Here is a 143,418-nt window from a genome sequence, read left to right as displayed (position 1 = left end):
AGAGGGACAACTTTTGTTCTTCAATGAGCATTATGAAATTGCTTTATTGAAGATCTCGTCAGAGTCAGACTTACCATTGCAGCTCCCCTCTTTTGGATCTAACCCAAACTATGGTCAGGAGGTTTTTGTGTTGGCTAGGGGCGAAGAGTGCAACCTGATGGCTAGGCATGGGACAATCAAGTGGTTAGAAGAACCAGACTATTTAGGGCGCAACTACCTCATGTTTCTTAGCTGTGAAACCCCTGAGGTAATGGTTATATTATTATTTTCCCGTACTGTATTCTTGCTTCATTACCCAGTTTACTTAGTGGTATTTCTTTAATGCAGAGTGGCACTGGAGGACCGGTGATCGACCATGATGGCAAATGTCACTGGGATGGCATTTGACAATGGTGGCCCGAATGCTACTATTCTTGCTATCTCCACCATCCTCACATGCATTAAAATGTGGATGAAGTTCAGGTTTGTTGACCCTTTTCGTTGTTGCACTGATGTTAGAACTTGATTAATGTCTGTAACATCTGAGTTAAATTGGTTTCAAAATTCTACATACTCTTTGAGTTATATGCAGTGTTGTCGCAGTTTGTCCAATGTTTATGAAGTTTGCATTTAAAACTACTTTATTCACTGACCTGAGCAACTTACCCCATGTTGAAATATATGTGCTCTTATGTTTAATAAATCTAAAACTGGGAGCCCGCATACTACAGAAGTTTGATAAGGTGGGGTGACAACATCACTGCTAGGTAGACAAGAAAATTGGCCGATGGCGTTGATGTCATCCAACACATGCTAGCTTGGATCAGTTAAGCTCCATCTATCAGAAACATTAAGTATAATGGCGTAGGCTCAGACTTGGGATAAGTTGCAATGTTATGTACATAAACCTGGTATTAAATGCAAACTTTCGGTAAAAACCTAGGTTCAGTTCAACAAGCCTGATCCGTGAAGCTTCATGGAGCTTATTGAATTTCTCTTAGGAGCAAATGCTCTTTGAAGCCAAATCTAACACAAGGAACTTGAATGGAAAAACATGCAGCCCACATGTAGTCAAGACAAGTAACTTAAAGGGGAAAAAAATGGGAAAACCCAATTGCAATTGGCTCGGGTAGACCTACCTTGTTTTGAACGGTAACCTCTTAAAGCTTGGGTAACGAAAGCTTTGGGCAAAAGAAAAACCCTTCTCTATGCATATTCCCTTTTTAGAGTATTATACTGTCAATAATCATGATACATGTGGAACTTTGTGACCCCGTAGTACGATATTGAACTAGAATTAGTGATGTACCCTTAAATTAATAGGAACAATATCAATAGAAATCCTAGTATTTTAAGACTAACCTAATATATCCTTGAGCTAGTGTATCATTTAAGTGACAGTGATCTGGTCTTATGGAACTGCTGTCTTAGGCTTGACATATTTGTGGTTCAATTTTTAGAGCAGCTGATTGATTAAATCCAACTTATATCAGTCGTATTGCTTTCACCTGTACATGGTTTTGCTCTTAAGGACAGTGGAACTGCTGGAGGTGTCACTCCAGGAGGTGATATCTCTTGATTACAACATCAACAGCGGATACATTGTAGATAAGGTATGACTCTAGTTTGTTCAGTCTGTATGTAGCTCTATTGAGACTATATACATTGTTGATACGTGGTCATATTGTAACTCTTTTGATCTATCTAGGTATCAGATGACTCTACTGCTGAGAGACTTGGCATTAGATATGGAGATGTGATTGTTTCGTTCGATGGGCTGCGTGTTCACACCCTACCTCAGGTGAAAAATATCTTTAATATTTATATATCATTTTCATCTAGATATAAGTATGGTTAATATGGTCAAACTTTATCTGCAGCTGGAAGATTATCTTCTCTCTCTTGGTTGGGGATTCCTGCAGAGAAGCACCGATTCATGCTCCACTGTAGATCTCAAGGTATGTTTGAAATTATTTGCAGTATAAAAATGTTGATTTTGCATTTATGATTGAAAAAATAACAAAAAATATTAAACTTATGTTCCTTTGGTCCTTGTAGCTTGAAGTTTATGATCTCCTCGGACGTAGTACGCGAATCATAACCTTGCCTGTGGAATTCTCTGATGCTTCTGAATGAGGAAAAAACTTAATTAAAATATTGTAAGCACTTTCTGAACCTTTTCTGCTATTTGCCTTTTCACATTTTGTCCTCAACCACTTCCATTAGTTGTGTCATAAGTAATACAATTTTATGTTTGATAATGCTCTTGGTTTTAAGTGCACACTGGGGCCAAGTGAGGCCAAGGCGCCTGAGCTGCATGATGCGCATGCATGCTCTATATTGTTGGAATTTTGATGGTCACAAATTATTTAGCTTAAAGACTGGCATGCAATTATTTAAAGAATTTGACATGTGGGATTTTAGGTTTATCAACGCTGCTGACTTCATAAGGTGCTGCAAGATCAGTTGACAGGTGTGACAGCCTGACTACTTCGTTACTTTTCTCTTCTGCTGGGCTGTTCGTATAATCGTGTTTCCTGTAGGCCTTTTATGAGTTACACACATACTCGTACCTACTTCTATCCCGTGTTCCTGGGTGCTTCTCTTACTCCAAATGGTTTTCTTGTGCATGTATGTGCTTGCAGGTACATCCAAGGGAAGAAGCATCAGTGCAGCAACCAGTATCTTAGCTCTTATTTATCTCCAATGATGTAATGGATAAGGATCTTATCTTGTTCATATGTTTCAGTATAATTCAGAGTTAATTGAGTTCCAAACTTCCAATGTGAATTGAACAGGGAAAATGACTCTACAGGTATGTAATGGATAAGGATCTTATCTTGTTCATACGTTTCAGTATAATTCTGACTTAATTAAGTTCCAATATGAATTGAACAGGGGAAATATCTCGAAACTCTTTTCTCTTTACGAAGGACTAAACAGGACCCCTTAGATAGAGGGTAAAATAACCCCAACACACCTCTCTTCTTGCTCTAAACTTTGCTTACTCTCACTGGCCTTGAGCGCATGTGGTAGTCACACATGTGCTTTGTATGGGCCATATGGGCTTCCACATCTAAGCAACACGTTGATGGTAAAGCCATGTGACCGAAACACTTTGTTTTTTTTAGTGGTGGCACCACCGTATTTCTCTTGGCCGTACGAAGAGATGGAATTTTACCGCCTATGCGGGCACCATAAAAAGAAAAAAGAAAGAAAGAGAGAGAGTTCAGGTCTATCAGTCGTGTAGCTTAACTGTTCAGCTCATCCAATACACTTGTTTGACTATCATGTGGTGTAATGTGAAGAGGTTGAGCTAAAATTTGTTATATTTTTTACAAGAAAGTCTAAAACCTAGAACAACAGTGAATATGACACTAATGTTTTGTGCAGTTCACTCAACTTAAATATAGGCAAAGATCCATGATGCCCGCTCACTTTACCTCTGAATCTAAATCTAAATGGTCTCTCGCTTTAACTCCGAATCATCTCTGGTCAGATTTTTCCTGCTGATTAAGTACCATAGAAGTATAGGCTAAGACAGAGGTGTCCAAATGGCCGGCCCGGCCTGGTATGGCACGGGCTCAGTCAGGCACGATCCGTTTAGGCATGGCCCGTTACAGCCCATTAGCTAAACGGGATGTGTCGTGCTGGCTCACGTGCTGTGGCTACAGCCCAGACACCATTTAAGATCGGGTTGTGCCGTGCTGGCCCGCGGTACGGTAGGCCCAATGATGTTTTTTTGCGCATCGACCCATTAACACGTGAAAATCGGAAAAAACATCAAAAAACTGCCGGATGTTGGGATAGAACTCACCATCTCATACATGGGAAACAACCACTCTAACACCCTATTAAACAAATTATATAAAACCTTAGAAAAATAAAAAAAACTTAAATGGGCCGTGTCGTGCCGGCTCGACGTGCCGCGGCTCCGACCCAGGCACGGCCCGCCTAACCGTGTCGTGCCGTGCCTGAGCTGGGCCATTTTTCTCGTGCCTCGGACTGGTCCGTTAGGCCCGGCCCAGTTAGCCACCTTTAGGCTAAGAAGAGTGTGCTGTCCCACTCAGGTCGTGTCCTTTTAACAAATTATACATTCTTCTTTAAATGTGCATACATATCTCGGGGTTATCCATTCCATTCTATACCATAGTTCAACCGAGGTCGATCGCGCACTCAGTGTCGTCCTATTGACGCCTGATCAGCACTACTACACCTATTGCCGTGACTGTGAGTAAGCCGTTCGTTTTTATAAGCATTACTAGTATAATGTGTGCGTGTTGCAATGGTACGTAAATGTTTCGAATGCATATTCTACTATTACGGAAGGAAACCAGTCCAAAGATAACATGTACCATAACGATATTCTTGATTGTTTCATCATAAACATGATTACAAATAAAATATTAAATTGTTTGTAACGAATTATAACATTGATACAATCAACAAAATGACATATGATTTTATAGTGGAGTTATTGCCATATGAGTTGGAGTCAGTTTTATGGGAAGAAAAATTGTAATCGGTTCAGAATCAGGCATGAGGTTAGCAATGCTAATTTCTGCATGAGAGTAGAATTATGAATGCAAGTATCAAGCATCAACAGTGTGATTTTATTTTAGGAATAACAATAAATACATGTAACAATCATATTAGGAACAACACAAATGATATTATCCAGCTTTTATTCCACTATATAAAGAAGAATTGAAGCCCCAAATGAAATGCAGAAAGCGAAGTGGAGATCAATGGTAAAAGAATCAAGAATATCCTTCCCATAAAGCAAATTCCACTCTGAAGTCACATTATTTAGTGGTCCATTTGAGCATCAATTATCCTTCCCATAAAGCAAATTCCAGGACAAAGAAAGTTTAGCACAGCTAAAAAGGTACATGCCTTTTCTCACTACGAAAATTAGTCAGACTGACACAACAACAGTTTCAATCTCAACGCCCAGAACATAAAAAAAAAAAAAAGAAACAGAACAATTTTCTACCTTAATGACCTACTGTTTCACCACTTCAATTCTGCATCACTTTACAAATTTATTTTCACTTGGAAGCACAAAACTTCAATAACTGGACATAGGGGTTGTTGAGGCTCTAAGCCTCACAATTAAAGTGGTATTTCTATGAAGTAGGAAGATAGCATGGTTCATATCGAGCAAGGAATATCGAGCACTCAACATCAATCATCTTATCTGAAACTGGCCTTAAGACGCATGATAATGGCATAATCCACTCTTGTAGGAAAAACAATATTCAGAGTGTAAGAGAAAAGCAATATGACTGAATCGAAAACTCAGGAACATTGCCTCACCAGTCAAAATATAGCAACCCAAACAAGACCATGAGTCATTGATGCACATCAACGCTGAATTACTAAACCCAAATTACCTCAGCAAAACAAACGAATGTCGACTGGCATTCTTTGTTCCTTAACCTTACCACAGAATTAATGTAAGAAGTAACATACTCAATATTCACACTACTCCCACTTCCCTCTTCAAATGTAATAGAACATAGCTCAAAAATGAAGTTTACGAAGAATAGACCCCAAAAAAACACATGCACACGTATCACACATAGCACCTCAGAGACTCGATTATTATCCAGTGTGAATGGTAGGATCATATTGATACATTATATGATAGCTATCCTTCAATAACAAATAGACAACTGCTCATACAACAGCATACCTAACTTTAATTTAATGGTTCGAGTATTTTCCTTCAAAAGCAAGATAATAAATTCAGTTTAATGTATTTTCATGTTTATCTCACTTGGAGGCTTAAATTTAGCTTCTGCATAAAATAAGATGATGCTTAGTGGGTAATAAATAAATACAATTTTTATGATGCATTCAGCTTGCATTTTTAGCTGCAGAGGAGGGGTGCGGTGGTCATAGGATCATGCGTGAGGAAGTGAGAGCACCATGTTGACCTCCACTAAAATCAAGTTAATCCAATGCTGTCCATTTTTTGGGTGTTGTAAATTATGCTTAAATTGTTGATATAATTTGTGTGGGGAATCCTAAGAATGACAGAAGGAAAAACAAAACATTTTGCTCCAAAATTCACAGCAACAAACCATAGCCATCCACAAATCTCTCTTTACAATCGCTTCCAAATGCATATCATCACGATGCCACTAAGACCAGAGACAGCAACAAATTCGAAGGGGGAACGAAGAGCCTTACCTTGGTGTTGTGCTTTCCAAAGTGTTACCTTGGCGGAGTGAAAGATGCCGATCCCGCACTAGTGGAGGTAGTTGTTGATCGGCATCCTCCTCGCTGACCTCGCCTTCCTGCTTCCCGTCCTCCTCGCAGACCTCGCCTCCTGCTGATAGTTTGATAATGAATTACTACACACAAAGAATTCAACTGATATCAAACCATCATCTGATATCAATAATTTAATAAACTAATATTGGCTTTTTTTATTAGATAGCGTAGGCATGGAAAGTGTACAAATCCTATTGCATGACCTATTGAAAGCATTCGAGAACACTTTCAGCACGTAAGCTTGATTTTTCGTTTAAAGTTGACACAAGAAAAGCAAGATGAGAGTAAGAGATTACAAGCGTGATTTAAGAACACGACAATCTTGATTGGATGTATAAATCAACACAGAAAAAAGCATCACAACAGCAATAGAAGCACAATTGCATGATATGTTAGCCTTCAAAGACAAAAAAATCTTTGATGTGATTCATGGAGGAACAACGATGGTGATGAACCGATGATAAGATTCTGGTATCTTTTTTATTTTGTCAGAGGATAAGTTTGACGAGGAGAAGGATAAGGATGAGACAACAAGATTAAGCAGTTCTATAAATGTGCTTATTTTTTGAAGGCTCTGCCTAAATGTAGGGAGTCTGGTTGGCCTAGCCAAAGGTGGCAAGTGCCACCTCGAGAAGAAACGGGTCCTCTACATTTTGTGATCTAGGTTTGGAGGAGCTATAGGTTAAAAGGTGCACTATTTAAACTATAAGTAGATGATTTAGAGTGATTATCCATTATTTAAGGTTGCTCATTTGCTGACCAACTACATGAAGAATATGTTTTCTATTAGAATTTGCAGTTAGTACAACTTCTTTAAAAGTCATAGCACACAATGAGGGTGACAGATAGATAAATTTCATCAAAACAAAAACAAAAGGGAAAGAAAAATCATATGGCTTGATGGTAGATTCACAGGCTCACAACGCAGGTGAATGCTACCCGGCTTATTTGGGGGTAAATCAAGGTAACAATAGCACTTCCGTGAGTATACACTTCAACAAGATGCGGAATACTATGGTGAGCAAAGAATAGCGAGAATCCCCTGTTCTGTTATTTCTTTTTAGGAGAAATGGGTGCCTATGAAAATGCAGCTATCACATGTCACACCTAAGCAGTAGGTAATCGGTCGCTTAAAAATTCAAGGATCGAATACCTCGTGCGCCAAACCAAGAAACCTTATCATGTTGTTTGCTATGGATCACACTAAATAGGAGATAGTCATCATAAAGTTGGAAAAAACTGGCTTTCTTGACAAAATTCTAGCCAGCTTCGATCAAAACAACCATAGATAGCCACGCGCACAAGTGGAGAGCAAAGGAAAATGGATTCTAGTGCTACTCACCTCACAATGCGGGCAGAGGATGAGTACTCACCGAGGCAGCGGTGTCTACAGCCGGAGAGGAGTCGAGGCAGAAGCCACCGCCGTGGTATTGCCCTCGATGCGGGGGTACTTACAGGGGGCACGGGGAAGCCAGAGAGCAGGGTTCGCGATGGTAATTGGGGCGCTGTGCAGTGAGGTGTTTTTGGCGGTGCTGGCGATGAGGTAACCTCCATGGGCCCACGACAGGGCGCTGGGAGTGTAGAGAAGGCAGAGGGTGGGGGAGAAGATAGGGGCAGGACTGGCGGCAGTGGGAGCAGTTGTGCACGCGATGAGGATGGGCGGGCGGTGATTTTGGGAGCGGGTCAAGCATGCAAAGAGGATGGGTCTGGCGAGGCCAGGTGTTGGGTCGGCCGGGTTTACCTCAGTTTTTTTCTGGTTTTTTATTAGATGGAGTGGGGAATGGAGATGGGAGGGGTGACGTATGACCAACTCCTGCTTTATATAGTAGAGACTAGGTAGTTTGGTGCACTATGCCACGCATGTCAATGTTGGTGTCTGGGATGAAGAACTTTGCCATTTGCACAGGCAATATTGACACTTGTATGTTATGGGCACCTAAATTAGGCATCTGTGTGAGAGATAATTTATATGGAGAGACCGGAACTGAAGAAAGAAGTTGGTTGTTCATGGTAACATGATTTACTAGAAGCCATCATGTTTTGACATGAAAATGACATTAAGGATGTTGGTTGTAATTTTGTCTCACAAACAAATGACAAAGAAGGATAAAAGATGATGTTCTCATACACAATAATGATAGTCAATTACACATTATTGGTATGTGGATTAGATGCCTTCCTTGGTGAGGTTATATATGTAGAGAGGCTGGTACAATTCAAAGAATAAAGAGAGGCCGTTAAGAAAGAAGGAAGCAGGTTGTGTACACATGGGAGACATGATGTTAAGTCTGAATAGAATTCAGTTGAGGGGAGAAGCACCACGCCACTTGAGTTGATCCATTCTGGCCTTTGTGAGATGAATGAAATATTAACAAAGGGTGGTAAAAGATACTTCTTTACTCTTATAGATGATGCTACTAGGTTCAGTTATATCTATTTGCTTAGAACAAAAGATGAAGCATTAGATATTTCAAGATCTATAAGGCTGAGGTGGAAAACTAGTTAGGGAAGACAATTAAGAGACTGAGGTCTGACAAAGGTGGGAAATATATTGTCAGGGATTTCTCCGAGTTCTATGAAGAAAGTGGCATAATCCATGAGTTTACGCCACCATACTCACCACAGGCTAACGGAGTAGCCAAGAGAAAGAACCGAACAATTTGTGACTTAGTTAACAACTTGTTACAAAGTTCTGGTATGGTTAACTCATGGTGGGGTGAGGCTGTTCTCACAGTTATCTATGTCCTGAACAGGGTTGGTCCTCAAAATCGCAAGGCAATCCCTTATGAAGGATGGAAGGGGAGAAAACTGAATTTGTCCTTTCGTCGCACCGAGGCTATTTAGCTAAAGTATATGTTCCCCTACCGAATAAAAGGAAATTAGGGCCAAAAACTGACGATTATGTCTTACTAGGGTATGCACACAAGAGTACTACCTATAGATTACTAGTGGTCTGTTCTGAGGTCTCTGACATTCTGTCAACTCAATAATGGAGTCTCAGGATGCGATATTCTTTGAGCACATCTTTCCTATGTGAGTGAAGGAGACCGATATCCATCATATTTAAGTTGATGATCCTGCTCCTTAGAGTGTCTGTGACACGGTTCCTGAATTGGAACTTAGGAGGACTAAGAGGCAAAGAACTGAAAAAATTACTAGGATATGACTTTGTCATCTTTGTCGTGGATGATGAACAACGAAACCTTTCAGAGGCATATGCTTCTCTAGAAGCAGAGTACTGGAAGGAAGCAGTCGGTAGTGAGATGCATTCAATCATCACTAACGGAACTTGGGAGTTAGCATACCTCTCAGATGGCTGCAAGCCGGTCGGCTGCAAATGGATCTTCAAGAGAAAGGGCATACCTGATGGTACAATAGAAAAGTATAAGGCCCAGCTGGTGGCTAAGGGTTTTACGCAAAAAGAAGGTGATGATATACTCCTATTGCCAGATTACCTACTATTTGTATGCTCTTAGCACTGGTAGATTCGCATAATCTCCTTGTGTATTAGATGGATGTCAAGACCACTTCCTTTAATGGAGAGTTGGATGAGGAGATTTATATGCAGCAGCCAGATGGATTCGTGGTAACAGGATAGTAGAGTAAAGTATGCAAGTTAATCAAATCCATGTATGGTCCCAAACAAACCTCTAAGTAGTGGCATGAAAAGTTTGATATTACACTGACCTTGATCAGCTTCTATGTTAATGAAGCCAATAAGTGCATGTATTATCATTATGGTGAGGGGAGGGGTGTCATTCTATGTTTATATGTGGATGACATATTGCTGTTTGGGACTGACATGGAAATGATAAATCAGACTAAGTCTTTTCTATCTCAGAACTTCGACATGAAAGATCTAGGAAAGGCTAATGTAATTTTAAACACCAAGTTGCTAAAGGGCGAGAATGGGATAACTTCAAGCTAATCCCATTATGTGGACAAGGTGCTTACAAATTTTGGAATGGTAGACCGTAAGCTTATAGCCACGTCATATGATCCAAATGCTAAGTTGAAGAAAAATATAGACCATGGTAAAGACCAATTAAAATATTCATAGGTGATAGGTTCCCTCATGTATTTGCCAGTGAAACTAGGTCTGATGCCTCGTATGTAGTATGCAGGTTGAGTCATTATACGTCCAACCCAAGAGATGGTCATTGGATAGCACTAGAGAGGACTTAAGTATCTGAAGGGGACAAAGAATCTAGGGATTCATTTTTTTTGACCATCCTGCGGTCATAAGAGGGATTCAATGATTCCAACTGGATCAGTAACTCGAAATGATATGAAGGCTACAAGTGGATATGTTTTCACTCTAGTAGGGGGAGCTGTGTCTTGGATGTCATCTAAACAGACTGTCCTTACTCACTCCATGAAAGTGTTCTGGTTAAAATGAAGAGTAGGAAGGACAATATGAAGAATTCGAAGCATATAAAATGACAACACAAGTCACTTAGGCATGCAGAGACAAGTATAATCATTGTGGATTATACTCAGTCTGAAAGGAATTGTACAGATCCTTTCATAGAAGGAATGGCTAGAAAATTCATATAGACAGCATTAAGAGGAATAGGATTACTAACCTATTGATAAGGTTCACACCAATAGTAACCTATTCTAAAAGATTGGAGATCTCGTAAACTAGGTTCTAGGAAAATAAGATGTATGGATACAAGAGCAAATCAATCATATTTGTTGCTTTGCTCTTCTGTAGGAGTGGGTGAGTTGTTAGCTTTTAATGAATTCAATGATGTATGGCAATAGATGTCGTCCTACAGGATATCTAGGAGAATTCACCAATGTGTGTGTGGTTGTGGGGCTACAATCATAGAGAAGGTGAGTACTTCTCTAGGTGGCACTCATGAATTAAGGTACATGGACATGACTATAATATCCAACCTGAGAGCTATGGCAAAAGCGGCCTAGTACAGGACGTTGTATATAAGGAGGCTCTCACACCAAGGCTGAGGATCAAGGTTTAGTCCTCCTCATCTTGTGTGAGTCAATTTATATGCAGCTAGGCATCTTGTTCAAACCTAAAAGGTACAATTTACTCAAATCATGTATATCAAATCGATAACTCAAACATTAAAATTTGGTGGGGATTGTTGAAGAAAAACATGAATTTAATGTTTCATGGGCCTTTCTCTTACTAGTTTTTGCTGGCCTTTTGGTTCCTGCGTGGCCCAAGCCCATGGTGAAAGGGAAAAAGGGGCAGCAGCTCGGCTAGGGCAGAAGCAATTGGGTTTTGCTCGTGAAGAGAAAAGAGAGGGTGGCTGCAGTCGATGGGCGATAGCAACGTAACCGCCCCAATTCCCTCAGGGTCGTGGGGCTAGAGGGCATCGACGCCGTACCTATTTGAAGGTCGTCCCCTTTTCTCTGATTGAAGCAAAGAAAAATCCTTTTCCCCCTCTATTGTTCACTCTTTACTCTTTGATTTTTTGGTGGTCACACTTGATCTGGAGTCGAGAGGAGCACGGCTTTGGATTTCGGTGATTCGGTGATTGAAGGGATCAGGTGGAGGAGCTCAGTGTTGGTGTAGTTTGGAGTTGTGTGTGCTGAGACTCACCCACATGTGCTGACGCAGTGCGGTGAGGCTTTATATCTCCATCTTCCTCACCGGCAGCAACAATGGCGAATTGGATTTTTGGGACAGCGGCTTCCTTGCCATGCCTAGCCTCGGTTATTGATTCATTTGCATCCATTGCACTATGAGTATTGAGGTTTAACGCCTCTTTCTCCCTCTCTCTGTTGATCTGAACAGAAATGTTGCATGTGGCTTAATGCTTGATGATGAAATTTGAGTATCGAAACCGAGCTGCACTTGTGATACAATAGCTTAGTCTCAGTTTATATTGGGCTCTGTTATTTTGTTGATTATCAGACTGCCTTTGGTAGATGCTTGTTGGTGCCTAGTTTTGTTATTCAATTCATATTGTTAAGTTAGTGCACCACTTGAATCTGAATATTTGCACTAAAGTGTTGCTGTAGATTTTCCAATTCCCTCTGATAGCTCTGCTATGTTGATGGACTAGATCAGTATTGAATCTAATATATCAGCATATGCTCTTTGTTTTTGTGGAACAGCACCAATATAAGTGCAAGTTTCAGAACAGATGCAGTTTTACTATTCTAAGATTTGTTATTTGTATGTTCATCCTAGTTAATGATGTGTCCAATGAAACAATTAGGGAGCAGGACAATAGCAGTCCTAGAGCCAATTGTTTTTCATCTTCTGAGGGCAATTTTACTTAAAGTAGCCACTTACTTTTCCTTTGATGCTTTGATGCAGGGATGTACGATCTTCCGTAGGTAGTATGATAAGTCGATTTGGTGGAGTTTCGACGTTGATGATCCAAAGGCTCCAATCAAAACAGATCAAGAACCCTCACAACCACTGCTCCATGGTTATCAACCATGTCAAAACATGGTTGACCTCACTAAGAAGGTTTTTCTTGCTAGTAAATCGAGAACACAAGTAAGAACAAGTAGATGCAATATGAATATTGCTGATTACCGATGAAGTACTCGAGTTAGGGTTCAACAAACCGATAAATGATGAAACTATCTAAAACAGAATAATCTAAGCTAAACTTGAGCCTAAACTATGATGGCTATTATATATTTATAGGGAGACGTGAGGAAGTCGACCTAGAGTTGTGCAGCCGTGAAAAGAGGCATACACAACCTGGACTCTGATCTCGATACGATTACAAGATCCAACTAAGTCCAAAACGTGGCATAGCACTTTATCTCTTTGACTCTTACTAAACTATAAGGAATATTTGGTCAAGCTCATATCTATTGGAAAGGGCTCATTGTAAGCTTTCCAGAATATCTAAGATCGTCTAAAATGGACTTGGTATGAGAGAGTTATGCCTATTTTACTGACGTGTTATCCTGAGACTTAACCATAACTTCGACCACGACCACGACTAGAGTTCAGCCTCGAGTCCGAGTAGACTTGACCTTTGAGGGGTGACGTCCAGATAAGATTGTGGTGCTTCTCTCACATTCCTAAGCAACTAAACATTACAAGAATCTAGTAGTAATATATCCAAGGAAGTATGAACAGCGAGAAACGAGTTTACCTGGTGGTCTAATTGTCGTGCATATGCTTTTGTAATTGGATCTTATATGATTTGAGGATTATTGACGGTATTGATCGTATCCAAAGGAGCCATGGGTTCATCATGCTTTAAATGTGATGACAGATATATGTACTTTTGTAATGCTGTTGTTGTCATGCATGATCATGTTTAATGGATATGTGAGGTTATGCTATTCAATTTTTATTTGTGGAATTGTTTCCATGCTCACTTATGCTGAAAATAGTCTAGTGCTCTCACCAATCTAACACCGGACCATCCGGTGCAACACTTCAACTTTTTCTGGACACGTGTCACAAATAAAAGCTCTGGTGAGTTCAACTCGATTATACCATCCGGTGAACTCATTTGATTTTTGTTCGGAGCCAAGAAGTACTCTGGTGAGTTCAACTATTTTAACACCGTACCATCCGATGAGGCAAATTGATCTGAGCTCATCCAATTCAACTATTCTTGAGCTCCAACTTTTTGACATCTCAATTATGGGCTTCTCTGAGCTACCTAGTGTTAGAATTTCACAAGTGTGCATCAAATTAAGTCTAGACCCAACTAGGTCAAACTACTACTCTTAGCCCTTCTTTATAGTATGGTCAAAAGACTAAAAAAAGGAGATCTACACTATTCTAAGTGTCCTTCATCTCCTTGTGACACTTAGAACTAGAAGATCTTTAATCTTGATGCTCATGTCATTTGATCATCCAAAGAATTACTTTAGGGACCAAGAATACCTAATTATTATTGTGAACTAAAATTTTTGATACCCTTAAAAACAATCTTGTTAATCACAATGATACGGTTGTCATTAATCACCGAAACACTTACCATTTATCTAAAAGCCTACATACTACACACGCTGAAGCAAACAATATGATTCAAGGTATTAGCATATGCCAAGAGGCACCCAGTGTCTCGCACTTGTTATTCGTAGATGATTCATTGATTTTGATGAAGGCCAACTTTGAGAATGCATCACAGTTGCAACATATATTGGAGGTTATGAGGAATGTTCAGGGCAAAAGATAAACAAAGAAAAATCATCTATCATTTTTAGCAAGAATGTCTCGGAAGTCAGGCGCCAGGAGGTAAAACAAGTCCTGCAATTAAACTCGAAAGCTTCCAATGATGAGTACTTGGGCTTGCCCATACATATCAGCCATTCCAAGACAAAGGCCTTCCAGTATCAAGGATCGCATTTGGAAACGTATACAAGGATGGAAGGAGAAACTTCTCTCTAAAGCAAGAAAGGAAATATTAATCAAAGCTATTGCACAAGCGATTCCGACTTACACAATGGCATGTTTCAATATCACAACAAGCTTTTACGATCAAGTGAGCTCGATGACATGTTGGTATTGGTGGAGTCAGTAGGAGAAAGATAAGATGCATTGGTTATCATGGGAAAAATTGATGCAGCCAAAGAAAAATGGTGTATTGGGTTTTCAGGACCTGCATGCGTCCAATTTGGCAATGCTAGCTAAACAGGTTAGCGGTTGCTACAAGAACCGGATTCTTTATGTGCACAGGTCTTACGGGCCAAATATTATTCACATGGGAACATACTTGAAGTGCAAGGTATAGATGGTATGTCATACACATGGCGTAATGTGTTGAAAGGGATCAATCTTCTGAAAGACGGCATTATTTGGCATATTTTCAATGGGGAGATGCTTAATATCTGGATTGGCCCATGGATGCCTAGAGGTACTGCTAGGAGGTCGAGCACCATACAGGGGCAAACATTGCTGCACCGAGTAAGGTAGTGTTTGGTTGGAGAGCGAGGTGGGATGGGATGATTTCATTCATGTATTTAGGAATGGAATGGGATGGTCCGGAATCGGATGTTTGTTTGGTGGGTGGGATGGAACGAGTCTATTTTAGATTTCGGGCCCACTATCAGTGACCCGTCCTAAGTGGGATGGCTGCGTTCAGCTTTTTTTTTGGAACGGATCCGTCCCAAATCTTTGAAGAATATTCTCTGATTCAGAACCATCCCATCCCACTGAACTCTAACCAAACAGCTCAAAAATGGGATGGAACCGCTCCGTCCCACCCCGTCCCACGAACCAAACACTACCATTGGTATAGCAAATATTCAACACGGAGGATGCATAGATCATTCTTTCTATCCCTCTCCGTGATGATATGGAAGATTTCATTGCTTGGCACTTTGATCCGAAAGGAATTTTTAGTATCAAGTCGGCTTATAAGATTTGCATTGATCGTGGTGCTGATCCGCAAGGCCCAAATACTGGTCCTACTATTCAAATTCCGGCAATGGGGTCTGGCTTTCCTTGGCACAAGATATGGGATCTGAAATGTCCGAACGAAATAAAGACCTTTGCTTGGAGATTGGCACATAATAGCCTGCCCATGCGCAGGAAAATTCAATCACGTAGCATTGATCTGGACACGAGATGTCCCATGTGTTTTAGATTCGATGAGGACGGGGTTCACTTGCTACTGAAGTGAAAGTCTACCTGAGCAATCTGGAGGCAGCTGCACATGGAGGAACATCGTGTGGCAATGCAGGCCATGCATTCTCCAAAAGAAATCATGTTGTATACTTGGAGTTTGCCTGAAGAAATTCAGCTCCGGATGGTTGTTGCGCTGTGGATGATCTGGACAGAAAGGAATGGTGTAAATGCAAGGGATCATGCTAAATCTCAAGATCAAATATGCTTCCAGATTTAGAGACACGTTTCTGAATATTTAGAGTATCTTCAAAAGCCACGGGTGCAGCATGTGATTCCTGATCGGAAGTGGCAAAGGCCTGGAAAAGGGTTTTTAAAAAATCAATGTTGATGGGTCCTCTTATGAGCAAAGAAATGAAGGTGGTTGGGGCTTCATCATCCATGATCATCATGGAGAGACGGTTACATTAGGTGCAGGGAATATCTAACATATTTCTGTTGCCCTGCAAGCCGAAGCCGAAGCATGTCTACAAGCCCTAATCTTTGCAAGTGAGTCTGGTATGTAAGTATTGAATTCGAGACGGATGCGAGTACTCTGAAGTCAGCTATTACCAGCTCAATCCTTATTCGTCAAGCATTGGAGTCCTTTTGAAGAAGATTAAATTTCTCATGTTTATTAGCTTCAATATTGTTCGGGTTTTGCATAATCCGCAGTCATATAACAAGCTAGCTCATAAGCTAGCTAGCATTGGTGCCGGTCTTGAACCAGGTGGTGTTCTACTCTGGCCAGAATCTATTCCCCAGGATGTAATTTCTTTGGTGGCCTCTGGTTAATGGAGTTACTTTTCATATAAAAAAAATAGTACAGATATTGCCATTTTAGCCCATGTTTGGCTAGCATAGACGACAGAAACCAGGATTTTGTTCACCTGATTCTTCTGAATTGTGTTTGATTCTCCAGTGAACTTTTAATTTGTCAAACAAGAAAAGAACAATGGCAATTTAAGGTTGTCACAAACCACAGAAACATTCCAGCAACTGAAGCCTGCCACTTCACAGAAACATTGTCAAAGAATCATCCTAATATATATTCTGCCAAAGGTAAGGATCACGCCAATTACGAACTTTGTTCTATAATGTAAAACTGAAACTGCAACTCCCAGCAACTGAAGGCCGCCACTTCACAAACCAGCCAATTTGCCGGCTGCAAAACCAAAACTGTTTGTTTCTCACTGGAGTGTAAACAATCAGCCGACTCAGGAAAGCCGTTTCATCCCAGTATCACATTTGGTTCATTGACAAAAGCCTCCTGAACATTTCAAAAGACAATAACATCGATAAACCAATCTTTATCCATACGCCATCTGTAAGTAGAATCAGAAAGCAAACAGATAAGAAGTCCCTTTCAGAAAAGACTGAGAAGTGCCGCACAGCCTAACACAGATATTCATCACGACAAATGCCAACCACAGATGTCCGAATCAAACACCCATTTCTGGCCAGAAAGAACCAAGCCAAAAAGAAAGACTCATAGCAGGCTGCAAGACATGGTATCTGTGAAGTACACATCAACAGCTTTAAAAAAAATGCTCCTTTTCTTGATAATGAAAAAACTGGAATACATGGTGAGGTTATTGTACACGGTAATTCTAGAAATTCCTAATCCCTCACCATCATTTTTTGTCCCTTTTCTTCTATGTCAGATTCTAAAACAAGTACACAGATTCTCAAAGAACATCTCACACATACCAAATCCTAGAAGACAACCCACACATCAACAAACATTTCCTAAAAACACCCAGCCATGAGGCAAACTGGCTTCTTTGGACCACAGCGCAAACTGCTTCGCAAAACCTCAGCAGTATAATTAGAAGGAAAAAAGATGCAACACAAGAAAATGAAGTAAAATACCCTCCGAGATGAAAAAATCGACAAGGAGGGCGCTCTAATGCCTTAGCTCCAGAAATAACACATACATGATTGGTAGGTCTCTACCTAAATGTGTCCTGGAACCTTTACTTCCCAGTCATTGAACATTTCTCATGGGAAGGCAGTTCCATGGCTTCCCTTTTTTTTTTTTTGCCTTTCCGCTTGCATGAGAAAATGGAAGAGATCACATGATGAATGACACAGCAAACTAATCGTTTCAGGCTGAAGTACATTTTTAGAGACTATCTCATTTCTCCCAGTTCAAGTACCCCAACTGTCATGATCATTCTGTTGCAATGCGACCTTGTTGGGTTGCTCCTCATTTATCTTGGTTGTTTCAAGTACCGTTGCAGTAACATTGTTGCTCTGCTCTTCATTCCTCTTGGTTGTATCAAACACCATCACGACATTGTAGCTCTGCTCCTCATTGCTCTTGGTTCTATCGAGCTCTGTGGCACTTATGAATTGAGTTTGCTTTTCAATTTCTGCAGTTTTTTTGGCTTTTGGCTGCACAAAAAATTACCGTCAGTGAGGGACAAATAGTCATCATCTGTCAATGCTAATGCAAATGACAAATTACCACTACCAGCATAGACTAAATATGTGGAACTAAATCTTCTGTCCAACAAGCCAGCCAATCTTAATAGCAATACCCTTTCAACAATCATAAGCCAAGAAGCATAGCATTGCCATTATATGGTATTTGAAGTTTTCAACAGGTAAAACTAGTATATACAGAAATACAATGACCAGAAGTAGGACCATATAAGTATATACATTATTATTATTGAAGAATTCCCAATGTTGCAAGTAAAAGTGCAAAACACGTAGGATAAACGTAGTGATAAACTAATGAGTTCAGACTGTTCAGAACATACCAATGGGTGATCAAATGATGTCATAACTGGCTTTCCTCTTCTGTCCTGCATTACTTTCTGCCTATTTTCGTAGAAGTCAAAGTCATCCAATATTGATGTTTTACATGAGAAGTTCCTGAAAATATTCAACATCTCTGTACCTTGTGGGAATTTGATCTGTATTGGCGATGCATTCAATTAGAGATTGAAATGAGCTGAAATATCATTTTTACAGTGCGAGAAAAGCATAACAACATATTCATACTAGAAATGATCAAATGAACATCCTAAATGATTACTAAAACAGAGAAAAAAGAAGATCGGAACAGAGAAGAACTTAAAATGGGTTGCAATGTTTATGAAGATATTAGTATTCACTTCAAACAAAAGAGCAGAATCAAGAGAAAGTGATGACTAAAGGACTAACAATTCATGATTCATTCAGATCATGGAAGCAAACAAGTCATTAATCACACCGTGCCCAAACTGGATTAATTGTCTCTCCAGCAAGGAGAAAAAGACGGGCAACTGCATCAAATCTTATGTGCAAACGAATTTCTTGACAGGTTGTCAAGAAATGAAAATTAACGTATGAAACTCTACTAAGATATTGAAAGTAATACCTCTTGAGTGTCCCTGCTGTTTGTCACAGGCTTGTTCTCATTGTTATCCAAAATTATGTGGCGAAATTGTGGATTCGGCACATCCTTGATAATGTGCCATTTTACCGGGAAGAAACCATTCCACTTGTCCTGTTGCCAGAAGTTCATATTCCTATTGAAATCTACAGGACCAACCATCTCAGCCACACCACAAAACTGACCACTTGCATTAACCTGACCACATAGTGTAACGATTAATATAAAAGATAAAAAAAACTAATATCGTTACCCTTTCATAAAAAGGGTACTCAGATATGGAACTCATTAATCTGCAATAGCATTTAAAGGGAAGTTTGAAGAAAACAAAACGGCAAAGTACAATCAGACGGCTAAAAAGTAGAGTGCAGCTGCTGAATGTTTCACCCACTGGCACAGCATGCTTAGAAGACTGAAATGATTACTGGAACAGAAGTCTAAAATTACATGGTCCAAAGAAATAATCAAATGGCATCTACTTGTGCAATATTATTAAAATTTCTGTTATTACAAAATAATATGGCTTCCAGTTGTGCACTTCCTATGTGAAATTAAGCACTCCAACAACAGCCAGCAGCATTGAAAAAGTAGAAATCTTTGGATACTGCAGTGACACGCACTACTCTGACACTCGAGGTGATATTCATGAGAAAATCTCTCTCTAGGAACAAGCAGTAGTACTTATCTTACCGAGAAGAAAAAGAAAACAGGACATTTTGTTCCTTTTTCTGCCATCCTTTCTTGTGCAAGTCTATAGGCATTTTCAAGCCTTTTATTTCCATTAGGAGTGCTTGCCCAGACATTGTATTTGATACTCTTGTGAACATCATCTTCACTGTAAGATTTGATCACAAAGAATAGAGCTTGCTCATACTTTGTAACAAAATCTGGAAGATTATATGCATTTTTGCTTATTGCGACAGGTGAAGGTATGCTATCATTATCATCTCCTGCACTTGACAATCCAACAATATCAGCTCGAGGGCTCAAACTGTGTTTCGAGTTCTCAATGTGGTAATTCTCGTTAGATATATCACAATCACCATGTCCATTTAGTTTACTTCTCGCCTTAAGCTTCTCGCTGCTGTTCCAGCTTCTACCACTTTCTTTCACATTGATGCCTTTACTTTGATAAATGCTGTTTTCTCCTTGGTTACTATGCACCAAAAACTTGCTAGACGGATGATACCCTTTTGTTATGGAAGCACCAGATGCCTAGCATGAGAGCAAGCATGTCAACATAAGTTTCCTACTTTTATGGCCAAGAGCCATCATCTATGCTTTACAGGAATTTCAAGTACCTTATTTGCACCCTTCGATGATGGGCTGCTATTAGGAGAATTTGGTACAGTGTCTAAAGCTGATGATGATCCTTTTATAGTATCTGGTGCAGATTTTGCACTGCAGGTAGCTTTCGACGATGGAACAGCATGCTTATTAGAAGAGTATTTTGGTCTTGAAGGGTAATTTGTTTGATAAACACCAGCAGGATGTCCCTGAACACCATCCAGAAGAACAAAAGAAGGGTCCCATGAGTATGAAGGGACTAGTTCAGGCCCATAAGCAATTTGTTGAGCAAAAATGCCAGGTGTACTAGGATCCTGCATTGGAATTGCAGTGGAGTAATAAGGCTCTTTGCTGACATATTGACCATCCACACCAGTAATGGCTCCAGGAACAACCGGACTATAAGAAGCATATCCATTTTCATAACCCGGAAGGTAACACAAATATGACCCATTGTCAGCTTGAACCACCTGAAATGGAACATAAAGCAGATATAAACACAGTTTTCTTGCAATTTGTCAGCTTTAACAAATGCACCTTCAAGGAACAGTTCATACAGAAATGATCGCACCAAAAAATAGATGACAATAGACTTAAAAAAAGTTGCAATTCAATCACCAATTTTGAAATTGACTACTCCAAACAACTATTATTCAAGATCAGGATTGGAAGCATATATAAGGTGTTTGACCGTAGATTCTTCTATAGCATGCATGGAACTAAAAAGGCTGAACCTCACTAAAACAGCCATACCATTCACTGGCAATCATTCAGCTTTTATCTTGGACACTACAATAGAATCATTCAGCTTTTATTTTTGACGCAAGGACAACAATAGAAGAATAAAGAGCGACACTAAACAAAATTGGCCACTTTCCCAAACATAGCAAAGAAAAGATGGCAGCAAGGTGCAAAGGTTGTTGGTACCACCATACCGCCACAGAGATGCACAAAGTGCACCGTCCTTTTGATTTTAGATAGGACCACTTGTGAGTACTGCAGGAAAGGCATATATCAAACTTTATGAAGTACACTATTATTAGTTATTACACAACTTACTACTGGATGCATCTCTTGGCCATTATATCCAACAAAGTAGCCATTCTCATCCCATCCTCCAGACGAGTCTGCGATAAACAATCAAATCGTCAAATGGGTGAGCAGTGTTTTTTTTTTCAGGTCATAAAACTGATCTACCCACCTGGATAGTAATATCCGTAGTAATACATCCCTTGGTCCCCAACAGAAGCTTCTTGGTTCATTTCACTTTCCTTCACAGTACTAGCTGCGTCGCCCAAGGAAATGCAAGATATTGCATCAGAAGAACTTGTGTCTTTCTTAGCAGGCTACAAAGGTTGAAGATGAAAGGCATCAAGGAGACGATAGATATAGCACAACCAACCAACTACAGCGCAAAGAAGAAAATAAAGGTGTTCCTTATACGCTAAGATAAGCAAGTTAGTATATTGTGTATAGGAATGAGAATCTTACCAAGTTGACGTTGCTTGCCTTCGTGCTAGCATCAATCTTCAAGCTGCCCATTGCTTCTTCGATAGCTGGATGATAGAAAAGTCAAGGTTTGCAAACGGAATATATACTTATAAGGGTCATTGTCCACGAGTGACCAATAAAATAAGCCAACCACGCCACAATGATCAACAAACATAACACCAGCCTGATATTATGCAGCTAATAATTGCCTATCATCAACTTATCATGTGGACAGATCTAAAAACAAACATATAGATCATTTGATTAAGCGCAGACAATTTATTTCCATTTCAGAAACACGAGGGCCATCAAGGAGCTCCGATCCAGCTAGATTACAGGGACTGAGACATGCAACACTAAAGCTAACCAATAAACCAGAATCCTTCGGTACAGGCACCATATTATTTATTTGTGAACCTGTCAAATAAATGGGAGTTTGCTCAGCTCTCACCATCTCTTAAATCCCAAAAATGAAGGGCACCTAATAATAGTATATTACTGAATGCCTAATAGCAAAGACATACCATGGTGGGACGGAAAAACTCAATAATGCCAGCTACCAAGATCGAAATTGAAACGGATCAAAATTTTGATCAAATTCTACACAATAGGTTCTTGAAAAAGAGAAAACTACACAGACGAATCCGCGACAAGTTGCATCTATCCTGTAAACAGTGACCCAACGAGCACTCTCGGCTTGAAACTCTTTTTGTTTCCCAAAGGCCAGATTGACACTAAAGCTTATTGTCCAAGAAAATAAAAGGAGAAGATGATTCGGAAACAGGCACGTTCGAAAAGCTGAAGACTTTGATGGACAGCCCATGCTGATAATTGAAACCAAACCCAAAACATGTTTAATTAGATAAAATCGATATTTTTTTAGCCAATAGAGTATCGCTTCGATCAAAGATTTCTAAGAGGATGACGATGAAATTAAATAGAAAAGGAACCAACATAATTCACCAGCACTCCACATCAAAATAGTTCCGGAAATTCTATTGATCCAACAAAAAACAGCAGCAGCAAACGCCGGAACGCCAAGAATCAATCCATCAGATCCACCGCTCGACAGATGGAGAGAGAAATGAGTAGACTCAGCGCGCGGTGCGGCCAGAGGAAGGAAGGATACGCTTCTGGCCCAGCTCGCCCTTGGGCTCCATGAGGCCACACCACAGCTCGCCGCAGAAGAACCCGGGGCTGCTCCGCGTGTCCTCCAGCTCGACCGGGAAGGGGACCTGGGGACGCTGGAAGCCTAGCCTGCTCCGGCCCGCCGCTGCCGGAGGAGAGAAGGAGGCGTCAGTTAAACATGGCAAACGGTTCAGAGCGTGCGAACGGGTGGTGAACGGCGAGGGAGAAGCTGCATACGGCGGAGGCGGGCAGACAACGAGGAGAGGAGGACAGTGGCCGCGGCGGCGAGGGCGTAGGCGAAGGCTAGGGAGACGGTGCGCCGGTGCGGAGGTAAAAGGCGAAGGAGACGGCGGCGAGTTTCGGCGAGGGGGTTAATGGGTTGAAGCTTTCCTTTTTTCTGGTGGATGGCGATTTTTGGGTGTGGTTTTGATTCAGGTCCCTTTGCACCAGTTTTTTATTAGTAGTGTTCCGCTGGCGTATATATGCGTCGCGTTTGGTTTTTTTTTTTTTCTCTTTACTCTGGTATCTCGTGCATTTAACAAAACTAGCTTTAAGTATTCGTATGTTGTAATAAAAATATAAATATTAAACAAGATAATATCAAGCGTAAATTTAATATATGGAGATATAGATGTGCAATGAGAGTACTACCGACAGCGACACTATTGTTTGATTTCAGATAAGATCTGATAAATGAGAAGGAGATTATCTGCTAATTTTTTTTCTAATTAATTATTTATTTATTTATTTAATAAAATAGGTCATATATCCGTAGCAAAATAGGTCATATATCCGTAGCAAGTAATTATGCGGGAATACTGGGGACGAGACTGGATGGCAAAAATGGATACATTATTTGAATTTTAGAGAATTTGTTAAATAGGATAAGAGTATAGAAAGATATAACGTGAGAACTAACTCGTATTTTATATAATAGAGATTGTAACTTAAAACATAAGTTATATAATAAAAGACAAATGATAAATATCATTAGGCAATGAAGTGACCGAGCTTTAATACGTTTCTTTTCACCAACCTCTTTATCTCCACATAAGGTCAGGCGCAATTAGTCTCAGAGTGGTGTGAGCAAGAAAGATAAATTTTTAATTAAGAAATATTTTTTATTTTGGCCACTGCATAACATACATCTAACCATTTATTATTATAAAGTTCGGCCAAAGGCTTCAAATAGGTGCCAACAAATAGCACATATTCATAGGCAAAATGATTTAAAATAAATTTAAGAACAAAAACTATTGATACCTATATTTGACGAATATCTCCATAATGCGGCATTCCCCTCATCCTCTCCCTAAGCAAGGATGCATATTGTTCCAATGGACCAACTATAAGTGCATTCGAAAACATGCACCCCCATCTGCAAAGAATGGAGAAAGCAATTGGTTTCACTACATTCTTGAAAAGAAGGGAACTAATTTATTTTTATTTTTTTGCGGAAGGGGCTAGAAGCCCTTGGAACTTCTTATATTAGGTTGAAACAAGATACATCCCCTGGGAAACTTACAAAGAAGACCTTGGCAAATAGAAAAATTGCAAAGTACATCTAGGCCTCCAAACTCGATCCATCCTCAGGCTCACCGGACCACCGCGCTGGCACCCGACGACGAAGAGCACCGAGGACTGGAATAAGGACATTCGTCGAGGCTACCGAAGGACCCAAAGTATTGGAAACACCGCAAAAAACAGCTCCCCCAACTCGTAGGGCCGCATGAGAAGCTTTGAATGAATATCGGCACAACCCATCGTCAACCTCGTCGGCTTTCAACTCGGCGCTGCCAACGAACTCCACCGAAGCGGCAACCCAAACAAAAGGTCATGCGTCGCCGATTTGGGAAACCAGCAACCAAAAAACAAACTCTCAACACAAGGGATAGCAAACCCGAATGCTTCTGAACATCTGACCACCACGAACATCTTCCCAAGACTTTGCAGCCCTCCCTAGGGACAATAGCGGAGAAAGCAACATCCACAAGAGAAAACGCGCCGCAACAAAACCCTCGCATGGTGACGTCGCCAAAACGCACCACCAAGAAAACTACATAAACACCTAGATCCACACCTAACTCGACTACTACCTACCCTATAGGCTACTCCCAGTGTCTAGCCACCGAAATCCCACACCTGCGATGCCGGAGAGGTAGACGGAGATAAGGATTCAGCGAGATCGACGCCGAACTCCTCAGTCGACTTTTGAGTCACCTGTGTCTACTGTAGCAGAGGAGGATTGTCTTCTGCTCTGATCAAGCACAGAAGGGAACTATTTTGATCATAGAGAAGTGTGGATGAAGGTCTAGAAAAAAAAGTTGGCTCTTTAGTTTCTTGGATGTGAGAAATTTTGTGGCCCAACATATCGACAATAAAAAATGAACACATGTTGATCGACATGTGTTTTCGGGCCAAATTTTGCTCGTCGAAGAAAAAATGGTTTATTCAGATTCACATTAGACTAAGAAAATATACATATCGTGTGTTCCCACTCCTTTGTACCCTCACGTGCTTAATTGGTCATGAAAAATTCCGAGAAATTATAGTGGATGATATGATTAAATATCATCTGAAAGTTCAACTTCAAATACAATGTATTTTAGGAGAAATAAAAAGGGCAAATGTTAGGAAGCCTTTTCTGCGGAACGTGTTCCTTTCGTCAGAAACTTATTGTGTCATGGTAGATTGAATTTGGATTATCTAATTATTTTAGAATTTTTCATGACCTTTTTTACCGCTTCTTAAAGAGTGGGAGCACTGTATATGTTCTCGTTGTATGGACCTTGTGTATGAGATCTCCTGAAAATCCTCCACTCAGGGTACGGGCCTAATGGAAAACAAGTAAAATAACCGTGCCAAGCGTGCAAATCACTACAAAAATCCCCCAATTTACTCAGTCGCCTAGCGTTTCGACGTAGGGCTGGAACTCACGGCCTGAACGATACGCAGAGAAGAGAGTCTGGGCGAGTTTAGCAGCGCTGCGGGGCGAAACCGGGACGTGGGGAAGGCCACGAGAAATCGGTGCCAAGCGTGCGTCGGCGGCGGCGCAACTTGCAGCGAGGATTGCCGGTGCGGCGGGCAAGGGATAGACTTGTTACGCTAGAAAGAATCGTTGGCCTTTGGCGTAGGACACTAATGCGAAAACGAACGGGCGGCTGGGCTGGTGTCTGGTGATGCTCTCCCAAAGAACAAGAAAGTGGGGTGGCTGAGCCCATGTTCCTTTTCTTCTCTGGCTACGTACTTGTTGGTTACACGAGTGACTGCCTTGTCATTTCGGGCAGGAGCAGCACCTGTATAATTACAGATAGACGAATAGAGAAGATAAAATAGACGGTTTATAATTTTAAAATAAATAGTTTACTTCTCGTTCAACTAACGCTCCTTAAAAACGTATAAATAAAAATATAAACTTTAAGAAAAAAGTTCCAAAATAACATGACTTCACAGATAAAAATATGAACTATAAACTCTATTTAAGATCATTCAATATATCTTTGTGCACAAAAGTTTGAAACTTAAATGAAGAACAAAACAAGTCACCAAAAGAAATAACTCTCTAAATTGATAATATAGAGACAAGGGGATTCAAGACTGTCAAATACATAAGTAATAAACATTTATACCTCTAGCAACAAGAAGAACAACTTCTTAAAGTTAAAAAATTTCAGCTCAAAAACAAAAACAAAAATCAACAAGAAAATCAAAAAACTTATACCGAAGGCAAGAAAACCAAAAGGAGATAAACACATGCTTGTACGAGAAAATAAACTTCATTAAATATAGAGATCAGTCCTATTTTTAATAAATTATAAAGTTATTTTTCTCACAAAAACTTTAACCTATTATAAAGACTAAACATATCCCCTCTTCTCCTCTAAAATCTATCACAAAGCTCTCAAATGGCCGACTCCAAATTCTTTCCAGCTCCACCTCTCTATTTATAGCCCTTAGAAGTTTCGTTGGCCGTTAAATTTTCTTGTTCCCAAAATACCCTTCACCGATAATACACTCCTACCTACCACCGGAGCATTTTGGTCTAGATTTTGCTCCTTCCAACGAACGGTCATGACTTAGCTTCACCTCGACGCAAGCTTCACGATGATGCCACGCGACCTTCTAGTCCTTCCACGGTTTTGTAGCCAAACCGCGAAACGCTAGCATGCTTCTCAAAGCGTGACTAGCCACCACTTGCTTTGCCTTAAGCAAGCACTCTGATGTTGATATGTATACTCTGTCATGCGACCTTGACCGCCGGCAAGTCTCTCCCACTCTCGATCCTCGGGCCACCTTATCACTTGCACTGATATCTCCTTAAGTTGACTTTGTCAACATGTTGTCTTGATCCTTCTCCATCCATGCTTTGCTTCATCTCTATGTGTACCACTAGAATTACCTTTGACTCTACCCGGACTCCTTGATCGTCCGGCAACAAGCCTCCCGCTTGGCCCCGATCATCTCATCGTCGACCGCCAAGTCGCATCAATCATCTGCACACCATGAAACAAGCAAACATATTTCTCTCACTCTAAACCATCTCTAGTTTAGCTCAAAACAAAAATCCTCAAATGAAAGCACATCCCATAGAAAATCGTGAACAACGAATGTTCCGGTGTGTTCTGCCTCTAAACATCAGACTATCCGGCGAGTCCAACTCCTTTGTGCACTGAAGAATCTCACATCTGCAAGAAAAAGTCCGATGCATTGCTCTGGTATTCATTGTCTAGTCACTGGAACATCTGATGCCTTCATCTCTACCAAAACACACTATTCCAACCCCTCTGCAAGAAATGGTACGGTGATTAGTTCGATGTTCAACCCTGAACACACCGGACCTTTCGGTAAGTACCACTACACCAGACTTCACAATTTCACTCTCTACAAGAAAAGCTCTAGTGCACTCCTCGGTGCTCACACAGCTCATCATTGGACTATCCTAATTTGCATCCTTCTCTGTTGGAAATAGTCTGGTGCACACAAGTAGCCAACACCGGACCATCCGGTGCCTATTTCAAATTTTGCCGTTAAACTGAAAACCTTCGACTTCAGCATCACCACCACACTGGATCATCCGGTGAAGCCAATTTCTGAGGCACCGAATAATCCGGTGAGAATAAAAAACCTATACTTAGAGAAAAATAGTTATAATTCCATTCTTCTTCAACTCGAGTTAGTCATGAACAAGAAAACGCATCAACAAACACATGCCAACCAAGTTTAAATCAACTCAAGCATTATCAATGACTCATCACACATGTCAACCAAGACACTTATCCGCTTAGTTTCTCAATCTCCCACTTAATGAGTCTATTGACAACACACATGAAGATTAAAGAAAGAGTTGAAGCACGAAAACCAATAAGCACATCTAAGTGATTGGAAGGCCAAAGAAAAGTAAGAACAAGATCACTTAGCATAAAATGGAAATAAAGAAGCCCAAAGCTAAAAAGAAGCAATCGAAGATCACGACATAGATTTTTTCTCCCTCTTGAATCATTTTTCTCTCCCCTTGTTGACAATGGATTCATCATGAATAAAAAAAGGGTACATATGAATGCAAAAACTCCCCTTTCTTATGCAATTTCGCACATTTTACTCCCCTTGGTAATGCAAAAGATGTGCAAATGCAATGCAAACCTACCAAGATTTACATACAGATCACAAAGCACTTGCAAGAACTAGATATGTCAAAGCACTATAAGGAGGAAATAATATAACTCAAAGACGCTGTCGGTGTATTCGGAACCAGGGGTCCCTAAGTCCCGAGACCAGGCCGTCCATCCGCCACATGTCACCACCCTGCAAGGTAAGAAGAAGCTAAGTCCCGGGAGAAGGTGCTCGGGGCCGCCGCCTCTGGTCCCCGAGCACCCCAGTTCCCCGATGATCCGCAGAGCCCAAATATCGGGAGAGAGTGCTCGGGGCTGCACGTGGCAGCCCCCGAGGACTCGGTTCCCTGAAGGTCTCACCCAAGTGCTCGAGAGAGAGTGCTCGGGGCTGCACGTGGCAGCCCCCGAGGACTCGGTTCCCCGAAGGTCTCACCCAAGTGCTCGGGAGAGAGTGCTCGGGGCTGCACGTGGCAGCCCCCGAGGACTCGGTTCCCCGAAGGTCCCACCGAAGTGCTCGGGAGAGAGTGCTCGGGGCTGCACGTGGCAGCCCCCGAGGACTCGGTTCCCCGAAGGTCTCACCGAAGTGCTCGGGAGAGAGTGCTCGGGGCTGCACGTGGCAGTCCCCGAGGACTCGGTTCCCCGAAGGTCTCACCGAAGTCCTCGGGAGAGAGTGCTCGGGGCTGTGCGTGGCGGCCCCCGAGGACCCGGTTCCCCGAAGGTTCGCGCAAGATCATTCGACGACCCAAAGGGTCCCATCGTCGGGGTGTCAGCCAGTCAAAGGCCCAATGCCACATTTAATAGGCACGCGCGGCCTGACATCCTGACATCCTGACATTCTCAGCTGCCCACGCCCCAGTGTCAGACCCTGCCATGCACTGGCAGGGGGGCGTGGGTCCATTAAATGCACGGGTCCCGTCCCGTTTCATCCGGGTGCCTCGGGATAACGTTGCCAGAATCGAAGCGCTCCGCCTGCCACCCTGCCCTGGCAGAAGAACAAGACAGGGTGGGCGCCCCGGGCACCTCTGAGGCTGCCCGGTGGGCCCCCTTTATGGCGCCCGAGGGCTTCCACAGTGGCGGGTGGTCGGATGCGCGCCGCATTTCTCCACCGCCCCTGTCACTTCGCCAAGACAAAATGATTACGCCTTTCTCCGTGGCATCTTGGCATTCGCATCCCCTCTTTCCCATTCAGGATATGTTGAGGTCGGCGCGCCTATAAAAGGAAAGGATGGAGAACACGTAAAAGAGGGACCGGAAGTGTGTGAAGAAGAGGACGCAGACGCTCGAACTAGCTCAAGCCAAGCTAGAACACGAGAGCCTCAAGCTCTTTGTAAACGGCTCTCCCCTTGGAACCAGATACATCCTTGAAGAATTCCCTTCAAGGATAAATATAGCGCTCACACAGGAGTAGGGTGTTACGCCTCCGTGCGGCCCGAACCTGTCTAAACCCCGGTGCACCCATTTTTCTCGCATTAGGGCGATCATCTCCCACCAGCCATCGCCTTTGTTTCCGTTCCCGCTTATTTCCCAAACAAGCTTATCCAGGATCATCCCCCCGGCCGAATCTCTAAAAAGGGGTCTCTCGGGATCCCTGCGACAGGAGTTCACCCTCCGACAGCTGGCGCGCCAGGTAGGGGGGAGTGTCCCTGGATTGTTTGTTTCACTTTTTTCCGCAGGAAAAGATGGCCGGTGGACACCGTCTCCAGCGTTCCGGCTCCACTTCCAGTGACGGAGCGCTGCCCAACGTCAGAAGGAGCCCAGTCGCTGCTGCATGCCAGCAGCAGCCGCCATCCGCGGGCGCAGTTCTTCCCGCTCAAGGGGATCGAGGCGCTGGGCCCTTCAGGGCCACCGCCGCCGCTGCCGACTCACTTTCCGACCCCCAGCAGGTGGTCGGGACCCCGGCCGCTAGGTCCGCCTCTGGACCACGTCGGGTGCCGCCTTGGCGCAGGCTCGCTTTCAGCGAGGCTGGCCCAGGGAGCGCGCTGCTTGCAGCACATGCTCTCCTTAGGCACCCGCCCGTTCAGGCCACGCTGAACACTCCGGAAGGCCGGTGGATACAAGATGTCGTCGCTTTGGTCGGCACTGCTCGTCGCCAGGTGCAGACCGGGAGTCCTCGCACCACTTCCCGGCATGGTGCCGCCAGAGCCGGCTCCTCAATGGGCAACACCCGCACGGGCCGAGGGGTCTCCAGGCGGAGTGCCGTCCCCCTGGTCGCATCTGAAGCCCAGGACCTTCGTTTACACCTTGACGAGCGGAGGGGCCACGAGGATGCCCGAGTTACTCTCGAGCGTCAGCGGGAGACCCGGCAGGGGGTCGGGGCAGAGGACCAGGCTTCCTCTCTCCCGGCCCAAGGCCACCGGGGATCCCCGGTTCACTGCCACTCGTCACCAAGGACCACCGCTCGCGCTGCGGGATACGGCACCGGCTGTCGTGCCTTCACCACCGAGCTCCGCCGGGTCAGGTGGCCTTCCAAGTTCCGCCCCGAGCTGTCGGAGAAGTACGACGGGTCCATCGACCCCGTCGAGTTCCTCCAAATCTACACGACGGCCGTCCAAGCGGCCGGAGGCAGCGAAAAGGTGATGGTAAACTACTTTCATGTTGCCCTGAGGGGCTCCGCCCGCTCTTGGCTTATGAACTTACCCCCAGGGTCTATCGGCTCCTGGGATGACCTATGCCACCAGTTCGTGGCCAACTTTCAGGACACGTTTACGCGCCCCGGTTTGGAGTGCGACCTTCATGCCGTCCAACAGCAGGAGGGGGAAACGCTACGACGCTTTATACAGCGCTTCAGCCAGGTTCGCAACACCATTCCTCGAGTGGCCCCCCATGCTGTTATTGTTGCTTTTCGGCAGGGCGTCCGCGATGAGCGGATGCTCGAAAAGCTAGGTACGCACGAGATCGAGACCCCTGCGGAACTCTTCGCACTGGCCGATAAGTGCGCCAAGGCTGTGGAGGCCAGGGCGTGGCATGCTCCTCGCCCCTCCTCCGACCAGCCAAGTTCTTCCCGCTCCGACAAGCGGGAAAAGAAGAAGAGGAGGAAGCGTGAGGCCGCTCCCATTGAGCCAGCCCAGGTCCCTGCTCATAGGGTGCCGCAAGAGCCCGACCACCGGCAAGAGCGCCGGCCGGGTGTCGATCGACGCCCCGTCAGGGCCTCTGCTCGGGCTCCTCCTCGGGCCTCCATACCCACCAGGGCCTCGGCTCCAGCAAGAGCCCCGGCCCCCGGCCGAGTTCCTGTTCCAGCGAGGGCCCCCGTTCCCGCGGGGCCTGAGCCAGGTAAATGGTGTCCTATACACCAGACCAGATGGCACGACCTCACGGAGTGTCGTACGGTCAAAGGACTCGTGGAGCAGCGCCAGAGGGAGCGCGACGAGTCCCGCGGAGGAGGCGATATTGAGGTCGCCCCCAACAACGCCGAGCTCGGCTTCCAGGAGCCCGAGCATGCCGTTGCCTTCATTGACGGGGGCGCTTACACACCCTGCTCGCGTCGTGGCATCAAGATCATGCGACGCGAGGTGTGCTCGACAACCCCGAGCGAGGAGGCCACAAGACCCCTGAGGTGGTCGGATGCTCCGATCACGTTCAGCATGGCTGATCACCCCGCCAGTACTGCAGCCGTGGGACGGCTACCTCTGGTAGTGTCTCCCACTATCTGCAATGTTAAGGTCGGCAGAGTGCTGATCGACGGTGGTGCCGGCCTCAACCTCCTTTCCAAAGAGGCTTTTGAGAAGCTGCAGGTGTCCTCCCGACGCCTAAAGCCGTAGCTCCCCTTCTGTGGAGTGACCCCTGGGCACTCCCTACCCCTCGGGCAGGTTGAGTTGCCTGTCACGTTCGGGAGCCGGGACAACTTCCGCACGGAATGCATCCTCTTCGATGTCGCGGAACTCCCTCTCCCCTACAACGCCATCCTCGGGCGTCCGGCACTTGCAAAGTTTATGATGGCCGTGCATTATGCATACCTTACGGTTAAGATGCCCGGCCCCGCAGGCTCTATCTCTGTGATCGCCGACTCCGGCGGCGCCGTCTCCTGCGCTGAACAATCATACATGGCTCTGGTCTCAGCACAGGCCGAGGTCGATGGATCTACAGGGGGCCCGGGACCCTCTTCATCCAAACCCCGACTCGCCGCCGACACCTCTGTTCCAACGAAGGAGGTCGTGGTGGGCGAAGACGCTACCCAGGTTGTCCGTATCGGCAGCGACCTGGGCAGCAAATAGGAAAGCGCGCTCGTCGCCTTCCTCCGGGCTAGCATAGACGTGTTTGCCTGGCAACCGTCCGACATGCCCGGGATCCCTAGGGAGGTGATCGAGCATCACTTGGCCGTGCGTCTGGACGCCCGCCCGGTGAAGCAGAAGGTCCGGTGGCAGGTGCCAGAGCGCCAGAAGTTCATCCGCGAGCAGGTCAGCAGGCTCCTCGACGCCGGATTCATCCGAGAAGTCCTCCACCCCGACTGGCTAGCAAACCCAGTCATCGTCCCGAAGGCCAACGGCAAGCTTCGCATGTGCGTGGACTACACCGACCTTAACAAGGCTTGCCCTAAAGATCCCTTCCCCTTACCTCGCATTGATCAAATTATAGATTCAACTGCGGGATGTGATCTTTTATGCTTCCTAGATGCAAACTCTGGGTATCACCAGATTCGCATGGCCATAGGGGACGAGGAAAAAACTGCTTTTACCACCCCGGTGGGGACTTATTGCTACATGTCAATGCCTTTCGGCCTGCGCAACGCTGGATCCTCTTTCCAGCGCGCTATTCGTATCATTCTTAACTCGCAGGTTGGCCGCAACGTCGAGGCTTACATCGACGATCTCGTGGTCAAAACCCGAGACCGCGCCACCCTGCTCGAGGACCTTGCCGAGACTTTCAACAGTCTCCGCTCTACCCGCCTCAAGCTCAACCCGGAGAAATGTGTCTTTGGGGTGCCGGCGGGCAAGCTCCTTGGTTTCTTGGTCTCTGGCCGAGGGATCGAGGTCAATCCAGAGAAGATCCGGGCCATCGAGCAGATGCGACCCCCGGTTCGACTCAAGGAGGTCCAGCGCCTCGCCGGCTGCATGGCAGCCCTCGGGCGCTTCATCTCCAAGCTCGGGGAGCGAGGGCTCCCCCTCTTCAAGCTTTTGAAGAAATCCGGATGTTTTGACTGGACGCCGGAGGCCGAGCAGGCCTTCCGCGACTTAAAGAAGTACCTTACTTCGCCACCCGTATTGGTGGCTCCCTCCCAAGGTGAGCCCCTACTACTCTACGTTTCGGCCACTCCTCAGGTTGTGAGCGTAGTACTGGTGGTGGAGCGCGACGAGTGTTCGGGGCCGGGTGCTGGGTCCCAGCTCCCAGAGTCCCCCGACCACTCACTTGTCCTCGCGGCTCCCCCTGGGCAAGGGGTCGAACCCGAGCACACTGCTCTTCCCAGCCAAGGAATCGAGCCCGAGTGCCCGGCCAGCCCCGACCATGCCGCCGACCCTAGGGGCTGCGGCAGCCCCCCGGGTGGGGCCACCGTCCGGGCCCGCCGGGTACAGCGACCGGTGTACTTCGTCAGCGAGGTCCTCCGGGAGGCCAAGATAAGGTATCCCCAGGCGCAGAAGCTACTCTATGCCGTGCTCATCGCCTCCCGGAAGCTGCGCCACTACTTTCAGGCGCACAAGGTCTCGGTGGTTACCACTTATCCACTGGGACCCATTCTCCGGAACCGGGAGGGCACCGGGCGCGTTGTCAAATGGGCGGTCGAGCTGGCGGAGTTCGACCTACACTTCGTCTGTCGCCAGGCAAACAAAAGCCAGGCACTCTCCGACTTCTTGGCAGAATGGACGCCCGTCCCCTGCGTCGTCCCAGAGGAGATCTCCACCTATCCCGGGCGCGACGCGCCCGGGTACTGGGTCATGCACTTCGACGGTTCCCTCTCGCTTAAAGGCGCAGGGGCCGGAGTGGTTCTCACCTCCCCAACAGGTGAAGAGCTCCGGTACGTCGTACAGTTGCAGTTCCGCGCATCCAACAACATGGCGGAGTATGAAGGTCTCATCGCCGGCCTCCGGGCTGCGGTGGGGCTCGGGATTCGTCGCCTCCTGGTCAAGGGGGACTCCCAACTTGTCGTCTACCAGGTATCCAAGGAGTACCAGTGCACGGATCCTCAAATGGCGGCGTACGTGGCTGCGGTCAGGAAGCTCGAAAGACGCTTCGATGGCCTCGAGTTGCGGTACATCCCTCGCCGCTACAACGCTCTGGCTGACGAGCTCTCTCGCTTGGCCTCCTCACGTGCGCGCGTCCCTACCGGAGTCTTTGAAGAAAGACTCGCACGGCCTTCCGTCCTGCCTGCCGAACAGGATGAAGGGGAAACCTCGAACTCAATTCAGGGGACCCCGGCGGTGCCCTCAGTGGGAAGCCCCGTCAGGGCGCCGCCGTCCGGCGAGTGCGCTGTGCTCGCCGAATGTTCTCAAGATGCCTCGTGGATGTCTGACATCCGAGGGTACTTGAAAGAAAAGTTCCTACCCGGGGATGAGGCGTCTGCCGAAAGGGTTGCTCGGCAGTCCAAACGCTATGCCATGGTAGATGGGGATCTCTACCGGCGTAGCGCAGGAGGTGTCCTCCTGAAATGCATCTCTCGGGCAGAAGGCGGCGATCTTCTCGCTGAGGTCCACGAGGGCGAGTGCGGTGGCCATTCATCGTTCCGCACGCTGGTCGGGAAAGCCTTCCGGCAAGGTTTCTACTGGCCTACAGCTCTCCAGGATGCTTCCGAGCTGGTTCGGCGCTGCAGGGCATGCCAGTTCCATGCAAAGCAGATTCACCAGCCAGCTCAGGCTCTCCATACCATTCCCCTGTCATGGCCTTTCACGGTCTGGGATTTGGACATTCTGGGTCCATTCCCCCAAGCAATCGGGGGCTATGCATACCTATATGTCACTATCGACAAATTCACCAAGTGGCCGGAGGCGGTCCCAGTCGTCATGGTGACTAAAAACACGGTGCTCCAGTTTATCCGCGGCATCACCAGCCGCTTCGGCGTCCCGAACCGGATCATCACCGACAACGGCACCCAGTTCACTAGTGCCTTGTTCGGGGACTATTGCGAAGATCTCGGCATCAAGCTTTGCTTCGCTTCCGTCGCTCATCCTCGGAGTAACGGGCAGGTCAAGCGCGCCAACGCGGAGATACTGAAGGGCCTCAAAACCCGGACCTATAACGTGCTCGCTAAGCACGGGAAGGGATGGGTAGACGAGCTGCCAGCCGTGCTGTGGGCCAATCGGACTACGCCAAGCCGCGCCACCGGGGAGACTCCTTTCTTCCTCGTCTATGGCGCCAAAGCAGTCCTCCCCTCCGAGCTCACTCTGGGCTCCCCTCGAGTGCATGCATACTCTGAGGGTGAGCAGGAGCGGCAAAGACGCGACGACGTGGATTACCTGGAAGAGCACCGGTGGCGTGCCGCTGTCCGGGCGGCTCGGTACCAGCAGAGTCTGCGGCGTTATCATCTGCGCCATGTCCGGGCCCGGTCTCTCGAGGTGGGGGACCTAGTTCTCCGACGCGTCCAGTCGCGCGAAGGAATGAATAAGATGTCCCCTGTGTGGGAAGGTCCCTTCACCGTGATCGCGGTCCCCCGGGCAGGTTCTTTCAGGTTGGCGACGGAGGAAGGACAGCCACTCCCGAATCCGTGGAACATCGAGCATCTCCGACGCTTCTACCCGTAGGTAGTCATGCTCGCGGCTCAGGTCAGCAAGGCCGGGGGCTTCTCCCCGCCCGAGCAATCTGAAGGCTTCGCCCCGTAGGGTAAGTCGCTGTCGCCCAACCTTGTAAATATTGCACATTCAGTATCTCAATAAGCAATCGCTATGTCAAATTATTTTTTTGGATTCCCTATGTTTAATCTGTCTGGTGAGATGCTCGGTTGTGCGAGAAAAAGTTCGCTCTCTCTTTTTTCCCGTTGATAAAAGAATCCCAATCGGTATACATGCGAGCAGTCGCCGCTGACTTACGTCCGACATGGTAGGCTGTGGTATTCGGTGTCGTGGCAGGCTCCCGGGCACTAACCGAGTTTCGGGGTGCTCTGGGTAATCCCATCACTCGAGCTGCTCGAGTAGGCCGGAGCTCAGGCCCCCGGAGCGGGCTGTCGGTGCTCGGTCTGGTCTGTCATACCCGGGCGCCACCGAACCGTAGGACCTCTGGGTTATGCCTCTGCCCGCTCTTGTCCGCCGGTTTGGGTGCTCGAGAGGTCTCGGGTCAAAAACGAGAGTAGTCTATAGCAAGTACCGCACTGAGAGAGCACCAGACAAAGAAATCCTATTTTCTCTTTTAAAGTCACAGGCTGGCGATCACGAGCAGCTCGGCCACGAGGGCTTCAATGCCCCGGTCTCTGGTCGGCCCCAAGGGTCCTCGGGTGGTCCTACCACTTAGGCATGGGTGGTCGAGATCACCCGACCCTAGGAGCCTCGTACGCCTTCCGAGCGCTCGGGCGCCCCGTTGAAAGAATTAAGTTCCCGGGCACCCGAGCTCGGAAGCACATCCCTCCTGGATCGGTGGGCCGGAAGGCCGACAGCTGTCCAGTGAGTGGTTATATTCAGACAAATCTACTTTCAGTAAATTTATGTTCCCGAGTCATTCTCGGGGGCTCTCGCGCCTTAATCTGTTCGATGAGGTGTTTTCCTCGCACGCAAAAACCCTGCTGCGTGTCTACTTTTTCCCAGAACGACAGAGCGGTTTGCAGAAAAGAGTAGCGCGCGTGCGATAATGTCTGACCGAAGCCCTTCGTGGTGGTCGTGGTGTTCGGTTCGCTTTTAAGGACCCCGAGCACTACCGAGTCCTCGGGTACCCTGGGTAATCCTATCGCTCGAGCTACTCGGGTAGTCCGGAGCTCAGGTCTCGGGGGCGGGCTGTCAGTGCTCGGTCCGGCCCGTTTTAAGCCCGGGCACCACCGGACCACGAGGACTCTTGGTCACGTTCTCGCCCACACGTGTCTCCCTTCTGCTAACTACGTGGTCGCAAAGTGAAAAAGTGTTCACTAGGTATGGCGTGTTCCGAGCGGGATCAATCTATCTCCCGGGCAAGGGAGTCTGTGTCTTTGTTTCTTAACTTAGGCAAATACGGACTCGCGAGAGCTCGAAGGCCGACTGCGCCAGCAACAGCAATTAGGACCACTTTATCCTCGGGGACGGGAAGGTCGGGAACGGCCCGACTGAGTACTCCCCGGGACTTCCGGGCAAAACACCAGAAGAAGCATCATACACTCAGAGAAACTGGAGTTGCGAGCTCAAGGAAAAATTGCCATTAATATTCACAGGATAGATACAAGGCATTTTCTAAGGGTTCACTCCTACATCAACAACAAAAGAAAAAAGGGTACAAAAGATCTAGTCGGCAGCAGAGGCGTCGGCTGAGTCCTCTGAGTCGTCCCCGGGGGCTAGTGGTGGCGGCACCTCTCGCCTGAAGCCGGCCGCCACCTCGGCGGCGGTACTCCGGACCGCTGCCCGGGCGGCCTCTCCCTCAGCCTCGACCACTCCCTCCCGCGCCGGCTCCAGCGGGAAGTTAGGGTCCCTGCTTCGGTAGCAGGCCAGGACGTGCTCGGCCACTGCATGCGCCAAGCCACGTCCCTCCCGGGCGGCGAGTTCCTGGACCGCCCAAGGCAGGGCCTCGAGGCGCTCGCAGACCTGCTGCAGCCCCAACACTTGTCGTCCGGGGCCGTCGCCCTTCTCGCCTCCAACAAGCCGTCCGAGGCCACCCTTCTCTACGGCCCGCCGCATCCGCCGGAGTATGTCTTCCAGCATATGCTCAAGGTTGACCCGCGAGACAAAGGCAGTCTCGAGCTTCTCCTTGGCGGCCCGCAGCTGTGCCTCGAGTCCCTGGTCCCCGACCGGACCAGAAGAACTGCAAACTGCTGCGGGGGCGGCAGCCTGCTTCATCTTGGCCACCATCTCGGACAAAGTGCGTTCACGGGCGGTCAGTTCCGCCTCGTGCTTCGCGTTTTGCTCCGCCCTGGTCACCATGGCCGCCGCCGCTGCGTCAGCCTCGCCCTCTCGGCGACTCAATTCACCTTCTCGGCGACTCAGCTCGCCCTCCCGCCGGGCCAGCATGTCCTCCTGCTGAGTCACCGAATCCTCCCGAACGTCGAGCTCCGACGCCAATAGTTCGCTATTCACCTCCCGCAAGGAAACGTGCTCCTCCCAACGGTGGATCTCCTCCCTGATCTTCCGAAGGTCGTCTTCCCTGCGCTGGAGGTCAGCGCACGTCTTCTCGGTCGCGCCCTCCCGGCGGGCCAGCTCGGCTTGCCGCTCCTCCGCAGCCTGCTCGCGGGCTGCGATTGCCACCTCCCTCTCCTGCGCCTGCCCCATCCTGGCAAGGGCCTCGGCAGCTTGCTGCCTCGACGCCTCAGCCAGGCGGGCGGCGTCTTCTCGCTCCCGCGCGGCTTCTGCCCGCGCGATCTTCAAAACTTCCTGTTCCCGCGCAACTTCCGCGCGGATGTCTTCTAGGAGCTTCTGCTCCCGCGCGGCCGCCGCACGGGCCTCCTCTTGAGCGCCCGCCAGCTGCGCCTTTTCCAACGCCAGGTGGGCGCACTCGGCCTCGAGCTCCCCCTCCTTGGCGTTCACCGCTGCGCCCAGCCGCCCGACCGCTACTTGGACGCCTTCAATGGCGGCCAGGAAGGGGTCGGCGGGCTGGCCGGGCACCAGTGGGGCCCAGGCTTCTCCGCAGAGTGCCTCCAGGGGGGCCGAGCTCTCTGCAGGGCCCTGCGCTGCCATCCGCCCCTGGCTCTGCCTGCCCGGGGTAGGCTCCGCCGGCGCCGAGGTCTCGGACGGCGGCCGCATTCCCGCATGGGCCGCCCTGTCCGCCGGCCCCGGCAAAACATCCACCTCCACCGTCATCCGCCCCGGGCTCTCCGCGCCCGGGGTAGGTTCTGCCGGCGCCAAGGATCCGGACGCTTGCTCCGTCCTCCTCTCGGCCGCCGCCTCCGTCTCTCTCCCGCTGGCCGCCACGACGATTGGCGCCTCCGCCGTTCCGGTGCCCGCCTCCGCTGCAACAGCAGGCAGGTTCGTTTCTGGTCTCGGCGCCCGCTCTTTCTCCGTCGCAGTAGCGCCTGCGACCGGCCTACGGGAGACAAATGAAAAATGCCGAAGCTTAGTTCGGACCAGAAATGCCTATGGAGAAGCAAGAAAAGAGACTCACCGGTACCGCCATTTGGCCACTGGGAGCCTGATGTCCGGGTCCGGTGCCGTCGGTCCGGACTCCTCCCGCCGCCTCTTCCGCTGGGGGCTCGGCTGAACCACTGCGCGGGCCACGGGCGCCGTCGTGCGGGCCTCAGGTGCCGCCGCGCGGGTCTCGGTCTCCGCCATGCGGATCGCGGGCGCCGATGCAGGCCCCCATCCGCACCGGGCGCGGCTCCAGCACCGGAAATGCCACCGCTGCCGTTGGCGACGGCGGAGAGTCCGGCACTAGGATCAGGGCCCGGGGACGCTTTCCCCGGTCTCCCGGCGCCACCTCCTCTACGACTTCAGTGGCGCCCTTCTCTCTGGCACGGCGGCTGCTGCTTGCGGCGGCCCCGTCGCCAGCCCGTGCCGAGCTGCCAGCGACCTCCTCGCCCAGTAGCTCTTCCAGCCCGGGGAGTTCGGAGGCCTCGGGACTCCGGCTTCGTGGTCGGTCCACAGGCCCCTGGGCGTCGAACTTCGGCAGCCCCGCCATAATGGCCACCCGGTTGGGGTTGGCGCAGAGCGCCATCTCCGGCCACGGGAGCTCCGTCCGGCTCATGTCCTCCGTTCCGGTGATCACCCGTGTCATCCCCCGCAGCTCCGCTTGCCCCAGATCCCAGCTCGCGCCGATCTGGGTCCTGGTGATGTCCTCCGGCCCGGTGTAGAACCAGCTTGGCCGGGCCCGCTCTCGCAAAGGCGCCAGCCGACGGCGCAGGAAGTCCACAACCACCATGACTGAGGTCAGCCCACACTCGCGCAGCTCCAGGATGCGCTCCAGCACCGGCTTCAGTCTCGCATCTTCTGGTGGCGGCGCCTCCCACGTCGATCGCCGAGGTTCCGCCGCCGCCTCCGGCAGCTCGAGGCGCTCGTGGGGGTCGACGTTGACGAAGAACCAGTCCCGTTGCCACTCCCCCCACTTGCTGCGCAGCACCTGGGGAATGTAACGATCCCCCAGGCCGTCCCGGAGCCGAAGGTTGCAGCACCCCGCGACGTCCACCGTGGAGTACCCCCTCTTCTTCCCCACCGGCCGAAGGACGAAGAAATGGCGAAGCAGCATCGCCGACGGCATCACCCCCACGAACATTTCGCAGAGATGCGCGAAGACCGCCAACGCCACCACAGAGTTCGGGCTTAGGTGCACCAGTTGAATGCCGTACGTCTCCAGCACTTGCAGGAAGAAAGCGGAGAACGGCGGCACCAACCCCGCCGCCACAAAGGAAGTGAAGAGGATGATCCTCCCAGGGACGGTCGTCGCCGGCGTCAGAGTCGCCGGCCTCACCACCACAGCACCTTCCTGCCCCTCCGGCACCAGCAGCTTCCTAATCTTGTCCGCCGCCTCCTCGTTCCTCAGACGAGACTCCGGCAAGATGCTGTCCGAAGCCTTGTCCCGGCGTCCTCCTCCAACCCTCGTCATCTCGACAAGATGGAAGGTGTTTTGGTGGTGGATAGAGAGAGAAGGAAGAATGCTCCGGTCGCCTGAGAATTTCCTAAGGGCTTCGGAGCACAAAGAAGGCAGGAGCACAAGTGCGAGAGAGCGTAAAAAGGGGAACGGACCGGTCCGTTCCCCCTTTTATATCTCAAAGTTCAAAAACTACCGCCCAAACGGTTCGTTCGGCGAAGCGTCGCCTCGATCGACGCAACTGCCAGGCGAATCTCCCGCCGATCGCGCGATGTCAGCGGCTGCCAGGCGTATTTTCCTCGATCTGCACAGCTACCGCGCGTGCCGCCCGTATGGTCATTTTACCCTTCGGAAGTTGTGTGGACACGCGTCCACTCATTTTCCCGTTGGGGCGTACTTGAGGTTCGGGTCCGCAAGGGCCACCTCTCGAAAGCTTGCCACATGGCGTCTGCACCAACCTCGGCCTCGGCCGCGACGAAGGGCTCATTCGCAGTCTCCGTCCCGTCACCTACCAACGGGCCCGGGGGCTGCTGTCGGTGTATTCGGAACCAGGGGTCCCTAAGTCCCGAGACCAGGCCGTCCATCAGCCACATGTCACCACCCTGCAAGGTAAGAAGAAGCTAAGTCCCGGGAGAAGGTGCTCGGGGCCGCCGCCTCTGGTCCCCGAGCACCCCAGTTCCCCGATGATCCGCAGAGCCCAAATATCGGGAGAGAGTGCTCGGGGCTGCACGTGGCAGCCCCCGAGGACTCGGTTCCCCGAAGGTCTCACCCAAGTGCTCGGGAGAGAGTGCTCGGGGCTGCACGTGGCAGCCCCCGAGGACTCGGTTCCCCGAAGGTCCCACCGAAGTGCTCGGGAGAGAGTGCTCGGGGCTGCACGTGGCAGCCCCCGAGGACTCGGTTCCCCGAAGGTCCCACCGAAGTGCTCGGGAGAGAGTGCTCGGGGCTGCACGTGGCAGCCCCCGAGGACTCGGTTCCCCGAAGGTCTCACCGAAGTGCTCGGGAGAGAGTGCTCGGGGCTGCACGTGGCAGTCCCCGAGGACTCGGTTCCCCGAAGGTCTCACCGAAGTCCTCGGGAGAGAGTGCTCAGGGCTGTGCGTGGCGGCCCCCGAGGACCCGATTCCTCGAAGGTTCGCGCAAGATCATTCGACGACTCGAAGGGTCCCATCGTCGGGGTGTCAGCCAGTCAAAGGCCCAATGCCACATTTAATAGGCACGCGCGGCCTGACATCCTGACATTCTCAGCTGCCCACGCCCCAGTGTCAGACCCTGCCATGGACTGGCAGGGGGGCGTGGGTCCATTAAATGCACGGGTCCCGTCCCGTTTCATCCGGGTGCCTCGGGATAACGTTGCCAGAATCGAAGCGCTCCGCCTGCCACCCTGCCCTGGCAGAAGAACAAGACAGGGTGGGCGCCCCGGGCACCTCTGAGGCTGCCCGGTGGGCCCCCTTTATGGCGCCCGAGGGCTTCCACAGTGGCGGGTGGTCGGATGCGCGCCGCATTTCTCCACCGCCCCTGTCACTTCGCCAAGACAAAATGATTACGCCTTTCTCCGTGGCATCTTGGCATTCGCATCCCCTCTTTCCCATTCAGGATATGTTGAGGTCGGCGCGCCTATAAAAGAAAAGGATGGAGAACACGTAAAAGAGGGACCAGAAGTGTGTGAAGAAGAGGACGCAGACGCTCGAACTAGCTCAAGCCAAGCTAGAACACGAGAGCCTCAAGCTCTTTGTAAACGGCTCTCCCCTTGGAACCAGATACATCCTTGAAGAATTCCCTTCAAGGATAAATATAGCGCTCACACAGGAGTAGGGTGTTACGCCTCCGTGCGGCCCGAACCTGTCTAAACCCCGGTGCACCCATTTTTCTCGCATTAGGGCGATCATCTCCCACCAGCCATCGCCTTTGTTTCCGTTCCCGCTTATTTCCCAAACAAGCTTATCCAGGATCATCCCCCCGGCCGAATCTCTAAAAAGGGGTCTCTCGGGATCCCTGCGACAGGAGTTCACCCTCCGACAGACGCATAAAGTCTCAAAGTGATTCCATGTCACAAGCACCGAGAGTATAACAAGTTTGATCACGTTGTTCAATTATCAAAAAAGATGTCACTACAAAAGCATCCACAGTTTCATGATCAGTGCAAAGATTAACGAAATTGATGCTATGTTAAGTTCAAACTAGGCAACCAAGTTCAATCCGATGGGCTATGCAAACACCCACATGTCAATTCAAGTTTTAGTTTGACAAGATGAAAAGGAACATTTGACAAGATGAAAAAAAAAACATTCTTAGCACATTACAAAAGCACAGGTTATCATTTGATCGCTTTCTTATCCTCAGGTGAACTTTAGCAATCATGGGTTCATTTCTTTGGCAAACCACATGAAGCCTTAAGCCACCGTATTAGATTTAATTTTAGTTTAAAATTTGATCATTCATTTGATTAACTTAAAATAGGATTTAAGAGATGTAATTTTTCACAAAGCCAAAACAAGCTATGCATTTATGACATAAAAGAGTACATACTCTCCTAATGGTTAATCATTGACTAAACATCTATATAGACAAAGGTCAAAGACCTCCAATCTGAACTGAAAAGCGGCCTAGCATAAGCTTTTCACAGAACTAGCACTGATCAAGCTAAAACAAACACTCAAGTGTGACAAGTGATTAGGTTTATAATTCACATTTCAAGTCCATTCTTAAAAAATACAAGCTTTCTCAACAGATTTCATGACATGTCTCAATAAGAGCCTAAGCTTGCACAAATTATTATATATACACTACACTTAGTATAAATTGACACCTAGTACAAGAAAGTACAATGAACATATAAGTGAAGCTCATCTAGTATGTTTATCTTACAAAATACTATGCAATACAAATCAAACAGAAATAAGATAGAGTATTGCACATGAAACACTTTCCCTCACATAATACCATATGGATGGCACACACCAAACTCTCCCCTCAAATAGACAAACCTAATAGCATCTAAAGGCCTTGTGAAATTGTCGGCTTGCTGGTGTTGGGTACCAATGTATTTCAAATCTATGTCCTCCTTCTCATTATGATATCTCAAGAAGTGGAATATCACATCTATATGTTTGGTTTTGGAATGTTAGACTAGATTATTGGCTAAGCTTATGGCACTGTGTTGTCACAGAAAAGTGGCATACTTTTGAAATCTAACTCAAAGTTCCTTAAGGTAGCAAACCATCCATAAAATCTGTGAGCATCAGCTAGCGATAGCTACATATTCAACTTCAACAGTAAACTGCGCAATGCTAGACTGCTTGCGAGAAGATCAACACACAAGAAAAGTAACAAAAAAATGACAAGTAACAGAAGTATTCTTTCTGTCAATTCTACACCTAGCAAAATCCGTATCGGAAAAACCTCAAAGAGAAAGCAAAGAAAAAGCAAAAAACAAAAGTCTATATTCAAGAGTGTGCTTGAGGTACCTCAAAATGCATTTCATCGCTTGGCAGTGAGACGTCCATGGTGACACCTGGAAGCGAGCGCAAAGGCAGATGGCAAAGTAGATGTCCGGTCTTGTCGTTGTCAAGTACATAAGGGAGCCAATCATGCTCTAAACTCCCTTCGATCCACCACCTCGCCATCTTCAATCCGGATCAAGAATAGTCGTTATAGCCATCGGTGTCACCAACGGCTTCGTGTCACTCATATTGAACTTCTTCAACAGCTCCTTGGTGTACTTCGTCTGATGGACGAAGGTATCTTACTTGCATTACTTGATTTGAAATCGAAGAAGTTGAGCTCGCCCATCATCGACATCTCAAACTTCCTACTCATAGTTTCTGCAAACTAGACCACAAGTGCATGTGAAGAACCACCAAAGATGATATCATCCACATATATCCGAACAAGTAGAAAATATTTACCATGTCTGAGAGTAAATAAATTTTTATCAACTAACCTCATCACATACCTATGCTCTAGTAAGAACATAAGCCTATTATATTAAGCCCATATAAAATTTTTCTGAAGCTTGTATACTCTATGTGAGTATTTGAGGTACTCAAAGCCCAAGGGTTGTTTGACATAGACCTTTTCCTTAATAAAACCGTTTAGCAATGCACTCTTGATATCCATTTAATACAACTTGAAACTCTTAGATGCCGCAAATGTTAGAAGAATCTTAATGGCTTCTAGCCTAGCTACGGTGCAAAAGTCTCTCCAAAGTATATCCCCTATATTTGAGTGAAACCATGAACCACTAGTCTAGCCTTATTTCTCACTAGTCTAGCCTTATTTCTCACTACCGATCCATCATCTCATGTTTGTTTTTAAAAACTCATTTTATGTCTATGGTGTGTACATTGGAATGTGGTTCTACAAGAACCCAAACTTGGTTTCTTCCAAAAGTTTCTAACTCTTCATGCATGGCATTGACCCAGTTTGAATCAGATAGAACATGTCCAACATCATGGAGCTCGAAATAAGCAACAAATCCAGAATCAGTAAGTGACCATGAGATGCGGACTTTGACCTCGTTACCCTCTCATCGAGATCTCCGGTCATCACGTGTAGAGAGTGTCGCCGCTAAATGTGTTGAGGTGCTTCACACCGTGTTTCAAACTCCCCCTCAAACACAGCTGGTGCAGGCTTAAGAGCAACTGAAGTGGATATAGAGGCTCCAAGACCCTCTATTGGAGTAGAGGAAGCAGGAACCAGCTCTTGAGCAAGGGTGGTCGAGGGAAGCAGTGGATCATCCTCATTATCACCAAGAGCTAGATGGTCGTCATCTATAAAGATGCTCTTGCTCATCTCCTGATCACTTACATACTAAAATGATGACAGTGTTAGTGTCAAGATTGTAATTCATATAAGCATGACTATGAAGATAATACCTTAAGAAAATATCATCAGAAGAGCACGACTCGAACTTATCAAAATTGTCACACTTTAGGATGAAGCACCGACAACCGAAAACTCTCAAATGTGAAACCTTCGGCTTACTCCCAAAGTGCAACTCATAAGAAGTCAAATTCAAGATCGAGCGCAAAAAAAAATCCAATTAGAGATGTATCATGCTACGTTAATGGCCTCAGCCCAAAACATTCTAGGAGTCATATACTTATCGAGCATCGTCCTAGCCATCTTAACCAAAGTCCTATTCTTTCTCTCAACCACGCCATTCTACTGAGGAACGTATGGATCAAAAAATTGATGCTTAATACCATGTTCAAGACAGAAAGCATCAAGAAGATAGTTCTTGAACTCAACGCCATTATCAGTGCGAATTACTTTTAATGCACTAGGGAGTTTCTTAAACAATCTCAAATCCAAGCTCTGAAAATGTAAGAACATTTCATCTTTGCTCACAAGAAGGAAAACCCAAGAGTAGCAAGAGTAATCATCAACAATGACAAGTACATATCACTTCTTACCCACCGAACGAAATTGAGAAGGACCAACAATATCCATATGGAGAAGTTCTCCTGATCATTCAGTCATCACTAGCTTGATTGATGGGTGAGGTGCGACAACTATCTTACCATGCCGACAAAGAGCACAAAAAAGGTTCTTCTCAAACTTAATCTTGGGAAATTCTCAGATCAAGCCTAAGGCACTCAAACGAGTAAGCAAATCAAAGCTCATATGTCCTAGTGTGCTATGCCACATCCAAAGCTCATAAGAAAGTTGAGCAAGTAAACACCAAAAAGAACCAGAAGACTCAAAAAAATCGGTTCCAAAAACTCTCCCAACTCTAGAAATCTTATAGATCAAAATGCCAAAAAAATCAAGAACTCAAGAAGTATCACGCTTGAAGCGCACTTTCAAGTCCTATCTAGCAACTGAGATACAGAAAGTAAGTTGTATCCCAAATGTTTAACCAAAACCACATCTTTTGAGAGTGAAACTCTCATTTGCCTTTACTATTCCTTTGGCCTTCACTCTACCTTTCCGATTATCCCCGAATGTGAAGTACTCGTGATGCTTCGTCGGGGTGAAGCTGGAGAACCATGATGATTCTCCGATCATGTGGCATGAACAAACAACGTCAATGAGTCACTTGTTCTCCAGGTCTCCACCTGCCACCTACATATAAGAAGAAAGATAGGTGGATAGCTCAACACTAGGGTTAGTATACTGAGTCATCCGTCCTGAAGCAGTAAAAACAGATACATATAAATCAATACAAGTGCACTGAGGGCAAGTGCCACGATAGGAAAAATGTGGTCTGCCAACGAGCTGGGACTCAAAGCCTCTGGCACACAGATCCGAACCATATGAGCCATTGTATGATCTACATCGGGCAACACCTCTAGGAAGAGACTGGAAATGCTATAGACACGTGGGTAAAAGCAGAAAAAAGGCTCATGTACACCAATAGAGGGGTGGTACATGTCTCGAGTACTCCACTTCCACTCACACTACTCATCTCTCATACGGCGAAAGGAAAAACCAACCAAGTGACCCTCCCTCTGATAGTAGGTGCAATGGTAAAGTCTCTTGAGAGCTCGACTACCGGTCACTCTAGGCTCTCTCACAGGAGCTCTCACCTTAGCTTGTAGAGTTTTCTTGGGCTGTGGTACAGGTTGTTTCGTAATGCGTTGTGGTATGGGTTTCTTTTTGATAGGTGATGGTGTGCCATTGATTTTGGACTTCTCAGCATCTAGGTAGTATGTGTGGTGAATACAGTCTTACTCTGCTCATTGTACGTCACCCTCTCAAAACCCAACCAAGAGCCAAACTCGCCTTGTCAGCACACATCTTGGTCTTGGCCAAGATCAAATTTATTTTTCCTTTGCCCTCTGAGCACTTCTCCACTAGAGAAAGGATGTACTCATTTTCAATCAAAAGCTTTTGAACTCGCCCTCTAATACAACTGAGCTTGTTCTGAAAGATAATGCAGGTGTAATAGTTCAACTGCACATCCTTAGAACACCCAGTACTCTCCAATCTAGTTTCTAACTCCTTAAGGTGCTTGTCTTTCGGTTCAACATCCTTTGCAAGAAGAGGGCAATTCTTGTAAGCGTCCAAGAGAGTAGACCTAGACTCCTCAAGGAGCTTCTTCTCAGCATTCTCAAGCCGAATAGCGACTTGAGCATGCACATTTCGAAGCTCAATAAGTTCAGTCATGACAATCAAACAACTATCACAATCCTCAGCATCTGGCCTAGATCTAAGCAATGTAAGTTCAGAAGACATAGACTCATACTTAGGTCTAAGATCCTTCAACTCACGCACAACTTTCAAGAGTATCATTCAATATATCAACTTAGATGGAAAGCTGATTGTAGGAAGACAATATCTCGAAAGGATCAAGCTCAGAATCGCTGTCATTGTCTTTGTCATCCGCTATGAAACAGCAACCGGTGAAGTCTTTGGCCTTCTTCTTGTTCTTCACTTACAGTTCCTCCTTATCCGAGCTCTCCTCTTCGCTTAATGAGGTATCAATGTCACTGAGAGCCACCACAAATGCCCTAGAAGCCAGCTTGACTACTTTCTTGGCCATCTTACCGCGGTTCTTCTTGAAGAAAGGCTTCTTGTTCCTCTTCTTGAGCTTAGGGTGGTCCGCCTTGAAGTGGGTGGTATCACCACACTCAAAGCAGACTCAAGAGCCACCCCTCCTTTGATTTCAACGGTTGTTGTAGAAGCGAGTGAACTTCTTCACAATAAGGGCAAGGTTCTCATCACTAAGTACCTCCACCTGCTCCTCTATGATAGAAACAAGGGATGATAAAGCAAATCCACTAAATAAAATGTTAGCACAAGAAACACCATCTCTAGACTGGTTGTCACCGCTAAGTCTGAAAACCAATATCATGTTCTGAGACAGGGGATTTCTGAGACCAATCTGAACCGCCTTGGCTATCTCGATAGACTTGAGCTTACTGAAGAGTTCATCACAAGTTAACGTGTCGTAACTTGATGACTCTTCAATGCTCGAGATCTTCACTTTCCATATGCTACGATCAAGAGTATAGAGAAGCTTGATCATCCTCTCATGGTCAGAGTAGGGCAAAACAACAGTAAATCTAAGGTTCCTCACAATTCCATCAAAACAAGCGAACATAGCATCTAGAGATTCACCGGACTCTTACACAAATATTTGATATTCTTGGTTGTATGTACTTTGGCATTTGACCTTAATCTGATTAGTGCCTTCATGGAAAACACTCAGAGTAGTCCAGATGTCCCGGATAGTATGGAGGTGATGGACCCTGTCAAACTCATTCCGACTTAAGCTAGTGAACAAAATATTTCTGGCCATGTTGTTGGTTTCATACTGTTCAATTTGTAAATGTACTTAAAGATGCCTAGAGGGGGGTGAATAGGCTTTTCTGAAAATTAAAACTAACCAGCGGATTAAACAGATGCTGGATACTCCGGTGAAGGTTGGATACTCCGATCTATCCGGAGTATCCGGTCTATACAGGAACTTGAGAACAACTAAAGTCTAAAAGATGATACTTGTTCTAATATTAGCACAAAGCTTAAACAATAAGAGATACTAGCAAGATGATCACAAAAACTAATTGTATGGGAAAAATCCCAAAACTACACAACTAAATAAAATTGCACAAATGATGAGATAAAAGATTATCCCGGAGTTCGGTCACCTCACAAAGAAGTGCCTACGTATCCGTTGAGGAGCTCACAAAGAGCCGGATCTTTTCCAACCCTATCATCTTCTAGCGACCACAAAGATCAAGCTAGAATTTCCTTACTCAAGTCGATGCCGATTACAAACTTCCCGTGGCATTCCACAATGATTGAGTGCTCTATGGGCGACGTCTTGCCGTCTAGGAGCACAAGGCTCTAAGAGAAATGATCACAATAAATGCTTGATGATGAACTCAATGCTCAAGTGACTCAACTTCACTCCAAACACAATCTCACGAATTTGGCGCAAAAACTAGGCACTAGAGATGTTTGGAGGGCTTTTAAATGCTCTTGGAAGGCTTTTTGAAAGTGGAGCTCAGCAGCAACAGCAAGCATTTAATGCTTGGGGTGGGGGGTATATATAGCTCACTCTCAAAAACTAGCTGTTACTGTTTTGACATACCTACCCCAGAGTATCCAGTGAACACCGGAGTCTCCGGCCTAAAATCCAAAACGGTGTCAGAACGGTCTCAGAACTGTGTCAGAACTAGCCGTTACGGTTCTATTAAGCTGTTGAAGTCTCCGGTGAACACCGGAGTCTCCGGCCCAGACTTAGTTACTACAGAGACAAAGTCCGAAGCCTTGCCAGACTCTCCGGCCTCTCTAGGTACCGGAGTATCCGGTGAACACCGGAGACTCTGGCCTTTTAAAATAATACTAACCGAGCGACCCTTGGCGGAGTCTCTCTTGAAGACTCCAGCCAAAAACATTTTCCTACCGGAGTATCCGGTGAACATCAGAGACTCCGGCCTTTTTCTACCAAAAATAAATGCTTAACCGAGCGACCCCTAGCGAAGTCTCCCTCAGAGATTCCGCCCTAAAAACTCACCAACTACCGGAGTGTCCGGTGAACGCCGGATACTCCGGACAATTAAAAATTCGAAACTGAGGCTCTTCTGACAAAGTCTTTCTCGGAGACTCCGGGCTAAATACTGAGGACCGGAGTATCTGGTGTCCAGACTCAGTAAACTTCTGCCAATATTTCCAGTGATCGTGGGTGAATATGTCTCTCAACTTATTGGTTCTAAAGGTTATCTTGAGCATTGAGACACCATGAAAGCTAACAAATGCAACCCTCTTAATAGTACGGCTAACCTAGACTCAATTTCAAAGATAGAACAATTTAAATCCTATTGAGTATTACTCATTGCTTCTCTTTTCTTTTCAAGGGGCGTCAATCGTCGTGTGTCTTCACAATTGAGACTAAGACCTGTTCATGGCTTCGATAAACATATTAGTTCCTTAATCGTTTTATCATCAATAAGCCAAAACCCACTTATGGGGCCTAGATGCACTTTCAATTTGAACCTGAGTCGTGCGAGCAGCAGGGATCTCATAGTTGAAATCAACTACTTCATATATTGCACTTTCTTGGTTTATAAGATAAGCCTCCATGCGCACTTTTTAGTACGAAAAGTCTCATCCATCGAATAACAGAATCTTCCCACTTCTCTCCATAATGGCTATGGATTACAAAACCGGTTAAGATCAACTAATGATCAAACCGGCTTTGATACTAATTCTATGATCGAGATAGATGACTAGAGGAGGTGAATAGACGTCTTACAAATTTCTGGCAAAATAGATGACCTACTACTTGATCACCTAACGCTCTAAAAAACGCACACAAAAAAAACTTTAGAGAGACAAAACGAGAAAGAAATTTCCAATACAATATAACTCCGTGGATGGAACATGAGCTATAGACTATAAAAGATCATTCTATGTGTCTGTGCATAAAAGCTTGAAACTTGAACGAAGAACAAAGTAGTCACTGAAAGAAACAACTCACCAAATTGATGGTCTAGAGGTAAGGAGATTCATGACCCTCTCATATAAATGAGTATATGAAAATTTATGCCTCTATGAGAGTATATGAAAATTTATGCCTCTAGCAATAAGAAGAATAACTTCTAAGGTTAAAAAATTTCAGCTCAAAGGCAAAAACTAAAATCAATAAGAAAATAAAAAAACTTGCATCAAAGACAAGAGAACCAAAAGGAAACTAGAAGGAGATGAACATAAGCTCATCAAGAAAATAAACTTCATTAAACACAGAGGTTGACCCTATTTTCGACAGATTACGAAGTTATTTTTCTAACAAAAGCTCTAGCCTATTACAAAAACTAAGCATATCCTCTCCTCTCCTCAAAAACCTATCACTAGACTCTCAAATGGCTAGCTTTAGGTTTTTAAACAGCTCTACCTCTCTATTTATAGCCCTTGGAAGCTTCGTTGGCTCTTAAGTTTCCTTGTTCCCAAAATACCTTTCACCAGTAGTGCACTCCTACCCACCACTAGAGTATTTTGGTCTAGGTTTCGCTCCTTCTATCGAACGGTCACGACTTGTTCACGACTTAGCTTCACCTCGACGCAAGCTTCGCGATGATGCCAATGTGACCCTCCAGTCCTCCTGCGGTTTTATGGCCAAACCGCGAAACCTTAGCACGCTTCTCAAAGCGTGACTAGCTGCCACTTACTTTGCCTTAAGCAAGTGCTTCGATGTCAAAGCGTGTACTCTGTCTTGTGATCTTAACCGATAGTAAGTCTCTCCTACTCTCGATCCTTAGCCCGCCTTATCACCTGCATCGGTATCCCCTTCAGTACGCTGTATTGATATTTCTCCATATATGCTTTGCTTGACCTCCATGTGTACCACTAGGATCACCCTTGACTCTGTCTGGACTCCTTGATCGTCCGGCAACAAGCCTCTCGCTTGGCTCCGATCATCTCACTGTCGACTACCAAGTCGCATCCATCACTTGCACACCATAAAACAAGCAAACATGTTTCTCCACTGAAACCATCTCCAGGTTAGCTCAAAATAGAAATCTTCAAATGAAAGCACATCCTGTAGAAATCATGAACAACAGATGTTCCGGTGTGTTCTGCCTCTAAACACCGAACCATCCAGCGAGTCCAACTCCTTTATGCACTGAAGAATCTCGCATCTGCAAGAAAAGATTTGGTGTGTTGCTCTGGTGTTCAATTTCTAGTCAGCAGAACATCCGACGCCTTCATCTCTACCAGAACACACTATTCCAATCCCTCTGCAAGAAATGATTCGATGATTAGTCCGATATTCAACCATGCACACACCGAATCTTCCGGTGAGTACCACTGCACCAAACTTCACAATTTCACCCTCTCTGCAAGAAAAACTCTGGTGCTCACACAGCTCATCACCAGACTGTCCCAGTTTGGATCCTTCTCTACTGGAAATAGTCCAGTACATAAGTAGTCAACACCGGACCATATGATGCCCATTTCAAATTTGTCGCCAAACTAGAAATCTCCAACGTCAGCATCAGCATCACACCGGATCATCCGATGAAGCTAATTTCTTAGGCACTGGATGATCCGGTGAGAACAAATCACCTAGACTCAGAGAAAATCATTCAAATTTTATTCTACTTCAACTCGAGTTAATCATAAATAAGAACAAGCATCAACAAGCATATAGCAACCAAATTTAACTCAACTCAAATATTATCAATGACTTATCACATATATAAATCAAAACACTTATACACTTGATTTCTCAGCAGCACCGGTTGTTACCTTGTTGGCACAAGCCGACCGTACAGTGAAACATGAGCTTGTAAATGTGAAAAATAGTTGCTGGCTTCTAAATTTGGAGCCATCAAATATGCAGTACTTGCTCTCTCAAAAAAAAAAAGAAAAATGTACCACTTGCTGAAGTGACAAAAAAGAGAGAGGTACAATACAATCCCGAGATAGAGGCTCAATGGTCACCACTCCACCGCTATAAAGGAGAGCGTGGAACCTTTCGATACCAGAAAAAGGCACCTAGTGACTCGACACGTACAATAAGGAGCATTTTATGTGATGCTCCACTAGCGGACTAGCCTAGGGAGAGAGAAAAAGGGGGCCAAGGAAAAAGGAGACACAAAGGAAAATAAAGTGCTGCAGGCTATTTTCTTGACACCTGCAAAAGAGATTAAACTTACATATCGTGAAAAAACTAAATACAGTTTATATGTGCTAGAATATTTAATACATATAAAGACGTAGGTGAAGTAACATAAATAATATTTTAAACGAAATAAACATTAAACTCGTATAGCAATCGATATATATTATCTTCTAGAAAGACATCTGCAGCAGAACAGAAGCACTAGAATCTAATAACACAGCAGGCAACCGACTATGAGATACGTGCCTAGAATATTAAAACCTCGTTTTGATAGTCTTCAATATCTTCACTCACTAAACAGTACCACACATGTCGCATGACATAGAAAAAATAGCAAATATGAGCATATGACACGTTCAGCAAGCGTACAGAAAAATAACATTATACAGGTTTATAACAATAACAGGCTAACGCATAGATTTATTTGCATACATACTAGCAATAAAAGATAGTTATGTAAGAACATTAAATTAAATAAAAATTAACTCAACTTTCCACTAACATCACCACTAAGGTCAACACCTTGATCAAAACCTTCACCAGACGTACCATCCAACACCACAAACCATAGCCAAAACTATTTCATCAACATAACCAAAACCATTCCACCACCAACTAATCATATGAGGATCAAGTCTCTCATGACCGTGAGTATAACTAATATATCAGATTTTACACTATACAAAGATTGTCCAGCTTTTCCCACGAGACGTGATTTTATCACTGCAAGCAAGTGACAAAAGTCTCCATTTTGCTAGTGTTGATAAGGCACATTTCACACTACCTAAGGTGTGACCAGGAGATCACTGCAAGGTCATTACAAAATTTTCTCCAGAATATGCATGCCCGCTGAGGTTTCACTACCGTCAAAATGGCATCACACCACCCAGAAGCCTCCTCTTGCGCCTTGTAGCTCTAGAAAGAATTACCCTTCCCCTCCATTACATATCTCTTATCACTAACAAAATAGTTCCAGCCCCAGCCGTCCCCATACATCCACTCTCACGATTTGGCACACAAAAACTTAAATCCACTAATTAATAAGCCAGGCCCCCATAAGGGCTCATGATTGGTACGATACTTCTTGGATTGTCGCTCTACGAACTAGTCCTTAGGTTACTTGAGCAAACGCTAAGCCAACAACATTACTATGATCATCATCAGCACCTCTTTGCTGAATGCCTAAGGTTCCATATTGTTATACCATTATTCAATTAACCATCATTATTGTATAAACTCATCAATCAAGTATAAGACACTTCTTAACATTCTCAACAGCAGGGCTAAGCAATTCTATCCATGAAAGACATCTAACCATAAACCACTTAGGCTTCAACGAACAATAAGGGAATATCTAGGTAAGCCCTAATATAGATGACTACCCATCAAATTGACATTGCATGCAATTTTATAAAACAAAACAGTTTAAAACATAGAAGTAATATGATCAAGAAGTACTTGTCTTTTACCTGATGCTGCTCAGTGTTGTTGAAACCTTGGTCTTGAAGTTTCTCGAATAGATCCAAATCATTATCGACTAATCGCATATTATATCGATAAACAAAAGTAACCTCAAATAAATACCAGATAAACTCCAAATTGCAAAGATAACAGGAACAGAACGATGACTAGGATCTTGGTTGAGCTAGACAAGAAGAACAGAATTGGTTAGACTTCTTTTGAACAAACATAAAATGATAGAAACTAGAGTTTCACTTGAAATGATAGAAAAGACTTCACATGAAATGACAAAAAGGATTGTTTGAAGTATTAACATATGCGACCTACAAATTTATATATTATTTTAGTATCATAAACTTGTGTTTGTGGTACAATGACATGTAGTCTGGTCAGGACATATATGTCGCTGAGGCAACCATAAATTTATTAATCAATATAATTTATTCATGTTGCATGGATCTAGATGTTAATAAGGGATAACTACTTTAGAGATATGAGAATTGATACCTAAAATTGACATGGTTGGATAGATCATGATTTAAGAAGAATTTAGACGCAAGAATCATCTAAATTGGAATTACGATGAAGCAGGATAGGCTTTTGAAACACGGATTAGATTGGAAAGGAAAGTCCGATTTTCTGAAGTTATTTTTCTATAGGAAAAGGCTTTACCATGCAATCATTGTGTCAGACTTGACATCATTATTGCACAAGGTTTAAGAAGTATTGGACCGACTATACTTCGCTGACTAGACTAAGGAGGATGATGTGATACTGACTTGGCATGCTATGCAAGCACCGTCCCGGCTTAAAGAAGAGGTGCGTTGAGGTCTAGTCTCGACCACCCCTGATAGATCGAATATCAGGAGGTTGCGCTTCTGGGTTAAGGATACTGTCTGTGACTTTGCATAGCGGTGACGGCTCGGGTTTCATCGGAGACGACAATGAGGCGCGTGGTCACTAACATCGACATTGGGCTTCGATGGTGTTTCAGCAAAATGAGGAAAGTATAGCGTAGAACGTGGAAAGGCTAACTCAAAGGTATGGTTGGTTTTGAAAGGGGTTGTCCGAGGCAGTGGCAAAATAGCGATGAACGCTCACATCTGTGATCATGGCCGTGTCCAGATGCAGCGACGAAGATACACGCGTTTCCAAAGATTGGCTATGCAATTTGAAAAACTGTCTGAATAGAGACGTTCATATATCCTAGGAACACAATGCTATAGCACGTGTTTAGATAGATTATCCCCTGAGAGGAGGAACAATTAGCGGATATGAGATGGGTGACGGCTACGACATGCTACTGTTGCCAACCACGTTCCAATCATATCATTTCACAACCAGTGAAAAGCTCCTAAAGTCACGTATAAGACTTCATGGGACACGCATTGACGCAAATGATACATCCATACGACTTATGGATTGGTGGGGAAAGCGAAAGCAAACCCAGTGCGCGCATAATGCATTCAGAAACCAGACAACGGGCATGTCAACTTTGATGACATGATGGTTTGGCTGCTCTACTGGATGAACTAATTGGTGAGGGCATGGGGAACATCATGGGTTATGTGTTGGTGAAAGGGCATGACAAACGGTGCACTAGTTGATCGAAAACGTCGATGCCAATCGGCGACAACACAATTGCCCACAACGGCGATGATCATGGTGGCGTAGATTGAGCTTTGACCGGGGCAAGGGCTTGGCTAGGGACTTAACACCTTGCTTTGATGATTGGGGAATAATGATTCGCGGAGACGACGACGTAGTGCATCACGGGCGACGGCGACAGCGACACCAACAAACGACGATGCACGAATAGGGCAGCTGCGGTGGCTAGAGCTTGGAGGCATGGAAAAAGAGTAGGGGAGGACATACAACACCTATTTATAGGGCTAAGGACGACTGGCTGAGGTGGAGTCCAAGTCGGACACAACTCGGGTTCGAGTTCGAGTCGGTTGGGATTTCTTTTTTTAGCCCTCTATTCCGAGGATGATATCTCCACTGTTCGGACTCCAAATTGGACATTTCTAGACTCCAAATTTTAGTATCAAAAAGATCTACAATCTTGGTATTCATTTTGAACTTCTGAAAAGGTCATCTTGATTTCCAAAAATATGTCACAAGATAAATTGTTTGAACTAAGACTTATCTAAGTAGCATTGATTTCGGAAGCCATAACTTCTAGCTCCATTATCCAAAAGGAAGCTTCTATATGTTCGAATCGAATCTCTCGACGAAACCTGTAACTTTGGTATTATCACGATTTGCATCTAAGGCAATCTCGAACTCCAAAACTGTGTGGGAAGATAAGACTGTTCTAGACTCTATGAATATTCACATATTTCGTGAATCATTTATGTTAGTTCTTCTAGATGACTTGTGTGCTATCTAAGAGCTTGGGCTTAGACAAGATTAAGTGTAACGGCACTTTAGACATATCTAGTGTTTTAGAAAAGAAACTTTTGCAGCAAAATTTGAATAGAGTTTGAATAATATTTGAGAAAAGGAAAAGATTAACTTTGTACAAGGATTTATATAAGATTTGAATTGAACTAGAAAAGAATCATGAATGATCAAGAATTGAAGAGATGATGAATTCAAAAAATTTAAATTTCAACCATTAGATCTTTAACTTATTCACTATTGAATTTTGTAAAACACTTTTTAAAACTTTTTCACTCAAAACACCAAAGAGAAAAGAAAAAAAAACTAATGTATTTACCTGGCCCCTAGTAAAACTCAGTATGCAATGAAAAAATTATATTGATTAATTGTTTATAAAAATAAGTTTAAAACCTATTCTACTGGTAAAACTATTCAATAATCTTAAAAATAAAATATTACAAATTCTAAAAATCTAAGGTGTTACACATATCTCCGGTTATGTTCTTTTATCCGAGGGCTCACAGAAACCACTCGTTCCTGAGACTTTGATCTGTTCTTAATTACTTTATCCTCCTCGCACAGAAAAATAGTGCATATAAATATAGCTTTCCCAAGGCATCTTTTCCCATTTGCAAAAACAAAGAAAATTCTCTATTTTAAGAATAAAAAATAAAAAATCTGTCAAGGCATCTTCTCTTGCATTATACTTGTACTAGTACCATGTCCGTTCGATGTAAGTACAATGTCCGTTCGTCGTAACGGTTTCAAACATTTTTACACCTAATATCTATGTTAGTTTTCATATGAAGCAAGCCATTAATCATAAACATTTTGGTGCATATATTTGTAAACTTATTAAGGTGTTTTATTGTGTTAGAGTATATAGTATAGGATATAAATGATCCGGTTATTATAGTAAGGTAGAATTAGTTTTTATCTTATCTCCAGAACTGCTTGATATTTAAACCATATGTACTCTGTATATTCTATTCTCGAGACTCAATATAATACATCGACCGTATTAACCAATCTTTATATTGTATCACATTGTACTAATATGTGTTTAATTATAAAAAACACTTGTTGCATTACAACAAGAAATCTAAACTATATTTATAACCACATATAGATTGTTTATTATCTTTGCATCTATTCAAATAGCATAGTATCATAGTTTGAATGTGCCCCCATTTATCAAATCGAAACACCACACAACTACCCTGCAAAACTTATCAAAAAGATCAAGTAAATAAAATTCCAAAGCATCTGTATAGAAGTTGTTTTTTTTTTCTTAACAAAACAAAATTCCAAACCATCTGTGATTTTTTTTTTGGGTCTAATCTTTTCAACCTTAAATAGGCTTAACTGCACTTTTATAGTCATGCAAATTTAGCTAGAAGAAGTTCATAACTATTTTTTCGCTTGAACAATTCGATTTGACAAAATATGTGTAACACATAAAGAACCAGCTGCTGATTTGACAATGAATATAAGACGTCATTGTCATCTAGTTAAGCACGCGTTGACAAACCGAACAATATTAGGCCATTAAGGGCATCATGACAAAGCTACTTGAGCAGATAATGCAGGTCATGGAGAACAAACTCTTTGTCTGTGGAGTTCCACTGACCACCCATGTATTAGCACCAATTGAAGCTTGCACTGGAGGGAAACCAAGAAAACAATGTACAAAAAAAAAAGCAGGAATTGGACCAACTAATCGTGCAGAACTTATATCTATGTGTTAAGGTATCTCACCTTCAGGATTCACAAACTGAATAACAACATCATCCTTAAAAATGTTGACCTCTTCAATACCAGGGATGGTGTTCACTCCTATTCTTTTCAGGGTGCTCTGAAGCCTTTAGTCATCGGCGGTTGTAGTCTTGTGGACTGCCTTCTTCTTCCTGCCACCAATGCAAAGCTCATAATAAGTACAGTCCAGGAGGTTCCTAGCCTGCTAGCATTGCTCAAGTATAGAATATCATGGGTAGAATATCCATCTAACAGTACGAATATGCTTAGGTGCCAATTTGTCCAAAGAAGTTCATGAGTATAACATCATGATTGGTACAATCTAACATCAGTTGTATCATTTTAGTTCATAGCTGATTACCATGTTAAATTGCCTCAAGTAGTCTGATGGCAATATTTAGCACGCTTAATTTATCATAACCAAAAGAGTAATTGCTCCACATAGCCTCTACCCCACGTGTGCGATGTGAACCTGTTCGAGGCACACATGGATGACGGTGACAACCGGAACACGACCAATGGCAACGTACGGCAACAGTATCATGGTGGCGACGGTGCGCGCACGAGAGCAGGGCGGGGGAACGAGGCTAATGGTCGGCCAAAGGCATTAGGAGGTGCGGCACACTAAGGGGAAGCTCCCTGGGTAGGTGCCAGCCGGCGAGCTTGGCTGGAGCATTGCCGACGGCAAGCGCCCAGAAGCGATGGCACTTGGCTCGTGTGGATGGGCACACCAGCGTCGGGCCGAAGCCAAAATAGCGTGTGTGCAAGATAGAGGAGAGCACGGAGGAGTTCACTGAGCTTTCAGTTGGGCAAGAAAGGCGACATGGTGGTGGGTCGACGATGAGGGGTAGAGTGGAGGGCGTCGAACTTAGGGAAGAACACGTCAGCACTTCAAATTGGTGTGGAGTCGATGGGGAGTCTAACTTGGGGAGCTCTTGCAACCTTCCTAAGTATTCCTTGGTGGTTGACCGGGGCACACCTGAGCTATGGTGAGCCAGAGCTGAGAGCAATGGCGGTTGTGCGGTGGCGCTCGACTCTGCTCTGGTTACTCGACCAAGTGAGAGAGAGCAAAATGAGGGAGAGAGAGCGATAAGTGAGAGAGCCTTGAGGGGGAGGGAGTGATAAGGGCAACGATCAACCCCTCTAGAAGCGACATGATGATGTGGCTCAGTGGCTAGCCTCAAATTTCAAAAAGTCGGCGGTCGACAGCAGAGGCTTAGAGGGGAGGACCAGTGGGCCCAGATGAACAGTGACTGACATAGCAAAAAGATCTCCCTCCTTTCTCTCATCCAATGGGGGCCTTCCCAAAGTCCAAAAATTCTAGAATTTTTTTCCTATGATACTATAATTCATAAGCAACCTATTTTGATTGGTTTGAACCAAAAATCCTGAGCCAAATTCAAATTAAAAATCCTCAAATTTGTCAACTTTTATAAATTTCTCCAATTTTTAAGACCTCAAATTAAATCCCAAAAATCTAGGAAAAATCTTTAATATTCTTCCTATGCCATTGACTAATTTCTATAATTATTCCCAACCCTATATTACAAAGTAATTTTGTGAGTTCCTTCACAATGCATCACTTATTATTAAACTTAACAATTTGTGTTTAATTTTAATTGTATGAATAAACTGCTCAAAAAATTAAATATTATGCTAATTATGCTAAAAAAATCTTTTTTAATGACATGTTTAAGGATTTTGGGATGTCACAGCTCACTAATGAACTTTGCAAAAGAAGTCTGGTCCTTACAACCAAAAGAAGCCGGATCCTTACAAGCAATATGAGGATTGTCAACCCAAAGTCTGATACTTACAAGCAAAAGAAGTTTGTTTGACATCCAGAAAAGTTCTCACTAATGAACTTAGCAACCCAATTTAACTTATGATTGAATGACAATGGGTTGAAAGCTCTAGCAACATGATGATTCTCAACCAAATGAGCATAGTAAAAGGATATGTATGTCTCATCAAAACCTGGGAGGTTGTTCAAGTTATCAAACAAATCTTTGGGCACTTCCTTGTTAGATTTACCAGCTTTCTCTATAACAATGGCCAGCCTTTTGCCAATGGCTTTGAATGTAGAAATAAACCCTTCCTCTTCACTTTCGGTTGTCTTGGCTCTCTTGGATTTGGTGACCAAAGATGTTGCCCCATTATCATCCGCAGTGTTAGCACCATCCATATCCTCCTCTTCACCTTCATTTTCAGTCACTTCGGTAGCTAGAGGCTCACTTGATCCCTTTGACTACTTCCCCGTAGCCACACTTGCACCAAAGATAGTAAGCATCTCACATAGTGCTCAATAGGTTTGTTATATTCAGCATCAGTTTTGTGATCTAGCAATGAATACAAAAATTATTCCACAAAATTGAAAGAAAACATATTTTTAAAAACATAGTTCTCAAAGGGAAGCAAGTATAACTTAATATGCTCTATGTAATGCTCATGATCAAGAGAAAAATGAAATTTTCTTCATCCCAAAGGGTAGCACTCAACTTCCTAAGTTTATATTTACATACTTCCTTCCCTGGTTTCCAATCTGGTCTCCAGTTAGTCTCAACTTGAAATGATCATTCAAAGCCTTTGCATAAGAGTTCAGGTGAACTTTCTTGAAGCCTGATGATGTTCCAGTGCCATTAGCCACCATGTTGGCTAGATGGGTTAGGATGAAAGATGACATTGAAGATGTCCATAGCACATGTCCACTCCATTTCCTAGCATATCATGACAAAAACATTATTGCAACAAGGAATATGTAAATAATGAAATCATCAAGGAATATATAAATAAAAAATCATCAAGGAATATGTGAATAATACAACAAATAATATGTCAATTCAAAGGAAATTCAGCAAGCAATACAAATGAATACAATGTTCTCAATCACACTACAGATACATAGTTCTTGAACATAATACAGATATATATATATAATTCTTGACCATAACAAAAATACAAATCAATTTTAATAGTGGTTTTGCCGATCTTCCCACATTTGATCAGCAATTTCCTACCTGAAATTAACCATAAATGCATGTCCACTTGCTTGCTCACTTGATGATGTAGCATGGTTATGATTAAGTGTCCAATTGTTCTCTTGTTGATTAGTCATCACTGCCGTTCTGTATAACCCAATTGTGAATAATACAGCAAGCAACCACAATATCTACTTGAGTCAAAATAGGAAAAATGGAGTGGCATCATCAAGTATTTTGAACATCCTCTTCAATGACCTAAATGCACACTCTACCATCACACGAAGAGCTAAGTGTCTAAGGTTAAACAACTTATTCTCATTTTCCACGGGATTCCCCCCCCCCCCCACCTACTCATTCAAATGGTACCTCACACCACGAAAAGGGAGCAAGAATTCGGGTTTGGCTCCGTACCCAGCATCAACTAGGTAAAATATGCCTAACATATAAGGAACATGTAGGTGACATTGCTACATATAAATAAATGGCATGGAGAAAATGATATACAAATTTTTAATCTATTACCTTGTGGGACGCGAATGTCATTTTCACATTCTAAAGTATCTTGTGCCATTATAGCATCATGTGTTGTCCTCTCCCAACCAGCCAAGACATATGTGAACCAAAGATCAAAATATACGATCTCCATTACATTTTTAGTAGCATGGGACTTCCTACCACGAAAGGAATGCTCAATATCCTTAAAAAAGATAAGCTCTTATATGGATGCCATCAATAGCTCCAATACCATCTTCTTTTTCCATCAATATAAGCCATAAAAGATTAGAGACCATATGGTTTATTGACTAAAAAAAGAGTTAGGGCTCAAACTAAGACCTTAAAGTAAGGATCCCACCTTGAGTTCCCTTCTATTTTAGTTGGGGTCGCCAATGAAGGTGACCTAATAAATTCCATTCGCAGCTCACCAATAGCATGCAGAACTAGATTAAAATAGTGGCTAACGATTTCACCAGATCTATCATAATTAGTGCCAACTAACCCATTTCAAAGATTATGGCCCACTGTATTCAGAAACATAGCTATATGTTGCTCAACACATATATGTATAGTGTCTTGAAGCAAGCTACGATCCCTAAAAGGGTTACAAAAATGAAAGAAAGGTAAGCCAAAGCATGTTTACACAAGTTGTATCATTCTCCCATATTTTGTTGTCTAGATACTCAAAACTCGCCGTATCCCTTTCAGCTATTGGCCCATAAAAAATATGTTCTCTCCTTGCACCCATTTTTCTTTTCCAAGATTCAATAACCATGGTGATCATTGAAAGAAGCATATGTGTTGCTAACCCATAAACTAAAAGCTTGGTCATCTTGTCCATCTACAATACCGCAATCAAGCACACACCACAGATATGATAAATATAACCATCCATTCATGCAAAAACAAATAGCACTAGATGAAACTATGAAATTTCAAGCCGGTACATTGTATCTTCGAATTATGCACATTTATACTGGCAATAGTTGACCACAATGATAAAAAAAAGGCATGAGACGTCGTTTCAAGGGTAATTTTTGCACACAATTTAACACGATTCCATACTTGCATTTCCCGTTTCCCTTTTTTGCCTCTAATTATGAAGAGATTGTTTCTTCCGATGTTTATGTTCATCTCCTTCTAGTCTCTTTCTATTCGCCCTCTTGCTTTGTTGCGAGTTTTTTCTTTTTGGTTGTGATTTTCATTTGGTTGAAGGCTAAAATGTTCCCACCTTCGAAGTATGCACATTTATACTGGTAATAGTTGACCATAATGATAAAAAAAGGTCTAAGACTCTAAAAGTGTATACTTGCTCCTAAAAAATGGCATCTATCTACCCAAAGATGAAACTTGGAAATTCTGGAAACATAACAAAAAGAAATAGATCTATATACGCAAATAATGATATCAGATAACATGAGCATTCGATATCCATTATAACAAAAGGAGGTCAATATGGCAGCAAGCAAGAGCCTAAGAAGGCAAAGAAAAAAAAATAGAACCTAGTGCTACCATTAGGTATCCACATTAGCATCAGCTGCAGCTAGAATGATTTAGCACTTTACGAATTTGCATAGCCAATCAAATGAGAAAAAATACATACTATAGTACTCACTAAGTTAAATTCATCCTACAATTATCAATATTGGGAGCTTGCCAGCAATGTCAAAATCTCTATGGGTAGCTTGTGATTGGAGATCTCTAAAGGTGATGAATTTTCTCTGGAACTCTGTTCCTCCTAGGAGAGCTGATGAGGTGAGAAATTTTTTTAACCCAACAACACCCCTCTTTTGATCTAATAAAACCAAAAGAAGAGCCTTAAACCTTGAATCAAATAAAGCTTTGATGTTCACCTCAGCTGGCGGCTCGATCTTCTCTTCCACGCTGGGTGAGAAGGCCAAGTCGGAGGAGTTGTCTGGTCGCAGGAGGACATAGGATTAGTGGGTGCTGGTCGGAGGAGGAGGAGTTGGATCAGATGATCTACCTGCTCGCCGGGTCACAGGATTCGCCTACTCGCCGGATGAGGTCGCCTGCTCGCCAAAGGGGCCGCCAGGTACGAGGGACCACCGAGTCGCCAGAGGAAATGGCTGGGTCGAATGGGTCAAAGGGGCCGCCGCCAATGGATGAGCGAGACCAGGTGAGGGGTGAGATGTGCGATGGAGTGGGTAGGTAAGGAAACGGTGAGCCCATATATTGTGTGTGAGTCACGTGAGAGATGAGCACGAGTGTGGATGGCTCGGTCTGTTTGTTTTGGCCAAATCCCCCATCCAACATCTCAAGGTGTATTCCTATTGCTAGCCACCTCATCCATCCAACCAACCACCATGAAAACTGGGATGGCATCTCCCATTCATATCCATCACATGAACCAAACACATCCTTATTAGCTCCAACGAAGCAGTGCACACATTATTCATCAGCGGCTCAAGGCCTCCATGTTGTTCTTAGTGTGCGATTGATTAGCAGAAAAACCGTACTAATCGTCATCATTTCTCCCGATCGCCAGCATTACTCGAGAGGATTCGACCACCGCGTTCTAGCTTCTTTTCTTGCCTCTTCGCCCGTCCGTCCGTTTGTCGATTGAAAGAAGATGATGCTCCCTTTCTCTCTTCTTCCTTAACGCAGCCCAAAGACAAGACCCAGCTTCTTTGATATTTTTATATTTCTTAATTGAAAATTTAAAAATATATATATATATATCTGTTTTGAAAAATCATACATCTAGGCACTATCCAAAACATCAAGCAAAAAAAAACTACATTCCATTGCCATTTGTTGCTCTCAAAATTCAAAACACTATTGAAATAGTCACAAAAAATTTCTGAAAAAATTGGTGGTGTATAGGACCCGTTCGATTTTTACAATTTTTTGATTTAAGAAATATATAAAAATAAAAAGCTCCCGATTTGAGGACCCGTTCTAGGGCCGGGATCAGAAGCTTTCAGGCTGGTAGGCGGCCGTGTGTGCAGTTTACTAACGCGGTGCAGTATTTAGGCCCACAGAAAAATTCACTTGGCCCGGCCCATCTTAAAGGCCCGAGCTTTGCATCCGCAAAACCCTAGCCACGCTATATATAAGATCCCTCTCGCAATTCCGAGTCGAGCCCTCGCACGCGCGCCGCCGCCACCCCGACCTCGCCGCCGCCGCCGCCGCCGCCGCCGCAGACGCCTCCTAACCCGTCGCCGAGATGGTATGCCGCTGCACCTCCTCCTTTCCTCTGTTGTTACCCATTCCGAAGAGCTGTACCCTCTGCGGGTTGCCTGCGTAGATCTCTGTGATATTTGAACGCGTTTTGGTGCTCGTAGGAATGGTTTCTTGTTTGTTATTCGTTGGAGGAGGCGTAGTTCTGGGCGTTTGTTGGGATGTATCTTGTGGGATCGTGGGGGCGCCAAGACATGTCAGGCTTGCTGCGATTTGGTAGTGATGGGCTAAGCTCTGTAGACTAGTTTTGGGAATTGGGGCGTGTGCCTTGATTTTTCTTTCGTCAAGCAAACATACTTCAGACCAGCCGATGTATTTCAATTCTTTTGGAACTTGCAGGTGTTTAGGGTGGTTTGGCCTCTAGGTTATACAAAAAAAAAATATTCAGGTGTTGTTAGTAAGTTAAATCACTGGAAGTCTGGAATTGCTCCTGCTCAAGTGGATTTTAGTCTAGCAAATTCCTAGGGGTAGAGGACGCATTTCGGGAGTATACTGGGAGTTGAGCGGATCACTATGCCTTCTGTACAGGAGAACGCATAGTCGAGCTTCCACAGGATCGCCCATTGCCCAAATTTTTTTTGGTGTTTACTTGATGGCCAATGGTGACACCGCCACACTTTAAGGTTAGGCAACGAGCTAAATGCTGCCTAATAGGTTTGGCATGCTTATTGCTTAACCTTAAAGGGGCTAAACTTCGGCATCAACCAAACAGCAACAGTTTTTGATGTTGTTAGGACTGCTTAGCACCTGAAAATATTATGAAACTAATATTAGCAAGGGTGATGGGTAGTCTTATACTCCACGTGTTCAGAACCAGGTTACGGTAATTTTGCAGTTATTATCTGAGTGTAAGTTGCGTAGTTCTGCAATGGTGTTGTTGATTTGATGTTAATGAAGACATTAGAGATCTGTAGAAGGTAGTGTTACACTGTTACCTTTTCGAGAAAGTACTAATTAACAAGATAATGATGAGATACTTTGTTCTCAAGTACTTGGCACAATTGATTTTGATGGTCTTAACTGTTTTGTATCATTAATTGGCTAGATATTTAAGTTTGACCATCGAAGTCAACGGTGACAAGTATTTGTGAATGCAGATTGCATCTTGTCAGTTTTTTGTGGGTCTCTTTGTACGGTAAGATTTCATCCTAATTGTTCCTGCAAGTTCCATCAGAATTGGAAAAACATAGCAAATAGCCCAAGCTGGATGAGAATTAAATGACCATATATCTATTCATGTTATGTTCTCAATGTGCTACACCTACCCCTTTGATGTGTAATGGAAGCTGTTGCCTCTGTGTTGCTCTGGCACTGTGACAGTACCTTCTAGTGCTAAGTTATAGCCATTGTAATTCCTCAGTTATAGACACTTTCAAGGTTTACTTGGCATCCTGAGTTATCTAGTGGCATTTGGCATACAATTTATCTATTGGCTTGTCGACCTGAGTGTGTGCAATCCTTTATACAATCTAACAAGAAACAGTTCTAGCTGTTGTTAAATCTGCATTAGTAATTTACAGCTACCCTTGTACTAATTATATTGATTGAACTATTTTAGTAAGCAGCTGTGTAACTTATTGTTTTTCCAATGTGTATTCAGACAAAGCGCACGAAGAAGGCTGGAATTGTTGGCAAATATGGTACAAACTTTGAAAAATGGCCTATGTCCTCATTCATGTGTCTCGTTGTTAAGTTAGATGCTTACAAATTAACATGTTACAGGCACTAGGTATGGTGCCAGCTTGCGTAAGCAAATCAAGAAGATGGAGGTGTCTCAGCACTCCAAGTACTTCTGCGAATTCTGTGGGAAGGTATGTCTTCTGTTAGCTGGTCTGGTTAAGCTTTTGCCTGGCTGTGTTGTGCTGTTTTGTCAACTGTTTAATACATGCTATCTTTATCTACGTGTACTTGTTATAAGCACTCACAGTACCAACGTATTAAGAACTGTAGTGATTCGAGAACATGAAAGCTACCTGTCTTAAATCTATTGCTTGGGACTATTTCGTTTGCTTGTCATATTTGAATCGGTGATAAGGTTTAGGCAGGTTGAGCAAATTGTTTGTAAAATATAGATGCTGCAAAGCACGACAATTGTCTTAATTCCCACTTTGCTTTTTTATTCATGCCAGTTTGCTGTGAAGAGGAAAGCAGTTGGAATTTGGGGGTGCAAGGACTGCGGGAAGGTCAAGGCCGGCGGTGCTTATACAATGAAGTATCTCCTTGCTGACACACATTTTTATCTTCCAAGGCATCCCGGCTGTTGCCACGTCATATTTGCTAATTTTGTTTTGCGTATTTGCAGCACTGCTAGTGCGGTCACTGTCAGGAGCACAATCCGTCGCTTGAGGGAGCAGACTGAAGCGTGATTGCAGCACTTTTGTCTATCCAGGAGACCCCGGGTTTTGTAGTCGAGTCAAGACTTGGCAAATCACTGTATCGGCTATTTGGCCAAGAATTTCCTTCAGTACTTTTTGCTTCTGCTTAAGCTTTTAGGATAATACCTAATCGTACTCAGGTTGCTATTGCATACTTGTTCGGTGATCTGTGATCCTATGCCCGCTTTCGTCATCAATTTCCTCTCTTTTTTACACTTAGCAGCTGCGTCCCTGGTTTGTGGTTCTCACCTCGTTGAATTTTTGCGGCGTGCATATGCTCAAAATCAACAAGAACCAAGCTCTTATGGTAAGTGTAAACCATAAGAACCAAGTTCTTATGGTTCTATTGTCTGTAACCTTGTTTATGCATCCCGATTTGCCACCCTACTTTGTAAGAGCGTCAGATGCACGGACCGTTATAACCGCATGATGCTGAAACCGGAGGCTAGAGCACTTCAATTGTGCATCCGCTCATGTAGCGATATATTAAGGATTTGTTTGGTTCTCGTTTGGTTCTCGTTTTTTAAGCTGCAGGGTATAAAATTGTTTAGTTGGCTGTATGGACGGATGTAATAATTTTACGTTTGTAGATGTAATTACATGTGATGATATTTGGTTGTAGCAGATGTAATATATCTAACGAGCAGCTTTCAGAGAAGTACGATTCATATGTATCTACCAGGTTAGACTTTAATAGTATAATTGTATCTGTAGATATAGGAAGGAACGGTGCATGTAGGTAATCAACATGGACCGAGTCCAGATGTTTCTGATGCGAGCAACCATAGCTTATGTGTCATGAACTTTTAAGCTGTTGACTTGCATGTTAAATGAAATGCATGAAGTGTTTGCTTTATCCGAACGCCATGCAACACGAGATGCACGAACTCACACTGAAACATGTACAGTATCGTAAATAAAATGTCTTTGCACGTAGACCACGCGCTGAATGTTAAGTTGTTTACATGCATGACAGATCCTCAGCTTATTGAAGTTAAAGTGCTCGAAACAATGAACCGAAGTTTGTGTTCAGGACGTCAGGCGAACCACGCATTATCTGAAGAGGCGTCCTCGCTATAGGAGATTGGTTGTCATCTTCAAATCTTTCTGAGAAGGGCCTTGAGATGTGGCTGTAGGCTAGTTGTAACTGTTGCCATCTGAACGACGTACCAGAGCTCCCCATCTACCACTTGGAAAGCTCTTGTGAATTGTGATCTGCTTTACCTGACAAAATTACGCAATATCAGTGGAAACGACAACAGCTAGGCTCCATCTATACCGTGGATTTCAAGGTCATCGGAAACAGATGAGATCTCACCTCTATCTGAAATTCTAGTATCTGTAATAGATCCATCTCAGGTGAACGTGTGAAGGCTATGCAATCAAACTGCAGAAGTTCAAAATAGCGATTCCAAGACAGACTGAACCTAGGGGGCAATCAAAACTCAAATGGGAGAACCTATGGACCAAGTTATACCGCTACCTATCTACATGATTCATGAACAACAAAATGCATATCAGAGTACAGCAATCTGAAAAGTAGACTTGTTCCTAAGCAACGATGGATTCCTTGGTGCAAAATTTCATGATTAGCTGGTTTAAGTATAGAAGCTTTGTATATTCTGTATCATGATATATTTTTTAGGGGATATTCTCACATGATAATGTAGTAGAAAAGACTTGAAAGAAAAAAGGATAACAGGGAACCACTGTTATCTAGTTAGCAGTACCTTTGATGCATCACCTACAAGTTCGCTTTGGAGTGTCACTGTTTTCTTTTCAGCGTCATATGAACCCTTCTGCAATTTTATAGACATGACACAATAAATCAAACGCACACTATTGAAGGAATATGTAACATACAAATTTATAGAAAAAACAAAAAAAGCTTTCAACTTGCGACAAAAGAAACACTGTCTGATGGATCCTAATTTCCAACTTTAGTTAGCTACTTTGCTACAATGCTATTCCTACACATTTCCTTCAATCATTGATAAAATTTCCATACTAAAATACAAGAATAGAATAACATTTCTGCAATGAAATGTGGGCTTGATGCTAGTTTCCTTTTTTTTTTAAAGTCATCATGTGAGTGTTTATATTAGATAGAAAAGAATATGCATCAACGATGCTTACAACACGGTTACATGCCTATAGGCGAGCCAACTCTAAGGCTGAGGCAAGGCGAAAGGAAAAGACATACAACGTCACAGTTTAGAGATCATATTGAAAAGAAGAATTTTCACGGCTATCTCTAAGAGATGATAACGTAGGGGTGCCTGTCATACCCCATACCATTGCCTTCTCTCTGATCCTGTTGCAAATGTCGTCTTCATTGAGCTTTTCAACTTGAAAAATCTGTCCGTTTCATTCTTTCCACCACTCCTAAAGGATCAGGATGATGAGTCTTAATGCCTTTTTGTAAGCTTGCCGACTGGCAGGCGCACTCTCTCCACCACCCTTCAATGGAGGATGTGCCGGTCCATGCAGAAGGGTTTAAGGAAGGAAAGTGTAGCCACCCCTCAACTCGTGTCCAAATTCTTCTAGCAGTCGAACACTCAATGAAGTAGTGCACCGATGTCTCCAAGTTTCGAAGGCACATTGGACTGAAATATTGGTTGATACAGCATCGAAGTAGTAAGCGTTGGGCTGTCCAAACTCGATCCTAAATCATCAGCCATGAAAAGAATCTGCATTTAGGTGGCCATCCTTTCCAAATAAGCTTCTTGTATCCTTTGTTAGGCATGTCCGCAAACTGGGCCAGATATGCAGACTTTGTTGTATATGTTCCATCTGTTGTCGATGTCCAGGTGATCGTGCCATCCATTTGGTTCAGTTGGACTACATGGATCATGTCCCACAGAATGACAAACTCAGCAATTAAGTATGTCATCAAGTTAGAGCGAATGTCACGAATCAAATTGTTGTCCTAGAAAGCATTGGCCAATGTTCTATTCTTCCTTCTCAAGTGCAAGTAGAGCAATGTGGCTATGTCTTTCAAGGCCTCCCCATCTAACCATCGAGCACTACAGAAGGCTCTGCTTTCCTTCCATTACCAAGTGTGATCTTGGTTCAAGAGTGGAATAAAGTTGTGTCCGCGGCGGCGCATGGCACTTGGTGTCCTATCCAGGGGCTCTCAAGCTTTGTCCATTGAAACCACAACCATCGTAACTGAAGCGCCCTACTAAACTTTTGAAGATCTAGGATGCCTAGGCCTTTTCAATTAGCCGACAGACCCTATTCCACGTAACTTTGCAAGCTCCCCCGTTACAGTCCTCGTGTCCTTTCCATAGGAAACCATGGCGGTATCGGTCCAGAGATTTGTAGAACTTCTTGGGTGGCTTGACGGCGGTTAGTAAATAAGTTGGCAAGGAAGACAGGACTGACTTGACCCAGGCATTTCTCCCTACCGGCATTAGTAGTTTTGGTTTCCATCCAGCTATGCGACGTGCAGCCTTATCAAGGATTGGCTGCAATTGTACATGTGAAGCCACCCAAGCGTCAATGGAAGGCCAAGATAGTGCAGCGGAAAGGATGCCACATTCCCTAGAAAGATCTGTAAGAGGTCGTCTAGATCTATGTGCTGGCATCTGATTATAGCAATAGAGCTTTTTTGCAAGTTAACTTGCAATTCAATAAACTCTCCAAAGTTCTATAGAATGGCAAGCAGTGTCATAAGCTCTTGTTGCACAGGATTAAGGAAGAGGACAACATCATTGGCGTACAAAAAAAGGCACAAGCAAGTCAATCACTCTTGAAGGCAGGATAGTCTTCCTGCCTCCGTCACTAAATCTAGGATGTGCTGCAGCGGATCTATTGCCAGGATGAAGAGGTATGGAGATAACGAATCCCCTTGCCTTAAGTCACACCTATGCCTAATCGGTTGTCCCGAGACACCATTTAACAGAATGGATGATGTCGAGGACGCAAGTGTAATGGCTATCAAATCCCGCCATCGCGTGCGAAATCCCCTGACCTGTAAATGCTCTAGCAAGTACTCTGAGAAAACCAAATCAAATGCTTTCGCAATGTCAAGCCTTACCATTAAGGATGGAGTCCGACTACGGTGGTAAGCCTTAGCACTATTGCGAACTAGTATGAAATTATCATGAATACATCGTCCCTTGATGAAGGCGCTCTGTGAGGGGGAAATTAGGGCATCAATATGCTTGGCTAACGTGATGGCCAGCACTTTAGCTAGGAACTTGGCAAAGGAGTGAATCAAACTAATAGGTCTAAAGTCATTGACAGTAGTAGGAGCCTCTTTCTTTGGAATCAAGGTGAGTCTAGCGGTGTTAAGCATTCCAAAAGTCTCTGCAGAGCAGTTGTGAATGCATTGGAAAACCGCCATCAAATTGTCCTTTATGATTGGCCAGCAAGATCTATAGAAGGTCCTGGTGAAGCCGTCCAGCCCAGAAGCCTTTTCAGCCGGCATTGTTAGTATAGCATGCCAAACTTTGTCTTCGGTGAAAGGTGTCTCCAAATCCAGGTCATATATCTGCGATAGCTGAAGAAGGTCCTAGTTGAAGGTGCGCGATCTGCGTTTCTTGGTGCCTATGAGCCCCTCATAGTGGAGGTAGAGAGACAATGCTTTGTCCTCATGAGAAGAAGCGATTCCATGTAGGGTGTTGAGCTGTTGGATGTAATTCTTTCTCCTCCATCCAATCATTTTCTAGTGGAAGAAGGTGGTACTAGCATCTCCAGTCCAATGGTAGGTAACCCTGGATGCTTGCCTTTTGCACGCCTTCTCTACTGCGCAAGGCCTAAAACTCTCGATTTATTTCAGGCTTTTCCTAAGGGCTACCTCCTCCAAGGAGAGTGGCCTACTCTCTTGCGCTTCGAATTTTGCACGAAATCATACGGCCAAGTGTCGCAATGGGTTTGTGTGCTTTTGTTGAGAGGCCCAAGCCTCTTGGATGACATCAACGAATCCTGAAATCTTCGGCCAAAAGTTTTCAAACCGAAACAAAGGCAGTCGACATGACCCATTTTCGCTAGCCAGCAGCAGCAGACAACGGTCTGACATGGAGGACGAGAGAGCTTGGAGGAGGTGGGAGGAGAATAACGCATCCCAGCTTGTGGCACAGAAGAAGCGATCCAACCTGACCAAGGTTGGAACTTCCCTTTCATTACTCGACGTGTATTTATGATCATGCGGGCATATTTCTTTAAGCTCGTAGCTATTTAGGACCGATTTGAATTGGCCCATCAATCGACGGTTCAGATTGCTATTACTATTGTCACGCGCTTCATATATCAAATTAAAATCCCCTAAGATTAGCCACGGTGATCCGTCTGACGGCTTAATGTTCATGATCTCTTGCATGAAATCCAACTTGTCCCTGTCCTCACTCGGCCCATAAATCGTAGTAAGCAAGAACCGTTGATTGCTTTGTAGGAGTTGCACTATTGCAGACAAGGAGTGATCCCTATAAACCGGATTTGTAAGAGTCACTAGCTAATCATTCCATAGCACCAGGATACCTCCCCTCACACCATCAGCTGGGAGGAAAAGATTACTAGCTAGGTGTGTGTCGGCAATTTGGTGTAATTGGCAGGAAGAGATGAATTGTAGTTTTGTTTCTTGAATGCAAGCAATTACACACCACGAGGAGTAAAACATTTCTCTTAAATTGTCCCTTCTAGCACCCTCATTTAATCCTCTAGCATTCCAACTTAGAATAGAAATAGATTGATCATTCATATCAATGGCTGCAATACACAACTGCGAGTCTTACAGGGGTGTCTTTGGTATTCCCTCGCCACAGAACATGGCATGACCATAACACAGCACACAGCCAGTAGAGCCTAATGCTCAGCAGCATTTTAGGGAAAAGAAGCATAGACAAGCATAGCACTAGGCCTAACCAAACTACCATAACACCAATCTAGAACACTACCAGGTCAACCTTACCTACTACAAGGAGACACATTAGGGAGAACTGAAATGAGGAAATTGCGCTAATGCAAACAACTGGACTTGCTGACATGGGTGGAACGAAGACTTCATGCAGTTCTGCATTTAGCTTACCAACTACAGGCCTGCACCGGCATCCAAAGTGGCCAGACGTGAGCCACCGGAGGTGGAATGGCGTCAATGCGGCAGATGGCGTTCAAAGCTTGTGTAACCTTCTAAGGCAAAGGATTATTGTACATAGCCTTGTATTCAGCCACAACGTTGTCCATCGAAGGTGCATCAGGTGTGCAGTAGCCGAGCCGACAAGCAACAAGCTCCTCAATCATCTGAGCCACGGGGACGATGTGAAGTTTTGGCATCAGACAGGCACTGAAGCGGCGCCCTATGTCAGCAGTGTAGGTGGGAGCCGAGAGCAATAGTTCTGCTAGCAGAATGCCTGGCTTCGGCGATGTGAAGAGCAGCTTGAGGAAGGTCGCATCATCATCTTCAGTCTGGTGATGACCCTCAGACGGCGCTGGCTCGCCACCAACTTTTCCTCCTAAAAGTGCCTAGCCAGTCAAGAGATCCTCCAAAGGAGATGCACTGAGTGCCTGGACCTGGTTCTACACTTTGTTGGCTGGACATCCAAGGCCCTCAATCGCACAATAGGTACCTCCACTGGGCTGGGTGGCACCCAAGGGCCGGTCTTTATGGGCCTGTAGATCGCCAGGAGCTCGTCTAGCATTGGGTCGGTGTTGGGGGCATGGGATCAGGAGATAGCAGGCAGCAAGCTGGCAAAAAGGTCTATAGTACCCCCCGCGTGCCCTATCAACGCTGGGAGCAGGCGGAGCAGAGCGAGGAAGAGGTGGCGCAAATGGGGACAGTATCAGTGTTGGGGGAGGGAGTTCAACTTATGGTGAGGATATGTCCATAGCCCATAGGGGTTGGATCGTCCCCACTACCATAATGCCCGTGACAGCAAGGTATGGGGCATTCGTGACCACCCCGGCATAGGCACCCGTAACGCCGAGTGTAGTTGTTTAAGCAGACCTCACTAGGGTTTTTGTGGACCAAACATGAGGCATGGGCCTCACCTTGACTACCCAGCGGACTGGGCCCACCGCATTGACGTGTAAGGGGCCCACTACGGTGAGGAAAGTCCAAATGCTGGTGGCGGTCATGCGTGGGGCTGGCATTGCTGCCACTATGACTGTTATCATGCTTATCGGTGATGGCGGGTGTCGCCAGCGCATGATGTCAGCACCAAGGAGATCGGGTTCGCTAACGGCCACCCGTACTCCCGTCGGCATTGCGTCCTCCTGAACGCTCGCCAGCCGCGCGCCAACCCCGCCCGACTAGCGTAGTAAGGTAACGCCGACAATGACTGCTAGTTTCAAGATGCTAGTTTCCTGCATCTCTTGGCGCAACGTGCAACAGCACAAATCATTCTTCCATTACCAGTGCAAGCAACAGAAAGTGCAGTGGTTCACTAGGGGTCTGTTTGGTTCACTGAATGAGTCTTAGCTTGCATGAGCGGATGCGTAAAATCTCAGGAAGAAGCATGTTTGATTACTTGTATCTATTGTTCCTGTTTGCATTCACTCATGCAAATGCATGACCTCAGCCTGGCTGAGGAGTGAAGCTCGATTTGAGCTTCACTCATCATCCTGGATGAGCAGATGCATACTCTGCAACTGCTCATGCAGGCGGACCCACTTGTCAGTATCACGAAAACATCTTCATACGAGTAATCAATTACAATCTTAACTCTTGCATCCGCTCGTGTGGCCTCAGATTTAACCAACCAAACATAAAATCAGCTTATTGCATCCGCTCATGCAACCTCAGATACAACCAACTAAAACTCTTTCATTCAACATATATGACTTCACTCAGCCTACTTCTCCCTATCCAGAATATATGGTGCAGCTCTACGGAATCTTGTTCGATCCACCAAACATACCCTAGGTATGCGACAGACCGGTGGCATATATCCAGAACTAAACACTAAACATAAACAGTATAGCAAATTGCAATTGTCCTAAAAAATGCACACCCCAGCTATGCTTGAAGAGAAACCAGGGGCCACTAGGGGCTCACCTACACCTCGGCGAGGCATGTGCTCTGAGCGATGACTACCTCAATGGAGTCATCGAAGCAGGGCCGCTAGTACCCACTCTCGGCCTGCATTTGCTCACCAGACGCCGCCTTCCACGTTCTCTGCGTGCACGAGATCATAGGCTACACCCGCCCACACCCAGCCTGGCAAGGCAAGATAAAGCTCTAAGCTTTGGGCAACAAAAGACAGATTTTTGCAAGGGAAACATCACAAGTAGGAGCGCACCTTGGAGGGGTGGTGGGAGAAGAGGAGCTCCTCACTGTAGCGGAAGGAGGAGATGGTGGGGAAGCTGTCCTCGTCTTTCCCGCGCCACTTTCCCAGCAGGAAGGCCAGCGGCGCCACCGCCGGGTGCGGCATCGGAGGCTGCGTGGCCGTGGTTGCGCCGGTGACTTCCATTCTTCCTTTTTCGTGTCTGTCTTCGGTTGGGTCTTAGACTTTTCGTTGGTCAGTCGGTCAGGTCATCGCTTTCTTCGCAGGGCACAACGTCGTGACTCGTGAGCTACAAAGACCTTGTGTTCTCAAAATTATTTTGTTTTTATTTTTTAAATGAAAATTTGTAAATTTTTATGTTCGTTTTGAATAAAAAAAAATGCAATCTAAACTCCTATTCCTAATTGAAAGAGCGCTAGACCACCTGTCCTAATTTAAAAATAAAAGATGTTGCGTTCCGATGCTAAACCCTATTAAAATAGTCATAAAAAATTAAAAAAAATTGTGACATAGACATCTAACTCTTAAAAAATTCAGACAAAATATAACTTATATCTTAGAAACAAAAAAAGATAAATTTCAGGGATCTAGACTCTTGTTGTCCATTAGAAAGGTGACATAGATCTGTAATTTTTAAAAATAGACATATATATTTGTAATTTTTATTTAAAATATAAAAATAAAAAATTATTGTGTTCCGACCCATTGGGCTTTCGATGCTACCAGTTTATTGGGCTTTGAACGTACGTGACATAGTTGTCCCCCACATCGCTACCTCAAAACAATTCAGCGGCAGGGCAATCGTGTACTGAATTTGAAGTGCCAACATTTTGCTGTAAAATAAATTTTGCGCGGTGCACGATCCATAATTTGATGAGATGAGATAATGCACAAATGTGGAACGAATGAGTTCTGAACATATATATTCACTGAAATGACAAGAACAAAAGGGTGGAACAAAGAAAAGGAAACTCATTACAGTTATCACTTTTGCATTGCAAGAAGGTACATTTCTCATTGCATTAGTATCTGAACATTGGGTAAAGAAAAAAAAGAATCAGCAAGATCACCACCACAAGAGGAAAAAACGAAAGAAGTGGAGGGAAGAACGATCCATCAGCGCCGCCCAATCATTGCGTGCACCGCGACCTCTTGAATCTGAGCCGTCGGTTCTTGAGATCGAACTCCCATAGGTGCTCCTGCTGCAGGATGTTGCCGATGACGGACACCCCGGGCCACTCCCCCTCCTGCACGCCGATGCACTTCACGCCGGGCGCCGCGTCGATCACGTAGCTCTTCGACGGCGGCTCCAGCCGCGCCGATCCCGCGAAGTGCACCGCCAGCTTCGGCACAGCCACGGTGAGGTCCTCGCCCGACGACGGCGACGTCCAGTTGTAGCAGTAGTCGAACGGGTCCATGGTCACCCTCGGCAGCCCGGCGAGCTTCTTGCTCAGCGCTGCCACCACGGTGCGGTACGCCGGCCTGGCCAGCACCGTGAGGCTCGTCCCCGAGTCGACGATGGCGCCGCCGCCCCTCTCTACGTCCCAGACGAGGCGCGGGATCTTGAGGAGCTCCCCGTCGACGGAGATGCCGTTGACGGTCACGGCGTAGAACGGGTGCATCCGGTGGTCGAGCAGCAGCGGCGTCTGCCGCGCGCCGGGCGCGGCCGATGAGCCGCAGGCGGTCTTGGAGGAGGATGACACCGCCGGGTTGGGGCCGAAGGTGAGGTAGCTGGTGGCGTTCCGCGGGGCGAGGTGGTCGACAAGGCAGTAGGAGAAGCGGCCGCCGAAATGCTCCGCGGCGCGGGACGCGAAGGAGATGTTGCTGTACCCGAGGCTGAGCACGCCGTCGGCGGCCAGGAAGCTGTCGCCGTTGTAGGAGGTGGTGCAGCCCAGCACGACGCCCCGCAGCTTGGCCTTCCTGGCCGCGCGCCCCGACAGCGCGATGGTCGCCGAGTCGGTGCCCACCGTGCCGCGCGCCGCCGACCCGTCCTTGTACCTGCCGCGGATCAAGCAAAAAGTACGCGGCGGTTAGTCACCGCGTGCATGGCACATGGCGCGATTCAAGGATCTCATTAAGGTGCCTCGGTGCCATGCATCATCTGCGTACTCCAATCCAACCAAACAAAAAAATATTGAAAATTGCAGCCAATGTTGCTTGTACGCTACTAATTCAAACGTCTCCTGTTCTGAATGCTACTAGAACCGAGTTTGACCAATCACCAAAACCGTACAATTTCCCGGCAACAAAAACAGGCATAACTGATACTCGTCTGTGGTCTGTGCGTATCTAAGCAGTATGCTAACTTGCAAGCAACAGAAGTGGCATGCCATGACCGGCTTGGAAGCTAGTAACATCCTGCAAACGCAGTCCTCTTGAGCCCAATGATTAAACAACAGGAACAAGGGGAAATGTGCTCATGTCTTTTCATGAGCTGTGTATCAAAGGATCCAAGAAGTGGACCTAACATGGCAGTACAGTGATAACCAAGCTTAGGCCGTATTTATGGCCACATTGCATACCTGATTAAGCACCTGACGTGTCTTGGGCCGAGGACAGGCAAAAATGATTGTAGCAGCTCAATGCCAAGCTACTTTTGTACAGTAGCACGGTGCATTTGAACTGGAGGATTAGCTACTTTAATCCGATCAGAACGAGCTTTGACTAAAGAGAACGTGGCCCGGGTATGGTCCAGGAGAATGAATTTATGTAGCTTTATCTGTGAAGCAGTGAGGATTGATACCTTTCCCAAATCGATGCAACAAATCATGTATGCTTGGTAGGAACGTTATCGATTTGGTGGCAAAGTCCGTGGACCAACCATAGAATTTTGCCAAAACAGGGCACCCTGTCCATACCCTCAGATATACTAAAATCCAAGCATCAAAGTTTGGGGGAAAAAAAAGAATTGTCCAGACAGGATATGAGCATTCCAATCCTTGGCGCACCCTTGTTTCGCGAACTGCCAGGCGACGAAGGAACATGATGACTAGGACGGATGTAGTGTTAGTACAAGAGCAGCCAGTATTGTTTGCTGTCCTTTTGGCCATGTAGCGAGACATCTTGCTGTGCACCCCAAGCGACAGACTCCAGAGCTACTCCAGTCCACGTCTTTGGAATCCCGAAGAATTTTGTACCGTTGTTACAGCCTCTGCTTGGGGGCGATACATATCTTGCACGGCAGCAGTGAAAAAGAGCAGGCAAGAAAAGAGAAAACATGTCGATGCAGCCTAGATATTTCCACCGTCCCTTTCCTAAGGAACATGTTCGATGTCCTGACAAGCTGACACAGGCACCGGCACCGGCACCGATGGAGTACAACCCAATCCGCCGTGCACATGACGGAGCAGGGCGAGGCACCGCCATGTTCGGGTGCCGTTCGTTCTGCGACGCTGCTGCTGGCTGTACATGGCAACAACACCTAGGCAGCCTAGATACGAACAGCGATAACGTGCAGCAGCGTCGCAGCCTCAGTGTTTCAGCGCCCCCCGTCGACGCACGAACAAGAAAAAAACAGAGGAGCACGAACACGTCATCGATGCCCGCCGTGGGCCTCCTTTTCTGGAGCTACGATCCAGTGCAAATGCGCGCGCGCGCGCGTGCACCTAGCGTGGTCCTTATCGGCGCCATTGATCGCGATCAGGAGGTCGGCATCAGCAGCATCGTCAGGGTCATTGTCTGCTCGGGGTTCTTCGCTTTCGCTGAGCAGAACGCTGAGCGCGTGATGGCTCTGTGCCGCTGTGTCTCCGTGACAGGGAAGGGAAGACGGATGCGATCATGTGAATGATGAGTGATTGTGTGCGCACCCGCGCAAGAGCAAACAAGCTAACACAGCTGATCGCACCAAGAAAAGCGACGATCCGATCGTCAAAACTCCGGCGCAAACGCAATGATCGTCCCCAAAACCCCTTCAAATCGACCGGACTTGCAACCGGGAAAGGCTCGCATGATCCCAATCACACCAATGCATGTCGCAGATAGCTCGACTGAGCTATCAGTGCCGTGCTCTGCTATCACCAGTGCTGGTGCTACAGTGCTACATTGGTTTAGTACTAGCAGTGACCTGCGCGGCGATACGCTGGCGAGGCAGGCCAGAGCTGCCCGGAGCTGCGCCGCATTAAACACGCGCCCCCGATGCCCACCCTGCGCTGCTTTGCCGTTGCCGGAGCCATTGCATTGCGAGATCCGACTCACCTACCAACCAACAAGGCAGCCACTAATTGCTGTCGCTGCTGCTGCTGCTGCTCACATCTCATCAATGCCCAGGACCGAATTAACCACGCACGCCCTACACCCAGATCGATCGATCCATCATCGACCACCATTAACGCGCAGAGATTTAGTACTAGTAAGGCTCGTGCTATAAGTAAAGCAAGGGTTAAGGCTTTGCTTATGAGGGGGTGGAATGCGAATGCGAATGCAGGTGGGAGAAGGTGGTGGCGGGACTGACCGGTAGTCGTAGGCGCAGGCGCTGCCGGGCGAGGGGCAGGCGGCGAGGGAGAAAGGCAGGGAGGCCTTGCAGGTGTCGGACGCGCACGAGATGGGCGCCCACGTCCTGGACTTCTCGGGCCGGAACACACGCCCGTGCTGCGGGGAGCCCGAGAGCGACGAGGAGTCGGAGTCGTTCGACGCCGCCCCGTAGGCGGGGGCGGGGCGGCGGCACTTGACCCAGGTCAGGTCGCTGCCGGTGTCGGCCACGAGCAGGAACGGCTGCGCCGGGGTGCCCACGCGGAAGCGCACGAAGTACTGCCCTGTGCCCGAGTAGGCGCCCGAGGAGAGCGGCATCGCGAAGGCATCGGCCGCGGGCGCGGCCTTGGTCTTGGTCCTTGCCGTCTCCGCCGCGCGGCGCCGCCCGCGCGCGGAGATGGACGCCGCGCGCGCCCGGTCCGCGCTTGCTTGCTCGGCGAGTGACGCCCCCTCGAAACGGAGCAGGTCGAACCGCATCGACTTGCCGCTTGCACCGGGCGGAGCAGCGGCCAGGAGCGCGGCCGCCGCCGCCAGCAGCAGCAGAAGCATCGGAGGGTGACCCGCCATTAGCCGCGGCGCGGCGCCGCTTTGCTTCCTGACGGCGCAGGGAGCTTAGCTAGGCCGCCAACGCAAGCGCCGGCGATGGGCGACGGCGGTATACAGGGCCGCCCGCGAACGGCGGCGCCAATGCGCGCGTGTCCTCGCTTCTTTGAAGCTCAAACAAGACGAGCTGCCATTGCAAGCGCTGCTGCTGCGGCAATGTGGTGGTCTTGGTTTCGGGCTGCGTGACCGTGCCGCCTCGGAGTGCGTATTTATCGTGCGAAGGGGATGCGGTTTGGTTTACTGCTACTACTAGTTTAGAGTATTTTCCAACTCCATAAATCTCCCTCCCTTTTATCTTTGTACGGAAAGTATATAAAAAATATATTTATTTCTCTACGTGCTTTAATAAACTCTCTAAATCTTGATTGCTAAATTCTACTCACAATCAAACATAATCAAACAACGATAACTTTGCAACTGCCATGCTATTTTTAATTTTCATGATACTATTCAACTAATGTTTGATAATACTATTTGACTTACATGACACACAAAGAAAGTAGTCAAAATGCAAAATAATTTAACCGATAGGATTGAAATGCCACATCTCTTTTTTTAATACAAATAATATTTATTTTATTTTATTTTAACATAAATAATATCTATTTTCTCTTCCTCCCTTTTTCTCTCCCTTACCCACTCATCTCCCTTATCCATTCCTCCCCCCTCTCTCTTGAGCACGTAATAGGCAGGCGATTGAGCACGGAGGCCCGCTCAGTAAGGCGTGCGACGGCCCAGCAAGCGATGTGGTGGGCGAGCGTGGCGGCAAGGCTAGCAGGTGGCGGGCGGATGACGCACGAACACTTCTGTGAGGCTCCGGACGGTAGCAATTAGGATGGAGATAAAATAGCGAGCTCGTTTGCCGTCCGACAAAAGTGACGAGCGATGGAGAGAAGATGGCGGGTATAGAGAGCCGATTGAAACCCTTTTTTCGACCGGATCATTGTATTTGGTGATGTCGAGCGGGATACTAGGGTTAGGATTGAAGTCCGTTGAAGTTGCTCTTAGTTTAGGTTAGGGTGGTGACTGCCTGTGCTGTGCAGCATCCTAGGCGGGCGTTGTTGGCTCATGGCCGATCCTGGACATGGGGGAGAGGTGGGTGTTGTGGCTGGGGGGTGACGCGCTTCGTGCGGCGCCCTGTGCTTGTGCGCGCCCCGCTGACCAGGCTGGTTACGGTACAGGTCAAAGCTTCCCTCGCTGCGCCGGATTTCGGTTGGATCCGCCCGTTTACACGGATGTATCATGTACGTGAGGGTGGCCCGCGCCCAAGCGCTGGAACGAGCCGCCAACTCTTCCGGCTACAGTAGTACATGTGCGCTTCGTGGCGGAGTTGTGGGGAATGCAAATCTACACGGATAGTGAATCAGGCAAGTATCGTGGATGGATGCAGTAAGAGTGACGTACGGCTTTCTTCCGAACATGACTCGCTCGTCGTAACCACGTTTTCACGCGGGGTATAGAGTTTTATGCTTGAGTTTCTACGAAGCTAGCAAGGTGCCCCGCGTAATTTCACAGCTAGTACGAAAAATCCATGTTCCGCACAATTTCTTTTTACACATCTAGTATTGAGTTATGTTTTTTTTCTTTTTTTTTCTGTTACATTTTACATCAAAAGATCATTTGAATTATAATTTTGAACTCTTAAATGCATATGAAAGTGCATCTTAGGTCTCGAAATGGATTTTAATGATAATAACAAAATAATTAAAGAACTAATAAGTTTTATGAAGTATGGACAGATGTAATTTGATCAAGTAAGAATTTAACGTACGGTGATTCTCAAAAAGGAAAAGGAAAAATAGCATGTGGATCTTATAGTTTTAAATTCATTTATTTTTGAAATTGAGTTTACGATATCGTACTATTAAGGATGATACGAAATTTACTTATTTGCATAGAAACAAGTGCTCAGAAGATCTAACAAACCTATGAGAGACACATTGAATACAACACTTGCACCTAGGTTAGCCATAATCTTTTCAAAATGTGCAAATACGGAGTGTTCGTATTTTTGCAGATAGTCCGTACTTTAGCAGAGTTTGGTTAACTAAGGGTGTGAAAGGTCTACACCTTTACAGAATGTACGCACCTTTTGTGGAGTGTCCGCATTTTGATAGGTATAACGGTTAGTTTTTTAGTGTAAAGTATTTATACCCTACACCTCCTCTCTCTCTCTAATAGCAACTAGCTTATTCATTTCGATCTAGAGATGAGCAATTCAAGAGCATTCAAAGCTCCCCTCTCTACTCCCCTTTTGTGATTCTAAATGAAATCTTGTGTAGGATTGAGTGAGAGCAAGGATAAGTGTTAGCAAGATTCAAATCTATCCTTGAGTAATAGTTTTCTTCGTCAAGCCGATGATTTCATGTTTGTTACTCTTGTTGATTTGTCCACCAAGACGGTTAGGCGTCGCCCGTTGGGCTTCCAATTTTGTAGTGACTCTCGAAATATTTGTATCACCCCTGCAAATTTGAGTAAGCAATCTTAACTCGATCTTCGTGGTCGTCTGGGTGAAAAAAGGGTTGAAAAAAAATCTGGCTCTTTGCGAGTACCTCAACGGAGATATAGACACTTCTTTGTGAAGTGATCAAACTTCGGTGAACAAATCCTTATGTCTCATACATCAATCTCTTGTGATTTATTGCATATTCTTGTTTCCGTAGATTTTTAGGTTTCTACCCGATCTATCTCTTTGTGAGGTTTGAGCTGCATGTACTTGGAGAAATTAGTTAGAACACATCATCTGGTGCTGGTTAATTCGTGGATTTGATCCACGTTGTTGTTGCATAGACATTAATTTGAGTTTTTTCAGAAATATCCAGAGTATCCGTAGATTTCTACGGAACCTTCGTATATTTATGAAGGTTCCAAAAAATCTACGGAGAGTCCGTCTTTTACTGATCCGCTATATTTAGTTTATAAAATTTTCAGTTCTATTTATTCACCTCTCTAGACGACATCAGATCTTTTCAAATACAAGTGCAACAAATTTATGCATTAGTTAAATTATGTAATCTTTTTTCTCGACACTAAGCTTCATTTTTTAATAATGGCAGATACGAACAATAGAGAAGCTAGCATAGGGTTACTTTGGGTTATTTCTTTTATAAAGAGATGTAGGAACATTTTGCTTTATTTCCTCTGATTAATATGATAATTTTGAACCCTTGAGAGCGAAAGAGAGTTTCTTTTACTGGGCAACTACTATCTAGCAGGTTGGCCAGCACATATGCGTGGTTAGGCAACCATCATTGTCTGATCTCACCTGTGCTTGTCATCTCCATCGCCAATCAGCCAGGCAGGCCACCTCCAACTCAATTCATTCCCTTTTAATTGTGCCTGCTTGAGCCTCCCCATGGTCGTGGTTTGTTTGTGCTCTTCCTCTTACTCGCCACTATTAGGCTTTTTGGTGCCACCACAATCACCGTTGCTATCCCATATAGGGCTTAAAAATCACCGAATTTAGTCGGCAACAATATATTCTGCTCCTCTCAGCTACCGCTCGTTTCCTTCTCGCTTCGTAGTTCTTAATCTTCTCCCGTTGTAATTAAAGAAAGGATTCCTACCGTTATTAACAAACTCAACCTTCCTCGTACCGCCCAGGCTCGTTGAAGAGCTAGTCCTCATCTTCGATACCCACATTGCTATCAGCGCTCCCATCCATAATGGCCTCGCCTCATGCTCGGCTTCCCTCCTCAACTTTTATTTTTTAGGCATGCGTTTTCTCCCCTGCTATTCATTTTTTCCTATCTCTTTTTTTTTTACCAAGTGTCTTTTTTTCCTTTTTTAGTGTGTTGTTTGTTGTCTTTTTTACCGGCTTTTGGCTTCATTTTTTAATAATGACATATGTGGATAATAAAGAAGTAGGTACATTGGTATTTTAGGCTTATTTTTTGCAATGGCAGTGGTAGTTAATTTATAAACATGTATAGGATATTTTGCTTTTTTCTGATTAACGTGATAATTTTAGGCCTTGAGAGCGAAGGAGTAGACTCCTTTTATTGGTGAATTACGAAGATAATTGATACCTCTTCGTCTCAAAATAGATGACGTTTTAGTCTCTTCTACAATATTTAAAATATATGATCTATAATTTTGAGATAACTTTAGTTTAAGTTTTTCAGGCTTACCCTCTATTCCCAATACAAATATCATTTCTTATGCACTTAATGGTATTAAAAAGAGTAAAATAGTCATTTTATCTTTCACTTAATATTTATGCTTAACTTTAAAATGTTATTTATTTTGAGACAGAAACAGTATAATATATAGAAGATTCATGTGATTTTCTTGCTTTTTAACCGTGCCCCAAGCCACGAAATTAATTGTAGCGTGACACATGGGCTGCCTATGAGAGGTTGAGATGAGGGACGAGAGTCAAAGTGTAGTCATGGGGGCATGGGGCAACTAGAGCCGGCACCCGGCAGGAGCAGTTTGGGGCATTTCTGGTAATTACTGGTCACCTACATTGAGGCATTGAAGCAGAGCTGATATCGATGCCTTTGTTCCGAATCAAGCTGCTTGTAGCTTCTGACTTGGCACCAGTAGCTTGCTCCAGCTTGTTGGGCTGTCTGAATTCAAATTACGTCCCTATTCATATTTCAAATTGTATATTATGAGATATTATCCGATCCAAGCATTTGGAAATGTTAAGCTTTTACTATTATTACTATTATTTTTTTTATTTTTTTATAGAACCAAGCCCCTTTAAGGGAGAATCGACCCCTCTAGCTCATCTTACCCATGAAGATGTTGTCAACCGGGCTACTGCCCGTCCGCAGGCCACAACGAAATGCTGATCACGAAATGTTGAACTCGATCCGCTCCAAAACGAAATGCCGATCACATTCTTTACCTGACCAGACTGTGGTTGGTCCAAGCTTCCAAGCAACTTCACACTAATCCAAGGCATGCAGCCAGCCCTCGGCACGTCCACACTCAACCACAGGCGCCTGTGATCTACCACCACTATCATGTCTCCGGCTTTGCTTTCATGGCTCAGCTGGCCGTGTCGGGTTGTGTTACGCACTGCGGAACACCAGCACGCAACCAATGGAGGCCACGCACACGCATGGCTCTCCTATGATCGGATAACCTCGGTTGCCACCGTGCTACGCATAGCTAGTCGGGTAGTACCGGCATGTGTCACGGTGTGCGCACATGTACATCTGCTTGTGGCCTTGGGCTGTGCGGTTTCTTCGAACCAGTCTTAGCCAGTGCATTTTGAGAGAGGAAAAGTTCGGGCGTCACGGTAAATGCTGGTTTGAAAAATGCCCTGTAAAAGCACCGGAAAACTGTTATCCTGCACCTATAGGTATAGTAGTCACGCAGTGGGCATCTGTAATTAAACAAGTGCCAGCTCCTAGATCTCCTCTCCGAATAGAACCTCAACCTGGCAACAACAATTATACGCCGGCCTGGAATTTTGCCGTTCGCCATGTTCCGGAGAGGCCGCGGATAAGCGGCCGGCGGCGCGATGATTTCACGCCTGTGCGCTGTACAGCAGCGGCCATGGATCGGATAATGTGTTAGGTTGGTGCCGGCCCGTAATGCCCGGTGCCCGGCCCCGCATCAGCCCCAATGATCAGCAGCCAAAGTCGTACGTACTCTTGCATGAGCGTCTAAGTTTCGCAGAAGAACAGGATCGAGCACCCGTACAAGTCGTGCATGGTATATAGTAGTATATACTATAAAGTAATGGCTCCAAGATTTTTTTTCGCGGGTAATGGCTACAAGATTATTCTAGCATATCATCAAATGGGTCGTTAAGCTAAGGATAATATACGGAAAGCATTAGCTAGATTACATTTTGATGAGCCTTGAGGAACGACATGACTGACCAGAAAAGGGGGAAAAACACACGCAAAGTCGTCAGCGCTGACGCAACTGCAGTGGCAGAGTGGGCGACATACGAAGCGAGCGACATGCAGTACGTGGGTACGGCTACGACTAGCGCTGGATTATTGAAACAAAGCATAGTAATGGGTGTCGATTAATGACAAAAAGCTCCTCCTCGTCGCCTCGTCGGCCGCATGGGATCAATCCAGTTCCCGGGGCCAGGCAGCAATCCACGTTAAAATGGCATCTTCCTCCACGTCGCCCTCGCGTCCAACGCTCCCCGTCGCACCCCGGTCCGACCTACGGTGCCAACTGCCGTCGGTCGTTTCGCGGAGTTAACTCGCGCGAGCCGGGGCCGGCGTGTTGGTGCGCGTCGCGCGTTCGCGCACGTCCCAGTCCGGGTCCGCGGGGCCGGCCGGGGCGCTGGCTGGCCATGTGCCGCCGGCCGCAGCTTTCTAAGCTACGACTCTACGAGGGCCGGCCGGGCTGGGGCAGGTGGGTGCTGGCAGCTCGTCACGTCACGGGCGCGGCTCGGAACTTGTGGTCTTGCTTGCGCAGAGCAGCTCTTCCCCTGCCTGCCTGGCATCAGTACTGAAGTTCTGAAGTGTGTTGCGCTTTGCACACATGTTCTGCAGCAGAATCCAGCAAGTGTACGATCCTATGAGTGGTTTGGTTATTCGCTCTGAACGTCTGAAAACCCGTCAATCGAGAGTTCAGTAGTTCACATGCATGATCAAAATCTGAAAGGAGGCACAAACAGAAGACACATCTAATCTAACGTATGATTAGTAGTGTGGGAAGTGGGAACGGAGCTACAGGCATGGTACACGATACAGTGCTCACTGGAACAGAGAGCGGTTGCTACGTCCAAATCATTTCGCTTCTATTCGTTTCGCTAAGCAAGTGCACAATTCCATTTTCTGGCTAACAACTGTAACCCATGTAAAAAGAGCAATTCGTCCCCATGAGAAGCGGCGCGTGTCCGAATCCCACTTCCACTCAGAATTATGCTCGATCCGTCAGATACGATCAAGCTGATGATATTCATTGGCGGCAATTTCCCAAAAGCGACGTCGTCGTCGCAGGGAGACTACAAATTTGTCCGCAACTATTGGTGATGGAGCGGGGAAGCAAGCCCACATGCCCAGGAAAATATTGTGTCACCTCACATAGTCACATCACATGGCAGTATATACAAACCCTGCAGGGAGAGGGTTAGCCATGGCTGCCTTGGCTCCAGCTCATCATCCATCGACTATAGTAGCACAGGATAACACCACTACACCACCACATGTTTGGTAGTATATACTAGCATAAAAATAAAAATGTTCTGGATGCAACCTACCAGCTCCACAGGTCAAGGGTCTTTCCGATACGAGAAACTAACGTGAAATATACTTGGTTTTTTTAATGAGTAATTAATATTTATATTTATATTTATTTGGTTTGGTCTTCGATTTTGTATGAGTTTTGATGTGATTTGAATTAATTTAGAATTTTATTTAGCATATTGATTATGGACTAACTAGAATTGAAGTTGGAGATATGTTTGCTTGTTTATAGTGTATAGATGATGAATGCAACTTTGCGGTCGACGACGGGATGATCTGGACCAAGCAGAGCGTTTGGTGTTAGATGATTAAGGAGGTCGAGCGGAGTCAAGGATGATCCTAGTTGAACACGTGGATATTAAGTAAAATATGAAAGACGGATGGGATGGCGTGTTGATAAAGTCAAGCGAATAGGATACCGGTGCAAGTGATAAGACGACCCGAGGGATCAGGAGCAGGAGAGACTTGCCGACGGTCAGGATCCCAAGATAGAGTACATGCGTCGATATCGAAGCGCTTGTTTACGATGTAAGCAAGTGGGGAGTCACACTTGGAGAAGCGTGCTAAGGTTTTGCGGTCCGACTTCAAAATCATTGGAGGACTGGATGAGTAGTGGCACCATCACGAAACTTACATCGAGGCGAAGCTAAATCATGAATGCGTCACGATCGTCCGATTAATCAAGAAGAAAATGAACCAAAATATCATCTGTGGTGTGTAGGAGTGTACTATAAGATAGGAGTATTTTGGAAACAAATTAGAAAACTTAAGGGTCAAATTTATTAGGCTTATAAATAGGGGTATGGCTATGTGAGAAGATGAACCAGCCATTTTGAACCGTTTGTGTCATCTATATGAGAGTTATGCTAGGGTTTTAGAGGAGAGGAAGATAAGTATTTAACGTATGTGTTAGGTGAAAGTTTTATAAGAAAAAATCTTTGTAATCTGTTTAAAATAGGGATGACCTCTGCTGCAATGAAATTATTTTTCTTCATGTTATTGTACTCACCTTTTTCTAGTTTCTCTCTATTAGTTCCCTCGTAAGTTTGCAAGTTTTTCAATTTTTGGATTTGGTTTTCTTTTGGACTGAAATTTCAGTACTGTATGAGGTTATTCTTCTTGTTACTAGATGCATAAAATTCGCATACACACGTTTATGTGATGGTGTGTTGAATTTATTTGTCTCTAGACAATCAATTTGTAGAGTTTCATTGTTCGGTACTCATCTTTTCTTGTTTCTGTGCAAGCTATGATCTTTCGAGTGCTAAGACATATGAATTGATCTTAAATTAAACCTATGATTCATATATTATTCGTGGAGTCGTGTTACCTCGATTTTTTTCTTATTAAAACTTCTATCTATTTTTGTTTCCACTCGAGTTTTAAGGTGCGTTAAGTGATTCAAATAGGAGAAAGTTATCAATTTCATAAGAAATTTGTTAAGACCCCTATTCACCCTCTCTAGTTATCAATCTCATTCCTATACCATCATAATTTGGTGTCTGTTCACTTATGTTCAGTTCCATCCAATCAAAAGGATTCCATGTCCTTGGTCTTTCTAGTGTCCGTTTGGTTGGCTGAACAGAGCGGATTCGCATCCTCTAATATTGCTAAAAGCAATATCACCGGTGAACAGTAGCGGTGACATTAACTCTTTATCAACCGTTAGATCTGAAACGGGTGTATCTGATTGTTTGCTACAGTAAAGCAATATACAGTAAAATCGCTACAGTAATAATGTTACGGTATTGTTCATCTAGACTCAAATCACTGTTTATTCTGGTGATATTGCTTCATAATGTCAGAGGATACGAGTCCAAACAGAGCTATCCGGGAGCTGGTCATCTAACTTTTGTGCTGTTGGTTGACTCATGCTCGTTCACGAATTCTTGTCACCGTTGACTTGGGCCTCACCGGACTTTGGACCAACAAAAAATTGTGAAATATAGTATTTATTAACATGAAAATGACATCATTACATTTGTAATAAAAGTATTTTTAACAATGTTCTACATTTTTTAGCTGAACAATGTTCTACATTAATTGATGTATTAGTTAAAAAATATAATAAAAAGTTCGAGTACTTAAAGTCAACGGTCAGTCGGTGAAAAGCATTCCGAGATGAAAAAAAAAAGATATATATACCAAGTGGAGGACATGGAGATAAAGAAAGTTGAACCATATGAACAGTATACTGAACCAATAACAGTAGTTACAGCGCATCAAAGAAGACCAAGGTCAGCTTGTAACTTCCATAAGCCAAATACAACGCGTCTGTTCGGTGTAACCGGAGGTCCAGGTCGGCAACAGCTTCCCTTGGTGTCGATACGCACGCTTGATTGACGCGCGAACACGATCACAAAAGTCGTAGCAGCAAATACGTACGGTATTCGTCTTGTACGCGGCCTTTTCATGGTGTTGTTTACGTCGTCGAACATTCCCTCCCATGGACAGAGCGAATGGACAATCATAGCTTCGTTTGTTGGTTACGTACGTATTTGTTTCCAGCTAATTGCAGTTGACCCAGCAGCGCATCTTAGCTGCAGGTGCTGGTACGCACATGGACGTGATACGGTGGTGCACGTCTGGCAAAAAGTCCATGGTCATACATGCATCGCCTACGCGGTTGCGACCTCAGATGATACACCTATGATGGCCGTTCCAAGTGGCGCAATACCCAGAGTTCTTGCAACTTGCGATTGTCCACTTGCAATCATCGCCGACCCGCCAATAGGAGCAAAATTTGGTCAGCGAGGGCTCCCCCCACAACGAATATAAAACTTGACATCCTTAGTGAGCAGTGACAAACAATGGGAAAACAAAGGGCCGGTGGATATGAATTTGCGTGAATGTGCGAAATGGTCATGACATTAATTGCCCAGGGATCCGTGAAAAACTTTCGAGAAAATGGAAATGGGCCAGAATGCCAATGGAACCAGCAGTTTGGCAACCATACATATGCACGTATAATCTGGCCCGCAGTACAAAAGTTTTGACAGCCTTCGACTTCAAACAAAACAGTTCCGATTTTCATTTCCACCTTCAATCTGGAAGCTAAGATGAAGCAAGGACTCGTCGAAGAACTGGCATGGGTTGGTGTAGGCTGCTACATTGAATAAACCTAACACTGAGGAGCAACAGCATCCATTCATCCAAACTCCAAGACATGAACACAATACAAAACTTAAATGAATTGGCACCACCAAACAAACAAAAGGAATATCGACACCATCGCAAAAAGGAGAAAAAGAAATGTAGAATATTCATATTCCTTAGCTATGCTGCCTATGCAGAGTCAACCAGATTCAATATGGTAAATACAATCCTCAATTGACTGAAACTAATATCCTGGTCGCCCGAAGAAACACACGGGAAGAGATTGTGGACATGACGCATTTACCCAGATCACCTTCATTTGTCTCATGTGAAAGTCCGAACACAGCTCTTAAATCCTAGTTGACCGGCCACTTCCCTATGGAAAATATTCCTTGTATTTGACATCATCAAAATACCAAAACGACACCATACGACATAATGCATAAAAAAGGCCGATCTGCAACAAAAAGAAAATGTACGGTATCCAGTCATCTAAGTTTACATACTCCAATATTTAAAACTATCCGCAAAAAGGAAAGCTACGATATTCAGTCATCTATGTTTTACATAGTCCAAAATTTACATTTTATGACAGACCAGAAATAAAGGTGCACCTGTTCCAGGGTTTTCAAAAATCATGGAACAGCATGAGGGACTCATCATGTCTAGTGAGAGCTAGGATCAAAATGTTCTTTCTGATCCGAAGCTTGGTTTCATCCTTTGAACCCTGAAATGACAAGGTATTTAAGCATGTATGAGGTTCAGTTGCACATAGCAGTGTAAGCTAAGTACAGCTATTATGGTTATCTGGTGTCTGACTTTGCATCAAGAGCAATTAGTTCTCATTACAATGGTTTATACAACCTCTAGTACATTAACTATGATTCTTCAGTTACATGGCTCAATATCTGACATATACTTCACTTTTGTTCTCAATTACACTGGGAAGTTGAAAATTAAGGCAAATCAAGACAAACTTGGCAGGTACAGATGCTGACCGAAAACCATGGTAGCAAAATTGCCAAATCTACAGGATGCTATTCCATACCATATGTTCAATTTTTTTACCGGACATATGTGCAAATTTTGAATGTACTAACTGTAAATTGGTCTCCATCCATTGGAATAAGAATGTGCAACCAATTGTTACTTCCCACTTAATACACTATTAGCTGAACAGTTTTTTTTCAGAACAGTTTGTTCCCTATATGAGGACAAAGTAAATATTAATTTCGAACTAACTTATGTTACGTGCTGGAATTACTGTTCAATCGCGGCACTGTAGCGCTGTTAGATTGGTGAGCTATAGGGTTAGTTAGATTAGTTTGTTAGTTCGAATCAGATTCAGTTAGAGATAAGATTAGAGATCAGTTAGTTTAAATTATAACAAATTAGAGATAAGTTAGAGTTGGATTTGAAAGAGATCTTTGTAGGTCTATATAAGGCACACGGCTACCACCCTTTGTAATCAAGCAAAAGAAACCAATCTAGTTCTCAGTCATCTTCTTCTAAGTCTTCTCTAATATTCTGTCTCCCCAATCTATGATCTAATCTCTCCCCTAGTAGTCAACGCCGCCCGACTATCCTTCCGGCAGATGTTTATCCTAACATTTGATACCAAAGATGCCAGGTTCCGAATTCAGCAAGTTCTATTGCTCCAGTCGTGGAGGGATCTAAACTGCCATGGCCACCACCATAACACGAGGACGAGCTGTTTTGCAGGGAGGGGTCAAGTTGTCAGGTGCTGGAATTACTGTTCACGCACAGTACTGTGACGCATGATTAGATTGGTTAGCGATAGGGTTAGTTAGATTAATTTGTTAGTTTGAATTCGATTCAGTTAGAGATAAGATTAGAGATTGGTTAGTTTAAATCAGATAAGATTAGAGACAAGTTAGAGTTGGATGTAAATGAGGTCTTTGTATAAGTAGGGATGGTAACGGGTCGGATCAGGTTGAGGCTGGGTGGAGCAAAACCACACCCGACCCAAAACCCAACAGTCCCAACCCAACCTGAGCCCGAAATGGCAAACGAGCGAAATTTGGGACCCGCACCCGCACCCGCCGAGTGTCCGTCCGATCGGAGAGCCTCGCTGAGACACTAACCAAAGCTCGTCCCACTGTGACACAGAGGCGCCTGGCGGGGAGGCCAGGGAGGGGCGACCGGGCGGGGAGGCTGCCAGGCCAGGTGTGAGAGCGTTAGTGATGGGGAGGCTAGGCGGGGAAACCGGAAGGCCCGAGGTCAGGTTGATGGGCAAGTTTCGAGGGACCCGTGGGCACCCACGAGTGAAATTGAAAACCTGAACCCGACCCGGGCCATTTTGAGTACCCAACCTGCCAAACCCGTAGCTGAAAATATAGACCCGAACCCGGACCCATCGGGTGCAGAACCCGTGGGTACCCGCATCCACAGGTCCAATTGCCATTCCTATATATAAGGCACACGGTTGCCACCCTATGTAAACAAGCAAGAGAAACTAATCTAGTTCTCAGTCCCTTCTTCTAAGTCACTCCCGATATTTTATCTCTCCAATCTATGATCTAATCCAACCCCTCGCAGCCGACGCCGCCCGGCTATTCTCCCGGCGGATGTTTATCCTTACAACTTAAATGACTGCATAAGTGCTTATGGTCCTGCTCTGAAGTGTACTAATGGGCTTGCGTAGTAAAGCTGGTAAGCTACCTGCCATGCATTTAGGCTCTCACTGGAAGTTATGGTCACCACTCACGAATGTCCAATCCCAATAGTCCAAAGCCATGCTGTTATAACTAAACTATACATTTTCAGATTTTCCTCTAATAGAAGTTCAGATTTTATGCTAATTTGGAGATAGAACAATCAAATAAAGAGGAACACAAAACTCTGCCTACTCAAGGAGAATTAGAGAATATGAGGAATTAGTTGTCTTTGATTCTACAAAGAACAACGGGGATTGAAAAATATCAGCTACTCATACTCCTCTCAAACTATCATTTCCCGTCTTCTTTGCAGAATCAAACTCTACGACCAGAAGGAAAAAGTTAAAATCAACCAAATCTAATTTTTAGCTTAGCTCTTACTAAGAGCAGACTCAAGATACTGATTTTGAGAAAAGGTTGCAATAATATTTAGTTCGAATGAAATCATTAGCTTGCACAATCTGCTTGGTATTCATAACGTTGGAATCTCATTAATAAATATGCAAAAAAACAGGTTCTTTGCTCAGACCCTCTATACCAAACCCTAGCTCCGCCACTGCTTGTGATGAACAAATGAGAGGGACAGCCTGACCCCAACTATACAAGCTTAAGGAAATATGATTTAGTAAAGAAACATAAGATACACATTTGCAAAATGATTTAGCATGAATCTTTGATATATGCACTACAAACATATGAGGCACAATGGCACACAGCCACCAGTCCTGAGGTACATCTTGAAAAGTTTAAAGAGTAATATGCAGCAGCAAAACATAGTTCCTTAAACTGGCATAGATATGTTACTTGGGCTGCCAAACTTGAGAACTGCACATTTAGGTCCCTAAACTTGTATAAGCATCAAAGGTAAGTATAAACCCAAGACTTAATTAGCAACAACTAAGGCAATGGAACCATAATCTTGTGTAAGCTAGAGTTAGTGCAGCTAACTAAGAAATATCAAACGAAAAGTTGTAAAATTTACTAAATACGCATACGAAAGACACGAACATTCCATTGGTTGTACTTGATGATCATGTAGTCAAACAACAATTCTGATTAGCCAATGCATTATATCATCTCCAATTACCATTTTCCAATTAAAATTTCGACATTCCTTGACGTGTTTATTAATTCAGGGATCTAAACACGTAATTCTCAGGTTTATGCACCCAAATGACATAAACATGCAATGCAAGTCTTGGAACCTGCTGTACTTTACTCTAAATTAAATAATATAACCTTAAGCAAGGCAAGTTACTGCAAGGAAACTATTGTAATTGTGAAGGATCATTGGTAACTAACCTCGAGTAGAAGTCCAGCGATGTAATTGACCATTTGGCGCAAGTTCAAGGCAGCATGATAAAGATGATCGATGAACTGTTCCCGAACTGTATTTTTCACTCTCCACACAAAAAACGGTGTGTTTCCTGTTCCTGCTGCAGAAAGGACTCTCTGCAAAAGTAATTGACTTGTTGTCAGCAGCAGCACATTTTTGTTGCATCTATTTAACATACAAAACAATATGCGTACAAATATTTAAGTAACTAGTAGTCTACTACATAAGTGATAAGTGTAACTGTTCAGCGATTATCTTCACTGCTAAATCCAAGAACAGAGTGGTCAATTCTTTGGCTTAGTCTGTCAATCAAGTAGAAATATTCTGACAGTTCTGCTCCAGGAAAATAGAAGTTGAAGTTGCCACATATATCATATCTCTATCTGGCAATATTGCAGAAGAACTAGGTATTGATGGTAAATTTGCCATGGGCTGACATGTTTGGAAAAGGAATAACTTCTTTGTAACCTACTATATTTCATTTAGAGCAAAACAAAAGCACAAAACAGTGATAATAGAAGCATCTAGCTTTTTCCTACTTCCAGCCTGTAAGATTCAGCATTAACAGTTGGGCTGAATCACTTTCAAATAAACTATTGGTTATGCATTGCTGGTTCTTTTGCTCATTAATTAGCTAAATATAGTTGCTAGCATAATACATTTAGTTCCAAGTTCCAACATTATAAATGCAATGTTCCAAGTTCAATGTTTTCTTGATGTTACCAACTTACTAGACTACAAGTCTTGGTGTAGATTAAGAAATTTAAGGATTTGAGCACTATTCACAGAAGTGAGCACCAGTGGAGAAGCAACGGCTACTCCATGGGGCTCATACTTCAGAGCTGCAGCACTTGGTACTCAGACCCCGGCTCGAGGCATTTTCTCTACCCCTTCCAGCCCTGGAAAAGCAGGGTCACCTTGTGTCCTTAAACCGATAACCATAAACCATCTTTCGACTAACCTAGGCTCCTCCGCCCCTTCTTACCAACAAATATGGAAAAAAAGGGGCGTACCCAGAGTTCAAAGCTCCCACACATTATGGGGTCTAGCCAAGGGAATTTCTAGGCAGCCTTTTTTTTTTTTTGGCAAGGAGACTGATTTGAACCATCCATTGTGCAACGCTTGTGTGCATTGTGCAGTGGGATCTGGGATGTGTTCTACGCCATTTTTAAATTTGAATGTAGACTAAGGTGTGGAAAACATCCAGATGCACAATGGATGGTGTAGTTATGGGGTGCATGTACCACTAGGGGGCACTGAACTCATTCCCAACACAATATATCATAACACATTTCCAAGGATGGTAAAGTCGTCTGTATGGTTCAGAAATATAGAAAAACATCAAACTAGATAGGTCAATAAATGGTTCAATGAACATAGAAAACAAAGTGGTTATCAGCTTATCTTCACTCTAAACTACTCATTATATTTCACAAAATTTGTCCGCAACAGCCATTCAAAAAAGACCAAGGAGACGCTAACTCTAAGAAAAAGTTGATGACAAATGCCCTATTAAATGACATACTAAACCACTTAAGCTCTTTCACATCATTAAAGTAGGGATAGGGAGTGGAAATATTGCAATTAATACACCGTTGTTTTCCTCAATGGAAAAATATTTTGAAGCGGCGACTCCAAAGTAAAGGAACATATAATGTAAAAAGGTGGAGTAGACAAAGCTTGTCTAAGCAACAAATGCTACATCTCTGTTGAATTTATGCAACAAACCTCTGAATCTATGTATTCGTCCTTCCAAAGTCTGTATAAAGTTCCATGAGCAATCTGCTTGTCAAGAATCGTCGCGTCAGTAATCTGCAAGTTGAGATGGAAGACCAGCATTATGCACTGTAGTTCTAACAGGAAATCATTTTGTATAGTGAAGATAAAAACACGAGCACAACAGCATGTAATGAAGATCAAAGAACAACAGAGGCATAAAGTGATGTAGTGAAAACATACGGAAGAGTGGATTACTAAAATTTCCTAAGTGTAGAAGATTACTTACTTCATCTGTCTCAACTGGACAGCCTTGTTTGATCAATAACCTAAAGATTATGTAAGCTTCTTGCCCGTATTTCTTTTTCACAAGAGACTCTATCTATGATACACAAAGAAGAGGAAGCAATATGGATGTGATTAAAGAATATTTGTGTACCCTTAAAAGAATAAAGGATGAAACAGTAAAGGAATCATGTACCTCATCATTTCGACATGTCTCAACAAATTTGCTTAAATCTACAAAGAGCATTGCAATGGTTTAGCAAGAGTCTTACAAAAATAACTTTGTAATATCAAGGCTGACATAGTGAAAATCCAAATTTAAAATTACATCAGTGTTCAAGAAAGGCAAATAGCTTATTAAGTCATAACCACCGGGATCAGGACCAGCAATCTCGCAATCTAGGTAATTTGGAGAGTAGGTTTAAGGTTGTTTCTACCACATAATGATACAGAACTGATGCATTTCGTGGGATAGGAAACAAATCAGTTAACCATACTCAAGTTCATAACCAGAGAATTCCTGCATACTGTGATACAACAGTCCAGTCTCCAGTTTATCAAGTGCAACAAAATAATTGATATGAAACGAATGCATCGGGCTTATGCATAGTAATAAACAACTCTTACCGAATGTGAATTCTTCTGGGTTCTCACTGGTAGAAATACACTCTAAATCCTTCAAGACTTTTGTTACCTGATCCAGTGTCATTGATGTGCCTCCTTCCTTTTGTCCTAGTCTCTCCAAAATACCATGTATTGGTGATGTCACTGCAACATTGGGAACTTCATTGCTAAAATACAATTTAAACTTGATCAACAAGAAGCAGTGCTTGCATGCACGATCTTTTTTCCTCTAAGGATAATATAATAGTTGAAATAAGGTATATTGGTTTTTGCCCCAAGTATCAGCGATAAAATCCTGGGTAATTACTTCTTAAACTAAATCCATCTAACATCAATGAAGTGTCCTGATACAATAGTGAATTAATACCTGGTACCTCTTAGACATTCTGCTGGTACTGCTTTTGCAGATTATTATTGTGTATTTGTGTAGATGTGGAATTAATAATTCCGGGCATGTTACATTTGTTCTCACCTCTTATATCCCTTTCTTATCCCTTTTTTTTTTTTTTTTGCTTCAAATGGAAAAGAGGGCAAAAATGGTATAATTAGCACATAAGTAAGAAATGATAAACTTAGGGAGTCTGAGGAAAGACGAAACAACACAATTTTAACGAAGGGTACATGCCAGTGCAGGACTAAACTATTACTCCCTTCATTTCAAAATAGTTTATCAGTTTATTGGGATTCATCATTTCAGAATAGTTATCTAAGAAACAGTATCAACATTGTAGTTATTGATGTTTGTCAATCATCCACCTGTGCTATTAATGATGCGAAAATTGCTGAGTGGCCTGTTTATGCCTTTGTGGTCTTTGCACATAGGTAGTTGGACAAGTATTTTGAAATGGATGAAGTGTATGACATGCTACAAGTGTCTGGTTCATAGAAGACCATTGCAAACAGATAAACACAAAATTATTAGCTTAATGTACAACTAGCACATTCTGGTTGACTATAGAAAAAGGAGTAATTTTTGACAATTTCTTCATGAACTCTTATGAAGTTTCCTAACTAAAGCCAGCACAGCTCAGCAGTCAGCACCATGAGGCAAGACCAAAACTGATGCACATTCAGAACAGGGATATAGGTTAAAAAATAGTTGTGTTCATAAAATATATAGGAAGGTAATGTAATAACAACAAAGCGATATTTCAGGATGTAATACTGAGAATATTTGAGCTACTGTTATTGGGTGTTACCAGATTTGTTGTGATTGTCTGTTACATTCGCCTCAAAAAATGCTTCCCATATAGAATGTGTGCCAAGCTTCAGCTTTGCTTTCTTTCGTTCTGCACAAAACTTCAATACAAGAAGAAAAACTAAGCAGAAGGCATTAACAAAGTCCAAGGTTATGCTTCCCTCAGCTCACCCCATGCATGTATAGACAAATAAATAAAAAATGTGATGTTAACATTTATCTTCTTTTGTAGCGGAGCTGTTTGGAGGAGTTTTTTCTTTAAGAACCAAATACAATATGAAGGATTTTTCTCCTTCAACTTAACTTTTTTACAAGGAAAACAGATGTATGGTGCAAGTACATAGTAACACAGTGCCACAGATGATAAGCATCTGTGATATGTTTTTATAGTTTCTAGAGAAGCACAATTCAACTTACCTACTTCCTTTTGGTACTGTAATCTTCCATAGTTTTGCTCTGTTCTTTATTCTATTTATTGTATAATTTTCTGGTAAAAAGAAATTGTATTGTACTGACATTATGTAGAATAGATTGGCTAGCATCTAGCCAGACTATTCTGCTTCAAGAAGTCCCATTTGCAAACAAGGAAAAGTATGGAAACACGAATGTGCAGAAAAAAATGGAGACATGCACCTACGTAAATATGTTATATAAAGTAATGCTATGAGTATATAAGCACACCTTCTTCTTTAGACAGAATATGAATTTCTCAAAATTTGCACGCCAAAGTACTTCATTCTCTGCCACAATTGAATGTTCTTCATCTGCTTCTAAGGCTTCATGTTTCCGCTGAGAAATAATAAGTATGTAATTAGCAAATGAAAAGAGCAGCATATTTCATATATACATTCAAATAAGGTATTCTTACACAAAAAAATATGGTATAAATAATAACTAAAAAGGAAAACATCAAGCCCTCAACTAGGTGAACCATAATGATTATGTGACTAAAATATATCAGAACAGGAGAAATATTCCAACTCACATAAAAGGGAAACATCTGTCCCAAAACTTGATGGACTCTAATTAAATAATTAGAACTACACACCATTAAATGTGTTTATCTAGAACATATCTATACCTTAATTTGGTGGATGCTCAGTAGGACTAAGTAAGTTAACCTACACCACTAAATGTGTTATCTTGCACATATTTAAGCTCAAAAGACAAGAAAGAGATTTGGATAACAAAAATAAAACTCATTTGGATGTCTGAGTCTAATTAAAGTTTCGACATTTTACAAGTCTATGATCATCTAGACCATGCGGTGCAAATGTGTGGGCCAATTGGTCTTGGTCATTAACAAATAACCTTGCATGCCACTTTGCTTTTTTCTAGTTTAACCAAAGGACGGCCTAAACAGCATACACCCTTTCTTTTGCAATAGCATGAAGCCACCAAGTCACAATACCTTACCACCAGCAACAACATTATTATTTGCATTCGATGACCCTTCCATGAAGTATGGGATCTCAGAAAATCTCTCGGCATCAGATAGAGCTGCATTACAGACAACTTTCTGCTCAAGTGAAAGAACCTTCTCAACAGTCTGTTCCAAAGATACATTTGTCAGCTCACCCAGCCAATCATCATATACACGACATATAACCAAGAGAAAGGACAGTAATACATTAAAGCATCATGATCTCAATATTAGAAAAAGAAAAGCCAGTTTAATATGGCGAATGTAGTTAAGGGCAAGATACACTTCCATCAACAGCCCAGCATCAAAACAAAAAGTGGAATTCCTTAACCACTGAGCTAACAAATTTGTTTTGAACAAATTAACCCTTTTGCTATGTGTAGGCGATCTAGTTATAAATACTAAAGTAATCAAAGCCTAGTCAATTTTTACAATCTCGGCATACATTATCAGATTCCTTTTTTTTTTTAAAAAGGTCTGTTTTACAATACATGTCCAAATAAACGATACCCACAAAGAAAGGAGGCAGCAAATTTAAGAGCATTCAATGACATCGGATCATGCATGCCCCTATTAAATGCCATAACACAGCTACCCAATCTTCTCTTTTACAGTAATATAACAGGGATACAGGGTATTGCAATGACTACACTCTTGCTTTCTCAATGGACTTACTTTGTGAAATAACACATTCCAGGAAAATAGAATATTATTGTGAAACAAAGGGAGTATAAAATCAGAACAGACTACAGAGTAGGTTAGTATATGACCACAACTCTAAAAACTATGCAAATCAATACCTATAATGGCCAATAAGGAATAAATGCTTTACTTACTTTAGAAGCTCGTTTCCTGGAGGATGTAGGTTGTTCATCTACAAGTGGATCGAAAAAAGGTTCAGATTTTGGGCAACGTTCCACATAATGCGCATATACAAGTTTGTTGAAGTTCTTTCGTATTTCTTCCCTTGCTGGTAGGAGGTTTCCTGAAACATGTAATGACCTATTACTAGGAGAATAAACTTGAATAAAAGTCATGGCCACCGGAAAAGGTCAGAGTTTTTGAGAAGAACAGAAAACAAACATTCTCATAAAAAGAACAAAGGATGGTTTAATAACTACTTCAATACAAGGACATACCTTCTGCTACTTTAGAGATAGTTCGCTCCACAAGTTGATCAAATGTTAGCCTACCATTCTGAAGTAATCCTTCGAGAAGAGCTTCTGACTGCAAGTTGCATAACATAAGGTCATCAGAAGGTTAACGGTAACTAAAATATGTTGGACCCAAAGTTAAAACAATTTCTTCTTTCTGATTGATAATTAACTGAAATGAATGATAGTTTTGGCGGCAGAAGTAGCATATTGACTATAGAGGATATATGATATATAAGTTAAAACCATGTCCGTTGTTTCTCTTATCAACTATCACAAACCAATAATTGTTAGCATAAGTAACAAATTGCAAAGGAGCATAATCAATTAAATCAGAAAAATAGGATGGGGATCATAACTTGCTTTTTTGAACTGTAAAGTTAATCAATCAAGTTGAACATCAATGATCAATACGGTAACTTGCATGCTGTCTACCACTTGTCATAACTCATAACAACAGACTTAGGATACAAATACAACATTGGGCTAATAATTTTTACATATTCAAGCTTGACGAGTAGGGACATGAAACGTAATAGTTCACATCCCATGAAAAAAGAGGGTTTAGCAGTGAGAACAAGATGAGTTGTTTGCTCTCTGAAGTAGTGAAAAGAATATGTTCAGCATTGCTAGCTTGATCATGCAGAATGCCAAACTCTAGGTAGAAAGCATTAGCTACTCGCTAGTCTCCAAACAGCAAGTGCTGTTTGAAACATCAAAATGCATCAGTGTCACTGCCATCTAGGAGCATAAACTACCCAGGACACCAAATCTGATTAGTTGTGCACACTCCTGGGTTGTTTAGCATGTTCAGAATAGCACTCAGAAATATCAACTGGCTCATGCCACGACTCTGGACATTAATCGAGGTAAAATGCATCTACCAAACAAGAATTAGAACCACATTCACCGCCCTCTGACTCCACACTGAATTCAACATTTAGAGAACTGTGGCAATTAATTATATCAGTTTCGACTTTTAGAATGTAGCAACATAAACAAAAAGCCTAAAACCAAAGTCCAGTAAGAGACCTCTGGAACATCCGCACGGATGACAGAAAGGAACTTTGAGAAGCGCAGCCGGTGAAGGACGTTGTTGAATAAGGCCAAGTAGAGCGTCGCCGTCTTATTGCCGCCCCCTGCAAACTCCCAATAGTGGCGTCAGATCCTGATAGGGCATGAAATCAGATCTTAAGAGTAGGAGTTTCGCGTAACGGCTTGCCTCTGGGGGTCGAGAAGGCCTGGACGCAGCTGTGCTGGATGAGGACGAGGAGGGAGTTCTTCACCTGCCCCGGCGAGAGCTCGAGGCGGCGGACGATATCCTGCAGCGACAGCGCGCCGTGGCGCAGGAGGCAGCCGCACACCTTCTGCGAGAGGGGAATGGATCGTGTGGGCCGTGTTAGGGCGTCGCATTTGCGCGCGCGCACGGCGAGCGTGCGAGGAATGGCGGGAGGGTAGGGGGAGGAGACGGAGGGCTTACTGATACGAGGGGGCCGAAGTGGTCGGAGATGATGCCGACGGCTAGGAGGATGCCGTGCTTCGACGCCATGGTCGGTCGCCGGCGGCGATAAGGGAGGCGCTCTGGGGCTTTGGCTGCGAGTGGCGGTGGTGGGCTCGCCGCGCCTAAACCCTCGGGGGCGGGGACGATGGGGTTGGGGAATTGATGCGATGGACGGCCAGGATCGGGCGCGCCTTGGAGGGCCGGCGATTGAGCAGAGGATCGCCGCCGTATCGCACGCTGTTCAGCTTAGATGACGTAAGCCGTACGCTTTTCCTATTGTTGTGTCGCTGGCTTGTGGACCTAGGATCCAATTGTGCTTACCATGGCAGATGGGTTTTTTCTCGTCGGTGTCCTTTATTTTTTTACTGTTGTGCATAAAAAACAATCTGTAAATTGTCAAGATAGGAAAGAGTAACCCAGAAGCAAGCAACTTTACATTGGACTCTTTCATCTACATCAATATTCTCGCGCGGCATATATTTTCCTCCTATTTTCTACTTCCTCTATTTAAAAATACAAGACGTATTTTATTTCAAAAAATTATTCTCTTATACTATATTATCGATTGCTATCAAATCAATATCATATTAAAAACACTTTAAAATACAAATCTATTAAAACAAATTTTATATATTAAGTACATATATAATTTGACTAAATTTTTTTTCAACGGAGGAAGTATACGACGACTATTTGGGTTCTTGACTCAAGTCAGAGAAGTAGAGGACGTGGATCCATCAGACAATCATCACTGTTTGGTCCCCAAACTGACACGAACTTGTTTCAGCCGTCTCTCCCTTTCATATCGGTAATCAACGGAGTAGCCATTGCAACGCTGCTTGCTACTTCCACCACACAATCTTTGGCAGAATGGATCATCATTCTTCACCTCTTCAATCTCCAAATAAAGATCAGTAAAGTGCTGCATGCATCTGAATAGCTTTTCACCAGCAGACTATATCGAACACTGACAGAGGAAACCGACAGAGCTAGTACTGTTCTTCCTCAAATGAAGCAGTAGTATGCAGTCCGCCATGATCTGATGGCTGGACCGCAACTAACCATGTCGGCCCCGACCTATCATTCCTATCCAGAAACTAGTTCGTCTTCGCCTGTTTGTTTACGCATGGACCTGGCCCCGTCCAAACAACGAGAGAAAAGCACCAGCATCACAGACAACGTCAAGAAGAAAAAGGAAAGAAAAAAAGGAGGCTTTCCCTATCTCTCACCGTCCCTGTTCTCTTTCTTAATCCCTCCGTTAAACAAGCAGACGTAGAGACAGCACGAAACCTCCCGGACCATTTGGTCTGCTTCCAAGAAACCTTCATCAACCGCACCCGCTGTTAAAGACCACGCGCGACCCGGAGCCAGCCGGGCAAGCAAGGAAGCAAGCATGCTGGAGCTTCTGCTGGTCGGGTGCAGCAGCGTGGTGGTGCTCCTCCACGGCGCCACCCTCTTCCTCCGCGCGCTCTTGGCGCCGCGCCACGCCGTCGCGCGCCCCATCAGGTGCGTACCGCGCGCGCCGTGCCCGTGCGCCCCCCCCCCCCCCCCCCGCGCCGCGCGAGCCGGTTGATCTCGCGCTCTCGTGCCGCGTCACGTGAATTTCCCTCCCCTCCTCTCCCCCTTTCGCGTGTGGTTTTTCACACGAGCCGTCCTCTTGTTCTTGACGCGTGCAGCTTCCTCGGGTTCGTTGCCTGACCGACCGGCGCCACGGATACCGCGGACCGAGCGAGCGAGAGGGCCGGCCGGAGCGCGGAGATCGTCGGTCGTCTCGTGATCGATCATTGCCAGTTGCAGTTGTAACTATGAAAGGCGTCACCTCGTTATTAGTGAGAAGCAAGAAAATGATGTGGCTAGCTCGGTCGTGGAATCCATCCTGGCGCGTTACGTTGTGAACTATGAGTAGTTGAGTACATGCATCTGTAAACAGTCCAGTTCACACCTACCGCACCCTTCAATTTGCATGCCCTGTGCGTAATGTAAACGATATTCTGGATGGAGATTGGAGAGTCTCGTGGTGCATTTGCACGACTTGCGCGACTGACGACGGATCGATATGTGTGATTGGCGAATCCGTCCGAGGCCAGTCAGAGCCAGAGCATAGGTGGTCTTCTTCTCCATGGCTTGCGACCTTTCGATTTGGCACGGGTGACCACCGACCCCTCGCCATGACTTTTTCAGAAGAACCGGTGGAGGGCCGCTGTTCGGCACCGCCGTCCCGCGGCGAAAGTTGCTTGGCAACAATAAACAAAGCAATTAAGTCCACCAAGCAGCCGGTGGATTGGATTTAATCAGTGAGCACTGAGCAGCAGCGACTGAACGTGATGGCGACTACTCCCACCAGTGCACCTCAGCTGCTACCGTGTTACGTTGGCAGGCTGGTTTTGCAGCTTAATTTGTTGCGTCTTTAGGCTACCGGCCGCCGACTGCCGGCTGGTACGCCACTCTTTTATTCAGCGGTAGTCCGACTCCCACTGATAATCATACGCGCAAGTAAGGTCGGAACGAACAGATTCAAATTGGTGTTCTCACACAAATTGCAGTTGAGTGATCAAAAGAGATTGAACACATCTAGCGCCCTTTTTCCGTGAACAGAAAGGTACGCTAGGCCGCTAGGTGCTCAATACTAAAAATGTTCCTTTTACTATGAATTCCTTCGAAATGTAGTACTAAAATGTTTGGCAAACAACCGAACAAGGCGCGCTAGTTGTATTTCATATCTTTTCTGTAACGCCCGTTCTCCATATGCTAACCGTCTTCACGATCCTCACCTCCCTCCCTCTGATATATGGGCTCCACCGTCATCCCTAGCCTTCCACCCTCGTGTAATTGTAAAATCTTCTCAGACCTCTTTGCACTCCACCGTGTTCAAGCTCCCAAATTTCGTCGGATTTTCCTCCACCAGAGAGTCCTCGCGTCGTCGTTGTGCCACTCTAGCCTCCCTTAACGTCGCCCGAGCTCACGACATCGTTTGCCATCCTTATATGGTCATCGTCCGTCTTTCGTCGTTGAGGTTCCACCACCGTATGGAGCTCCAAAGGTCGCCAAAGCTCACCGTTGAAGCTCCGTTGTCGTCGAGCCTCCTCGATCTTCCCTAACGTCCGTAACCACATCAAACAAAGTCTCAATCACCCCTGCTTCCTCTTTTGCCGCTCACCGTCATCAACTGAGTCGCGTAACCCGTCTTCGCTCTTCAACGATCAACCACCGCAGAAGTTGTCGCCGTTGAACAACTGGAGCCAAGGTAGCCCCACCCTCCCACCGTTCGATCTTTTATGCGCGGCTAGAATTAGACGATCGCATACCCGTTCACGTGATTAGATCAGATTCGCAAGATGCAAGATCAACATGCGTGATTTAAATAGATGTAGCCCAGTCACCCTGCCACTGTGCCACATCATCGCGCTACATCGCCGTTTTGTCCAACGTGGCGAGTCCACATCAGCACCACGTGTCGACACGTCTCGCCCATGTGTTGGACACGTCAACCACCAAGTCTAGTCAGCGTGCTGACGTCACAATTAGGGTTTTATAATTAAAATTTGTTTGTTAATTTTTAATTAGGTAACTTTGTAATTAGATAGCTAGATTTTTCTATTTTAAAAAATACTATCAATTATTATTTTTACATTAAAGCCCTTAGCCTTTTCTAATTTTATATTTACACCCCTAGACTTACTGTTTTGTTACAAATAATCTCTAACTTTGTTGTTTTTACATCAATACCCTGATTAATTGATTTTTTACTTTTAGCCCCTTGTAGTTTTATTTATTTACATATAAGGCTATGACCTTTTATATTTACATATAAGGCTAATTTTAACAAAGGGTTCATAATATTTTACAGAAAGACCCCTGTAGCTTGAAACCCTTATAACTTTTCTGTTATAGTTCCGCTTTAGACGATTCTTACGCTCACGCGATCGTAGTGACATGTGCTTTCTGTTAGTAAGCTTATCTTAGCCTTTTGATATGGTTTGATATACTGTTTTTAGTTGTTTGTGTTTACTTGTTTCTAGTGTTTGTGAATGCAATAGGAGATGAGCAGTGTGTGAGCTTAGAAGAGCAGACTTTCAATATTTATGAGCAACGAACTGTTAAAGGCAAATGTCCTTAATCGCATTGATCTCATTGTAGGAAAGTGTGTCCTCTATTTGTTTAATTGCATGCTTGTCAGTATGAATACTATGTTTACAGTTTACCAGTACTTTCTAGATTATCCTTGTCACATGTGTTGGAGTTGGGGTGTCATAGATAGACTTACGTAGCTCCGTTGTCTTGGATATATGTATGTTACTTAATAACCTGATTAACTATCTATGTAACATGAACCGAATTATGTAATCTTTTGTAGCAATATGGATCATAGTGATCTAAGCAGGTTGGGTAATGTGCGAGTACCTGCTTTAGATCATAAGGACTGGTTTGTGAAGTATATAACTTGGCTCGATAGTACAACCACAAGGCTAATATAGGTACGATTTGGCTGAATAATTAGTTGTTCGTCTAACTATGTACACACCAGTTGGCTGTTGAGTGGCACAAGAGGGAGCTCTGCAGTGGATGGAATCTCTGTTAGTGGCAAAACCTTAGTGAGTGTATATAGATTAGAAGACGCTTTGTAAAGTCCTTGTAGTGAGATCCCGGTTCTACACCCCGGAAGTGTGAAACAACACAAGAATCATGACTTATGGGTAAAATTGCACAATCTCTGCAGGGAAATAAAATTGATTAATCAGTCATGCTCACGATCAAAAGAGCAGCTTAGACTTCTTCATGATCAGTGAGAAGCTTGGATGATGGTTTTAGGTATTCGGGTGGTGGTGACCCGATGAGTTGGTAGTTAGGTAAGGAATACCTTGTGAATTTGGTAGTCAGATGGAATCCGATAAGCTGTATCTTTTAAAGTCTTGTTGTCACACATAGTAAATATGTTTTCTTAAGTCCCAAGTTAGAATGTCTTAGTTGTAGTAAACTAAAGTCAATCATTTATTGTCTTAAACCCTCATGTCATACTTTTTTACACTTACTGAGTGTTTCATGTACTCACACTTGTATACATAAATAATGTTGCTTAGTCGATGAAGATTTTGGAGACTTCATAGAGGATGACGTGTTATAGAGTGTGTTCTTCGTTGATTGCCAGTGAAGTTACCTAGAAAATTGAAGACTATATTTATTGTTCACTATATCACTATGGGTATGTAACTTGATTCTAATATATATATATATATATATTCGGTTTAATGTTAAAATCGAGTGTGGCATTTTAATTACTTTCTTCAGTTTCAAGAGCTGGTGCACAAAGCATCTGAAATTTTGCCAGTACTACTTCCAGGGATGAGACGAGAGCAACAACTCCGACAATTACAACTCCCGGCAGGTTCATCAGCGACATCCCACTGATACAAAAACCTACAGATATACCGGTACTACTTGTTTAGTAATTATTAGTTGATGACATTTCCGAGTTGCCACCCCACTCAACTTATTGTCTTCGTTAGTTTATCGCTGATAAAGAAGACTAGCTAGCATCTATTAGTACTCGTCAAACATGCAACAGCTACGACCATTTCCATAAACATTTAGACAAGAAGCTCGAGCACGCATAACCGAACATGGATCCATCATATCCAGCCATGCTTTGGTTAGTTTGGGATTATATATATACTTTGAATTAGCTGTTCCAGTACCAACTTGCCGCGCATTTTCCTCCCCGAATCTCGATAGTTGAAACGGTATGCCATCTCCTGTGATTGGGAGATTCAGTGAAATGGTATGCCATCTCCTGTGATTGGGAGATTCAGATATATCAATGTATCTGCGTAACTCCATAGTGCTTCAAAATAATTTGAACGACTGCGTCTCTTATATGTGAGCTGCACCTACTAGTTACTACTTGACTTGCTTGATATTTCAATTATTGTAAATTGGTCTCGATTATTCTTAAGGGAATATTACTTGGGACGTGTTTGTATATGGCCATTGACGAAGTCCAAGCTGTGTAATCATCACCTAGGACCCTCGTATTTGTATAAAGCTAGCCATAGAAGAAGAGAGGCCTTCGGAAGAGCCTATCAGAGACACATACAGAGCTCCAATTGATCACCGCGACGATGAAGGTCAGGATTTAGAATTGCATTTATATATCATTTGTATGTTCTTAATTCGATCTTCCCTTCCATGTGAACTTTTATTGGTTAATCATTCGCTGTTGCCCTGCGTCAGATAGTGCTTCAAGTGGCCATCACATGCGAGAAGTGCAAAACCTGCGTCCTGGGGCTCACCTCAGAAGTTCAAGGTGTTGTCTTTCTTCCTAGCGATGTCCAGTCTCTGTCTGCAAGTATTTTTCTCGGTCATTTCGCCACCATTTGTGTGATGATATACCAGGGATCAAGTCACTGACGTTCGACGAGGAGAAGTCCACGTTGACGGTGGTGGGGGACGTGGACGTGGTGGTGGTCGTGGAGAAGCTGCGCAAGAAGAAGCACCCGGCGAAGGTGATCTCGGTGACAGACGAGAAGAAGGAGGCTGAGGAGAAGAAGAAGAAGGACGAGGAAGCGAAGAAGAAGAAGGAAGCAGAGGAGAAGAAGAAGAAGGAGGAGGAGGAGGAGAAGAAGAAGAAGTGCGCCCAACTGTGCCCCCCGCCGTGTCAGCCGTGTCAGCCGTGCCCGCCGTGCCCGCCGTGCCCCAAGCTGTTCCCTCAGCCGTGCCAGCCGTACTACATCGCCGTCGACGACCAACCCGGCCCCTGCACCATCGTCTGAGAAGAAGATGATCATGGCGACCAGCAGCCATGTATGCAATTTACTGCTGCTGCTGCTGAAAAGCCACGCTTCCAGGAATTCCAGTTTCAAGTCTAAACCTCGATTGGTTTAATTGAATGAAAAGATGCTTTGAGAAATATTCAGTCGAATGATCAGAAATAAGATGCTTCTCACAAGAAATTCCAAGTTAAGCAAGAATGATAGGCATTGGACTTTTTTCTCGACAAGTTGCGGATGTAAATCAGTTGCTTAATCAATGCATGTAAGTACAGCTTGAACGCGCTGTACTTACGTGAACTGATTAAGTTGAATAAAATTTTCCAATTTGTCACGGAAATGACTCAAGAATTTCACTATGTGCATAGTCTTCCTTTAGAAACTATTTGTGCAAAATCTGAACGGGAAGCCACCTACTACTACTAACGTATTGTACAAACACGATGATTTTCTTGGCAAGCATGAGTTAGTATGGCTGATTACACAACGAGGGAGCTGCGTCTGTTTATGTGTCCTTTGTGATGGCAAGGGATTGCGAGACTTTACTTTGGGTGTGCAAGTCAGAGTTAAGACTTGTACACAAATATAGTCCATCATAATGTGTACGTAGCTAGCCGTATATTCAAGTGTTCCCACTGAGTAAAATAAATGACTTGTATTTTTTTATATTTTGCCAATAATTATGTAATTTTGCGTAATTTACTATAAGAAATTTGAGTCTAACATGTGCTCGTCTGTTTGAGATAAACAATTCATCCTGCAGCAGTTTGAGCTAGTGTATATATGTTTCTATATCTTGCTCAAGAATAAATACTATTAATGCTTTTAGAAAAATAATAAATGCTAATATACAAATACAGCCCGTGATGGCTGGATAGAACATTCGGCCATTCCACCGAGTACACAAAATAGTAGCTATTTTTTAACAGCAATAATTTATTTGGGGGAGAATCTGGCTAAAGGTGATAAGGAGAGGAGAGACTCTTAGAGGTATTCCCTCGAGTCATAAATACATATTGTCTTAAAAAATATTAGATTAAAATTATAAAAATTTAACTAATAATAGCTTTTAAAATATTTACTTAAAAATCTTAAAATCATGTTTATAGATTTGTCTTGAAAAATATTTTTATAATATAAAATTTTTAATAAATTTTATAAATATATTTTAATAAAAAATAATAATCAAAACTATACATTAAAGACTGTATTTTATCAAAATGACATGTATTTATGAATAGAAGATAAATCAGTACTGCATTTCAAAGAAAAGAAGAACATAATAGTACAACATAATCAAGTGCATGATTTGGCCGGCGACTGTACGTGTCCTTTTGGTGTCGCTCAAGGGCGTGGCAGCTCACGTCCTCGCCTGCTAAAATCCACTTTAACTCATCTTAGAGAGAAAAAAAGAGAGCACTTTACTCACTTACTCTTTCACAGGACATTGAGCGGCAATGGCTCCCCCTTGCGGCGATGCTGCGATGACAGCCGACTTAACTAGCCTGTGCATTCACGAGGGTGCTAGGCTCCCTTTGCTCCCCTGACGGTACTAACCATCCTGACCCGCACTTCTGATTCGTCCACCAAATCTTTGTGTTACCCTTCAAGTGAGGGTTTCTCTTTTGTTTTTTTTTCTCGAATATATAGAAAAGTTACGCGTCATTGTATTAAGAAGAAAAGTGACACAGTTTATAAGGGAAATCGAACCCAAAAACCTTAACAGGTACAATAATACAACCCACGAAGCCCAACTCACACGCAAAACAAAGAAAGAAATCCAAAACCCCCTAACAATTGGACGACTGAGGCTTAGCAACATACAACCCGCCAAACACACAGAGAAGGCCCAAACGGCACACTTGATCAACCAAACAGAACCCACACTAAACAATGCTACCCAACAAGCAACCTTGCCCAGTTAGCACCTCGACCAGAACAACCTAACAACTCAAATGGCAGAGCCCTGCTCACACGCTTGACCACCAAACCAGAAGCTAAGACGGGGTCTTGGGACGTCAAAGCACAACCACAGATGCGAAGCGCCGAAAGGTGACGGGAAGTCTGGCCGAACATGAGAACGAAGGGGTCAGACCACAATGGATGGAGGTGCGCCCTGTGAATAGTGCTGCCAGATGTAAAACAGAACACAGAGGGATTCTCCAAAATGACACCTTTAGGAAGGAAGCGGTAATGGAATCGTTGTCGCTCGTTCAGCAAGTTAAACAGGGTTTTCACCTGAAGAAATATCAGGGGAAGCTTTGACACGGCGCCTCCAGGGAGGTAATGACGCTCGCAGGCGTCACCACCGTCGGCAATGGCATAGAGCCAGCCAGAGGTTTCGCCCATAATTCCCCCTACCACGGTACAAACCAATGATCTCAGAGGCTCGATAGGTCAACCATACCATACACCTGCAAGGGTAGAACAACGACACTCAGCACAAAAGCACGAGGCCCAGGCGATGCCACCAGCAAGAGGCGAACAGGGGCAAAACCCCAGCCCGCAACAGCGTATGGCAAGACTACAAGGCAGCGCCAATGTCGTCTTCAACAACGGTAGGCCACCACATGGCGCACCGAGGGCCACAGACAGCCCATCCGGGGGCACTGGCGGCAGCCACCAGCCAAAAGGAGAGCTGGCTAGCCTATAGCCAGCCGGCCCCAACACGCTGTGCCATGGCTGGTCGGAGGCCCGGTCGGGACCAGTAGTAGCCCGACCGCAAGCAGAGCCGGGAGACATGGCGCGCCACCATGTGGATCCGGCAGGGAAGCAATAGATCCGGCAAACAACATCGCGGATTCGACTAGAGCAAGTAGCCACATGGCGGAGCCGGCGGAAGGAAGGGAGACACATGACAGGGGCGGCTGGAGCAAGCAGCCACGTGGCGGAGTCGACCAGAGGAAGGGCGACACATGACTGGGAAGTAGTAGATCCACCGCACAGAAGGGGAGATCCGGCGGGGACCAGCACGTGATGGCTCCTAGGGGGAGGGAGGAGGAGGAAAGGAAGGGGAGGAGGGGGTGGGACGGTCACGGCTTGGCGCCGCCCTCGGCCAGTGGTGGCGACAGCGGCCGAGCCAAGGCCAATGGAGGAGGAAGCTGAGGGCGGAGGTGCGTCGCCCTCGAGGCCAGTGGAGACAACGCGAGGGAGAGAGGGAGGTTTCGTCGAGTGCCTATTTTTTTGGGTTTGTTGATACAGCATCGACGGCAGTGCGACCGAGAGGGCGAAGGAGGAGGGTGATAAGAAAAAGAAGGCGAAGGTCGGGACGTAGCGGATCACCGGGTGGGGGCTCCGCGAGTACAACAAAATAGGTGGGACGGTGTGCCTTGCTGAAAGCTCGAGTTTTTACTCTTAAATTGTGCGTTGGCATGAGTTGATCATGTGTATAACTTGGCTAGTGATGGCGTTGTTGAGGTAGTTGTATGATGCGACAGGAACCGGTTCAGACTGTAACTTTGTGTTCTTCATAGAGGGCGTTTGAGTGTTATCTTGAGCAGTAGGGAGAGAACCGATGGGGCACAATTTTTTTCCTGGTCTTACTAGAGTGACGTTTTTCATTTTTTTTGGGGGGGCATAATATATAATTTATCAGGTGGGGATGCTCTCCACCGTTACCAAAAAAAAAAATCCTGGTGAATGTTGCTTTGTTTACCCTTTGACTGAATCATACTTCCTTTGATCCCAAATATAAGTCCACAACTACATCGACACGGTCTCCAATATAACACTTTGATTAGTAATATAGAAATATATCATTTTAAATATAAAGAGTTATATATTTTGAAAGTATTTTTCATGATGACTCTGGTAACATCAATCTTATGTTATCAATTTATATGTTTTTTTAGAAATTGATGATCAAAGCTAAAAAAGTTTGACTTAGGACAATCTTAAATTGACTTATATTAGGGATCAGAGGTAATAGAAAGCAAGGTTTAGGCTAGAAAATGTTGGGTGTCATGTAACTGAATGAGGTACTCCTCCTGTGGGTTTCGATCCGAAAGATAGACATTTTTTGTTAGTTTGACATTGTTTATATTACCTGAAAATACTATTTCTTAGTGCGATGCCACGGTGGCATTTGGAGCACGCTATGTTGGGTGATGCGGGCATCCTTTTGTGCACATGTTGAATATACAACATTCTTCATCACCAACCACAGTTACCCTTTTGGTTTACAGTTTACACGGGTTTTATGACGTAAGAGGCAGCGTAATGGAAAAATTGTAAGGTTTAAAATGTGAAATAGAGATGTTTTATATTTAACCCTTGTAGTATATGTTTTCCTTTCATGATGTAAACTTAGTTGCCGACCTGGTACTGTGGTTTAATCAGCATTTGGCTTGACTTTGCAGTTTCTAAGAAAGTTGAGACCAAAGGAAGAGCAACATATAATGAGGTATTCTCGTTACGTGTATCCCTCAAACCCATAGACCATGATCCATAATGGAGGCTATCTCTAGGACATTTATGCAGGTTATGGTGACATGATTCTACTTCGTATTGTTTCTTATGAACTCCATAGAAGCTCACGAGAGCTTGGGAGGCATCCTAAATGACCAATATAAAGTACATTGGTAGTTTGGTACAATATTGTTTTTTCTTGATACATAACATGGCTTCTACAGATTTTGGCCTGGAATTTAATTTTATTTCCTTCCCCCTTTTTGGGTTGTAAGCTTCCTCATCTAGTTACTGCCAATTCCAGGTTGCAGATGAAATTTTTATGGAGGTTAAGTCCATGACACTTAATGGTCAAGAGGTTAGTTAATATTTCATTCTTACAAAATTGGACTGCCCGTGCGCTTTCCAAAAAAATGCTGATATAAAAGAAAACTTTTCTTTGTAGTTCGATGAGAAGAATATTAGGCGGAGAGTGTATGATGCTTTCAATGTGCTAATCGCACTTCGTGTTATTGCAAAAGACAAAAAGGAGATAAAGTGGATGGGCCTTTCTAATTACAGACATGAAAAGATAAAGAAGCTGGAGGTCAGTATGTGTGCTTAGGTAGATGAACAACAACTGAACACGATTATGACGCGATTGCTGCCATGTTCTATTTCAAAGGAAGCTCGTAAAGAACTCATCACCAGGATAAAGAACAAGAATAAACTTCTACGGGAAATTGAAAAACAGGTAAGTTGTTACAACTCTAGCATAACTGTTCATTTCTTTTATAATATGTAGCTTACTGCTAAATAGCTGTTGGAGTTATTATTGCCTGATGATTCTTTCTTCTCTATTTCAAGTTTCATGACCTCCAGAATATCAAGTTACGCAAGCAGGTACTACGGAGGTCAGCATGAGAGTGCCAATGGTATCCACCTTATATTCTTTTTTTACAACCGGATCCCCTTCCTGAGCCTACATTAGAGACCTTAAATGCGGGTGCACATCCGGAGGTCGAACTCCGGACCTATAAGATCGCGCCCGTGCGCCTTGCTAGCGAGCGGTTTGCTCGCATGCATCTGCCTTCCATTCTTACTGGTCAAGGTATTTTTCTTTGATCTGCAACTGTGGAAAATAGTTACAGTCCAGTTACTTGCAACTCAGCTATAACATCTAGCAGTACCTAGATTGACCTTGTGCGTATTTCAAATATTCAATCAACTATGGTTGACTTAGATGGACTATTTGTTGCTCAATGAACATTCCTGTGCATGTGGCGCTAAGGCCCCACCAGCTATCTACTTGGAATTGCATATCATAACAAGTGCTAGTGAGTAGTCACTACTTTAGATATTACAAATAGCCCAATGTCTTGCTAGGAATATCTTACGATGTAACATAATAATATACTAATCTTGGCGTAACAAAAGTTGTAACTTGTAAAGAAAAGAAACATGTACAAGTGATTCATATGATGCTGATAGGAGGTGTCAGGGATCATCGTGGGTACTCTAGTAACTGGTAACATTTATCTTTTAGCAGACATCCAGAAAAGCAAGGATTGAAATTGAGATTTCAGAAGACTCAAAGTTTGTGCGTCTCGACTTCAATGGGTATCTCTGTTTGCAACTACTTGCCTTCCAGATTGATTTTGTCTGCAGATTAGCTGGTCTGGCTCCTAACCAAATGTCTTCAACTCCCTTGTCAGTACACCATTCACCTTGCATGATGATGTCTCAATCCTTGATGGGATCACCCGAAACAGCGTAAAGACTGGAGTCGCCATTCTTCATTAGAGGCCCAAGAACCTGATAAATTCAATTGGAAGTGACAAAACTGGTACAACCAGTTTGGCAGTTCTCTTGCACAGCTATGTATATTGATATATAATATGAAAACTTGACCTAGTCTCTAGGCCAGCCTCTCAGGTTTATGAAGTTTTGACCTGCAAATTTTGCCTCTTTTTTGTACCTAGAGGGTTAGTAGGTCTGAGACAGATTAATCTTATATATGACGCTGTGTGTAAACTCAATAATATTTCCAATTCGAAAGCTTGTGTACAAGCTTTCTTGATCATCATGGTGTTTTGCTGCAGTGAATGTGCGGGTCTCACTTTAACGCCCCATTTCGAACGCATGGGTTTCATAGGAAGTTCGCAGCAATGCCTCCTGTCTGAGCAGCCTCGTGACTTTTGAGTCCTCTGGGTAGATTGTTTGTTTCAGGATCCAGATTTTTGTTTGAACTAGGAAACATTCTTGTTAATCTATCCATTTCCCTTCCATTTAACTGGAACACAATCAACGGACACATAAATGGTTCCGGCCATATTCAGATTTCAGAACGCATAATCAAAACGTTATTTGATATTTATCCATCTCGTCTCTCTTTATATGTTTAGTATGGATGATGATAGACTTCATAAGAACTATACCGGTACTGTTCTTATGGCAATTTCTTTGGCTGAGAAGCTCCTATTGATTGATGTCATTGCTGAAACTTTCACGAGCTGGAGAGCAGCGGAGAGAATCGTTAACTAAGTTAAGGTACTAGAGGTGGTGATGGGAACCGGTCGTTGCCGGAATCTTCCCCGCTGGTTGGCCGGAGGTTGAGGGCATGAGGCTCTGGATGAAGGTGAGGTTCACGAGCTGGTTCCGAATAACCTGCCGGAAGGGAGGGCCACCGCGGAGACCATCAGCAGCAAGACTGGTGTTGCTGCAGCCTGCAGGTGACCCCCTACCAGCAATCTACAGCGCACCGAATCCGAAGAAGCTAGGAGCATTTTGATAAAAATGTTACCCAATTGAATCAACTAAATGTGAAACCATCCCATAGGAAGCTTTCTAGTAGTACTTACAGCATTCAGCAAAGAACCAACGTCTTGGACGGCCTCACATTTTTCCTTTGTACCAAAGAGATATTTGTGACAAATATTTAGCCATTTGCAGCGTACAATGGGAGCACAGCAATAGGAGAGAAATCTGGATACGCAATAGGACATATATTTCAAATTTCCGTTCTGAAGTTCTACAACATCGCTGTGAGCAACAGAAACAGGGGAGAACTGGCCAACTCTAGTCGAGGCATCTAGTGCAGAGCAAGCACATAAACATAGAAGATGGTACAAGGTATAAACAGACCACTTGAAATGGAGAACTTGGCAAGCTATTGAGCTCCGTAAGTAACATATGCTGTCCAAAATTGGTGAGATTTGATGAAAACGAAGCTGCCACAAATCCATGATGATAATTTCTCCAGAAACTAGGCGGCAGCAGCTGCCTCAGCATTTGGAATACCAACCACGGAGTATCTCGATGGCCTTCTTCCTCCTTGCCAGTCTGGACTTGCGATGGTTCCCAGTGTTCATGTGCATGGCACCAACCTTGACAGTCTTGTCGATGGCTTTGTACGCCTCGGAGATCATTTTCTCTATCTCAATGATTTCTTCAGGCTGGGCATCAGCTTTCTTCCTAAGCTTTTCAAGTGCTCTGAAGACCTAGTGAAAGAGCAAACAACTTATGATTTTTTTAGGAGAACAGCAGCATATATATTTTATACCATCTAAAAAACGATGATGATATTGATTGCTGCATAAAAAAGTGGAATTTTATAAAAATGAACCTTTCTCATATCTGTATCACTTACCAGTATCTTTCATGCCATAAAATTCATTAAAATAACAGAAAACAACTATAGTTCACAAGATAACAAGGGAAATAAACTCAACCAACTAATTCTCTCCTTTTTGGTCAACTGATTTCTATTTCAGAGCAATGATCCATACACTATTACCTTTCTGATGGAATAACGAAATATTTCGTTTCTACATCTGTAATATAGTTGTATTTGCCTTTTACAATCACATTTAAATATTTAATCCAATTGCAGCTTAACTATAAATCAAATCCATCTGCATTTATCAGATGGACTACTATCAAGAGACTCTACAAGTGACTAGGCTAACACATTTGCATACTTCGTGCACTACTCGATGTCCCTCTCAATCCATACACCTCGACATGTGACATACATACATGCTAAGAAAAGCAACCAGCCAATGTAAACAACAATTCACATTTACTTAAATAAACTGCTATTCCAACAAATCCAGCCGCTTCGATTGGTCTAAACCGTCCACAAATCAAGCCCAATTCACAAGCTGCTTCACATACTTATCTCAAGACTAAGCTAATTCGATAAAATTTGTACTATCTTGCCAGAGCTCCAAAACTATACTCCCCTCTCTGAATGCACAGTGCCACTTAAGTATTTCTCTCTCTCTCACACACACACACATAATGCGGTCGTCGGTCGAACTACCGACGAAATTACAAGCAATGAGAGAGGAATGCACCCTCGGCCACCAGGCGTTTGTCAGTCAGATACCTTCTTCATCCTGGTGCGCATCTCGGCCTTGCGCGCGTGGTTGCGGATGCGGTGCCTGTCGTTCTGGCGCTCCCTCTTCTTGACCGAGTCCGGCCGCCGCCTCGTCGTGACCTCGCACACCACCTCCAGCCTCCGCTTCCTCCACCTCCCCGACGAAGACGTCGGCAGCGCCGCCCAGGAGCCGAGCCCACCTAACAAAACCATTCACAACACGATCATCGATGAATAAGCACAGGCATTCTCGAGGAAGGGGAGCCAGAGAGACGTACCGAAGGGGGAGGCGAATGGGAGGGAGGCCGAGAGGCAGGCCCGGGGAGCGAGGGCGCGGAGGGAGAGGGAGGCGGGGAGCCGGGTTGAGGAAGGGAGGGAGGCGGAGAGGGAGGAGAGGGAGAAGAGCGGGGAGCTGGCGGTGGTGGCCATGGCCGCTTGGGTGGGAGGTGCTCGAGGCTCGAGCTGCTTATCCAAGCCTGACGAGAAGGGTGCTTGGGCCTTCGGGTGGGGTCGGAAGGCGGATGTGCGAATTACGCAACTGATACACCAATACGGGATCGTCACAGCATGTCAGTTTCACATCTTCGCCACGCTGTCAACACGGATAGGCCATGGTAAGCACGTCGTCCAATCTCCCAAACTGAACTGAACGCTAGCTCAGTGGTAGGCGCTTCCGTTGTGCATTGGCACCCGGTTTGTCTCACTGGAGCTTGTCCTTACTTGTTCCCCATATGGATCCTAGGCCAGGTACGTATACACGTGTATATTTTAGTATGATGTATGTGCTTGTGTATCTAGAGTCTATAATTTTTTTATGTGGTTAGGACGTGCGTCTTCAATTAACACATATAAATTTGCAAAAAAAAAAATAATCTGTAGACCTTAACATAAATTTGCCTATATATCTGAACATATCATCTCTACTATTATGAAAATAGCAAAATATTGCAAGTTTTTATCTCTGGTGCTATGCATCACATACGAATATGAGAACATTGGAACACAACACATGAGTTATTTTACACCAAATTCAAAATGTTTGTAGCACAGCTTTACTACCATATAAGTACAAGATCACATACCTTTACAACACAGATAACTAGAAGTAAAAACACACACATGAGCTTTATGGATGCACGGATCACACATAAATGAGCATACATTATGACAACTGTCAATATAGCTAACATAATTTTACACAATACGTGTAGACACTTTATTCTCCTAGAATGTATGCACATTAAGCATCAAATTGATCATTTGAGTACATAGAGTGCAAAACAACAAAGGGTATAAAAAATATGTTTGCATTGTACTTATTCAATTACATTCGGCTACACATTTAGCAAGTTTATACTTGTTGGTTTATAATTTTTTGCTTCTCCACATAGTTAAGTAGCTTGACCGAATAACTAGATTTGTACGACAGCGAACTAGATTTGTCTAACAATAAGCATATAAAGGAGTTCAACACTAGAATTACCTTACTACCCGTTGTTACTTTGCATGAAACATAAGTATGGTCTAAAAAAAGTATGAAGCATACATAATTCAAGAATTTTGTAGCATATAATTTCATAGAAATGCACAATGTTATAGTATTGCATGATTAAAAAATAAAATAAAAGGTAAATATGTGAGTATTTAGTGAGGTCAGCTGACAATACACTTGTTTATGTTATCAGCAACCCTCCTAACCCAACATTTTCTATTATCTTTCACTGCTCAGGTGACACTGTTTTGTACAATATAACTAACCTTGCTGGTGATGCTCTATTTCTAGCACCTAAATTAAAATAAGGAAGAGTAATAATAAATTAAACTGCATGGTTTGCTAAAGAAAATAAAATTGCATATTCAGTGTGCATGCATCAGCGTATGGTCACTAAACTACATAATGAATAAATAAAACTGCATAATTATTTTGAAAAAATGCTTCTAGATTTCATAAAAAGTTGCTTTACCATATTTTCAAAAAAACCCTAAACACAGTGTTCGAGAAGCATAAGTTTGCATTCTTGTACACAAATGTTTTTCACGAATTTGGTGCTTGCAGGTCTACAAAATTTCGCTTCTCTTAAATAGTTAAGTTGACTGATTGGATCACTAGGTTTGCTCTGACAAATAGCATATAATAGGATTTCAAACACTGAAAATTTGTGCTTATCAATCTACAAAATTTTGTTTCTCTCAAACAATTAAGTAGCCTATGTAAATTACTAGATTTGTCTGACATATAACATATTAAAGAAAATAGAACACTCAAAATCACCTCAACAGTTAACCTTGGAACTACATAATCAATCAGTGTGCACACATCAATGTGTGAGTGCTAAACTGCATAAAAGGACAAATAAAATTGCATAACGGTTTTTCAAACAATTACACCTCAATGGTTTTAACATGACCAGTGGTTGCATAGATAAAACTGAATGTAGTACATATCTAACGGGTAGGAAGAAAATAGTTCATTAAGAAAAAGTTGTTCGTGATATTGATGCAGCATCCTTTTTCTTATTCGACCTTGTCATTATCTAAACTACAGGAACCAAAAAACACATAAATAAATAAAAAACAGCAAGACATAAGTGAAAACTAAATGGAGCAAACAATGAATTAATATAAAAAAATGGTTGTATGTGTTACACACAAAGATGTTCATTACAAAAGTACTTGTACCCCCATGATCAACAATACCTAAGTAATGTACATGAAATTGCATTAAAAAATACTAAGCATGTGAAAAAGCAATCTGGTATACGCTATGTGTTAGTATAAGCATTTTTATGCATTCATTTACATTATACAAAAAGCAGATCAGAGTGAATTAATGCATATTTGCATTTCGCATTTCACAAGTGCAGAAAATTACCGAAGATAATTTTTCGTGTTATCAGCAAGGAAGGGCTAATCAACTGAGTAGATGTGCTATTGGTATTATTCACTCTTTGTGCAGCGGTGCATCAATCTTTTGCCTTGTACGGTAGAGAACTCGTTGCTCATAGGAATGAGATAATAGTAAACAAAGGAGTTGCTGGTGGTATGTTTTTTGGTACTGCGTGTGCTGCTGCAATAAGTACCAATTTCAGGTATTTTAATGGAGCGCAGGCTTGCAGGTTATAACGAATTACTTAAGTCTGAATCATGGGGGCATATGCTGGTTATTGAGTTTTTTGAACGCAAGAGTTGCATCACTGATCATACAAAATTTCTGAATAAGACTATGGGACTGCATAGCATGGTGATTGCACTTGAGGATGAGGTGGTAAGGGAGGAATGTTTTATTGGGGTTCACCCTTAGCCATGCCAGTCAAAAAAAGGATCTAATCGTCCAAAACCAATGGAATCAAATACTAGGCAAATTCGAAAGCGCCTGGAATGCGACCTAAAATGGCGGAGCCACAGGAGTAGGAGCAAGGGCAAGACACAAGTTGGAGGAGGATCTAATTACCTCGGTTCAGCGCCATGGAGCCCAAACTGCCATTGCCTTGCTCTCCCAAGTCATCCTTGCCTCGACCGCACGGGGAGATCATGGCCACGACGACGAAGAGCTCAACCTCACGCCGAGGATCTCGATAAGGCGTGGAGGAGCCCAACCCCGATGACGAGGAGCTCGATCCCGCGCGAAGGAGCCCGGCCCCAACAATAGGGAGCCGATCTCATGTGGAGGAGCTTGATCCCAGGTTCCACGAGCTCTATCCCATACGGAGGAGCTCGATCTTGACGGAAACAAACTCGGATCCCATCAGGGGCGAGGGTTAGGAGAGGAAGCTAGTTTCCACCTACAGACACAAAGAACAACTAGATGGCGTGGAAGTGGACACCGTGGATGGGGCCGTCATGCTCATATTTGTCGAGCAGGGGTCCCTCGTCACCGGACCCCTCGCCACCACGGCACCACGCAGTTGTCCTTGCTTGACCTCATGCTGCCGCCCCACCAGATGCCCCTCGTTGGGCCTCACGCCGCTGCCCCTCACAGCGTAGGAGCCCCGCCTGCGCCGCAGCAGGCACCTCACGCGTCAATACTGTCACGTCCCAATTTTATAATTATGTCATTATGCATAATCATGCATCATGAGCATCATATTTATTTGTTAAGCATTAATGAGTGCTTGTTGTTTCTTATGGTGGTTTAGAAATTACTTTGAGTTATGAAAATACCCGATGTTAGAGTTCTCACTAGTTTAAATCTCGCATAGGTGTGACGGGTGAATCCATTTAAAATGAGTTCATCTTGTTTGTAATCACTGCACATGTTTTTACAGAAATTGTGTAGCTGAAATTCTTGTCTCCCTAGTGAGTGAGACCCACTAGCCGGCCCCACAGCTCACCCTCCCTCTCCTACTCAGCTGCAAAGCAGCAACCGCACCCCTCTTCCAAAAGACTTGGGAATAAGTTTGGTGATTTTTAATGATTAGCCATTTTAGCATATTGATTATTCTCACGTTCAAGGAAATTGTTAAATGCATATTTCAATATGCATAAAATACTAAATGCAAGGGAAAATTTATAGGAGCTATTATATTATTGTTTGAGTGTTAAAATTAGCCACCATGTTCTCTTTTAAATTCACAAAATTATCATATTAATCAGAAAAAATCTAGTCCACTCATTGTTATGAATATCTAACGGTCAAGATTAAACAAAAGATTCTATATCAAATATGATTAATAAATAGTTAAATTTAGAATTAAAAAATATTATAAAATTAGCAGTTTGATTTTCATACGGGTTGGGAAGTAAAATATCTAAATAAAGAGTCCAAATAAAATAAATAATAACTAAAATAGGTGTTAAAATAGAAAAAAAATGATCCATACCAAATGTAGTCTCAGAAAAGAACAAATTAGTATAAAAATTAAATACCAAAATAAAGAGTTCATGTAAAATACAATTAATCAACAGTTAAAATTCATAATAAAACATAATGATTTTTTTCTTTCAAAATCTTACTATGAAAATAGATTAAGAAACACTGTATAGCTCAATGTCATTGCATCAAGCAGACAAACAGGTAATGCACAACATTCTGTTTTTGGTTGAGCTGGCTACACCTGATATATGATTTTAACAGTTGATCAAAATGTATACAAATTGAGCAAATACATATATACGATTCGGGTATAAGTTTGAAGTATAAATAATTTTCTCTTATATTAACATAATTTTTATCTTTTCTTCTAATTTTATATGTTTTGTAACTAAATGACACTACTTCCTAAAAAAACAAAAAATATTAATTTTAAATCAAAATTATTATGACAAAATATTACAGTGATATTAGTCATACTATTAACTTGAACCATCTTATTAATTTTATCTATTTCTAGAATCATTTTTACACTGATTTTTTATTTGAGCTGTTAAAATTTTCGTTGTCCCCGCCCCGGACACCACCCGCCAGTGATCCATCGCCGACTTGTCGTACCACCCATGTACCGTCGCCACCGCCGAGCGGCTTGGCTAGCTCCCAGTGCCTCCCTCCCTCAAAGGCCAACACCGGTAAACACCCCCGAAAGTAAAATGCCTGTCAACGCCGTCGACGGTACGATAGGTGATTTTCAATCATCTATCACAGGAAAGGCGAAAAAATAAACATCAACTAGTAAAGTACTTCAGCGTAAGAGCAACTTTAACCGGTTTTTATCTCGCTCACCATGATAAAAAAAATAAAGAGTCTGAAAAAAAAGCCTCCAACCGACTCTTCAACCGCTTCATCATTTTTACCGGCTCCCAATGCGCTCAGCCTTCCTCGCCACATCTAGCCAAAATTTCTTTTTTCAATCTTCTCTGATTAAAATAGTAGTCTTTTATTGCTTAAAAATCATAGAATTTTTTTATACGCATTCAATAATACATGTACAATCCATTTTAATTAGATTCACTTAAAAAGCCCGTGTAAAATTTAAACTAGAATTCTTAAAAAAAAAACTACTTTTATTACTTATAGCAATTGTTAGTCCCTCAAATAAATTCCTAAAAACCTAGAAAAATTACTAATATTCTTATTATATGATAGATTAATTTCTAAAATTATTTTTAGTCATAGATTATATGATGAAAAAGTGAGTTCTTTTATAATGCTCTATTTATATGTATTTTATAATTTCATGTGCTTTTAATTCAATTTGAATTTAAATAAAATTTAAACATATACAAAATTTAGCTGTTGTAAATATTTTTTATTTATAGGATACTAATAAAATATAGAAGAGTGAAATTTAGAGAGTGAGATTTAATAAGTCGGTTGGAGTATGATGACAAGTAAGGAGTGAAATATAGATATGAAATAATTTGAGAGATCGGAGATGCTAATTGATATTTATATGGGTAGTAAAGTACGGGCGTTCAACTAGCAGCGTTTGAGGAAAATCACCGCATAGTTTTTGTATGTAATGAGCTCTGCACCACGTGGAACGAAAAAGTAACGATTCGTGGCTAGAACAGCTAGGAATATTCAACAAAGACTGCCACCAGCACCTCGGTCCATGAGGCAAGAGCAGCAAGATAAAGTAGGCGTGGAGCGGAAATTTGAGAACCATCAAGGACCAGTACAATGGATTCATCGATGCATCCACGCCTTCTTTTCAAAGTAAACGTCAACCATAGACTTCTCTGAAGCTGGCACTTGAGACAAAATTATACATTCTAGTAAAACGGAACAGCGGATAGTGCTCCATTTGCCAACGAAGCTTCATGACATGTACACAGAGAGAGATGCCCGTGGTAACGACGATTATTGCTTGGAATAGGTGAAAAGCTGGAAAAAAAAATCTTCCGCTAAATGGTAGAGACCATCTCGTATCCACCTGGCCGCCGCGAGCGAAGCAAGAGGGCGCCGCGGCCACCACGTCGCTGCTGCAGGAACAACAGCACGGCCAGCAACGCCGTCACGCACGGTACAGTGATGTCCCACGCGACACCGAACCGGTCGTCGCGAGGGCCCGCGTACACGTACGACGGCTTCATGCTCGGCATGTAGCCCTGGATCCTGATCACGTCGTAGATATGAGGCATCGCGCGTACCACGGTGCAGCCGACGTAGAACCACGGCGAGATGGCTCGAACCCCGGCGCCCGAGAACACGTTCATGACGACCTGAGGGAGCAGGAACCCGTCCAGGGCCAGCCCTGCTGACGACACGAGGTCCTCCCACAGCGTCGCCGGCTCCGGACCGATGCGAACGGCGAGCGAGTCCTCTCGTGCGGCACGGTTGTTTATCACGTGGAAGATGATGGTCAGTGCTCCGCCGAATAAGTACAATGGCAGGCATATCCAGAGCGCTCTCCTCTCGGCGGCCGACGACGTTTCGGCCTTGCTCTGGTCGGCGACAGAGTTCCGGCCGGACCAGGCCAGCTGAAGGAGGCGCAGCTGTAGCACGAAGGAGATCAGCGTGGGCGCCCTCAGCATCATCTGGCTCAGCTCGTACGGCACGTAACTCCAGAATGGCACGTAGTGCCTCCTCCTGCTCACGAACAGAGCCTCGGAACTGAGCACCAGAGGGTAGACGTACCCCAGGGCCAGGACGACGAGCATGGTGATGGACGTGGCGGCGGACGCCTCGGGGTTCCTTTTGGTGTGGAGGATCTGCAGGACCGTGAAGACGCACGGCAGCGTCGTGGAGATCACCAGCATGATGCTCTCCAGGTCCATCCGCGAGATCGCCTCGGACATCTGCTCGCTGTACATTCCGAAGAACATGATGTCCATCTTCTCGAAGAAGAGAGGGTCTGTCCTGTCCCTCAGGCTGCTGATAACTCCCCTTCCGCGGTCCTGCGCATGCGCGTCAATCGAGGCGAACTGAACAGTGATCAAAATCTTGCAGTCCGTCGAGCCGTTGAGCTCTTGGCAACCGATCATGCACAGGATGCCGGTCTTAGGATCGTAGACACCTTCTGCTGTGATTTGGCGTAATTCAAAGCTGATTGGGTACGACTCGTTCTTAGGACGCACCCAACCCGCATGGTGAACATAATTTCGTATGTCGTAGCTGACGTCCAGCAGCTCGCGATCCATGTTAACCACGGCATGCCGGGAGAAGGAATCGTCGGCCGCCAGCCGATCCCCGTAGACCATCACTGGCCCGATCGTAACCGGGTACGCGTCTCCATGCCCCAGGCTCGTGAAGAAACTAAACTCGAAGTCTTGGTAAGTATAGTTAGCAGCCGGGAACGACCCCTTAACCTTCTTCTTGAGGTTGTGATAATGGTTCTTCGCCTTCTCAACTATGGTGTAATCGTAGTTGTACTTCACGTCTGAGAAGTTGCTTCTATGGTTGTTGACATCGATGCTGGACGCAGATATCGCACTGATGGCATTCTTGCTGCCAGCCGCTTGGCTCGAGTTCCAAAGCATGCCGGCAACGACGCTCCGGTCCCGGATCGTCCAGACGCCCGGGAACCAGAAGCTCATCCCGATGTCGCACTCCTGCGGCTGCACCGCCAGGGACGTCGGCCCTAAGTGCACCAGCCGGCACGCCCTGAGGCAGAGCATGCCCCTAGTAGAATCCCAGCGCCCTTCGGCGACGACCGCCTCCTCCTTGACCATGAAGCGTGGGCGTAGCTGCAGATCCCCCCGCATCTTCGTGTTGTTGGAGAACACCACGTACGCGCGCGCGGCGCCGCCCGCGGTGCACTGCACCTGGCTGACGTGCATGCGCTGCTCCTGCAGCCGCAGCAGAGGGGAAGCGCTCGACGCGTGTGCGCCGCCGCCGTACCGCAGCTTGTACGAGCTCACGAGCTGCTCTTTGAGGTGCGCGCACGAAAACTTGGCGCCTAGCGCCTGGACAGCTCCTCTCGCGGGGGAAGATGGCTCCGACGGCCAGCAGGAGGCGCTCTTGCCGTACTCGTAACTGTCGTCTTCGGCGAATGCGACGAGGGAGATGGCCTCGAAGCCGGCGCCCTTGACGCGGCCAGTGACGAAGGGATCCGAAAGGCTGGACGGGTTGGGGACGCGGAGGTGGAGGACGACGTCCGGGAGGTGTTCGAGGGAGCCGTCCTCCTCGGAGTAGGTGCCGGAACCATCCATGCAAAGCTCGCCGGTGGTGTTGGAGTAGTACCCATCAAGGTTGAATGAGACGGAGTGGCCACCCACGTAGCGATGGCTTCGCCGGTGGGCCCCTAGGAGGTGGCGGGCGCGGCCGCCGGAGAGGGTCAAAGTGGCGGCAACGTGGAGGAGGGCGGAGTTGTTGGTGCGATCGACGCGGTGGGGAACCAAGGAGAAAGAGCGGGCAACGTAGGAAAAGTCGTCGCTCTCATCTTTAGAGAAGTGGATGTCTTCGCCGCCAAAGAAGTAGCCGGCGTTGAGCTGGAAGGAGCGGAGGAGTCGGAGGGTCTCCTCCTTGCCGGCTGCGATGTTCATGGGAGCAGGGGAGGGGATTGCGCAGAGGGAGGAGTCCGAGGTGGAGGCAGCGGAGGAGAGGGTGGCGGTGGACAGGAGGAGGAAGAGGACGCAAAGGTGGCAAGCGGCCGAGCTGTGAGGTGCCATTTTGGTTGGGAGCATGGGGAGGACAAAGACTAAGGTGGCGAGGTGTCCGTCATCCCAAGCACCTGTGTGGTGTTTATAGCTCGGAGGAGACCGTGTCCTCGGTCCAATAATTCACCTTGCTAGAGATTCTGAAAAGCAGTTTATAGGAGTTGGATTATGAAAAGCTGAATTGTAAAAAGTTGGATTGTGAAAAGCTTTTAGGTTGTAGATTCTAAAAAACTTTGATGGACAGTTTAGTAAAATAGACTTTCACAATATATCAAAAGCTGAGAAAAACCAGCTTATCAGATTCCCACAATCCAACCAGCAGATTTTAAAAAGCTATAACCAAAAGCTGTCTGTTTGTTTTAGCTTCGGATTGTAAAAACTGAAAACCACAATTCGAAGGTGAAACAAACAGAACCCTACTCTAGATTCTATCAATGCATGGCTGAAGTCAGATAAACCTAAAAGGATGGTAACTTGGTGGCGGTCCCTCGGATTTCAACCCACACCCTCTCCACGAAGCTTCCCATCATACGTATCTTTTATCGACATGACCGCAAGAGCTAAAACTGTTTGAATCTGATAACGGACCATTGACAGAGAAAATCCATTTCGGAAAATCCTTTCACAAACGGATTATTGTGCGTCTATGTCATCCAGATGCAGTACCATCGCATTCAATTTGCAGCACTAAAGCCAAGCGGACACGGAGATTTTTTCGGACTTACTTACAACAGAAGTGTCGTATGTCTTCAGATGGCTTTTTTTTTAACCTTTACAGTACACCATGATACTAAATAGTGGAGAGTATCATTGTTGTGATCCAACCGTCTATTTTAGTAGGTATTATTGTAATTATCTTAGTACCCTTAGGGGTAATTACGTCATTGACTGACCGGACTTCGGACTTTCGCCACCTATCATCGACTGGCCGACGGAGGGTGAAAACCCTAATAAATGAAATGAACAGAATAAGTGAAAGCTTATCCGAAGAATAAACTAACATTTTGACCTTCCCTAATTAAACATATAATTTACAAGTTTATCATGTTTTTTTTTTCCAATCCTACCCTTATGATACCCATGATACTCTTTAATGATACCCATGATACTGGTGGACGATAGAGTATCATTGGGCCAATCTAAATCACCGGATGAAGAAAATAGACGGCATGCACTTATTTAGTTGTACCGTAAAAGTCTTTTTTTTTTTTAGAGAAATCTTCAGATGGCTCATGCATGAAAGTCTGCATCTCGAGGAAACTTAAACAAAGTCCTAAATTCACATGGCTTTCTTTTCCTTGTCATTATTTTTACTGTAGTAAATTTAATCATCTGTTTTTTCTAAAAAAGATTTATAGATATTTAAAACTTTTTATATTATTAGATTCATCATGAAACAAACTTTATTAGTATTGTATATTTTCAAATATTTATAAATATTTTTCAAAAAATAGATAATCAAATTTGTTTCAGTAAAAAAATAGTGATAAGTAAAAACAAACTGAGTGTGTGTGTGGCCAGAAATGTTCAGAATGCTCGGACTTAGACTGACAGCAGTACAGCACTGAGGTCCAACAGAGCGGGCAGGGTACGCGCCCAGCGAGAGAAATCTGATGCACGCAACGATGGAAAAGGGCAGGTACAAAGGACCGATTGGTCTTTCGACTCGCGAGCAACGCTTAATTTTCAAAGTAAACGTCAACCATTTCTTGTGACTGTGCTTTAACAAAGAGACTTTCGAACCACCGGAAACGCTAGCCATGATGTGAGGCAAGCAGATGCCGTGGTAACGACGCGTGATTCGGAAACTAAATTTGTGTTCATGTCGATTCCATCTTGACCTGCTCCTGACGTGGTTGGGTCAAAGTAAGTCTTGGATCGCTGTCGCAATTCTTCACTGACGGGATGTGCGGGCAGCCGTGGACTTGTGCCGTCGTGCGGCATCGGCAAGACATGCTGAAGCGCAAGCGCGATGGTGTGCCCCCGACAGGGTTTAGGATTTCTTTGTTGAAAAAACCAACAAGTTAGCCCACACTAACAACATATCTAGTTTTGTTATAATATTTTGTCACAGTAATATTTGATTAAAAATTAGTCTTTTAGTTTTTTTAATAACGTTAGTGCCATTCAGTTATAAAGTGTATAAAAATTAGAAGAAAATATAAAAATTATGTTAGTGGAAGAGAAAATTACTTATACTCCAAACCTATACCGAATTGTATACACGTGTTAGTTAATTCAGCCATTTTTACTAATTATATGCAATAAATTATTTTGTTGGAGAGTAAGTTACCCAACACTGGGGTAGGACTTCGGCCCTTTCGGAGGAAAACCGAAGGTTTTCTAAAATAACGTGCTTATAGAAAATTATGCGATATCATTAATGTCCATCGTCACTTTAGTTACAGTGCCGGTCTATTTATAGCCCGTACTCAACCACTCCAAGTTATATTTTACAACATTGCCCTACATAACTGCCACATTCCCGGCATATTCGAGGGTATTTTGGTACAATCCTAAGCACATTAGTATATTTACAACTTTACCCTCCTCCTCTACATGGTCTCTGGTGGACGCCGCGCCTTCGTCTGAGCTCCCGAAGGTCCATTGCGGACGGGACCTTCGGCGTGCCTTATTGGCTTCGTCGTAGCATTGCAGGCTGGACTTCGGTCTTCGTCCGAAGGCCAGCCAGAGGCTTCGCCTGTGATGATACTTGACGTTGCGAGTTGGCCTTCAGTTTACTCCAGAAGGCATGAGTCGCTTGTCCTGCATTTTCTGAAATACACAACTGCATCATTCGCCAGTAAACAATATTCACCAGAGGTCTTCTACTCACCGTCCGAAGGGGGCGTGTGAGACCATTCCTCAATAGCTGCCCCTCACGGGTAAGGTTCACCTTCGATGGGCGGAAAGAATAAACTAGACAACAAAAGAGAGTGGAGCCACATGCCCTTAAGCCCCACTCTAAAAGCTCGAGCTTCGAAGTAGGATGCAATACTCCTGCCCGCCACCCTGATCGGTAGGCATAAAGTAGCCGAACACCGCCCATTCCTCAGCAGCTGAAGTACCTGCATCAACTTAAGGGCATCACACTGAGTACGAAGGTAATCGCAAGACTTACACAATATGGGTATATAATATCCCGACTTCAAGGATTATGTATTGAGCTGTTAGCAAGAATATAAACATGCGGTTAAGTTAATTAAAGCAGTAAGCAACCTAGACATATGTGTGAGCAACTAACTTAACCAACATATATGAAATTACCCTGCAACTACCAACTGATCATATGAAACTGTAACCACAATAGCATCAATGTATAACAAGTGCCATCTCGACCACCTCCCACATATCCGAACCACACACCACATAACCGAACCATCATCCACAAGCGAGAACTCTATGACCGGGTGCAAATAAAACCATAGCATGCTCATGACCGAAAGCGCGGTAGTTCGAACTGTTTTTACACCCTGCAAGGGGATACTCTTGGACCCACACGACTTGGGGATCATACGGCTTGTGCCACCTGCTAAAGTGCACACAAGGGGGTACCTATGTCAACCTTTCCCAACTAGCCCCAACTGTGTGTTGCATGCATCGCTCGACGCGGCAGTAGTAGAACTACTCCCGGAGCAAACTAGTACCACTTACAAGCCTGCCCACTCACACCGTCGATGTTCAGGCCCCACAAAGCCACAACTGCGAAGGTATTCAGCTCGCATTACCATTAGATCGGCATGTGGTGAGTAAGGTAAATGCTAAAGCCAACTACCCCGACGATCGGCCTTAAATGATGTAAGCGGCCTACGGTGTCCGGATTCCCTTCTAGAACTACCCTCGGACTTTCCTTGAAGGCAGATGACACCCCTAACACCACCCACATCTCGTCTCATACTCACCACTCAACCAACCATAACAACGTCAACCTTGTATTTGTACGACAAAAGTAAATCCTATGCTCGCGAACAACGGAAAAAGCCATCGTTTGACTTCTACCGAAAGACCTAAGCATGGCTAAGCATATAAGTCGAACTTGTACCTAGACATAACATCATCTCAAAGCTACAAGAAACGTGGACGAACAAGTCATCAAGGTAGAAGAATGCAATTGGCGTAGATTCTACCCATTTGTTCCCGACATCGACTCCCTATACATGCAAACCTATACATAAGCATAATTTATCAATATTTAGACTTCACTTAGTTCAACTGACACAACTGACAAGGTTCAATATGATAGATGCTTGCCTTGCTGTTCAGGTGGCTGCCTAAAGCTTCTCTCGCTCTCCTGGATCATCGGCTCGATGTTCTCTAAAAAGAACAACATGTGCAATGCCATGAGTATGAATAAAGTGCAACAATGCATGCCACAATGCTTAACATCATGCTAGAAGTATAAGATATGCGAACCAATGCAATATTAAACGGTCTAAACAAAAACCGAAAAATAACAGCCATCCGGAGTATCCGAACTGGTTCAGAGTATCCGGGCTCGGACCCTCCGGAAGATGTGCTCGGTTACTGCTTTTTATTTGACTGGCCCAGAGTATCCAGGTGAATCTGGATTATCCGGGTTCCGGAGTATCTGGGACATCCTCCGAGATAGGCTCTCGGTTAGCATTATTTTAACTTGACTCGGAACCTTTGGGTTGGTCCGGACTATCCGGGGTACCCCGGACACTCCAAGTGAGATTCCGAACGGAGCTCTCGGCTACGTGATCACATAACTACCCGAAGTCTCCGGGCTTGTCCGGATAATCCGAGCTATATAGACTTGGTTTCTTCACGATTTTTCCACTTGGGTGTTTTGACTCATTTTACAAATCTGTGCTACACAAACGTGTACATGCCATATCCAAAGGATCCTAAACTGAACTCGCACCCTAAACCCTAACCAATTTTGAACACAATTCATTGGACAAAATCTACTGAACCCAGAGTATCCGAGTCAGCCAGAAAAGCTGTTCTCGAGTGAATTTTGGTTGATTCGAGTTGTGATCTTTTCCAAGCCTAAAGGGAACATGTTAGAGATAGTCTAAGGGTACTAGAACTTGTTCATCAACTATCAACACGACTCTAGAGCTCAGATTCGACCAAAACTCCAGTTTTGCTTCGAAAAGCTCATGAATGCCAAGAACTTCAAGAACTACTTGATTCCTCCACGAAAACAAAAATGGATTGGATGGATGAGTAGCTTATGAGATAGAGAATGCAATGGTACCACATGCATACCTTGAATCCTCCACTTGAGCTCGGATTTTGGAGGAAAAGAGAGACTGCTTGAGTGGGAGAGGGAGAGAGGAAGGGTGCTGCTGCAGCAGCAGCTGGGGGAAACGTGGGGAGTGAGGAGAGGAGAGAGAGGGCAGGTGGGCTGCCCCTTTTGAGTGGAGGAGGTGTGGGGCCGGGTGGGTCCCACATGTTAGAGAGAAAGAGGTATTTCCAATGCATTTTCCTTTATTTTCTCGCCCAAATTTCTCTCTTATCCAAATGATTATTAACGAAGTGCATTAGCGCTTCGGATTACCATTACGTAAAATCTAAGCATAATGCTTAAGAAGCATAATTTTTCTTAAATGCGTGATTAAGAAATTGGGACGTGACAAACCTTGCCCGCTTAATAAGAATCTCGTCCTGAGATTCAGCACGAGTCGGGGAGAGGACGATGAGTCTAGGAACCACGCTGTGAGAGATACCGTGTTGTGGGTACCACACTGTGGGAAACTATCATGCGGTGAGTAATGGAACCCAATGCAATACTTTTATTCAACATAGTGATGAGCATAGACATGCAAGAGGCCCCAATCATGCAAAATTTACACAATGCTTACAAGCTCGCAAAGAGCTTGGGATACTCGGAGCGGATTTTATCCTCATGCTCCCAAGTTGCCTCATCTTCCGAGTGGTTGCTCCATTGGACTTTGATGAATTTGATGGAACTTTGCCGCGTCTTGCGCTCGGCTTCACCCAAAATCCTTATCAGCCGCTCGTAATACGACAAATCCGGCTGCAACTCCTGAGGTGCAACATCAATGACCTCGGTTGGAACTCGGAGGCATTTCTTCAGTTGCGACACGTGGAAGACGTTATGCACGACGGAGAGAGACGGAGGCAGGTCCAGTTGATATGCCACCTCTCCACGTCGAGCAACAATCTGGAATGGTCCCACGTATCGAGGCGCTAGCTTGTCTCAAACTTGGAATCGGCGAACACCCTTGAGCGGCGAAACCTTGAGGTACACACGATCTCCAATTGCGAACTCGAGGTCTCGGCGGCGACGATCCGTATAGCTCTTTTGCCGGGATTGAGCAGTGAGAAGACTCTTGTGGATATTCAGAACATCATCTTCCGCCTCCTTGACCAAATCCGGACCTAGGAAAGCCCATTCGCCAGATTCGGACCAATTCAGCGGCGTTCGGCATCTTCGACCATATAGAGCTTCAAATGGCGACATCTCCATACTCGCTTGGAAGCTATTGTTGTATGAGAACTCTGCGAAGTGCAAGCATATGTCCCACCTCTTCCCATAAGTGAGAACCCACGCTTGGAGCATATCTTCCAAAACCTGATTCACTCACTCGGTTTGGCCGTCGGTCTGGGGATGATACGCAGTGCTGTGGAAGAGCTCGGTCTCCATAGCCTCTTGAAAACTCTTCCAGAGATGAGGAGTGAACTGGGTACCTCGATTGGAAATGATTTTCTTCGGAACCCCATGGAGGCAAATAATTCTGGTGAGATATAACTCTGCATATTGCTTGGCCGAGAATGTGGTCTTGATGGGCAAGAAATGAGCGGACTTCGTCAATCGGTCCACAATCACCCATATAGAGTCGTACCCATTCGAGGTCTTCGGCAAGACAGTAATGAAATCCATTCCAATTTCCTCCCACTTCCAGGAAGGAATGGGCAAAGGCTGAAGTGTACCGGCTGGCTTGAGGTGCTCGGCCTTCACCCTTCGGCAGACATCACACTCGGAGACATACCGAGCGATTTCTCGCTTCATGCGAGTCCACCAAAACCGTGGCTTGAGGTGTTGATACATTTTTGTGCTCCCCGGATAAATGGACAACAATGAATCATGATCCTCATCAAGGATCTTCTTCCTCAATGCTTCGACCCTTGGAACCACTAGTCGGTTCCCAAACCACAGAACGCCCTGATCATCTTCAAAAAAGCATACGGCCTTGCCGATCTTCATCTTCTCTCGGATGCGGGCCATGCCCTTATTATCCTTTTGAGCTACTTTGATATCATCCAGGAGAGTAGATTTGATCTCCAAATTAGCAAGGAAGCCATCCGGAACCATTTTGAGCCCAAGCCGGCGAAAATCATCACAAAGTGTGGCATTCCCGGGCTCGACTCTAAGACAACAACAATGAGCCTTCCGGCTTAGTGCATTGGCGACCACATTCACTTTGCCTGGATGATAATGAACCTCCAGTTCGTAATCTTTGATCAACTCGAGCCATCTTCGCTGCCTCATGTTCATATCAGCTTGAGTGAAAATGTACTTCAAACTCTTATGATTCGTATGGATACGACACAAGTTCCCTATCAGATAATGATGCAGATCTTCAGAGCGTGCACGACTGCAGCCAGCTCTAAGTCATGTGTCGGATAATTCTCCTTGTGGCACTTCAACTGTCGTGAGGAATAAGCGACAACCTCGCCTTCTTGCATAAGGACACAGCCGAGGCCTATGCCGGAGGCGTCACAATAAACATCAAAGCTCTTGTTCACATCTGGCTGAGCGAGAACAGGAGCGGTCGTGAGTAGCTTCTTCAAGGTCTGGAAAGCAGACTCACATTCAACTGACCACTGAAATGTGTTTCCTTGCTTCAATAACTCAATCATCGGCTTGGCTATCTTGGAGAAATTCTCAATGAACTGACGGTAATAACCCGCGAGTCCGAGAAAACTTCGGATGTCAGTGACATTGTTGGGCTGAACCCAATTGAGCACATCCTGCACCTTGCTCGGGTCAACTACAACACCATTCTCTGATAGCACATGATCTAGAAAAGCTACCTCCCTGAGCCAGAACTCGCATTTGCTGAACTTGGCATAAAGCTGACGATCTCTGAGTCAGCCCAGAACAATATGGAGGTGCTCAACATGCTCTTCATCAGTCTTGGAGTATATGAGAATGTCATCGATGAAAACCACGACAAACTTATCCAATTCCTCCATGAATACCGTGTTCATCAAATACATGAAAAATGCCAGCGCATTCGTCAATCCGAAGGACATGACGATGAATTCATATAGCCCGTACTGGGTCGAGAAAGCCGTCTTTGGGATATCCTCCGGTCGGACCTTAATCTGATGATAGCCCAGTCTCAAGTCGATCTTCGAGAAGACTTAGGCACCGGTTAGCTGATCGAACAAGATGTCAATCCTAGGGAGAGGATACTTGTTCTTCACTGTGACTTCATTCAGCGGGTGGTAATCAACACACATCCGTATAGTGTCATCCTTCTTCTTCACAAAGAGTCCCGAACATCCCCAGGGTGAGGAGCTCAGACGAATGAATCCCTTGGATAGCAATTCCTAAAGCTGCTTCTTCAGCTCAACTGACGACATCTTGTAAGATTTCTTGGAAATTGGAGCCGCTCCAGGCATGAGATCAATTGAGAACTCAACTGCTCGGTCGGGCGGCATTCCTAGCAATTCATCCGGAAAGACATCCGGGAATTCCCACACCACAGGAATACTCAACAGGTCTATGGTGGGGACAACCTTCAAAGCAAAGAGACAAGAACCTACACCCTAATGTTTCAATTGAATCCTAGTGCCGGACGGACCATTGAGGGTGATGGTTCACTGAGCACAATCCATGACAGCTTCATTTTTGGTGAGCTAGTTCATTCCCAAAATGACATCTGTCCCCTTTGAGTCCATCACCAGCAAGTTTTCACCAAAATGTGTCTCATTAACAATGACCGACGCCCTGGGCACACACTGACTCGCTAGAATCTTGGCCCCGGGTGCATCGATGACATACGATGAAGTGGTGGCACTGACTTTCAGCCCGTGCTGCCAGGTATATCTCGTAGCTATGAAGGAGTGAGAGGCCCTGGAATCAAACAAAACCAATGCAGGAATGATGACAGAATTGAAACTCATACTCAACGTACCCATCAGGACGGTATCACCCTCCTGAACCTCGTCGGTATTGGTGTGGCGTGCTCGGCCACGCTTGGGGACGTGGGTCACCAGAGAGGACTATGGCACAGACTGAGCCGGCGGTGGCCTGGAAGCGGTCACCACGGCTCCCGGTCGCGGGTACGGGCAATCCCGCCCATAGTGGCTGACACGGCCGCAGTTGTAGCACGGGCCATCGGGACCACCTGTCACGCAGGCTGCCCCTGTGGAGCAGAGAAAGCGGGATGCTGCACCAACCACATCGGTCGTGGAGCAGTCGGTGCCAACACGTGAGATGGTGGAGGTTGACTCTCCGTGCGGGTACGTTGAGAACTCCCACCCACGGATGGCGACGGACCTCTCTTGCGCTTCTTCTTCTCTTGGTGGTTCTTCAACTTGAATTCTACTGTGTGCGAGGTGCTCACAAGTTTGTTGAAATCGGCGAATTCGTGCGCTGACAACCGGTCTTGCATCTTCGGATTGAGGCTGTTAAGTTCCGCCAGGAATTCTAGGATTTCCATATTCCTAAATTCATCTTGAGCATATTGTGCAAGGTGGTTAAACAACTGCACATACTCCATCACTGATCTACCTCCTTACTTGAGGTCCATGAATTCCCTTCTTTTGATCTCCATAAGTCCCTTAGGAATATGGAAATCCCGGAATGCCTGGCGGAACTTCGCCCAAGACATCCGATGATTGGCGGGGTGCATGGCCAAGTAGTTAGTCCACCACGCGCCCGCCGGACCTTGAAGCTGATGAGCGGCGAAGAGCGCCCTCTCGTGGTCCTCGCATCGAAGGAGAGTGAGCTTCTGCTCGATGGTGCGAAGCCAATGGTCGGCGTCGAGCGGGTCCTCAGCACGCGTGAAGGTAGGCGGCTGAGTCCTTAGAAAATCCAAGAAGTCATCTCGGCGCCTGGCTCCACCTCCATGAATGCCACCCTAGTTCACGTTGGAGCTCCACAAAGGATATGCTCCCGGTCGGCACCTGATCACGGCCTGTGAGCCACCAAATCACAAAGATAAGGCCTCCTCCCGGATGAGCCACCAAGCCACCAAGGCAAGGTCTCACCACTAGCCTCTCTTCCGGTTCTCACCACCGTGATCACTTCGGAGCTTCATCCACAAAGGCAAGGGTCTCCGCGTTGTCGCACAATCACCATGCCGCAGCTCCACACCAATTCGGAGGGTCAACAAGCTTACCGATGAGTCACCTAGACTCCAAGGTACCAAGAGGTATACTGTTGGATCACTCCTTGATCCACTCTCTAGGCAACAATCACCTAGCAACTCACTCTCTAGGCTCATAAGCACTAATCACTCACTAATCTTGTGCTTAATCGCCTTGAATGATCACTTTAAAAACTTTGGTGTCTTGGATGTCTTCTCAGGTGTATATGAACTTCTCTGGACTCCAACACACTCAAATGACTGAATGGAGGGGTATTTATAGCCTCAAACTTGCGCACTAGCCGTTAACCCAAAGGCTCTAAAAAGCTGTTAACACCAAATGATCCGGTGAGAACAATAGTATTAACATCGAATGATCCAGTGAGAACAATAGTACTAACACCAAATTATCCGGTGAGTACTTTCTCAGAAACTAGGCGTTGGAATACTACTCAAGCCTCTGTGAACACCTGATACTTTGGTGTATGCTTCATCTTCATCACCGGACTTTCTTGTGAGTATACCTTAGCTATCCGAGCTAACATCTTCTCTGTGTAAATTACTTCGGCGTATTCTTCGGTGCACATCACTTCATCACCGGACGTCCGGTGCGTTATCCTTAGGCAGCCGAGCCAATGCAACCTTCTCTGGAAAATATGCTCCGGTGTACACATCTTCAGAGCACCAGATTTTCCGGTGAGGTCACTGCATTCCCCCCTTTGTCAACAATGCTCCGGTGCATTCCTCCGGTGTGTTCAAATCAATCACCGGACTATCCGGTGGGGTCTTCTGCTTCCTTTTCATCCTTGCACTGTTTATTGTCCGGTGTATTATCCGGTGTTTCCTTGCTTCGTCACCGTACTATCCCGTGAGGCTTTCATGCCTCTGTCCCCCCTTTGACAGAGATGCTCCGGTGAGTACAAATACCTGAAGCACCAGATCCGGTGTAGTCATTTCTCCTGGGATTTTTTTCTAATTCAACCAAATTTATCCCGGCTTTTGTAGGTTTTTCAAGTATTGCATCTATGAGACCTACTAACATATATTCTTGACAAACATATTAGTCACAATGACTATATTGTTATTAATCACTAAAATCACAATCATGGCCTAATAGAGCCATTTTCGCTACAGCGGGATATGGCTTGACGTGTTGCATCTCGAACACCAGTGGTGAAGGTTGCTCTTGGTGACATTGCAGAGTGAATGCCTTCAACTTGACAAGCATCCATTCTTTCATCTTCACTTCGCTCGTAGTCATAGATGGTGACTTCAACCTTCCATTCCACATATCAAGTTTGCTGCTTCTTAACTCCTCTGTAGATTGGCTTCCTCGTATGTCCAAGTTTAGAAAGTATTCCCCACAGCTGGCGAGGAAGGTGTCCATCATGAAGAGCATCACTCTCATAGACATCAGGAACGGGACCCATGTTGCGGAAAGTAGGATCATCAATCACCTCTTTGGTTGGAACACGTTGCAGAACGGTAGGATGACCTCTAGTTGACCTGCGAGCAGTGAGCAGTTGATGAACCATCTATAAAAGAGAGGATAGGATATAAGAAATAGGCTTAAAGATAGCAAGAGATGCGAAAAAGAACTAAGAAAGATTCTATGGGTTGAAGCGAACTTGAAGAAAACCTTAAAATGATCATTCTAACTAGGCTTGCGGTCCTACAATCAGTATTGCTCTGATACCATATCTGTCACACCCTATTTTAATGAACAAAACCATATGCGGCTTATGTGTGCCCAGAAAGTTTAACACACATAAGGGCATCACAGGTAAAGTAATAAAAGCAATACTTTAACTTATAACCATTTAACTCTTATAAAAAGAATTCACCTAAACAACTCTATTAACCAAACTACTGAACAAAACGACGGCGGTGGGACAAAAGCATCGGCTAACAAACAACTCCATAGGTACCGACCGAAAGACACGCTCCTAGAACACCATGTCATCGTCTTGGAAATCTTAAAAGTCTTCCACTGAGCAACATGTGCATTGTGGGAGAGAGAAAGGGTGAGCACATGGAGTACTCAGCAAGTGTGGTAAAGTAATGACATGCAGGCTTTTGACAAGAATAGACTAACATACGGTATATTTACGTAAATGCGAGTAAATAAACATTAATATAATCGAAAAGTATTAAACAATTGTTAAGTGAATGTAACCCAAACAACCAAACAACTAACATATGCGGTTAACCCTCCTGTAAACCATAACCAACTAGCACTGCTATACCATAACCAAAATCATAACCACAACCAACTATTCATATGAGGGTCCAAGTCTCCTATAACCGCGGGTGCGGCTGTTATAACAATTTTACACTATGCAGAGGTTGTCCAACTTTTAGCCACGAGTCATGATATCCTTGTTGCCATATTTGCAAGACACTTAACACACCCCAGTGGTGTGTCGCCAGGAGAATCACAAAGAAGCATGGTCCCTCAATTAGGTCCTGATACTCCAATGAATTTCAGTCAGGTGTCTAATCGATTTGCTAAGCCTTACCTATATCGGCCTTTTGTTTGGTACAGTATTTCTTGGGTTATCACTCCATGAACGGGTCCTTATATGTGATACTTGGGTAAAGACTATCCAACAGGGAAATAACCAACCAAACCTAACATCATTGCTTGGAACATATCCACAAGCCTACCACATGAACCACCATTACCAAACAAACTCCTTGCCCAAGTCCTAGGGTTTCATGTTGCTAAAACAAGTTCATCAACACCATTGCATATGTCCATTAAATATGTATATGACACTTTCCAATCATCCCAAAAGCATGGCTATGCAAATCTACGTAAGAGACTCATATCAACTACCACTTAGGCTTCAAGGAATATAAAGGAAGAGCTAGGTAAACTCTAATATATGTGACTACCTATCAAGTTGACAGACATTGCATGCAGTTTTGTAAAACAAAAAAAATCTAAAACACAGGTTTAAGATGATCAAGGACACATACCTTCTCCTTGTTGTTGCTCAGTGTACTCTAGCTCCTGGTCTTGCTGTTCCTCAAACTGACCCGAGGCGTTGTTGACTAATCGCATAGTTATCCGCAATGCATACAAATAAAAGACACTAAGAATAGAGCACAAAACAAAAGAACAACAAGGGAAAGCACAAAACAAAAGAACAACAAGGGAAAACCTATCTAAAAAGATAGAGCATTGAAAAACGAATTCAATGGCGCAAGAATCGCTTAAAACGAAGCTACGACCAAAAATATATGCTAAAAATGAGATTATGGTTTATTCTAAAGAAGAAAAGGACTTATTTGGAATTAAAAAGAAAGTTTTAGGGACCTTTTGTAAAAATAGAGGGATCTATTTGTAATTATGGAAAAGTTTAGGGACTAAATTGTAAAAAGATAGGGGTTTTATGCAAAAATAGAAAAGTTCAAAGTCATGTGCAAAATTACCAATTATCATGATTATTTAGAATTATTTTTATAGTAAAAACATCTTTTATTATGTAGAGGTTGGCTGGGCTGACATGTAGGTGATGACTTGTTGGACACGTAGGCAAACTTGCTAACATGGCGATGAGGTGGTGGCTGATGTGGTAGTGCTGACTGTGCTTATGAAGAGGGACGTGTGGTGGCTTCTAAGTGGACACTGAAGGGGTATGGGTTCAATCTAATCGCAGTCGTTCGACACAGATTAGATGACTCGAGCTGAGGGAAAAGCAGCGGCGCTCTCGCCAGAAACGTGTTCTGGCTCGCTGGCGGCGATGACGAGTGACAGACTATGATAAGAAGCTCACATGGAATCCGTTTTGGCACTTACCTAGGGTGGAGCAGCACCGGGGGAGGGTTGACGACGGTGGAGGTGGCGGAGAAACTCGGGAGCTCGACCAGGAGGGGTCTCTGGTGCCCAGGGAGCCAAGGCGATGGCGGGAGGAGATTCAGCGTTCGACGACATAGCTTGTAGGTGGCTCGGGTGGATCGATTCTGTGCAAAGATGCTAAATTGATAAGATCGGCGGTGGCACCGCAACAATTGCGACGGCGGCGCTGCTCTCGGCGAGATGGCTTGATTCAAGTGGATTCACTTGCGGGAAAAACACCGAGGGCGAATGGGGTCCTATATAGGCGGGCATAGGGGCTCTCAA

The 143,418-nt window shown here is 44.6% G+C and overlaps 8 protein-coding genes and 2 pseudogenes across 14 annotated transcripts; 4 read left to right on the top strand and 6 right to left on the bottom strand.

Moving 5' to 3' along the window:
• The window catches only part of LOC133905925 (uncharacterized), a 3,895-nt pseudogene extending 1,755 nt beyond the window's left edge, over positions 1–2,140 (top strand).
• A 14,804-nt stretch (positions 2,141–16,944) lies between these two features.
• Positions 16,945–23,550, bottom strand: LOC133908481 (YTH domain-containing protein ECT4-like). Of its 2 annotated transcripts, XR_009908212.1 has the most exons (11): positions 23,352–23,550; positions 23,116–23,259; positions 21,987–22,051; positions 21,697–21,841; positions 21,555–21,622; positions 20,510–20,965; positions 19,899–20,423; positions 19,194–19,406; positions 18,592–18,747; positions 17,780–18,220; positions 16,945–17,093 (listed from the first exon to the last, which is right to left on the bottom strand). XR_009908212.1 is itself a non-coding variant. In XM_062350525.1 (10 exons), exons 2-10 carry the CDS (start codon positions 23,144–23,146, stop codon positions 17,975–17,977), a joined length of 1,905 nt encoding a protein of 634 aa, XP_062206509.1. In that variant the 5' UTR covers positions 23,147–23,259; positions 23,352–23,550; the 3' UTR covers positions 17,361–17,974. The 2 variants fall into 2 exon arrangements, 1 of the variants encoding a protein (XP_062206509.1); XM_062350525.1 differs by lacking the exon at positions 16,945–17,093 and having other exon boundaries at positions 17,361–18,220.
• A 42,434-nt stretch (positions 23,551–65,984) lies between these two features.
• Positions 65,985–68,715, top strand: LOC133908480 (large ribosomal subunit protein eL43z). Of its 2 annotated transcripts, XM_062350524.1 has the most exons (5): positions 65,985–66,110; positions 67,722–67,761; positions 67,844–67,932; positions 68,251–68,333; positions 68,424–68,715. In XM_062350524.1, the coding sequence occupies exons 1-5, from the start codon at positions 66,108–66,110 to the stop codon at positions 68,485–68,487; spliced, it is 279 nt and encodes a 92-aa protein (XP_062206508.1). In that variant the 5' UTR covers positions 65,985–66,107; the 3' UTR covers positions 68,488–68,715. The 2 variants fall into 2 exon arrangements, with proteins under 2 accessions (XP_062206508.1, XP_062206507.1); XM_062350523.1 differs by lacking the exon at positions 65,985–66,110 and having other exon boundaries at positions 67,695–67,761.
• A 689-nt stretch (positions 68,716–69,404) lies between these two features.
• On the bottom strand, positions 69,405–76,907 carry LOC133908479 (peroxynitrite isomerase Rv2717c-like; annotated as a pseudogene).
• Positions 76,908–77,618: 711 nt separating this feature from the next.
• LOC133908478 (aspartic proteinase NANA, chloroplast-like) lies at positions 77,619–81,962 on the bottom strand. The gene is made up of 2 exons (XM_062350522.1): positions 81,172–81,962; positions 77,619–78,719 (listed from the first exon to the last, which is right to left on the bottom strand). The coding sequence occupies exons 1-2, from the start codon at positions 81,753–81,755 to the stop codon at positions 77,852–77,854; spliced, it is 1,452 nt and encodes a 483-aa protein (XP_062206506.1). The 5' UTR covers positions 81,756–81,962; the 3' UTR covers positions 77,619–77,851.
• A 10,165-nt stretch (positions 81,963–92,127) lies between these two features.
• Positions 92,128–104,224, bottom strand: LOC133908477 (uncharacterized). 2 transcript variants are annotated; one of them, XM_062350519.1, is made up of 15 exons: positions 103,951–104,218; positions 103,693–103,837; positions 103,503–103,609; positions 102,456–102,543; positions 102,153–102,301; positions 101,305–101,442; positions 100,575–100,682; positions 99,895–99,994; positions 98,699–98,839; positions 98,268–98,305; positions 98,076–98,168; positions 97,799–97,882; positions 96,037–96,186; positions 92,671–92,783; positions 92,128–92,513 (listed from the first exon to the last, which is right to left on the bottom strand). In XM_062350519.1, the coding sequence occupies exons 1-14, from the start codon at positions 104,017–104,019 to the stop codon at positions 92,685–92,687; spliced, it is 1,509 nt and encodes a 502-aa protein (XP_062206503.1). In that variant the 5' UTR covers positions 104,020–104,218; the 3' UTR covers positions 92,128–92,513; positions 92,671–92,684. The 2 variants fall into 2 exon arrangements, with proteins under 2 accessions (XP_062206503.1, XP_062206504.1); XM_062350520.1 differs by lacking the exon at positions 92,671–92,783 and having other exon boundaries at positions 103,951–104,224.
• A 952-nt stretch (positions 104,225–105,176) lies between these two features.
• LOC133908476 (heavy metal-associated isoprenylated plant protein 2-like) lies at positions 105,177–111,117 on the top strand. 4 transcript variants are annotated; one of them, XM_062350517.1, is made up of 5 exons: positions 109,111–109,171; positions 109,258–109,400; positions 109,991–110,093; positions 110,200–110,272; positions 110,362–111,117. In XM_062350517.1, exons 3-5 carry the CDS (start codon positions 110,088–110,090, stop codon positions 110,736–110,738), a joined length of 456 nt encoding a protein of 151 aa, XP_062206501.1. In that variant the 5' UTR covers positions 109,111–109,171; positions 109,258–109,400; positions 109,991–110,087; the 3' UTR covers positions 110,739–111,117. The 4 variants fall into 4 exon arrangements, with proteins under 4 accessions (XP_062206499.1, XP_062206501.1, XP_062206498.1 ...); XM_062350518.1 differs by having other exon boundaries at positions 109,150–109,171; positions 109,258–109,354; XM_062350515.1 differs by lacking the exon at positions 109,111–109,171 and adding an exon at positions 105,177–105,477 and having other exon boundaries at positions 109,258–110,093.
• A 2,706-nt stretch (positions 111,118–113,823) lies between these two features.
• Positions 113,824–116,223, top strand: LOC133905910 (transcription factor-like protein DPB). The gene is made up of 5 exons (XM_062347716.1): positions 113,824–113,848; positions 115,418–115,500; positions 115,588–115,728; positions 115,807–115,875; positions 115,989–116,223. The coding sequence occupies exons 1-5, from the start codon at positions 113,824–113,826 to the stop codon at positions 116,043–116,045; spliced, it is 375 nt and encodes a 124-aa protein (XP_062203700.1). The 3' UTR covers positions 116,046–116,223.
• Positions 116,224–118,111: 1,888 nt separating this feature from the next.
• Positions 118,112–120,029, bottom strand: LOC133908475 (small ribosomal subunit protein bS20c-like). Its single transcript, XM_062350513.1, is given in 4 exon segments — positions 118,112–118,417; positions 118,419–118,621; positions 119,512–119,702; positions 119,781–120,029. Coding segments are annotated over 4 exon segments (576 nt in total). The 5' UTR covers positions 119,932–120,029; the 3' UTR covers positions 118,112–118,386.
• A 5,981-nt stretch (positions 120,030–126,010) lies between these two features.
• On the bottom strand, positions 126,011–129,055 carry LOC133908474 (uncharacterized). Its single transcript, XM_062350512.1, has one exon. The coding sequence runs from the start codon at positions 129,001–129,003 to the stop codon at positions 126,283–126,285; it is 2,721 nt and encodes a 906-aa protein (XP_062206496.1). The 5' UTR covers positions 129,004–129,055; the 3' UTR covers positions 126,011–126,282.
• Between the last annotated feature and the right edge of the window lie 14,363 nt (positions 129,056–143,418).

This window comes from Phragmites australis, chromosome 2 (assembly GCF_958298935.1).
Source record: "Phragmites australis chromosome 2, lpPhrAust1.1, whole genome shotgun sequence".
In the NCBI taxonomy this organism is placed as follows: domain Eukaryota; kingdom Viridiplantae; phylum Streptophyta; class Magnoliopsida; order Poales; family Poaceae; genus Phragmites; species Phragmites australis.
Note: the sequence above shows the minus strand (reverse complement) of the source record. Positions and strands in the feature narration are given on the sequence as shown.

Bases quoted from the DNA above. Each gene is read 5' to 3' on its own strand.
- LOC133908481 (XM_062350525.1), bottom strand. From the start codon at position 23,146: ATGGAGCCCAAGGGCGAGCTGGGCCAGAAGC. The intron at 20,966-21,554 runs GTAAGTTGTGTA...GTTCCATTTCAG, and splicing joins GCCAAGAGATGCATCCAGTA to GTGGTTCAAGCTGACAATGG. The intron at 19,407-19,898 runs GTAAGATAAGTA...CTATGTGGTCAG, and splicing joins CTGTTTTCTTTTTCTTCTCG to GTTAATGCAAGTGGTCAGTT.
- LOC133908480 (XM_062350523.1), top strand. From the start codon at position 67,710: ATGTGTATTCAGACAAAGCGCACGAAGAAGGCTGGAATTGTTGGCAAA. The intron at 67,933-68,250 runs GTATGTCTTCTG...TATTCATGCCAG, and splicing joins TCTGCGAATTCTGTGGGAAG to TTTGCTGTGAAGAGGAAAGC. The intron at 68,334-68,423 runs GTATCTCCTTGC...GCGTATTTGCAG, and splicing joins GGCGGTGCTTATACAATGAA to CACTGCTAGTGCGGTCACTG.
- LOC133908478 (XM_062350522.1), bottom strand. From the start codon at position 81,755: ATGGCGGGTCACCCTCCGATGCTTCTGCTGCTGCTGGCGGCGGCGGCC. The intron at 78,720-81,171 runs GTCAGTCCCGCC...GATCCGCGGCAG, and splicing joins GCCTGCGCCTACGACTACCG to GTACAAGGACGGGTCGGCGG.
- LOC133908477 (XM_062350519.1), bottom strand. From the start codon at position 104,019: ATGGCGTCGAAGCACGGCATCCTCCTAGCCGTCGGCATCATCTCCGAC. The intron at 102,302-102,455 runs GTATGTCCTTGT...TACATGTTTCAG, and splicing joins TATCTCTAAAGTAGCAGAAG to GAAACCTCCTACCAGCAAGG. The intron at 98,840-99,894 runs GTAACACCCAAT...CCAATGTTGCAG, and splicing joins AGACAATCACAACAAATCTG to TGACATCACCAATACATGGT.
- LOC133908476 (XM_062350515.1), top strand. The intron at 110,273-110,361 runs GTGTTGTCTTTC...ATGATATACCAG, and splicing joins GCTCACCTCAGAAGTTCAAG to GGATCAAGTCACTGACGTTC.
- LOC133905910 (XM_062347716.1), top strand. From the start codon at position 113,824: ATGGAGGAGGAAGCTGAGGGCGGAG. The intron at 113,849-115,417 runs GTGCGTCGCCCT...TTGGGTTGTAAG, and splicing joins GGAGGAAGCTGAGGGCGGAG to CTTCCTCATCTAGTTACTGC. The intron at 115,501-115,587 runs GTTAGTTAATAT...TTTTCTTTGTAG, and splicing joins TGACACTTAATGGTCAAGAG to TTCGATGAGAAGAATATTAG.
- LOC133908474 (XM_062350512.1), bottom strand. From the start codon at position 129,003: ATGCTCCCAACCAAAATGGCACCTCACAGCTCGGCCGCTTGCCACCTT.